This window comes from Somniosus microcephalus, unplaced genomic scaffold, assembly GCF_052327205.1.
Source record: "Somniosus microcephalus isolate GS21.2 unplaced genomic scaffold, FLI_Smic_1.0 scaffold2, whole genome shotgun sequence".
NCBI classification, from domain to species: Eukaryota; Metazoa; Chordata; class Chondrichthyes; order Squaliformes; family Somniosidae; genus Somniosus; species Somniosus microcephalus.
This window is the reverse complement of record NW_028225189.1, coordinates 3,717,054-3,861,232: the sequence shown is the minus strand read 5'-3', so window position 1 is coordinate 3,861,232 and position 144,179 is coordinate 3,717,054. Positions and strand designations below refer to the sequence as shown.

Sequence of the window (144,179 nt, the reverse complement as noted above, 5' to 3'; positions counted from 1 at the left end):
CAGTACTCCAGCTGTGGCCTCACCAGCGTTTTGTACAGCTCCATCATAACCTCCCTGCTCTTATATTCTATGCCTCGGCTAATGAAGGCAAGTATCCCATATGCCTTTTTAACCACCTTATCTACCTGTTCTGCTGCCTTCAGGGATCTATGCACATGTACACCAAGGTCCCCCCAAGGGGAGAGAATAAAGGGGAATCCAAGCCTGAGAGTCCGAGGGCTCCGCAGGCACCGAATGGAGCGACTTCACTCGGGCGGAGCCGGAGAACGCCTCAGGGTCACGTGACAGCGGGCAGCGGGCGTGATTGACGTGTCCGCCAACCATTAGGGAGACAGATCCTGGGATCAATGGGCGGGCGGCAGGTGACGCGCTCTGGGACGTCTTGACGTCATAAAAGGTGCAGACGTCATGACGTCAATAGAACGTGTTCTGCTGATTGGTCCATATCAATGAGTTGGTCTTGAATGTAGGAAGTATGATTAAGAAGTTTGCAGATGATGCAAAAATTGGCCGTGTGGTTGATAATGAAGAAGAAAGCTGCAGACTGCTTTGGAGGAGGGGACCGAGTGTAACATATCAAAGTTTGCAGATGATACAAAGATGGGATGGAAAGTAGTGAGTGAGGAGGACATAAAAAACCTGCAAAGGGACATAGACAGGCTAAGTAAGTGGGCAGAGATTTGGCAGATGGAATACAATACTGGAAAGTGTGAGGTTATGCACTTTGGCAGGAAAAATCATAGAGCAAGTTATTATCTTAATGGCAAGAAACTGGAAAGTACTGTAGTCCAAAGGGATCTGGGGGTCCTGGTGCACGAAACTGAAAAAGTTAGTATGCAGGTGCAGCAAGTGATCAAGAAGGCCAATGGAATGTTGGCTTTTATTGCTAGGGGGATGGAATATAAAAACAGGGAGGTATTGCTGCAGTTGTACAAGGTATTGGTGAGACCGCACCTGGAATTCTGCATACAGTTTTGGTGTCCATACTTAAGAAAAGACATACTTGCTCTCGAGTCAGTACGAAGAAGGTTCACTCGGTTAATCCCGGGAATGAGGGGGTGGTCATATGAGGAGAGGTTGGGTAGATTGGGACTCTACTCATTGGATTTCAGAAGAATGAGAGGCGATCTTATTGAAACATATAAGATTGTGAAGGGGCTTGATCGGGTGGATGCGGGGAAGATGTTCCCAATGAAGGGTGAAACTAGAACTAGGGGGCATAATCTTAAAATAAGGGGCTGCTCTTTCAAAACTGAGATGAGGAGAAACTTCTTCACTCAGAGGGTGGTGGAATTTGCTGCCCCAGAAGGCTGTGGAAGTTACATCATTAAATAAATTTAAACAGAAATAGACAGTTTCCTAGAAGTAAAGGGAATTAAGGGTTACGGGGAGCGGGCAGGAAATTGGACATGAGTCTAGGTTCGGAATGGTCATGGCCCTGTGGGTAGTGGAGTGGGCCCAGGGGCCGTGTAGCCTGGTTCTGCTCCTACTGTGTTCTAATTCTGTGTTAGATTTCAGGAGATGGTTTTATTCCTGTTCCTGGCTGGGGTGGAGATCGCCTTTACAGAAGGTAAGTAATGTAGAAAACATAGGGACAGAGTGATCTCCTGGAAGAGTTTCGATCGCCTAGATGGGTCGGAGAGGAATTTCCCAGATTTTTTTCTCCCAAATTGGCCATTGGGTTTTTTATCTGGTTTTTCGCCTCTCCCGGGAGATCACATGGGTTCGGGTGGGATGGAGAGTGATAGAAGTTTTGAGGTTAGGATCAGATCAGCCATGATCTTATTGAATGGTGGAGCAGGCTCAAGGGGCCGATTGGCCTACTCCTGCTCCTATTTCTTATGTTCTTATGTTCTCTCCACGGATGTTGCCTGGCCTGCAGAGACCCTCATCACATTTAAAAAGTACTTGGATATGCACTTGAAGTACCGTAACCTACAAGACTACGGACCAAGTGCTGGAAAGTGGGATTAGGGTGGATAGCTCTTTGTCGGCCGGCACGGACAAGATGGGCCGAATGGCCTCCTCCTGTGCTGTAAATGTCTATGATTCTATCAGTGAGGGAGTCTGGGGGTCAAGGTTGACTGACATTCGGTGCTGACCTTTGACCTCCCTTTCCCCCACTCCCCAGGATAGGTTGCACATTCCAGCTGCACACTGTGTGGGAGCTCAGCTGATCCCGGCCTGGGATGCAGTTGGGGAGACTGCAGTTAGCCTCAGTGCCCTGGGCTCCTGCTACTGATCACTGTCCAGTCACCCCCCAGCAGCAAAGGCCGAGTCTGCAAAGGGGGTTTGATTTTGTCTGTGATGCCCCCAAGGTTGAATAGGCTGCCAACAATCCCTGCACACCCTCACACATTGGCCACACAGAGGAGCACTAGAAGGCAACCAGTGACTGTGGGACTGTATCCCAGCGGATACCCGCCCTTCACAATAGAGGGAGAGGAACTCGAATGACAGTTTAAAAACCTAAAAAGGGCAGGGGGAGTTCACCCTGTGTCCTGGGACCAATATTTATCGCTCACCCAACATCACCAATACAGATTATCTGGTCATTATCACACTGCTATCTGTGCGAGCTTGGTGAGAGTGAATTCACTGCCACGTTTGGTGCCTGAAACCCTCATCCAAACCTTTGTTACATAGAAACATAGAAGATAGGAGTAGGCCATTCGGCCCTTCGAGCCTGCTCCGCCATTCAATGAGATCATGGCTGATGATCCAAATTCAGTACCCTGTCCCTGCCTTCTCCCCATATCCCTTTAGCCTTAAGAAATATATCCAACTCTTTCTTGAATATATTTAATGAACTGGCCTCCACCGCCCTCTGTGGCAGAGAATTCCACAGGTTCACTGTGGTGTATGTGCCTTTAAGAGCCCCTGTGTACTGTAATGCCGGTAGTGGCCACTCGGGCTATATAAGCCTGTATAATGTCTTGTATCTGTTAGTTCGCCTCCAGACTTTGTCCAGTAAACACCTGTAAACCAATTCCTGCATTCTGTGACTTCATTAACACACGGATACAACAGTGGCGACGAATTGGAAACGGACTTACCTGCAATTCGGCAGCACCTCAAGGAGATCGATTCCTCAGACGAAGGAAGAAGAAGAAAAAAAAACAAAAAAACAAAAAGCTGTGGTTTCACCAGCTAGCCGGGCTGGTGGCAGGTACTGCAATAATCCTTCCTGGGCGGCGGGCTGGGGCTCGATCGGCTGGCTCTACAGCGGGGCCAAGCAGTGAAGGCGCAGGCAAACAGAGACGAAGGGTGGAGCACTCGGGAGACGTCCAGCTCTGCAAAACAGGTCGGCGTTCGGACCACGCAGGGGGAGGGGGAAGTCCCAGAGAGTCCGGCGGGAATAAGTCTCCGACTATTAAAAATATTTGTATAATTAAAAACCGCGGAGAACAGCGTTGTCAACAGCAACAGCAGCGGGAAAGCGCGGGAGGCGCCATTTTTTTTCAGCGAGGAAGAAAGGAAAGCGCGGGAGGCGCCATTTTTTTTTCAGGATGCCTAAGACTGGCAATATTACTGCTTTCGATGGTGATGTAGAGGATTGGACCACATATGTAGAAAGAGTAGAGGTATATTGCACAGCAAATGAAATAGAGGATGATAAAAAAGCATCGATACTCCTAAATCTAATGGGCGCAGACATACGGGCTGTTACGAAACTTAATCACTCCAGCCAAACCGATGGACAAGAATTTTAAGGAAATTGTTGATACCCTACAGGAGCACTTAAACCCAACACCGCTGCTGATAGCGGAACGGTTCAAATTCTTCAGGAGGAATCAGCACAAGAATGAAAGTAACGCTGATTACCTCACCGAATTAAGGAAGCTATCAAAGCACTGCCAATTCGGGGCAGGACTGGCAGATTCTCTTCGAGACAAATTCGTCTGCGGTCTCCTAAGTGAAGGAACACAGAAAAGGCTACTTTCTGAGAAAGATTTAACACTGGACAAGGCTTTCAGTATGGCTGTATCATACGAAGCAGCAGCAAGAGGAGCTGCAGAGATACAGCACAAGCCACAGGATTTCGGCACCCATGAAATGACACAGGGTTTCAAGAGATGTTATCGGTGTGGCAGATCCACCCATGACCAGAGGGACTGCTGGTACAAGGACAAAGCATGCAGGCAATGCGGAAAGATGGGACACATTGCACGTGTATGCCGATCTGGAAACAAAAAATCCACTGACAAAAAAAAAATCAATAAAGTACAAAAAGGTACAAATGATGACGGACAGTAGCTCCGAAGACCAGAAGAGCAATAGCGACTCTGGAAACAAGAGACTAAGCTGTCTCAAATTACATAATGTAATTGCCAAAGAAGATTACCAGACCATTTGGGTTACCCTCACGATAGCAGGGTCCCCAGTTAAAATGGAGCTAGATACAGGATCAGCTCTGACCGTCATAAGTCGACAGGATTACGAGTGGCTATTTCCGCATATACCCTTGAAAGACACATCCATTATCTTAAAAACATATACGGGGCAGAAAGTATACCCCAGAGGGAAAATAAGGGTGCCTGTTGTATACAACGGCAAGGAAATACAGAAGTTGTATTTATACGTTCTGCAACATGGTGGTCCACCGCTGTTGGGACGTGAATGGATCAGAAAGATACATTTAGACTGGCACTCCATTCAGGCACTGACGGTGACCAGTAAGAAAAAGAAATGATGACGTCATACCTGAACGATTGAAAGACATCTTGGCCAACGCCAAAGAAGTGTTCCACAGGAACTAGGAACCTTGAAAGGCATCACCGCCTCAATAAAGGTGGAAGATGCGGCAATTCCCAAGTATTTTAAGGCAAGGCCGGTGCCATACGCAATTTGTCCAGCAGTCGAGGCAGAGCTGGAGAATTTGGAAAGGACAGGCGTGTTATCCAAGATAGATTGGAGCGAGTGGGCAACACCCATCGTCCCGGTCATGAAGAAAACTTTGAATAATGATAAATCTGAAGAACAGAGAAAAATTCGCATCTGTGGGGGCTTCAAGGTGACTGTAAACCCGGTCCTTCACACGGTACAGTATCCTCTTCCGAGGATAGAAGATATTTTCGCCTCACTATCCGGAGGGAAACGTTTCACCAAAATTGACTTGGCACAGGCATATCTACAGATGGAGGTTGAGGAGGCCTCTAAAAAGTATCTCACAATAAACACACACAAAGGCCTGTACCAGTACAATCGACTGGTTTTCGGAGTAGCATCCGCTCCAGCTATCTGGCAAAGGGCTATGGAACAAGTCCTGCAAGGGATTCCTGGGACTCAATGCTACCTAGACGACATCCTTGTAACAGGAGAAAACGACAACGAGCACCTTGCCAATTTGGAGCAGGTGCTCACTAGACTGAGAGAACGGGGCCTACGAGCAAACCGCCCCAAGTGTGAATTTTTCCAGAAACAAATATCATATTGTGGCCACATAATTAATGAAGAAGGGTTGCATAAGTCCCCAGAAAAAATTGAAGCAGTCATAAAAGCCCCAGCACCTGAAAATGTCTCACAATTAAGGTCATTCCTGGGATTGATAAATTACTATCATAAATTTTTACCGAACTTGTCAACTGTTCTGCACCCTCTTAACGCACTGCGACAAACGGGAGTAATTTGGGAATGGAGCGAGGACTGTAAACGTGCCTTCCATAAATGTAAAGACTTGATCACGTCCAAGGAAGTTTTGGCTCATTACAACCCATCACTGCCAATCAGACTGGCATGCGATGCATCCCCTTACGGCGTAGGAGCAGTATTATCGCATAGATTCCCTGATGGCTCGGAGCGGCCGATAGCTTTTGCGTCATGCTCATTGAACTCAGCTGAGCGTAACTATGCCCAGATCGACAGGGAAGCACTCAGCCTGGTGTGGGGGGTGAAGAAATTCAACCATTACCTACACGGACAAAAATTTACCTTGTTGACTGACCATCAACCCCTCCTCTCCATATTCAACCCTAAAAAGGGCGTTCCCATTATGACAGCGCAAAGGCTACAGAGGTGGTCCCTTTTCCTAGGGGCACACCAATATGACATAGAATACAAAGGAACAAAACAGCATGGGAATGCTGATGGGTTATCGCGCCTACCGTTGCCAACGGTAGAAGAGGCGCCTACAGTGGACCCAGTGGAGATGTTCCACTCGACCATAGTGGAATGTCTACCGGTGACAAATTCTACCATTGAAAAGGAAACGAGAAATGACCCGACTCTCTCACGAGTCTACGATTTAATGGTGAAGGGATGGCCAGCACATGGCGAACCACTGTTGCCAGCATTCTCGCAAAGAAGAGAACAGCTGTCAGTGTGCCGAGGAACCTTGATGTGTGGATCCAGAGTGGTGATTCCACCCAAACTCAAGGATAAAGTGCTAAAGGAGCTTCACGAGGGGCATCTGGGTGGAGTGAAAATGAAGAACTTAGCCAGAGCGTTTGTGTGGTGGCCAGGTATCGATGGAGACATCGAAGAAATGACCAAGAGCTGTCTAGGATGCCAGAAGGTCCAAAATGCCCCACCACAAGCCCCTCTACATCCATGGGAGTGGCCCTCATCTCCATGGCAAAGGGTACATATCGACTTTGCTGGTCCATTTATGGACTCAATGTTCTTAATCGCGGTGGATGCACACGCCAAGTGGCCGGAGGTAATAAAGATGTCCTCCACCACCACGGAAAAAACCATCACAGTATTAAGGACCATATTCACCAGGAATGGGCTGCCTGAACAGATCTGTTCTGATAATGGACCACAATTTGTATCCGAAGAATTCAGGAAGTTCTTGAAAAACAATGGGGTTAAGCACTATACGTCCGCCCCATACCATCCCGCCACCAATGGATTAGCTGAAAGGTTTGTCCAGACCTTCAAGAAGGCCATAAAGGCCATGGGTAATGAAGACATAAATCTACAACATAAGGTAGATAACTTCTTGTTTGCGTACAGGAATGCAACACATGTGGTTACAAACCAAACCCCCGCCATGATGTTTTTCAATAGAAGACTAAGATGCTGGCTGGATTTGGTCAAGCCAAACATCAGAAGGGACGTAGAGAACCGGCAATTTCAAAGCATGAATGAAAGGCCAACTAGAACCTTCCAGATAGGTCAACCAGTTTTGGCCCGGGACTACCGTACCGAGGAATGGCAGTCTGGAACTATTTGCACACGACTAGGACCGCTGATGTATACCGTGGACATTGGAGAAAGCATAATAAGGCGCCATGCTGACCAGATCATAGAGTCATCCGAAAAAGGACAACCTACACCACAACTCTATACGCCTAGTGATGAAGCAGAGATACCCATAGTATCTACCTCCGATCCGGTGATACTGGAACCAGATGAACCTGACACTGGCATTGAATCCGAATCGACCTTGCCAAAAGAACCTACTACACCACCGAAACCTACTACACCACCGAGGCGTTATCCGGACCGAGCCAGGAAGCCTTCAGAGAGACTGAATTTGTAATTGATTAACTTCAGCAAATGTGTAGATTATTGTTCTTGTAAAAATGTTATTTAATGATTACTTAAAATGTTATGTACTAATTATCTAAAAGGGGAGGAATTGTAGTGTATCTACCTGAAAGAGGAACTATGTTTTTGAAGCCCTTGTGTACTGTAGTACCAGTAGTGACCACTCGGGTATATAAGCCTGTATAGCGTCTTGTGTAGTTAGTTCACCTCCAGACTTTGTTCAGTAAACACTTGTTAAATCAACTCCTGCATTCCGTGTCTCCATTAACACACGGATCTAACACATAACATGGTTGAATTCCAAATTCAGTTGGCGGGTGAGAGAGTTGGATCGCAAACCAGTGTACTAAGCTTAAATAAAGGAGACTATGGAGGTATGAGAGCAGAGTTGACTAAAGTGGACTGGGAAAATAGATTAAGGTGTAAGACGGTACATGAGCAGTGGTGTACATTCAAGGAGATATTTCACAACTTTCAAGAAAAATATATTCCACTGAGGAAAAAGGGGCGTAAAAGAAAAGACAGCCATCCGTGGCTAAGTAAAGTAATAAAGGATAGTATCCGACTGAAAACAAGGGCATATAAAGTAGCCAAATCTAGTGGGAGGATAGAAGATTGGGAAACATTTAACAGCCAGCAAAGAATAACTAAAAGATTAATTAAGAAAGGGAAGATAGATTATGAAAGTAAACTAGCAAAAAACATAAAAACAGACAGCAAGAGTTTCTACAGTTATGTAAAAAGAAAAAGGGTGGCTAAAGTGAATGTTGGTCCCTTAGAGGACGAGACTGGGAAATTAGTAGTGGGGAACATGGAGATGGCAAAAACGCTGAACAAATATTTTGTATCAGTCTTTACAGTAGAGAACACTAAAAATATCCCAACACTGGACAAACAGGGGGCTATAGGGGGGAGGAGCTAAACACGATTAAAATCACTAAGGAGATGATACTCGGTAAGATAATGGGACTTAAGGCGGATAAATCCCCTGGTCCTGATGGCTTACATCCTAGGGTCTTGAGAGAGGTAGCGGTGGGGATTGCGGATGCATTGGTGGTAATTATCCAAAACTCCCTGGATTCAGGCAAGGTCCCAGTTGGAAAACTGCTAATGTAACGCCCTTATTTAAAAAGGGAGGTAGACAAAAGGCTGGAAACTATAGACCAGTTTGCCTAACATCTGTGGTTGGTAAAATGTTGGAGTCCATTATTAAGGAAGCAGTAACAGGACATTTGGATAAGCATAATTTAATCGGACAGAGTCAGCATGGTTTTATAAAGGGGAAGTTATGTTTGACAAATTGCTCGAATTGTATGAGGTTGCAACAAACAGGGTGGATAAAGGGGAACCAGTGGATGTGGTGTATTTGGACTTCCAAAAGGCATTTGACAAGGTGCCACACAAAAGATTATTGCACAAGATAAAAAATCACGGGATTGGGGGTAATATACTGGCATGGGTGGAAGACTGGCTATCTAACAGAAAACAGAGAGTTGGGATAAATGGTTCATTCTCGGGTTGGCAATCAGTAACTAGTGGTGTTCCGCAGGGGTCAGTGCTGGGACCCCAACTCTTTACAATCTATATCAATGATTTGGAGGAGGGGACCGAGTGCAACATATCCAAGTTTGCCGACGATACAAAGATGGGAGGGAAAGCAGTGAGTGAGGAGGACATAAAAAACCTGCAAAAGGACATAGACAGGCTAAGTGAGTGGGCAGAAATTTGGCAGATGGAATATAATATTGGAAAGTGTGAGGTTATGCACTTTGGCAGAAAAAATCAAAGAGCAAGTTATTATCTAAATGGAGAGAAACTGCAAAGTGCTACAGTACAAAGGGATCTGGGGGTCCTGGTGCATGAAACACAGAAGGTTAGTATGCAGGTACAGCAGATGATCAGGAAGGCCAATGGAATCTTGGCTTTTATTGCAAGGGGGATGGAGTATAAAAGCAGGGAAGTCTTGCTTCAGTTATACAGGGTACTGGTGAGGCCACACCTGGAATATTGCGTGCAGTTTTGGCTTCCATATTTAAGAAAAGATATACTTGCTCTCGAGGCGGTTCAGAGAAGGTTCACTCGGTTGATTCCGGAGATGAGGGGGTTGACTTATGAGGAAAGGTTGAGTAGGTTGGGCCTCTACTCATTGGAATTCAGAAGAATGAGAGGCGATCTTATCGAAACATATAAGATTCTGAGGGGGCTTGATCCGGTGGATGCGGGGAGAATGTTTCCACTGATGGGTGAGACTAGAACTAGGGGGCATAATCTTAGAATAAGGGGCTGCCGTTTCAAAACTGAGATGAGGAGAAACTTCTTCACTCAGAGGGTGGTAAATCTATGGAATTTGCTACCTCAAATAGCTGTGGAAGCTGTGACATTAAATAAATTAAAAATGGAGATAGACAGTTTCCTAGCTGATAAGGGAATTAAGGGTTATGGGGAGCGGGCAGGGAAGTGGACGTGAGTCTAGGTTCGGATCAGCCATGATCCTATTGAATGGCGGAGCAGGCCCGAGGGGCCATATGGCCTACTTCTGCTCCAACTTCTTATGTTCTTATGTGCTTTTTCTCTTCACATATCTATAAAAGCTTTTACAGTCAGTTTTTATGTTCCCTGCAAGCGTACTCTCATATTCTATTTTCCCCTTCTTAATTAATCCCTTTGTCCTCCTTTGTTGAATCCTAAACTGCTCCCAATCCTCAGGTTTACTGCTTTTTCTGGCCAATTTATATGTCCTCTCCTTGGATCTGATGCTATCCCTAATTTGCCTTGTTAGCCACGGTTGAGTCACCTTTTTTGTTTTATTTTTATGCCAAACTGGGATGAACAAATTCTGCAGTTCATCCATGCGGTCTTTGAATGTTTGCCATTGCCTATCCACCGTCAACCCTTTGAGTGACTTTCCCCAATCAATCCTACACAACTCGCTCCTCAGACCATCGTAGTTCCCTTTATTTAAATTTAGGACCCTAGTCTCTGAGTCAACAACTTCATTCTCCATCTTAATGAAGAATTCGATCATATTATGATCTGACCTAAGGGGCCTCGTACAACAAGATTGCTAATTAATCCTTTCTCGTTACATAATACCCAGTCTAAGATGGCCTGATCTCTGGTTGGTTCCTCAACATATTGGTCCAGGAAACCATCCCGTAAACACTCCAGGAATTCCTGCTCCACAGCAGAGGACATGAGACGGGGGGAGGGAGTTCCTTTAAATGTGGAGGAGGTAGGTGTCCCTTTAAATGTGGCAGGGGTGGGTGCCCCTTTAAATGTGGAGGGGGTGGGTGTCCCTTTAAAAGTGGATGGGTGGGTGTCCCTTTAAATGTGGAGGGGTGGGTGTCCCTTTAAATGTGGAGGGGGTGGGTGTCCCTTTAAATGTGGAGAGGCGGGTCCGCGCATGCTCATTCGGCCCCACCACAAAATGAGGCTGCCAGTGCGCCTGCGCGGGGCCTTTGCAGCGAAGACGGAAGGCCGGGCCCGGGAAAGAGGCGGAATCAGCGGCCGCGGTAAAGTCAAGTGTTGGGGAATCGATTTAAATCGAGGTGACCGGGGGGAGCGGAGAGCGAGGTTATAAAGTAAAAAATACGAGAAAAACCAAACCTGAGAGTCGGGCGGGCGGTACTTCCGGGGACGCCGAATGGAGCGGATTGACCCGCGCGGGGTGGCGGAGTGAGCCGGAACAATGTGATTCTGACTGACGGGAGCGCTGACCAATAGGAAGAGGGCTGAGCTGGGAGGACTGAACTGGGCGGCCTGGTCCTCCAACCAATGGCGGCGCGGCGAGGGGGCGGGACCTTCCTCCCCGGCGCTGAGGCTGGGGCCCGATTGTGACGTAATCACAGGAAGAGGCCTAATCAGGTCGATTGAGGCCCGACCCGGGCTTGTGACTGACGGGACCTCTGACCAATAGGAAGAGGGCTGAGGTGGGAGGACTGAACTGGGCGGCCTGGTCCTCCAAGCAATGGCGGCGCGGCAAGGGGGCGGGGCCTCCTCTCCAGCTCAGGTGCGCTGGGTCCGATTGTGACGCGCTGTCCCCAGGTGAGAGCAGCTCAGTCAGCACAGAGCTGGGGCTGGAATCTGGGAGAGGGGCCGCAGGCAGCGGGCTTGGCAAAGGGGCACAAGCTTCACAATACAAGCTGCTTTCAAATGCGCAATACAGACAGCCTTGGTCACTCTGCAAAAAAAACTGTTTAACAATTCATCATAACTCCCCTGCTTTAGGAGAGGCGTAGAGTGCAAAAGCAAGGAAGTTATGATGAAACTGTGTAAAAGACTGGAGTCAGCTGTGGCTCAGTGGATAGCAGAGTCAGAAGGTTGTGGGTTCAAATCCCGCTCCAGGGAATTGAGCACATAAAGCGAGGCTGACACTCCAGTGTGGTGCTGAGGGAGCGCCGCACTGTCGGAGGGGCAGTACTGAGGGAGCGCTGCACTGTCGGAGGGGCAGTACTGAGGGAGCGCCACACTGTCGGAGGGGCAGTACTGAGGGAGCGCCGCACTGTCGGAGGGGCAGTGCTGAGGGAGCGCCGCACTGTCGGAGGGACAGTACTGAGGGAGCGCCGCACTGTCGGAGGGACAGTACTGAGGGAGCGCCGCACTGTCGGAGGGGCAGTACTGAGGGAGCGCCGCATTGTCGGAGGGACAGTACTGAGGGAGCGCCACATTGTTGGAGGGGCAGTACTGAGGGAGCGCTGTTCTGTCGGAGTGGCAGTGCTGAGGGAGCGCCGCACTGTCGGAGGGGCAGTACTGAGGGAGCGCTGTTCCGTCGGAGGGGCAGTACTGCGGGAGCGCCGCACTGTCAGGGGAAGCAATGTTGTGGGAGAGCCGCATTGTTGGAGGGGCAGTAATGAAGGAGCGCTGCAGTGTCGGAGGTGCCGTCCTACGGATGAGACGTTAAACCGAGGCCCCCGTCTGCCCCCTCAGGTGGACGTAAAAGATCCCGTGGTGCTATTTCGAAGAAGTTATCCCCGGTGTTTTGAGCCCAATATTTATCCCTCAATCAACATGACGAAAAAACAGATTATCTGGTCATTATCACATTGCTGGTTGTGGGAGCTTGCTGTGCACAAATTGGCTGCCGCGTTTCCCACATTACAACAGTGACTACACTTCAAAAATACTTCATTGGCTGTAAAGCGCTTTGGGACGTCCGGTGGTCATGAAAGGTAGTTAAGAAGGCAAATGGTATGCTGGCCTTCATTACAAGAGGATTTGAATACAGGAGTAAAGAAGTCTTACTCCAATTATATCTTCTTCTTCTTCTTAGGCAGTCCCTCGGAACCGAGGATGACTTGCTTCCACATTAAAAATGAGTTCTCAGGTGTAAGGGTAAACCAGGAGAGCTTCTTCTCCCCGAGACGGACCCTCTGATATAAAGGGTCGACTGGATCCATGTTTATCTGTAATTTAAACAGAGGTCTGGTCGTCTTCCGAGCTCTTTCCCCTAGAGGAGAGGGTAGAATGGGGGTCTTTAGTGTTAAATGGTTTCACCTGGGTCCATTGCTTCCATCGCATACCCATCGGTTCCTGTAGACAAACACACGTATCACTTGTCATTAATACAGTACATGGCCCCATCCAACGGGCCCCATTCCCTTTCTTCCGATAACTTGCGTCATTACTTGTTGACCTATTCTGGGCAACTCGTCTGGTTTAAGTCCAGCATTCTGCCTTTCTAGATCTTTAATCTGTTGTTGGTTCCTTACTTCTTTATTTAGTGCTTGTACCTCCTGATTTAGTTGTACTAAGTATCTCCTTAATCTATCTTGCACTGGTCCTGGTTCTCCCACCCCTCCAGCCAAATCCTCTGGTAGTCTCATAGCTCGTCCTGTCATTAGTTCATAGGGGGTCAGTCCGGTCGTTCGTCCTGGGGTGGACCATGTGTTACACCATGGCATAGCACCATCAGTTGTTGTCTACAACATTCCGGTGCCACCACCTGGTTACGTGGGCCCCATTTCCAAATTCCATCTTGTAATTGCGCGCCAGCTTGTCTCCATTTCTCCTTTTGCTCTTTACTAGTATTTTCTTGTCGCTCCATTATATTCACTTCCTGTACCCCACTGACTATCATGACCATATTTATTTCATTTTTGAACGCGTCCTCTGGTTGCATTTCTTCCGCAGCTAGTTTTGCGCCTAGATCTGCATACCTATTCCGCATAGGGGCCTGCTCCTGGGATTCATAGAAACATAGAAGATAGGAGCAGGAGTAGGCCATTCGGCCCCTCGAGCCTGCTCCGCCATTCAATGCGATCATGGCTCATCATCCAAATTCAGGACCCGGTCCCTGCCTTCTCCCCATATCCCTTGATACCTTTAGCCTTAAGAAATATATCCAACTCCTTCTTGAATATATTTAATGTATTGGCCTCTACTGCCTTCTGTTGTAGAGAATGCCACAGGTTCACCACTCTCTGGGTGAAGAAAGTCCTCCTCATTTCTCTCCTAAATGGCCTACCCCTTATCCTTAGACTGTGACCCCTGGTTCTGGATTCCCCGACCATCGGGAACATCCTTCCTGCATCTAGTCTATCCAGTCCTGTCAGAATTTTATAAGTTTCAATATTCAATACTCAAGGTGTGGTCTCACCAAGGCCCTGTACAACTGCAGCAAGACACCCTTGTTCCTGTACTCGAACCCTCTCGCTATGAAGGCCAACATACCATTTGCCTTCTCAACCGCCTGCTGCACCTGCATGCTTACCTTCAGCGACTGGTGCACAAGGACACCCAGGTCTCGTTGCACTTCCCCTTCTCCCAATCTATTGCCGTTCAGGTAATAATCTGCCTTCTTGTTTTTGCCACCAAAGTGGATAACCTCGCATTTATCCACATTATACTGCATCTGCCATGCTTCTGCCCAATCACCCAACCTGTCCAAATCATACTGGAGTTTCTCGGCATCCTCCTCACAGCACACACGCCCACCCAGCTTTGTGTCGTCTGCAAACTTGGAGATATTACATCTAGTTCCCTCGTCTAGATCATTAATATATATTGTGAATAGCTGGGGTCCTAGGACCGATCCCTGCGGTACCCCACTAGTCACTGCCTGCCGCTCGGAAAAAGAGCCGTTTATTCCAACTCTTTGCTTCCTGTCTGCCAACCAGTTCTCTATCCAAGTCAGTACTTTGCCCCCAATCCCATGTGCCTTAACTTTACATGCTAATCTCTTCTGCGTGACCTTATTGAAAGCCTTCTGAAATTCCAAATACACCACATCCACTGGTTCTCCCTTATCTATTCTACCAGTTACATCCTCAAAAAATTCCAGTAGATTAGTCAAGCACGATTTACCTTTTGTAAATCCATGTTGACTTTGTCCGATCCTGTCACTGTTTTCCAAGTGCTCTGCTATTACCTCTTTTATAATGGACTCTAGCATTTTCCCCACTACCGATGTCAGGCTTACCGGTCTATAATTTCCCGTTTTCTCTCTACCACGTTTTTTGAACAGTGGGGTAACATTAGCTACCCTCCAATCCATGGGAACTGTTCCAGAGTCTATCGAATTTTGGAAGATGACCAGCAATTCTGTCCCTCTAGTGCTACTTGTCTCTCCCAGTCCTCTCTTCACCTTGTTTCTCCTCTCTAATGTTTCATCCTGGTGCCCATCCCCCTGTCTAATTAATTTAAACCCTCCCCCACAGCACTAGTTAACCGTCCCATGAGGACATTGGTCCCAGCTCTGTTGAGGTGCAACCCGTCCACCTTGGACAGGTCCCTCCTGCCCCAGAACTGGTCCCTCCTGCCCCAGGAATCTGAAGTCCTGCAATATTTCTCTTTCAGGTACTTATCCAATTCCCTTTTGAAAGCGGTGATTGAATCTGCCTCCACCACCCTTTCAGGCAGTGCATTCCAGATCCTAACCACTCGCTGCGTCAAAAAGTTTTTCCTCATGTCGCCTTTGGTTCTTTTGTCAATCACCTTAAATCTGTGTCCTCTGGTTCTCGACCCCTCTGCCAATTGGAAGAGTTTCTCTCTATCTACTCTGTCCAGACCCCTCTTGATTTTGAACACCTCGATCAAATCTCCTCTCAATCTTCTCTGCTCCAAGGAGAACAACCCCAGCTTCTCCAGTCTATCAATGTAACTGAAGTCCCTCATCCCCGGAATCATTCTCGTAAATCTTTTCTGCACCCTCTCTAAGGCCTTCACATCCTTCCTAAAGTGCGGTGCTCAGGATTGGACACAATACTCCAGTTGAGGCCGAACTAGTGTTTTATAAAGGTTGATCATAATTTCAACACTTTTGTACTCTATACCTCTATTCATGAAGCCCAGGTTCCCGTAAGCTTTTTTAACTGCTTTCTCAACCTGCCCTGTCACCTTCAATGATTTGTGCACATATACCCCCAGGTCTCTCTGTTCATGCACCCACTTTAGGATTGTACCCTTTAGTTTAGATTTCCTCTCCTCATTCTTTCTACCAAAATGTATCACTTCACACATTTCTGCATTAAATTTAATCTGCCACATGTCCGCCCATTCCACCAGCCTGTCTATGTCCACTTGAAGTCTATCACTATCTTCCTCACTGTTCACTATACTTCCAAGTTCTGTGTCATCTGCAAATTTTGAAATTATGCCTCGTACACCCACATCCAAGTCATTGATATATATCAAGAAAAGCAGTGGTCCTAGAACCGACCCCTGGGGGACACCACTGTGTACCTTCCTCCAGTCTGAAAAACAACCGTTCACCACTACTCACTGTTTCCTGTCACTTAGCCAATTCCCTATCCATGCAGCCACTGTCCCTTTTATTCCATGGGCTTCAACTTTGCTGGTAAGCCTATTATGTGGCACTTTGTCGAACGCCTTTTGGAAATCCATGCACACCACATCAACCGCATTGCCCTCATCAACCCTCTCTGTTACCTCATCAAAAAACTCCATCAAGTTGGTTAAACACGATTTGCCTTTAACAAATCCGTGCTGGCTTTCCTTAATTAATCCACACTGTTAATTTTGTCCCTGATTTTTGTTTCTAAAAGCTTCCCCACTCCCGAGGTCAAACTGACTGGCCCGTGGTTGCTGGGTTTGTCCTTACACCCTTTTTTGAACAAGGGTGTGACATTTGCAATTCTCCAGTCCTCTGGCACCACCCCAGTTTCTAATGAGGATTTGGAAGGTTATGGCCAGTACCTCCGCAATTTCTTCCTTCACTTCCCTCAGCATACTAGGATGATTCCCATCCGGTCCTGGTGACTTATTTACTTTAAGTACAGCCAGCCTTTCTAGTACCTTGTCTTTATCAATTTTATCCCATCCAGTATCTCCTCTACCTCCTCCTTCACTATGTCTATGGCAGCATCTTCTTCCTTGGTGAAGACAGATGCAAAGTACTGATTTAGTACCTCAGCCTTACCCTCTGCCTCCGTGCGTAGGTCTCCTTTTTGGTCCCTAATCGGTCCCACCCCTCCTCTTACTACCCGTTTACTATTTATATGCCTATAGAAGACTTTTGGATTACCTTTTATGTTAGCTGCCATTCTATTCTCATACCCTCTCTTTGCCCCTCGTATTTTCTTTTTCACTTCTCCTCTGAACTTTCTATATTTAGCCTGATTCTCAGATGTATTCTCGACCTGACATCTGTCATACACGCTCTTTTTCTGCTTCATCTTACTCTCTATCTCTTTCGTCATCCAGGGAGCTCTGACTTTAGTTGCCTGACATTTCCCCTTAGTGGGAATGTACCTCGACTGTACCTGAATTATTTCCTCTTTAAAGGCAGCCCATTGTTCCTCTACAGTTTTTCCTGCCAATCTTTGATTCCAATTTACCCGGGCCAGATCCATTCTCATCCCACTGAAATTGGCCTTGCCCCACAGTGCAGTGGATGTGCTCTAGACTGCACTCCCCCCCCCCCCCCCCCGCCCCCCCCACCCCCCACCGAGGTGTCGTCACCCTTACCGGGATTCAGCACTGAAAACCGGTTTGAGAGCGCCGCACTCCCGGGGGATTCCTGCACTGCCTTGCCTCCTCAAACCCTGCTGGGCGGCCACCCAGTTACAATTCCCACGAACTGTCTGTGGCTGTGGGGTGACCACCTCCTGGAACGTGCGCTCCAGGAAACTCTCAGCCTCCCGTCTGCCCGGCAGTGACTGCAGCCGTTCCCCAAGCTCAGAGACCCTGAGCTCGAGTTCCAGCCACTGGAGGCGCTTCCTGCACACGCGGTTCACCAGGACATGTGAAGCGTCCTGGAGTTCCCGCATGGCACAGGAATTGCAGCCATCAGTCCCATCGTTTGGCTTAAAATCTGTCTACTTAAGCTATAGATATATCTGATGTGAGGTTAGTGTGCCCTTACCCCTGTTTATTATTCAATCAGTGATTGTCCCTTTGCCAGGCCTGCTGCCTGCGGCCCCTCTCCCAGATTCCAGCCCCAGCTCTGTGCTGACTGCGGCCCCTCTCCCAGAATCCAGCTCCAGCTCTGTGCTGCCTGCTGCCCCTCTCCCAGATTCCAGCCCCAGCTCTGTGCTGCCTGCGGCCCCTCTCCCAGATTCCAGCTCCAGCTCTGTGCTGCCTGCGGCCCCTCTCCCAGATTCCAGCCCCAGCTCTGTGCTGCCTGCGGCCCCTCTCCCAGATTCCAGCTCCAGCTCTGTGCTGCCTGCGGCCCCTCTCCCAGATTCCAGCTCCAGCTCTGTGCTGCCTGCAGCCCCTCTCCCAGATTCCAGCCCCAGCTCTGTGCTGACTGAGCTGCTCTCACCTGGGGACAACTGGAACCTGAAAATCAGCTTCACTGTCCCTGGGCTGGGAAAGAGCGACATGAGACAACATTCTCCCTCTTACTACTTTCTACACTCCTTTTACAGGGTTTCAGAAATGGAGCATTTACAGACAGGAAGCTCAGACCAAACATCACCTCAGGATCAGACAGAGTCGCTCGATTCATCAGGGCCTGAATATCATCGGCCTTTGCACATGGAAGGAGAGAGCAATGATCGCAGCGCAGACAAACCACACACGTGTTCCATGTGTGGACTCGCCTTCAGCCGATTGCCTGCCTTGGCGAGACACGTGCACCGTCACACCGGGGAGAAACCGGGTAAAGGTGGGGACAGCGGGAAGAGATTCAGTTCCCCATCTGCGTCAGATGTTCATCGGTGCAGTCACCCTGGGGACAGTCCGTTCACCTGCTCCGTGTGTGGGAAGGGATTTGTTTATCCATCCCACCTGCTGAGACACCAGCAAGCTCACTCCGATGAGAGAGCGTTTAAATGTTCTGACTGTGGGAAGAGCTTCAAATACTCCGGGGCTGTGACCAGACACCAGCTTGTTCACACCGATGAGAGTCCGTTTACATGTTCTGACTGTGGGAAGAGTTTTAAAACCTCCAGGGTTCTGACCAGACACCAGCGAGTTCACACTGGGGAGAGGCCATTTCCCTGCTCTGTGTGTGGGAAGGGATTCTCTGATTCATCTACCCTGCTGAGACACCAGCTTGTTCACACTGATGAGAAACCATTTAAATGTTCGGTCTGTCAGAAGAGCTTTAAATGCACCAGGGATCTGAAGGAACACCAGCTTGTTCACACTGATGAGAGAGCCTTTACATGTTCTGACTGTGGGAAGAGCTTTAAATGCTCTGGGGCTCTGACCACACACCAGCTTGTTCACACTGATGAGAAACCATTTAAATGTTCGGTCTGTCAGAAGAGCTTTAAACGCCCTGGGGATGTGAAGGAACACCAGCTTGTTCACACTGATGAGAGACCGTTTAAATGTTCTGACTGTGGGAAGAGCTTTAAATGCTCTGGGGCTCTGACCACACACCAGCTTGTTCACACTGATGAGAAACCATTTAAATGTTCTGTCTGTCAGAAGAGCTTTAAATACTCCGGGGCCCTGAAGCGACACCATCTTGTTCACACTGATGAGAAATCATTTAAATGTTCTGACTGTGGGAAGAGCTTTAAAGCATCTGGGGACCTGAAGCAACACCAGCGAGTTCGCACTGATGAGAGAGCGTTTAAATGTTCTGACTGTGGGAAGAGCTTTAAACGCTCCAATCACCTGCTGAGACACCAGCGAGTTCACACTGTTCTGTAGCGCAGGGCCCTGTAGACAGCTGGGGTGACATGAACGTGGAATGGATGAATGTTTTATAAATTCTTGTACTATTGTTTAATCTTTCAATCTGTTGTGCTGATGATTTCCTTGATTTGACTGTTAATGTTATTTTTGTTTTTCTCCTTATCACAGGCAATTGCCTATTAAAAGTCAACCATCACAACCAATAAAACCTGTAACATAACCAAAAAAAGTTTAAAGGAAACATAAATTAAATTAAAATTCTATTTTCGGTGGTGATGATGCACGCCAGTCCCTCCGGTACCCACCGGTCACGGAAGGCCTCGAGCACGCCGGTGGACTGTTCATGTTATTACATAGAATGTACAGCACAGAAACAGGCCATTCGGCCCAACTGGTCCATGCCGGGGTTTATGCTCCACGCGAGCCTCCTCCGACATATCCTCCTATGTTTATCTGGCTTCTCCTTAAATACATCTATACCATTGGCCTCAATAATAATAATAATCAACTTTATTGTCATTGTTAGTGCACAAGTGCAGTACAACGAAATGTAGGCTTGCGGCTCCCGAGAATGTACATTTAGATTAAGACATTTAAACATTCAACATACATTTGGCTTGTAATACATTAACATAAACATAACCATAATAAAGTGCATTGGCAGATGTGCAGGCTTTAGAGTTTATTTGTGGAGTTCAGTAGGATGACAGCCCTGGGAAAGAAGCTGTTCCTAAATCTGGTCGTACGGGTGCGAATGCATCTGTAGCGTCTCCCAGATGGCAGGAGGGCGAACATACTGTGGCTGGGGTGGGTAGGGTCTTTGGTGATGGACCGCGACCTCCGTAAACAGCGTTTCTGGTATATGTGCTCTATGGTCGGTAGCCGGGTGCCGGTAATGCGTTGGGCAGTTTTGACTACCCGCTGCAGGGCTTTCCGGTCATAGTAGCTACAGCTGCCATACCATACTGTGATACAGTTCGTCAGGATGCTCTCTATTGTGCAGCGGTAAAAGTTAGAGAGGATCAGGGGTGACAGGTTACATCTCTTCAGCCTCCTTAGGAAATATAGGCGCTGCTGGGCCTTCTTCACCAGAGAGGAGGTATTGAAGGACCAGGAGAGGTCTTCCGTGATGTGGACTCCGAGGAACTTAAAGCTGTCCACAACTACTCCTTGTGGTAGCGAGTTCCACATTCTCGTCACTCTCTGGGTAAAGAAGTTTCTCCTGAATTCCCTCCTGGATTTATTAGTGACTTTTTTATTTATAGCCCCATAAATATGATGAGATTCTGTTAAGCTGACCAGTATGTTGTTGTACTTTGTCTTTTTCTGATGAATGAAACATTACTGAGCCCCTGTACCCGTGTTATGGGATGAAGTGCCAGACAAGTGAAGGCACAACGTCTGGGTGTGAATCTAATAATAACCTCACGGACCGTATAGGTGTGATAACCAGACGGGCTTGTGGTTATAGTCTGGTCACAGATGGACTAAATTCCCTGAGTTAGCAGGAGTTCAGGAGGCGGTCAACAGACGGGTCCAAACAATCCCATTTCCTGAGCGGTAACCAAGCTTGTGTATAAGAACAGGCCACTTAAGCCGTTGTCAGTTGGAACAGACTCGAGAAGATCGCGCGCGAATCCACTGTACTTCTATTCTCCAGATTGAGGGAATTATCACCCGATCTGTGTTATGCAGCGCTCTTAATAAAGTCTGGAGAGACAATTTGTGTTCTTGTGAGCTTGATTATCTGGTATCCGAAACCCTGGGACTCCCGATCATTAGAGTCAACCTCAGTGCGTGGAAAGGGATTCCCTGGTGTATCCCACCCGCTGACACACCAGAGTGTCCACAGTGTGACTGCGGTGGGTCGATTCCACTGTTTCCGATGCCTTTAATCACATCCAGGACTGAACCATGTTAATTCAAGCAACTGGGGCTTGTTAATGTTAAGAGCCCCCAATAACTGGGCTGGATTTAAAGATTATTCCCTGTTCTCTCAGTACTAGTGAGCAGAGAGAAGCTGATGTTATAGAATCATAGAGCACAGTAGGATGCCTTTCGGCCCATCGTGCTGGTGCTGACTCTCTGAAAGAGCGATGCATTTAGTCCCACTGCCCTGCTCTTTCCCCACAGCCCTGCAAATTTCTGCCTTTAGTATATATCCAATTCCCTTTTGAAAGTTACTATTGAATCTGCTTCCACCTCCCATTCAGGCAGTGCATTCCAGATCACCACAATTCGCTGAGTAAAAAAAGTCTCCTCATTTCCTCTCTAGATTCTTTTGCCAATGATCTGAAATCTGTGTCCTCTCGTTACCGACCCTCCTGCCAGTGACAAAAGCTTCTCCTTGTTTGCTCGATCAAAACCCCTCATAATTTTGAGCACCTCGATCACAGCTCCACTTAACCGTCTCTGCTCCAAGTTATATTGCCAGTGTTTTGTGAATTGTTGCTTTGATCGAGGTGCTGGATGTCCGTGCCTGGGGAATGGGACATTCTATCCTCGTGAGCACCGAGTGTCAACATCCAGCAATCTCTAGTCAGGGACTGTCTTTTTAAACTGCCTCACCTCAGCTTTTTGACTCCCTGATTTCATTATTAAACATTTCAGAGTTTTTGCAGGCTGACCAAGGCTGAACAGATAAATAGAAACATAGAAGATAGGAGCAGGAGTAGGCCATTCGGCCCCTCGAGCCTGCTCCGCCATTCAATGAGATCATGGCTGATCATCCAAATTCAATACCCTGTCCCTGTCTTCTCCCCATATCTCTTGATCCCTTTAGCCTTAAGAAATATATCTAACTCCTTGAATACATTTAATGAATTGGCCTCAATTGCCTTGTGTGGTAGAGAATTCCACAGGTTCACCACTCTCTGGGTGAAGAAATTCCTCCTCATCTCTGTCCTAAATGGCTTACCCCTTATCCTTAGACTTAGAGATGAAGAGGAATTTCTTCACCCAGAGAGTGGTGAACCTGTGGAATTCTCTACTACAGAAGGCAGTAGAGGCCAATTCATTAAATATATTCAAGAAGGAGTTGGATATATTTCTTAAGGCTAAAGGGATCAAGGGATATGGGGAGAAGGCAGGGACAGGGTACTGATGTGGATGATCAGTCATGATCTCATTGAATGGCGGAGCAGGCTCGAGGGGCCAAATGGCCGACCCCTGTTCCTATCTTCTATGTTTCTTCTTTGTTTAATCTGAAGAAACAATGAAAGGGGGGCGGGAGTCCCTTTAAATGTGGAGAAGGTGGGCATCCCTTTAAATGTAGAGGGGGTGGGTGTCCCTTTCATTGTGGAGGGGGTGGTTGTCCCTTTAAATGTGGAGGGGAGAGGGTGGATGTCCCTTTAAATGTGGAGGGGTGGATGTCCCTTTAAATGTGGAGAGGCGGGGCCGCGCATGCTCATTCGGCCCCCTCACCACAACACGAGGCTGCCAGTGCGCCTGCGCGGGGCCTCCGGGTAGCAGACGGATGGCCGGGCCCGGGGAAGAGGCGGAATCAGCGGCCGGGGTAGAGTAAAGTGTTTGGGGAAGCAATTTAAATTGAGGTGACGGGGGGAGCGGAGAGCGAGATTATGAAGTAAACTACGAGAAAAACCAAACCTGAGAGGCGGGCGGGACCTCTGCGGATGCCGAACGGAGTGGATTGCACCGCGTGGGGGGGGGGGCGGAGTGAGCCGGAGCCATGTGATTCTGACTGACGGGAGCGCTGATCAACAGGAAGAGGACTGAACTGGGAGGACTGAACTGGGCGGCTTGGTCCTCCAACCAATGGTGGTGCGGCTCGGGGGCGGGACCTTCCTCCCCGGCGCTGGTGGGCTGGGAATAACAACAGAAAATGCTGGAAAAACTCAGCAGGTCAGGCAACATCCGTGGAGAGAAATTTGAGTTGACGTTTCGGGTTGAGACCCTTCAAAACTGAAAATAAAGGAAAATAGATCGAAGGCAGTGCTGCGATCGAACAGAAGAACTAAAAGAGACAATAAAAGGTATTCGAACCCAGATGAGATGGTAATAGGCCGGTGGAGACAAAAGGCCGCTGAGATTAGGTGTGACGTGTACTGACAGGTAAGAGACAGCTGCCAGGTGGGAGAGAGAAACAAAAGGAAAGGGGGGGGGGGGGAAGGAAGACCCAAAACAAAGGGGTGGAAAAAATTATAAGTAATAGGGGCCGAGGTTATGATCTGAAATTGTTGAACTTGATATTGAGTCCGGAAGGCTGCAAAGTGCCTAATCGGAAGATGAGGTGCTGTTCCTCGAGTTAAGTTGAGCTTCCGTGGAACAATGCAAGAGGCCAAGGACGGTGAGGTCCGAGTGGGAATGGAGCGGTGAATTAAAATGACAGATGACCGGAAGACAATTTCAGATCATAACCTCGGCCCCTATTACCTTTTTACTTATAATTTTTTCCACCTCTTTGTTTTGGGTCTCTTTCCCCGCCCCCCCCCCCCTTTCCTTTTGTTTCTCTCTCCCACCTGGCAGCTGTCTCTTACCTGTCAGTACACTTCACACCTAATCTCAGCTGCCTTTTGTCTCCCACTGGCCTATTACCATCTCGTCTGGGTTCGAATACCTTTTATTGTCTCTTTTAGTTCTTCTGTTCGATCGCAGCACTGCCTTCGATCTGTTTTATTTTATTTTCAGTTTTGAAGAAGGGTCTCAACCCGAAACGTCAACTCAAATTTCTCTCCACGGATGTTGCCTGACCTGCTGAGTTTTTCCAGCATTTTTTGTTGCTTTTTCGGATTTCCAGCATCTGCAGTATTTTGCTATCGTACTGGTGGGCTGGGGCCCGATTGTGACGCCATCAGAGGAAGAGGCCCATTCAGGTGGATGGAGGCCGGCCCGGGCCTCTCACTGACGGGAGCGCTGACCAATAGGAAGCGGGCTGAGCTGGGAGGACTGAACTGGGCGGCCTGGTCCTCCAAACAATGGCGGCGCGGCAAGGGGGCGGGACCTTGGTTTCCAGCTCAGGTGCGCTGGGGCCGATTGTGACGCGCTGTCCCCAGGTGAGAGCAGCTCAGTCAGCACAGAGCTGGGGCTGGAATCTGGGAGAGGGGCCGCAGGCAGCGGGCCTGGCAAAGGGGCAGAAGCTTCACAATACAAGCTGCTTTCAAATGCAAAATTGTTTCCTACACACAGCCTTGGTCACTCTGCAAAAAAAACTGTTTAACAATTCATCATAACTCCCCTGCTTTAGGAGAGGGGTAGAGTGCAAAAGCAAGGAAGTTATGATGAAACTGTGTAAAAGACTGGAGTCAGCTGTGGCTCAGTGGATAGCAGAGTCAGAAGGTTGTGGGTTCAAATCCCGCTCCAGGGACTTGAGCACATAAAGCGAGGCTGACACTCCAGTGCAGTACTGAGGGAGTGCCGCACTGTCAGAGGGGCAGTACTGAGGGAGCGCTGCTCCATTGGAGGGGCAGTACTGAGGGAGCGCCGCACTGTCGGAGAGGCAGTACTGAGGGAGCGCCGCACTGTCGGAGGGTCAGTACTCAGGGAGCACTGCACTGTCGGAGGGGCAGTACTGAGGGAGCGCCACACTGTCGGAGGATCAGTACTGAGGGAGCGCCGCAATGTCGGAGGGGCAGTATTGAGGGAGCGCCGCACTGTCGGAGGATCAGTACTGAGGGAGCGCCGCAATGTCGGAGGGGCAGTATTGAGGGAGCGCCGCACTGTCGGAGGGGCAATACTGAGGGAGCGCCGCATTGTCAGAGGGGCAGTACTGAGGGAGAGCCACACTGTCGGAAGGTCAGTACTGAGGGAGTGCCGCACTATCGGACGGACAATACTGAGGGAGCGCTGCACTGTCGGAGGGGCGGTACTGAGGGAGCACCGCACCGTTGGAGGGGCAGTAGTGAGGGAGTGCTGCACAGTCGGAGGGGCAGTAGTGAGGGAGTGCTGCACAGTCGGAGGGGCAGTACTGAGGGAGCGCCGCACTGTCAGAGGGGCAGTACTGAGGGAGCACCGCACTGTCAGAGGGGCAGTACTGAGGGGGCACCGCACTGTCAGAGGGGCAGTACTGAGGGAGTGCTGCACTGTCAGAGGGGCAGTACTGAGGGAGTGCTGCACTGTCAGAGGGGCAGTGCTGAGGGAGCGCTGCTCCATCGGAGGGGCTGTACTGTGGGAGCGCCGCACTGTCGGAGGGGTGGTACTGAGGGGGTGCCGCATTGTCGGAGGGGCTGTACTGTGGAGCGCTGCACTGTCGGGGGAAGGAGTGCCGCATTGTCAGAGGGGCACTAACGAAGGAGCACTGCAGTATCGGAGGTGCGGTCTTACGGATGAGACGTTAAACCGAGGCCCCCGTCTGCCCCCTCAGGTGGATGTAAAAGATCCCGTGGTGCTATTTCGAAGGAGTTATCCCCGGTGTTTTGAGCCCAATATTTATCCCTCAATCAACATGATGAAGAAACAGATTATCTGGTCATTATCACATTGCTGTTTGTGGGAGCTTGCTGTGCGCAAATTGACTGCCACGTTTCCCACATTACAACAGTGACTACACTTCAAAAGTACTTCATTGGCTGTAAAGCGCTTTGGGATGTCCGGTGGTCATGAAAGGCGGTTAAGAAGGCAAATGCTATGCTGGCCTTCATTACAAGAGGATTTGAGTACAGGAGTAAAGAAGTCTTACTCCAATTATATCTTCTTCTTAGGCAGTCCCTCGGAACCGAGGATGACTTGCTTCCACATTAAAAATGAGTTCTCAGGTGACTGATGAGTCCAATGCGGGACCTACAGTCTCTGTCACAGGTGGGGCAGACGGTGGTTGAAGGGGTGGACGGGTGGGGTGCTTGGGTTGATGTGCGCTCATTGTGTTTGGCTTCCCCCTGCTTCCGGCGAAGAGACTCGAGGTGTTCGGCACCTTCCCGGATGCTTCTCCACTTTGTGCGGTCTTGGGCCAGGGATTCCCAGGTGTCGGTGGGGATGTTGCATGTTTTCAAGGAGGCTTTGAGGGTGTCCTTGAAGCGTTTCCTCTGCCCACCTGGGGCTCTCTTGCCGTGTCAGAGCTCTGAGTAGAGCGCTTGTTTTGGGAGTCTCGTACTGGGCATGCGGACAATGTGACCCGTCCATCGGAGCTGAACAAGCGTGGTCAAAGCTTCGATGCTGGGGATGTTGGCCTATTTTGTCCTTGACAGTGGTCTCCAGTCGTTCACCCACCACTGACATTAGACTGATTGGCCTGTAGTTACCAGGTTTATCCCTCTCCCCTTTTTTAAACAGGGGTGTAACATTTGCAATCCTCCAGTCTTCTGGCACCACTCCCCTATATCTGAGGGAGATTGAAAGATTGTGGTCGGAGCTTCTGCTATCTCCACCCTAGCTTCCCTCGGCAACCTAGGATGCATCGCATCTGGACTGGGTGACTTGTTAACTTTGAGTGATGACAACCTATTTAGCACCTCCTTTCTATCCATTTTTATCCAATTTCTCTACTCCCCCCTCCTCTACTGCGACATTAACTTCATCCTCTTCTTTTGTGGAGACAGATGCAAAGTACTCATTCAGTACCTCAGCCACGCCCTCTGCCTCCGTATGATCATAATACAGTCAAGCAGAGTCAGCATGGTTTTATGAAACGGAAATCATGTTGACAAATTTGCTGGAGTTCTTTGAGGATGTAATGAGCAGGGTGGATAACGGAGAACCAGCGGATGTGCATTTGGATTTCCAGAGGGCATTCGATAAGGTGCCACATAAAAGGTTACTGCACACGATAAGAGCTCACGGGGTTGAGGGTAATATATTAGCATGGATAGAGGATTGGCTAACTAACAGAAAACAGAGAGGATAAATGGGTCAAATGCAGGAAGGATGTTCCCGATGGTCGGGGAGTCCAGAACCAGGGGTCACAGTCTAAGGATAAGGGGTAAGCCATTTAGGACAGAGATGAGGAGGAATTTCTTCACCCAGAGAGTGGTGAACCTGTGGAATTCACTGCCACACAAGGCAGTTGAGGCCAATTAATTAAATATACTCAAGAAGGAGTTAGATATATTTCTTAAGGCTAAAGGGATCAAGGGATATGGGGAGAAGGCAGGGACAGGGTACTGAAGCAAATCATTATTTAAATGGAGAGAGATTACAAAATGCTGCAGTACAGAGTGACCTAGGGGTCCTTTTTCATGAAACACAAAAAGTTAGCATGCAGTTTTGGTCTCCTTATTTAAGGAGGGATATACTTGCATTGGAGGCAGTTCAGAGAAGGTTCACGAGGTTGATTCCTGAGATGAAAGGGTTGTCTTATGAAGAAAGGTTGAGCAGGCTGGGCCAATACTCATTGGAATTTAGAAGAATGAGAGGTGATCTTATTGAAACATATAAGATACTGAGGGGGCTCGACAGGGTAGATGCAGAGAGGATGTTTCCCCTCGTGGGGAAATCTAGAACTCGGAGGCACAGTTTCAGAATAAAGGGTCGCCCTTTTAGAACTGAGATGAGGAGGAATTTCTTCTCTCCGAGGGTCGTAAATCTGTGGGATTCTCTGCCCCAGAGAGCTGTGGAGGCTGGGTCATTAAATACATTTAAGGTGGAGATAGACAGATTTTTGAACAATAAGGGAGTGAAGGGTTATGGGGAGTGGGCAGGGAAATGGAGCTGAGCCCAAGATCAGATCAGCCATGATCTCATTAAATGGCGGAGCAGACTCGAGGGGCCAAATGGCCGACTCCTGCTCCTATTTCTTATGTTCTTATGATGAGATCCTATTTGGTCGCTAATCGGCCCCACCATTCCTTTAACTATCCTTTTACTTTTCACGTTTATAGAAGATTTTTTCCCTTTTATGTTACCCCCTAATCTTTTCTCATATTCTCTTTGCCCTTCTTATATCCTGTTTCAATTTCCCCCGCACTCTCTGTATTCTGCCTGGTTTTTGACTGTATTCTGTACCTGACATTTGTCGTAAACCTCCTTTTTCTGTTTTATTCTAACCTCTATATCCTTTGTCATCGGGAGCTCCAGCTTTGGATGGCCCATCGTTCCTCCTTATGGGAATATGCTTGGTTTGTACCTGAACTATCTCAGCCTTGAAGGCCTGCCATTGGTCATTCACTGTTTTCCTGGACAATCTTTGTTTCCAGTCCACCTGTGCTCGATCCCTTCTTAAATCACTGAAATTGACTCTCTTCCAGCTGGGTATTTTCACCGTTGATTTTATTTTGTCCCTTTCCATAACTACTTTAAACCTAATGATATTGTGATCACTGTTAACCAGATCCCTCCTGCCCCAGAACCGATGAGAGACCCTTTAAATGATCTGACTGTGCAAAGAGGTTTCAGAGCTCATCCCACCTGCTGAGTCACCAGCCTGTTCACACAGATCCTCAAAAAAGGAAGATGTTTTAGAAAGGCTGGCGGAACTAAAAGTTCGCAGCCATCTCAGAGCAGTGTCCCTTTAATTACAATCTCACAGAACAAGGAAAATTACTGTCCCTTTAACTCCCACAAATCCCTGTGTGGAGGAGAGGGGAGATACAGTCTGTCCCAGTAACTGTCCCAGAACAGAATTAGCGACCCTGTCCCATAAGGGCTTGCCCCTCCCCCACTCCCTGCTTTTCCTCAAGTGTCTCATCCTTAAAATTCTCATCCTGGTTTTCAAACCCCTCCGTGGCCTCGCCCCTCCCTATCTCTGGAATCTCTTCCAGCCCCTACAACCTTCCGAGATATTTGTGCTCCTCTAATTCCGGCCTCTTGAGCATCCCCGATTTTAATCGCTCCACCATTGGTGGCCGTGCCTTCAGCTGCCTGGGCCCTAAGCTCTGGAATTCCTTCCCTAAACCTCTCCATCTCTCTACCTCTCTCTCCTTCTTTAAGATGCTCCTTAAAACCTACTTCTTTGACCAAGCTTTTGATCATCTGCCCGAATATCGCTTTATGTGGCTCGGTGTCAAATTTTGTTTTCTAACGCTCCTGTGAAGAGCCTTGGGATGTTTCACTACATTAAAGGCGCTTTATAAATACAAGTGGTTGTTGTTTCCTGAAACTAATAACAAATTCCCCAGAGGGACAAAAACTTGTACTTTTACTCCCAAATATTAAAAAGTTTGTGCCACAGAAGCACGAGGTTTATCTGCTTTTATTCATGAATTAAAAAAGTCTGTATTGCAATCTGAGCCAGTGCGTTGTGAGCCAAAGAGCCTTGTGTCCAATGAGGGGAATAAAGGCCCACAGCCTCCCCTGGCCCCGGGCCCTGAACAAGGGACTGGAGAAACCCGCTGCCCTGCGGATCAGACAATCAGCCGGCACAAGTCCCGCCCCGCAGGCTCCCCAATTGGTTGGAGGACCCGCCGCAAGCTCGCTCCTCCAGCCCCACCCCGCTCACTCCCTATTGGTCAGAAGCTCCCGTCAATCAGGCCATGGGCCCGGGTCATGTTTCCCTCACCGACTTTACAAAGAAAGCTCCGTGCGGTCGCCGGGCGGAGCTGCTGGTCGGCGGAGCGGGGTCGGGAGATTAATAAACTGCAGGTAGGCCCCGAGCCCCATTATTAAAACACTCAACATTATCCGCTTTACAAACACCCAGTGTGGGCCTCAGGCCCCGAACAAGAGCCTCCATGTTGCTCCAGTGGCTGAAGGGTCTGTAACCCTGTCAGGGACGCCCCTGCCACAGGACTCAATATCCACCTCCTCCACCACTGGTGCACTGTGTCTGCAGTATGTACGGTCCACAAGATGACCACAGTCAGGCCATGTGGAGTCAAGGGCCAGGCAGCAGAATGGATGGAAAGATCGCAACAAACTTCCCTTAACTCCAACCCTCTGATTTCTGTTTTGTAGCCAGCTTTCCATTCATTCTGCTGCCGGGCCCTTCACTCCACACGGCCTGACCTTGGTCATCTTGTCGGTCTTACATACTGTTTATTGATATAGCAAGCTGGTCACAAAACAGAAAACAGAGAGATGGGGTTGGGAGCAGCTACTCAGACTGGCAAAAGGTGGGAAGTGGAGTTCCACAGGGATCGGTGCTGGGATCACTGTTGTTCATAAACGATTAGGACTCGGGAATCAGAAGAACAATTTCAAAGTTTGTCGATGACACCAAATTGGGAGGTAGAGTTAATACTGAGGAAGACAAAATGCAAGAAGACATTAATAAATTTCAGAATGAGCATGTAATTGGCAAATGAATTTCACTGCAGATCAGTATGAGGTGGTGTGTTAATGAATTTCACTATAGGTCAGTGTGAGGTGGTGTGTTTTGGTGGGAAGAATATGGAGGCCACTCACTACTTGGACAAGGGGGTGAAATTGGGTTGCTTTGTGCCTCCTGTGATAATCAGCGGGAGGTTAGCGGTGGCGGTAGCCGGTAGCGCCCCGCGGCACTGCACCGCCGGCAATGACGTCATCGCCATGCGCAGCACCCCGGCTGCAACCTTGGGTTGCGACCCCTGACCTATCGCTGGACGATATGTCTGACAGGGTCAGGGGTCGTTCCTGCAACCATGGCGACGCCACTTAAAGGGCAGGTGTCAGGCGGCAACTTTTTATTTTGTACGAGGCCCCTTGTGTCTGAGCGATCATAATATGATCGAATTCTTCATTAAGATAGAGATAGAAGTAGTTGACTCAGAGACTAGGGTCCTCAATTTAAATAAAGGAAACTACGATGGTCTGAGGAGCGAGTTGGGTAGGATTGATTGGGGAATGGCACTCAAAGGGTTGACGGTGGATAGGCAATGGCAAACATTCAAAGACCGAATGGATGAGCTACAGAATTTGTTCATCCCAGTTTGGCATAAAAATAAAACAAAAAAGGTGACTCAACCGTGGCTAACAAGGGAAATTAGGGATAGCATAAGATCCAAGGAGATGACATATAAATTGGCCAGAAAAAGCAATAATCCTGAGGATTGGGAGCAGTTTAGGATTCAACAAAGGAGGACAAAGGGATTAATTAAGAAAGGGAAAATAGAATATGAGAGTAAGCTATCAGGGAACATAAAAACTGACTGTAAAAGCTTTTATAGATATGTGAAGAGAAAAAGATTGGTGAAGTCAAGCGTAGGTCCCTTACAGTCAGAATCAGGGGAATTTATAATGGGAAACAAAGAAATGGCAGACCAACTAAATTCATACTTTGGTTCTGTCTTCACAAAGGAGGACACAAATAACCTCCCAGAGATGCCGGGGGACATAGGGCCTGATGAAAGGGTGGAACTGAAAGAAATCAGTATTTGTAGGGAAATGGAGTTAGGAAAATTGATGGGACTGAAAGCCGATAAATCCCCAGGGCCTGATAATCTACATCCCAGGGTACTTAAGGAAGTGGACCTAGAAATAGTAGATGCATTGCTGGTCATCTTCCAGAACTCGATAGACTCTGGAACAGTACGCATGGATTGGAGGGTAGCTAATGTTACCCCACTATTCAAAAAAGGTGGTAGAGAAAAAGCGGGAAATTATAGTCCGGTAAGCCTGACATCGGTCGTGGGGAAAATGCTAGAGTCTATTATAAAAGATGTAATAGCAGAGCACTTGGAAAGCAGTGACAGGATCGGACAAAGTCAACATGGATTTACAAAAGGTAAATCGTGCTTGACTAATCTACTGGAATTTTTTGAGGATGTAACTAGTAAAATAGATAAGGGAGAACCAGTGGATGTGGTGTATTTGGACTTTGAGAAGGCTTTCAATAAGGTCCCACATAAGAGATTAGTGTGCAAAATTGAGGCACATGGGATTGGGGGCAAGGTATTGACCTGGATAGAGAACTGGTTGGTGGACAGAAAGCAAAGAGTTGGAATAAACGGGTCGTTTTCCGAGTGGCAGGCAGTGACTAGTGGGGTACCGCAAGGATCGGTCCTAGGACTCCAGCTGTTCACAATATATATTAATGATCTGGATGGGGGAATTGGATGTAATATCTCCAAATTTGCAGACGACACAAAGCTGGGTGGGAGGGTAAGCTGTGAGGAGGATGTCGTGAAACTCCAGTACGATTTGGACAGATTGGGTGATTGGGCAGAAACATGGCAAATGCACTATAATGTGGATAAATGTGAGGTTATCCACTTTGGTGGCAAAAACAGGAAGGCAGATTATTATTTGAATGGCAATAGATTGGGAGAAGGGGAAGTGCAAAGAGACCTGGGTGTTCTTGTGCACCAGTCGCTGAAGGTAAGCATGCAGGTGCAGCAGGCAGTTAAGAAGGCAAATGGTATGTTGGCCTTCGTAGCAAGAGGGTTTGAGTACAGGAATAAGGATGTCTTGCTACAGTTGTACAGGGCCTTGGTGAGACCGCACCTTGAGTATTGTGTGCAGTTTTGGTCGCCTTACCTGAGGAAGGACGTTCTTGCCATGGAAGGAGTGCAGCGAAGATTCACCAGGCTGATACCTGGGATGGCAGGAATGACGTATGAGGAGAGATTGTGTCGATTGGGATTATACTCACTGTAGTTTAGAAGATTGAGAGGGGATCTCATCGAAACTTATAAAATTCTGTCAGGTCTGGACAGACTAGATGCAGGAAGGATTTTTATGATGGCCGGGGAGTCCAGAACCAGGGGTCATAGTCTAAGGATAAGGGGTAAGCCATTTAGGACTGAAATCCGGAGGAATTTCTTCACCCAGAGAGTGGTGAACCTGTGGAATTCTCTGCCACAGAGGGCGGTGGAGGCCAGTTCATTAAATATATTCAAAAAGAGTTGGATATATTTCTTAAGGCTAAAGGGATCAAGGGATATGGGGAGAAGGCAGGGACAGGGTACTGAATTTGGATGATCAGCCATGATCTCATTGAATGGCGGAGCAGGCTCAAAGGGCCGAATGGCCTACTCCTGCTCCTATCTTCTATGTTTCCCCTTTATTCTTCAGGGTGCCGGCCACGATCTCTCAGCCCGGCGCTCCTCTTGATCCAACACCCCGTTCCCCAGCAGGGCCCCGGTGTGCGCAGTGCTAGGCCCCTCCCCTTTAATCAGGGAGGGAGGTCTGCTATGACACGGTGCTATGTGCCGACGGGTATGGCGACGTTACACAAAGCTCCGTGAAATTCACTGGTAGCGCCTCAAGAGGGAAGGGAGCGCTTCCAGTACCACCCTGCCTCCTGCCTGGGGCGCTACCACTGAATTTAATGCGCAGGGGCGCTAACTTTTTCAGGGCGCTAAAATTAGCCCCGGTGACGTTAGCGACCCAAAGGGGGCGCCACCGAATTTCCCCCTAATAGTCTAAATGGGCTGGAGGAGCAGAGGGATCCAGGGATACAGATACACAAATCACTAAAAGTAGCAACACAGGTTAATAAGGCCATTAAATAAAAAGCACTGGGCTACATTCGTAAAGGAGCCTCCTGTTCCGTGTCTAAGAGCTCTAAACCATGGCAGAGAGCAGCTGGGACACATTTCTCACACGCCTCGAGATTAACCCGCACGGCAACTTTGCTGTCAGTGAAGAGAGACGAGAAAGACCAAAGTGCCGTTTGCCCCTCTCAGTGTGGCCCTGAAGGACAGTGTCCAGGCTGGAGTTCTGTTCCCACCGTATGATCCTCCCCCAGATTGTCCTTTCTGAGCTCCAGCCAGGTGATGCTAAACACTGAGGTGGGAAAGAAGAAAATCTGCAACAATGTGTTTAACACAAAGCTGATTTATTTGACATCTATCCAGAATATTAAACTCCAGCCCAGTTCCCGGACTTATTAACATCAGCAGAAACAATCCCCACCTGTCAGAATGAACATGGTTCAGTCCTGGATGTGATTAACAGCAGCAACAACAGAATCCAATCCCTGCAGTCACTTGTGAACTCGCTGGTGTGTCAGTAGGTTGGATGACTGAGTGAATCCCTTCCCACACTCAGGGCAGGTGAACGGCCTCTCCCCAGTGTGAACTCGCTGGTGTCTCAGCAGGTGGGATGACTGAGTGAATCCCTTCCCACACTCAGGGCAGGTGAACGGTCTCTCCCCAGTGTGAACTCGCTGGTGTGTCAGCAGGTGGTATGACTCAGTGAATCCCTTCCCACAGTCAGAGCAGGTGAACGGCCGCTCCCCAGTGTGAGTGCGCTGGTGTGTCAGCAGGTGGGATGAGCGAGTGAATCCCTTCCCACACACGGAGCAGGTGAACGGCCGCTCCCCAGTGTGAGTGCGCTGGTGTATAGTGAGCTCAGATGACTGCCTAAACCCAGTCCCGCAGTGAGAGCAGGTGAACGGCCTCTCCCCAGTGTGAGTGCACAGGTGTACAGAGAGGTCAGATGATCGCCTGAACCCAGTCCCGCAGTGAGAGCACCTGAACGGTCTCTCATCAGTGTGAACACGTTGATGGCGTATCAGTTCCCCGGACACTTTATAGCACTTCCCACAGTCCGAGCATTTAAAAGGTCTCTCATCAGTGTGAACTCGCTGGTGTATCAGCAGGTTGGATGAACGAGCGAATCCCTTCCCACACACGGAGCAGGTGAATGGCCTCTCCCCAGTGTGAACTCGCTGGTGTGTCAGCAGGTGGGATGAGCGAGTGAATCCCTTCCCACACACGGAGCAGGTGAACGGCCTCTCCCCAGTGTGAACTCGCTGGTGTACAGTGAGGTCAGATGACTGCCCAAACCCAGTCCCGCAGTGCGAGCACCTGAACGGTCTCTCCCCAGTGTGAACACGTTGATGGTGTATCAGTGCCCCGGAACTTTTAAAGCAATTCCCACAGTCCGAGCAGTTAAAAGGTCTCTCATCAGTGTGAACTCGCTGGTGTCTCAGCAGGCGGGATGAATTAGTGAATCCCTTCCCACACTCGGAGCAGGTGAACGGCCTCTCCCCGATGTGAACGGTGCTTTTTGCTTCCATATTCAAAGGCCGATGATATTCAGTTCCTGATGAATCGAGTGTCAGATCTTGACGTGATGTTTGGTTTGAGTTTCCTGTCTGCAAATCCTCCCCTTCTAATACCCTGTAAAATGAATTTAAAACAGGGAGCGTGAGAGAGAACCCACTAAAGAGGCAGGTTGTGAAATTGAGCTCCATGAATCTGGTCATTTGTGGGGCCGGCACTAGAAAAAAGTGACCATGAAAGCTGCCGGATTGTCATAAAATCCCACTGGTTCACTAATGTCCCTTGGTGAAGGGAATCTGCCACCTGGTCTGGGCCTCTGGCCTCTATGGGAGGAGAGAGAGAGAGAGAGAGAGAGAGGTGGGAGTGGGAGGGGGTGAAGGAGACGGACTTTATACATCTGCAACTCGACCAGAACTTTGACAGAACCTCCAAAACCCACAACCTCCAGCACCTAGAAGGACAAGGGCAGAAGGTGCATGGGAACACCATCACCTCCAAGTTCTCCCAGTCACACACCATCCTGACTTGGACATATATCGCCGTTGCTACATCATCACTGGGTGAAAATCCTGGAACTCCTTACACAACAGCATTGTGGGAGTACCTTCACCACACGGACTGCAGCGGTTCAAGAAGGCGGCCCACCATCACCTTCTCAACGGGAAAATGGGGATTGGCAACATATTCTGGTCTTGCGAGCGACGCCCACATCCCAAGAATGAATTAAAACAAACCTGTATATGTAAAATGGATTAAAAGCCTCTACAGAAATACTTATTCCTAAAACAATACTCTTTTACATTGTAGGGACAGTGTCTGTGTAACAACCTAATCTCCCCCAGAATCCACCACCCTTGACTGTCACACATTGGAAACTGTTGGGTCCCCCTGGGCTCAGAAGTACTGGGGATTAAACCCAGCAGCTTCTCCTCCATCTCCACTCCAGCTCAAACTGAAGCAACAAAAAGACCTACACAGGGGGCCAGGGACCTACCTTCCATCACCTGCAATAAAACTCTTCCCCACAGCTGTTGACTAATGGTGGCCGCAGCACCCACAATCACCGCGCCCCAGAAACCACTCTATCCAACGCGCTGATTTCCCCGCTGAGAGTGCATATGCTCTCCGGGGCCACGGGCCATTCTGGGAGCCTGGCTCCTGTCCTTTGCCCCGAGTCGGACTTGGTGGAACCGGCTGAAGAAACCGGGAAGCGGCGGCTCGGATGGGGGAGGCGCTGCACCCTGGGTTTCCTGGTGCCTGGGCCCTGGCCGCACGTCCGCTGGGCCCGGCCGCTCTGATTCTGATTGAGTTTTTTGATGAGGTAACAGAGAGGGTTGATGAGGGCAATGCGGTTAACTTGGTGTACATGGATTTCCAAAAGGCGTTCGACAAAGAGCCACATACTCGGCTTACCAGCAAAGTTGATACCCATGGAATAATAGGGACAGTGGCAGCATGGATACAAAATTGGCAAAGTGACAGGAAACAGAGAGTAGTGGTGAACAGTTGTTTTTCAGACTGGAGGAAGGTACACAGTGGTGTTCCCCAGGGGTCGGTACTAGGATCACTGCTTTTCTTGATATATATTAATGACTTTGACTTGGGTGTACAGGGCACAGTTTCAAAATATGCAGATGACACAAAACTTGGAAGTATAGTGAACAGTGAGGAGGATAGTGATAGACTTCAAGAGGACATAGACAGGCTGGTGGAATGGGCGGACACGTGGGAGATGAAATTTAATGCAGAAAAGTGCGAACTGATATATTTTGGTAGGAAGAATGAGGAGAGGCAATATAAACTAAAGGGTACAATCCTAAAGTGGGTGCATGAACAGAGAGACCTGGGGGTATATGTGCACAAATCATTGAAGGTGGCAGGGCAGGTTGAGAAAGCGGTTAAAAAAGCTTACGGGAACCTGGGCTTTATAAATAGAGGTATAGAGTCCAAAAACAAGGAGGTTATGATGAACCTTTATAAAACACTGGTTCGGCCCCAACTGGAGTATTGTGTCCAATTCTGGGCACCGCCCTTTAGGAAGGATGTGAAGGCTTTAGAGAGGGTGCAGAAAAGATTTACAAGAATGGTTCCAGGGATGAGGGACTTCAGTTATGTGGAGAGACTCGAGAAGCTGGGGTTGTTCTCCTTAGTGTAGAGAAGGTTGAGATGAGATTTGATGGAGGTGTTCAAAATGATGAGGGTTCTGGACAGAGTAGATAGAGAGAAACTGTTCACATTGGTGGAAGGGTCGCGAACCAGAGGACACAGATTTAAGGTGATTGGCAGAAGAACCAAAGGCGACATGAGGAAAAACTTTTTTACTCAGCGAGTGGTTAGGATCTGGAATGCACTGCCTGAAAGGGTGGTGGAGGCAGATTCAATCACCGCTTTCAAAAGGGAATTGGATAAGTGCCTGAAGTAAAGAAATGTGCAGGGTTACGGGGAAAGGGCGGGGAGTGGGACTCGCTGAAGTGGTCTTGCAGAGAGCCGGCACGGGCTCGACGGGCTGAATGGCCTCCTTCTGTGCTGTAACCATTCTATGATTCTATAAAATATTAGAAAGTTTGTTCCACAGAAGCACGAGGTTTATCTGCTTTTATTGATGAATTTAAAAAGTCTCTATTAAAACCTGAGCCAGTGTGTTGTGAGCCGAAGAGCCTTGTGTCCAATGAGGGGAATAAAGGCCCACAGCCTCCCCTGGCCCCGGGCCCTGAACAAGGGACTGGAGAAACTCGCTGCCCTGTGGATCAGACAATCAGCCGGCGCTAGTCCCGCCCCTCGGGCTCCCCGATTGGTTGGAGGACCCACCGCCAGCTCGCTCCTCCAGCCCCGCCCCGCTCGCTCCCTATTGGTCGGAAGCTCCCGTCAATCAGGCCGTGGGCTCGGTCACGTGTCCCCAAGGAGATCACGTGCTCCGTCCAACTGACACCGCTCGGTCCGGGGCCTCGCCGACTCTCAGGTTTTTCTATTTCTCTGTTCTCTCCCGATCTACCCCTCCCCCCCACCCCGCGTGATTCTCCACCCAATCGGAGTGGAGAAAACTCACTTTGCGTCACCGATCGCGACTCTGGAACCGACACCAAGGCCTTTCCCAGGAATGGCCCGCACCGACTCCCTCTGGCAGGATCCGACCGCGCAGGCGCAGCTCCGTGTGGGGGAGGGGGGTTGGTCTCCTCTGGGCATGCGCAGTTGCTGCCCTTGGTGACCGGGAGGGGTCGCTGCGCCGGACTAGGTCCAAACCGCAGCTCCCTGTGCGCATGCGCGGACTATCGTCAGTCAATCAACCATCAGCCAGAAGAGGTCGCTGGTGAGACCAGTGAAGAAAGAAACACTTGCATTTCTATAGCGCCTTCACCACCACCGGACGTCCCAAAGCACTTTACAGCCAATGAAGTACTGTTTGAAGTGTAGTCACTGTTGTAATGTAGGAAACACAGAAGTCAATTAGCGCACAGCAAGCTCCCACAAACAGCAATGTGATAATGACCAGATAATCTATCTTTTTGTTAACTCTGTTTCTCTCTCTACGGATGTTGCCTGGCCTGCTGAGTGTTTCCAGCATTTCCTGTTGTTAGTTCAGATTTCCAGCATCCGCAGTATTTTGCTATTATCCTTTTGTTACATTGATTGAGGGATAAACATTGGCTAGGACACCGGGGATATTTCCCCTGCTCTTTCCCACATTACAACAGTGACTACACCTCAAAAGTACTTCATTGGCTGTAAAGCACTTCATGACGTCTGCTGGTCATGAAAGCACTATATAAATGCAAGTCTTTCTTTCTCAAAATAGTGTCATGGGATCTTTTACATCCACCTGAGAGAGCAGACAGGGCCTCAGTTTAATGTCTCATCCGAAAGACGTCACCTCTGACAGTGCCTCAGTACTGCACTGGAGTGTCAGCCTGGATTTTTTGCTCAAGTCTCTGGAGTGGGACTTGAACCCACAACCTTATGCCTCAGAGGCAAGAGTGCTACCATAGAGTCAAGAGTGCTACCATAGAGTCATAGAGTTATACAGCACAGAAAGGGGTCCTTCGGCCCATCGTGCCCGCGCCTGCCATCAAGCCCTGTCTAATCTAATCCCATTTTCCAGCACTTGGTCCGTAGCCTTGTATGCTATGGCGTTTCAAGTGCTCATCTAAATGCTTCTTGAATGTTGTGAGGGTTCCTGCCTCTACCACCCTTTCAGGCAGTGAGTTCCAGATTCCAACCACCCTCTGGGTGAAAAAGCTTTTCCTCAAATCCCCTCTAAACCTCCTGCCCCTTACCTTGAAACTATGCCCCCTGGCTATTGACCCCTCTACTAAGGGGAAAAGTTCCTTTCTATCTACCCTATCTATGCCCCTAATAATTTTGTACACCTCAATCAGGTCCCCCCTTAGCTTTCTCTGCTCTAAGGAAAACAACCCCAGCCTGTCCAGTCTCTCTTCATAGCTGAAGCGCTCCAGCCCAGGTAACATCCTGGTGAATCTTCTCTGCACCCTCTCCAATGCAATCACATCCTTCCTATAGTGTGGCAACCAGAACTGCACACAGTATTCCAGCTGTGGCCTAACTAGCGTTTTGTACAGCTCCATCATAACCTCCCTGCTCTTGCCTTCATTAGCCGAGACATAGAATATAAGTATCCCATATGCCTTCTTAACCACCTTATCTAGCTGTCCTGCTGCCCTCAGGGATTTATGTACATGCACACCAAGGTCCCTCTGTCCTTCCTAGGGTTCTACCATTCATTGTGTATTCCCTTGTTAGTCCTCCCAAAATGCATCACCTCACACATTTCAGGGTTAAATTCCATTTGCCACTGTGCTGCCCATCTAACCAACCCGTCTATATCGTCCTGTAGCCTGAGGCTTCTATCCTCGCTATTTACCACTCCACCAATTTTCGTGTCATCAGCGAACTTACTGATCATACCTCCTACATTGATATCTAAATCATTAATGTACACTACAAGCAGCAAAGGACCCAGCACCGATCCCTGCGTTACACCACTGGACACAGGCTTCCAGTCACAAAAACAACTTTCGACCATCACCCTCTGCCTCCTGCCACTAAGCCAATTTTGGATCCAATGTGCCAAATTGCCCTGGATCCCATGGGCTCTTACCTTCTTGACCAGTCTCCATGTGGGACTTTGTCAAAAGTCTGACTGAAGTCCATGCAGATCACATCAACTGCACTACCCTCATCCACACACCTAGTCACCCCCTCGAAAAATTCAATCAAATTGGTTAGACATGATCTCCCCCTGACAAAGCTATGCTGACTATCCTTGATTAATCCTTGCCTCTCCAAGTGGAGACTAATTCTGTCCCTCAGATTTTTTTCCAATAATTTCCCGACCACTGATGTTCGGCTCACTGGCCAGTAATTCCCTGGTTTATCCCTACTACGCTTGTTGAATAATGGTACTACGTTAGCTGTCCTCCAGTCCTCTGGCACCTCCCCTGTGGCCAGAGACGTTCTGAAAATTTGTGTCAGAGCCTCTGCAATCTCCTCCTTTGCCTCACACAGCAGCCTGGGATACATCTTGTCTGGGCCTGGGGATTTATCCACTTTTAAGCGCGCTAAAACCGCTAGTACCTCCTCCCTCTCAATACAGGTAGACTACCCTTTATCCGAACCTCCGAAAACCGAAACCCTCTAAAAACCGAAGGTTTTTTCGTTCAGCGTAAGTCGTGCGCACGACTTACGCTGAACGAAAAAACCTTCGGTTTTTAGAGGGTTCCGGTTTCGGAAGTTTGGATAAAGGGTAAGTCGTGCGCACGACCCCCCGCCGACCCCCACCGTAAGTCGTGCGCACGACCCCCCGCCGATCCCGACCCCCGCCGACCCCCCCGCGGACCCCGACCCCCGCCGACCCCCCCGCGGACCCCCCCGCAGACCCACCTTCCGAAATCGGAAATTCTCCGAAAACCGAAACACGGCTGGTCCCAAGGTTTTCGGATAAAGGATAGTCTACCTGTACTAATTTGTTCAAGTATATCACAATCCCCCTGCCTGATTTCTATGCCTGCATCGTCCTTCTCTATAGTGAACACAGATGCAAAATATTAATTTAAAACCTCACCCACATCTTCTGGCTCTACACACAGATTGCCACTTTGGTCCCTAATGGGCTCTATTCTTTCCCTGGTTTTCCTCTTGACCTTAATATACTAATAAAACACCTTGGGATGTTCCTTTATTTTGCCTGCCAGTGTTTTTTCATGACCCCTCTTCGTTCTCCTAATTTCTTTTTTAAGTACCCCCCTGCACTTTCTATTCTCCTCTAGGGCTTCCACTGTTTTTAGTCCTTTGTATCTGCCAAAAGCCCCCCTTTTTTCCTAAACCATTCTTGTATGTCCCTTGACATCCAGGGTTCCCTGGGTTGTTGGTCCCACCCTTGACCTTTACGGGAACATGCTGGCGTTGTACTCTCTCTATTTCCTTTCTGAAAGACTCCCACTGCTCTGATGTGGATTTTCCTACAAGTAGCTGATCCCAGTCCACTTTGGCCAGATCCTGCCTTATCATATTAAAATCGGCCTTCCCCCAATTTAGAACCTTTATTTCCGGTCCATCTTTGTCCTTTTCCATAACTACTTTAAATCTCACCGAATTATGGTCACTGTCACCGAATTATGGTCACTGTCACCAAAATGCTCTCCTACTAACCTTTCTACCACTTGCCCTGCTATATTCCCTCGAATTAGGTCCAGTACCGCCCCATCTCTTGTAGGACTTTCTACATGTTGGCTGAAAAAGCTCTCCTGGATGCACTTTAAGAATTCCACACCCTCTAAGCCTTTCACACCCTGACTATCCCAGTTAATATTGGGGAAGTTGAAATCCCCAACAATTACTACCCTATTATTTCTACACTTCTCTGAGATTAGCCTACATATCTGTTCCTCTATCTCCCCCTTACTGTTTGGGGGCCTATAGTACACTCCCAGCAAAGTGCTTGCCCCCTTTTTGTTTTTAAGTTCTACGTATATGGCCTCATTAGAGGAACCTGCTAAGGTATCATCCCTTCTTACAGCAGAAATTGACTCCTTGATTAATATTACTAACCTAATTTTTGGTCAACTCTTGGAGTATTCACGCTTAATAAATCTCCGGGAGAAGGAGTCGCTTCACTTGTACTGGTTACATAAGAACATAAGAAACAGGAGCAGGAGTAGGCCAATCGGCCCCTCGAGCCTGCTCCGCCATTCAATAAGATCATGGCTGATCTGATCCTAATCTCCAATCTACTTTCACTCTCCATCCCACCCGAACCCATGTGATCTCCCAGGAGAGGCGAAAAACCAGATAAAAAACCCAATGACCAATTTGGGAGAAAAAATCTGGGAAATTCCTCTCCAACCCCTCTAGGCGATCGAAACTCGTACAGGAGATCACTCTGTCCCTGTATTTCCTGCAGTACTTACCTTCTGTAAGAGGTGATCTCCACCCCAGCCAGGAACAGGCCCAATTTACTCTTGAAGGACTCCTAGCTGGCAGCCTGTTCCCGAGGTCTCCACTAATCCCTGTGAATAGAACCATCTCCTGAAATCTAACACAGAATTAGAACACAAGAAGTAGGAGCAGGACCAGGCTACACGGCCCCTGGGCCCGCTGCGCCACCCACAGGGCCATGACCGATCCGAACCTAGCCTCATGTCTGATTTCCTGCCCGCTCCCCGTAACCCCTAATTCCCTTTACTTCTAGGAAACTGTCTATTTCTGTTTTAAATTTATTTAATGATGTAGCTTCCACAGCTCTCTGGGGCAGCAAATTCCACAGACCTACCACCCTCTGAGTGAAGAAGTTTCTCCTCATCTCAGAGTTCCTGGGGCCTGATCACCTTCCCCAGGAGCAGAGCCTTGAATCTGACTTTGTTCACTTGTACTGGTTCCTGGGGCCTGATCACCTTCCCCAGGATCAGGGCCCTGATTCTGGGGATGTATTATTGCACTGCTTGGTTTACTTGAGAAGAGCCCCATCAGGGCGAGCGCGGGAGGGCCGGGGGGGGCGGGCGCGGGAGGGGCGGGGGGGGCGAGGGCGGGAGGGCCAGGGCGGGAGGGCTGCGGGGGGGCGAGGGCGGGAGGGCCGGGGGGGGGCGAGGGCGGGAGGGCCGGGGGGGGTGCGAGCGCGGGAGGGCCGGGGGCGGGAGGGGCGAGGGCGGGAGGGCCGGGGGGGGCGAGCGCGGGAGGGGCGAGCGCGGGAGGGCCGGGGGGGCGAGCGCGGGAGGGCCGGGGGGGGGTGAGGGCGGGAGGGCCGGGGGCGGGGGGGGGCGAGGGTGGGAGGGCCGGGGGGGCGAGCGCAGGAGGGGCGAGCGCGGGAGGGCCAGGGGGGCGGGCCAGGGGGGCGAGCGCGGGAGGGGCGAGGGCAGGAGGGCCGGGGGGGACGAGGGCGGGAGGGCCGGGGGGGACGAGGGCAGGAGGGCCGGGGGGGGTGAGGGCGGGAGGGCCGGGGGGGGGGCGAGCGCGGGAGGGCCGGGGGCGGGAGGGCCGGGGGGGGGGGGGGGCGAGCGCGGGAGGGCCGGGGGGGGGGCGAGGGCGGGAGGGCCGGGGGGGGGGGGGGTGAGCGCGGGAGGGCCGGGGGGGGGCGAGGGCGGGAGGGCCGGGGGCGGGAGGGCCGGGGGGGGGCGAGCGCGGGAGGGGCGAGGGCGGGAGGGCCGGAGGGCCGGGGGGGGTGCGAGCGCGGGAGGGCCGGGGGCGGGAGGGGCGAGGGCGGGAGGGCCGGGGGCGGGGGGGGCGAGGGTGGGAGGGCCGGGGGGGGCGAGCGCGGGAGGGGCGAGCGCGGGAGGGCCAGGGGGGCGAGCGCGGGAGGGCCGGGGGGGGCGAGGGCGGGAGGGCCGGGGGCGGGGGGGGCGAGGGCGGGAGGGCCGGGGGCGGGGGGGGCGAGGGTGGGAGGGCCGGGGGGGGCGAGCGCGGGAGGGGCGAGCGCGGGAGGGCCGGGGGGGGCGAGGTCGGGAGGGCCGGGGGCGGGGGGGGGGGCGAGGGTGGGAGGGCGGGGGGGGTGCGAGCGCGGGAGGGCCGGGTGCGGGGGGGGGGCGAGGGTGGGAGGGCCGGGGGGGCGAGCGCGGGAGGGGCGAGCGCGGGAGGGCCGGGGGGGCGAGCGCGGGAGGGCCGAGTGTGGGGGGGGGGTCGTCGGGGGGGCCGAGTGCGAGGGGGGGGCGAGTGCGGGAGGGCCGGGGGGGGTGAGCGCGGGAGGGTCCATCTCCAGGACCAGTGTGTATCTGAGTCAAACATAAGAAGATAAGAAATAGGAGCAGGAGTCGGCCAATCTGCCCCTCGAGCCTGCTCCGCTATTCAATAAGATCATGGCTGATCTGATCCTAACCTCAAATCTACTTTCACTCTCCATCCCACCCGAACCCATGTGATCTCCCGGGAGAGGTGAAAAACCAGATAAAAAACCCAATGGCCAATTTGGGAGAAAAAATCTGGGAAATTCCTCTCCGACCCCTCTAGGCGATCGAAACTCGTCAGGAGATCACTCTGTCCCTGTATTTCCTGCAGTACTTACCTTCTGTAAAAGGTGATCTCCACCCCAGCCAGGAACAGGCCCAATTTACTCTTGAAGGACTCCTAGTTGGCAGCCTGTTCCCGAGGTCTCCACTAATCCCTGTGAATAGAACCATCTCCTGAAATCTAACACAGAATTAGAACACAAGAAGTAGGAGCAGGACCAGGCTACGCGGCCCCTGGGCCCACTCCGCCACCCAGAGGGCCATGACCGATCCGAACCTAGCCTCATGTCTGATATCCTGCCCGCTCCCCTAATTCCCTTTACTTCTAGGAAACTGTCGATTTCTGTTTTAAATTTATTTAATGATGTAGCTTCCACAGCTTGAAAACTGCTAATGTAACACCCTTATTTAAAAAGGGTAGTAGGCAGAAGGCTGGAAACTAGAGACCTGTTAGCCTAACATCTGTGGTTGGTAAAATGTTAGAGTCCATTATTAAGGAGACAGTAACGGGACATTTGGATAAACATAATTTAATAGGACAAACTCAGCATGGTTTCATGAAATTTGCTTGAGTTCTTTGAGGAAGTAACATACAGGGTGGATAAAGGGGAACCAGTGGACGTAGTGCATTTAGACTTCCAAAAGGCATTTGACAAGGTGCCACACAAAAGATTATTGCTTAAGATAAAAAATCACGGGATTGGGGGTAATATTCTGGCGTGGATAGAGGATTGGTTATCTAACAGAAAGCAGAGAGTTGGGATAAATGGTTCATTCTCAGACTGGCCATCAGTAACTAGTGGTGTTCCGCAGGGGTCAGTGCTGGGTCCCCAACTCTTTACAATCTATATTAACGATTTGGAGGAGGGGACCGAGTGTAGCATATCAAAGTTTGCAGATGATACAAAGATGGGAGGGAAAGTAGTGAGTGAGGAGGACATAAAAAACCTGCAAAGGGACATAGACAGGCTAAGTAAGTGGGCAGAGATTTGGCAGATGGAATACAATACTGGAACGTGTGAGGTTATGCACTTTGGCAGGAAAAATCATAGAGCAAGTTATTATCTTAATGGCAAGAAACTGGAAAGTACTGAAGTACAAAGGGATCTGGGGGTCCTGGTGCACGAAACTCAAAAAGCTAGTATGCAGGTGCAGCAAGTGATCAAGAAGGCCAATGGAATGTTGGCTTTTATTGCTAGGGGGATAGAATATAAAAACAGGGAGGTATTGCTGCAGTTATACAAGGTATTGGTGAGACCGCACCTGGAATACTGCATACAGTTTTGGTGTCCATACTTAAGAAAAGACATACTTGCTCTCGAGTCAGTACAAAGAAGGTTCACTCGGTTAATCCTGGGGATGAGGGGGTGGTCATATGAGGAGAGGTTGAGTCGATTGGGACTCTACTCATTGGAGTTCAGAAGAATGAGAGGCGATCTTATTGAAACATATAAGATTGTGAAGGGGCTTGATCGGGTGGATGCGGTGAGGATGTTCCCAATGATGGGTGAAACTAGAACTAGGGGGCATAATCTTAAAATAAGGGGCTGCTCTTTCAAAACTGAAATGAGGAGAAACTTCTTCACTCAGAGGGTGGGTAGGTTTGTGGAATTTGCTGCCCCAGAAAGCTGTGGAAGCTACATCATTAAATAAATTTAAAACAGAAATAGATGGTTTCCTAGAAGTAAAGGGAATTAAGGGTTACGGGGAGCGGGCAGGAAATTGGACATGAGTCTAGGTTCGGAATGGTCATGGCCCTGTGGGTAGTGGAGCGGGCCCAAGGGCCGTGTAGCCTGGTTCTGCTCCTACTTCTTGTGTTCTAATTCGGTGTTAGATTTCAGGAGATGGTTTTATTCCTGTTCCTGGCTGGGGTGGAGATCGCCTTTACAGAAGGTAAGTACTGTAGAAAATATAGGGACAGAGTGATCTCCTGGAAGAGTTTCGATCGCCTAGATGGGACGGAGAGGAATTTCCCAGATTTTTTCTCTCAAATTGGCCATTGGGTTTTTTATCTGGTTTTTCGCCTCTCCCGGGAGATCACATGGGTTCGGGTGGGATGGAGAGTGATAGAAGATTTGAGTTTAGGATCAGATCAGCCATGATCTTATTGAATGGTGGAGCAGGCTCGAGGGGCCGATTGGCCTACTCCTGCTCCTATTTCTTATGTTCTTATGTCCCCTTGTCCTCGGCTGCCCCACCGGCGGAAAAAGTTTCTCTCTATCTACTCTACCAATTCCTTTCAAAATCCTAAAATCCTCAATCACTCCTTGACCTTCTAGATTCCAGGGAACACAAGCCTAGTTTATGTAATCTCTCCCTCATAATCTAACCCTTGGAGCCCGGGTAACATTCTGGTCAATCTGTGCTGCACTCCTTCCAAGGCCAATATATCCTTTCTGAGGTGCGGTGCCCAGAACTGTACACAGTGCTCCAGGGAGTTCCTGGGAGTTAATGTGCGTAGGTCCCTGAAGGTGGCGGGACATATTGAGAGAGTGGTTAACAAAGCATATGGGATCTTGGGCTTCATAAATAGAGGTATTGAGTACAAAAGTAGAGAAGTTATGCTGAACCTTTATAAAGCGCTGGTTAGGCCACAACTGGAGTATTGCGTCCAGTTCTGGTCACCACACTTTAGGAAGGATGTGAAGGCCCTTGAGAGGGTGCAGAGGAGATTTACCAGAATGGTTCTGGGGATGGGGGATCTTAGCTACAAGGACAGGTTGGAGAAGCTGGATTTGTTTTTATTAGAGCAAAGGAGGTTGAGGGGTGATTTGATAGAGGTGTACAAGATTATGGTGGGTTTGGATAGGCTAGACGGGGAAAGGCTGTGCCCACTAGTTGATGGTACAAGGACTAGGGGACACAGATTTAATGTTTTGGGCAAGAGATACAGGGGGGATGTGAGGAAAAACTTTTTTATGCAGCGAGTGGTGATGACAGCACGGTGGCATAGTGGTTAGCACTGTTGCCTCACAGCGCCAGGGACCCGGGTTCGAATCCGGCCTCGGGCGACTGTCTGTGTGGAGTTTGCACATTCTCCCCGTGTTTGCGTGGGTTTCCTCCGGGTGCTCCGGTTTCCTCCCACAGTCCAAAGATGTGCGGGTTAGGTTGATTGGCTATCATAAATTGACCCTTAGTGTTAGGGGGATTAAATACGTGGGGTTACAGGGATAGGGTGGGATATGTGTTGGTGTAGGGGTTACGGGGATCGGGTGGGATATGTGTCGGTGCAGGCTCGATGGGCCGAAATGGCCTCTATCTGCACTGTGGCGTTTCTGTGATTCTGTGACCTGGAACTCGCTGCCGACGGAAGTGGTGGAAGCGGAGACACTCAATGTTTTCAAGGGGAGACTGGATAGGCACTTGAGGGAAATAAACTTGCAGGACTACGGGGATAGAGCGGGGGAGTGGGACTGACTGGATTGCTCTACAGAGAGCCGGCACGGACTGGATGGGCCGAATGGCCTCCTTCTGTGCCGTTATGACTCTACGACTCTCTGGGGTCTAACCAGGGCTTTGTATAGCTGTAGCTTATAAGGAGAAACTGTTTCCAGTGGCAGGAGGGTCGGTAACCAGAGGACACAGATTTAAGGTCATTGACAAAAGAACCAGAGGCGAGGTGAGGAGAATTTTATTGACGCAGCGAGTTGTTGTGATCTGGAATGCGCTGCCTGAAAGGGCGGTGGAAGCAGAGTCAATAATAACGTTCACTGGGGAATTGGATAAATACTTGAAGGGGAAACATTTTCAGGGCTATGGGGACAGAGCAGGGGGAGTGGGACTAAATGGAGAGCTCTTTCAAAGAGCCGGCACAGGCACGATGGGCTGAATGGCCTCCTTCTGTGCTGTATGATTCTAGGAGCCACTCCTAGAGTGGAGTGGTGCCCGCAGGGATCGCTTGGCAGGAAATTGGGAGGAGGTGGTTCACACGCAGACAGCACCTGATTTCGAGACGCTGTCCTTTTAAAATTGGTCCTCCACAGGCAAGGAAGTACTCGGTCCCTTTAATGAAAATCACATTGAAAAGGAGAGTCCCTGTCCCTTTAAGAGCCCTCCGCCCACCACTCCCGCCCTTTTCGTAAAGTCTTTGAAATTAATAATAAAAGTTCATGCAGAAAAAATGTGAGTGTGTGTCTGACTGTATTTTAGTGAGTATCTGTGTCTGTCTGACTGTATGTGTGTGTGTCTGTGTAGAATAGCATCATAGAATGATACAGCACAGAAGGAGGCCATTCGGCCCATCGTGCCTGTGCCGGCTCTTTGAAAGAGCGATCCAATTAATCCCACTCCCCCTGCTCTTTCCCCAAAGCCCTGTCAATGTTTTCCCTTCAAGTATTTATCTCAATCTCTTTTGAATTATAATATTGAATCTGCTTCCACCGCCCTTTCAGGCAGCGCATTCCAGATCACAACAACTTGGTGTGAAAATCTGTTTCCTCATGTCACCTCTGGTTCTTTTGCCAATCGCCTTAAATCTGGTTTCTGTCCCTTCAGCCATTGGAAACGGTTTCTCCTTATTTACTCTCTCAAAATCCATCCTGATTTTGAACAACTCTATCAAATCTCCTCTTAATCTTCTTTGCTGCACAGAATGGGAGGAAAAAGAGGGGTAGAGCTATAGTAATAGGGGATTCTATTGTAAGGGGAATAGATAGGCGTTTCTGCGTCCGCAAACGAGACTCCAGGATGGTGTGTTGCCTCCCTGGTGCAGGGGTCAAAGATGTCTCCGAGCGACTCCAGAACATCTTGGAAGGGGAGGGTGAACAGCCAGTTGTCGTGGTGCATATAGGCACCAACGATATAGGTAAAAAGCGGGATGAGGTCCTAAAAGCGGAATATAGGGAGTTAGGAGATAAATTAAAAAACAGGACCTCAAAGGTAGTAATCTCAGGATTGCTACCAGTGCCACATGCTAGTCAGAGTAGAAATAGAAGGATACTTCAGATGAATATGTGGCTAGAGGAATGGTGCCAGGGGGAGGGATTCAAGTTCCTGGGACATTGGAACCAGTTCTGGGGGAGGTGGGACCAGTTCAAACCGGACGGTCTGCACCTGGGCAGGGCTGGAACCAATGTCCTAGGGGGAGTGTTTGCTAGTGCTGTGGGGGAGGGTTTAAACTAAAATGGCAGGGGGTTGGGAACCTGAGCAGGGAGACAGAGGAAAGGGAAACAAGGATAAAAGCAAAAGATAGGAAGGAGAAAAACAAAAGTGGCAGTCAGAGAAATCAACGGTTTAAATCAAACATGGCCACAGTAAATAATAATTCTAATAGGTCTAAGAGCGTTAAAAAAACAAGCCTGAAGGCTTTGTGTCTTAATGCAAGGAGCATTTGTAATAAGGTGGATGAATTGGCTGCGCAAATAGAAGTAAACAAATACGATTTGGTTGGGATTACAGAAACGTGGCTCAAGGAAGGCCAGGACTGGGAACTCAACATCCAGGGGTATTCGATATTCAGGAAAGATAGGCAAAAAGGAAAGGGAGGTGGGGTAGCATTACTGGTTAAAGAAGGGATTAACACAATTGTAATGAAGGATATTAGCTCTGATGAGGTGGAATCTGTATGGGTAGAATTGAGAAATACTAAGGGGAAAAAAACGTTAGTGGGAGTGGTTTATAGACATCCAAACAGTAAGGCGGAGGTTGGGGATGGCATTCAAAGAGAAATTAAAGAAGCGTGCAATAAGGGCACAGCAGTCATCATGGGTGACTTTAATCTACATATAGATTGGGCTAACCAAATGAGTAACAATACTGTGGAGGAGGAATTCCTGGAGTGTTTACGGGATGGTTTCATAGAAACATAGAAACATAGAGATAGGAACAGGAGTAGGCCATTCGGCCCTTCGAGCCTGCTCCGCCATTCAATGAGATCATGGCTGATCTTCGTCTGAGATCATAGCTGATCTTACCAGTTCAGTACCCCGTCCCCGCCTTTTCTCCGTAACCCTTAATCCCCTTAGCCTTCAGAAATATATCCAATTCTCTCTTGAAAATATTTATTGAATTAGCCTTCACAGCCCTCTGTGGCAGGGAATTCCACAGGCTCACCACTCTGAGTGAAGAAATTCTTCCTCATCTCTGTTTTAAATGATTTGCCCGCTATTTTTAGACTGTGGCCCCTGGTTCTGTGCTCCCCGGCCATTGGAAACATTCTCTCTGAATTCAGCCTGTCCAGGCCTGCCATAATTTTATATGTTTCGATGAGATCCCCTCTCAATCTTCTAAACTCCAGTGAGTACAAGCCCAAACTATTTAATCTCTCTTCGTAGGTCATTCCCGCCATTCCAGGTATCAGCCTGGTGAATCGCCGTTGCACTCTTTCCATGGCAAGAACATCCTTCCGCAGATGGGGCGACCAAAACTGTACACAATACTCCAGATGCGGTCTCACCAGCACCTTGTACAGCTGTAGTAAGGTATCCCTATTCCTATACTCGAACCCCCTTGATATGAAGGCCAACATACCATTTGCCCTCTTAATCGCCTGTTGCACCTGCATGCTCTCCTTCAGTGACTGGTGCACAAGAACACCCAGGTCCCTCTGCACTTCCCCATCTCCCAATCTATTGCCATTTAGATAATAATCCACCCTGGTGTGGGGCATAAACACTGGTATGGACCTTTTTTTCCTGGACCAATATGCCGAGGAACCAACCAGAGATCAGGCCATCTTAGACTGGGTATTATGTAACGAGAAAGGATTAATTAGCAATCTTGTTGTAAGAGGCCCCTTGGGTCGGAGCGATCATAATATGATCGAATTCTTCATTAAGATGGAGAATGAAGTAGTTGACTCGGAGACCAGGGTCCTCAATTTAAATAAAGGAAACTATGATGGTCTGAGGAGCGAGTTGGGTAGGATTGATTGGGGAATGGCACTCAAAGGGTTGACGGTGGATAGGCAATGGCAAACATTCAAAGACCGAATGGATGAACTACAGAATTTGTTCATCCCAGTTTGGTATAAAAATAAAACAAAAAAGGTGACCCAACCGTGGCTAACAAGGGAAATTAGGGATAGCATAAGATCCAAGGAGAGGGCATATAAATTGGCCAGAAAAAGCAATAACCCTGAGGATTGGGAGCAGTTTAGGATTCAACAAAGGAGGACAAAGGGATTAATTAAGAAAGGGAAAATAGAGTATGGGAGTAAGCTTGCAGAGAACATAAAAACTGACTGTAAAAGCTTTTATAGATATGTAAAGAGAAAAAGATTGGTGAAGTCAAGCGTAGGTCCCTTGCAGTCAGAATCGGGGGAATTTATAATGGGGAACAAAGAAATGGCAGACCAACTAAATACATATTTTGGTTCTGTCTTCACAAAGGAGGACACAAATAACCTCCCAGAGATGCCGGGGAACATAGGGTCTGATGAAAGGGTGGAACTGAAAGAAATCAGTATTTGTAGGGAAATGGTGTTAGGAAAATTGATGGGACTGAAGGCCGAGAAATACCCAGGGCCTGATAATCTACATCCCAGGGTACTTAAGGAAGTGGCCCTAGAAATAGTAGATGCATTGCTGGTCATCTTCCAGAACTCGATAGACTCTGGAACGGTACCCATGGATTGGCGGGTAGCTAATGTTACCCCACTATTCAAAAAAGGTGGTAGAGAAAAGGCGGGGAATTATAGAACGGTAAGCTTGACATCGGTAGTGGGGAAAATGCTAGAGTCCATTATAAAAGATGTAATAGCAGAGCACTTGGTAAGCAGTGACTGGATCAGACAAAGTCAACATGGATTTACAAAAGGTAAATCATGCTTGACTAATCTACTGGAATTTTTTGAGGATGTAACTGGTAAAATAGATAAGGGAGAACCAGTGGATATGGTGTATTTGGACTTTCAGAAGGCTTTCGATAAGGTCCCGCATAAGAGATTAGCGTGCAAAATTAAGGCACATGGGATTGGGGGCAAGGTATTGACTTGGATAGAGAACTAGTTGGCGGACAGAAAGCAAAGAGTTGGAATAAACGGGTCGTTTTCCGAGTGGCAGGCAGTGACTAGTGGGGTACCGCAAGGATCGGTCCTAGGACCCCAGCTGTTCACAATATATATTAATGATCTGGACGAGGGAATTGGATGTAATATCTCCAAATTTGCAGACGACACAAAGCTGGGGGGGAGGGTATGCTGTGAAGAGGATGTCGTGAAACTCCAGCACGATTTGGACAGGTTGGGTGATTGGGCAGAAACATGGCAAATGCACTATAATGTGGATAAATGTGAGGTTATCCACTTTGGTGGCAAAAACAGGAAGGCAGATTATTATTTGAATGGTAATAGTTTGGGAGAAGGGGAAGTACAAAGAGACCTGGGTGTTGTTGTACACCAGTCGCTGAAGGTAAGCATGCAGGTGCAGCAGGCGGTTAAGAAGGCAAATGGTATGTTGGCCTTCGTAGCAAGAGGGTTCGAGTACAAGAAGAAGGATGTCTTGCTACAGTTGTACAGGGCCTTGGTAAGACCACACCTCGAGTATTGTGTGCAGTTTTGGTCGCCTTACCTGAGGAAGGACGTTCTTGCCATGGAAGGAGTGCAGCGAAGATTCACCAGGCTGATACCTGGGATGGCAGGAATGATGTATGAGGAGAGATTGTGTCGATTGGGCTTATACTCACTGGAGTTTAGAAGATTGAGAGGGGATCTCATCGAAACCTATAAAATTCTGTCAGGCCTGGACAGACTAGATGCAGGAAGGATGTTTCTGATGGCCGGGGAGTCCAGAACCAGGGGTCATAGTCTAAGGATAAGGGGTAGGCCATTTAGGACTGAAATGAGGAGGAATTTCTTCACCCAGAGAGTGGTGAACCTGTGGAATTCTCTGCCACAGAAGGCGGTGGAGGCCAGTTCATTAAGTATATTCAAGAAAGAGTTGGATATATTTCTTAAGGCTAAAGGGATCAAGGGATATGGGGAGAAGGCAGGGACCGGGTACTGAATTTGGATGATCAGCCATGATCTCATTGAATGGCGGAGCAGGCTCGAAGGGCCGAATGGCCTACTCCTGCTCCTATCTTCTATGTATCTATGCTTAAGGAGAACAACCCCAGCTTCTCCCGTCTCTCCACGTTACTCAAGTCCCTCATCCCTGGTCCCATTCTCGTAAATTTCTTCTGCACCCTCTCCAAGGCCTTGACATCCTTCCTAAAGTGTGGTGCCCAGCGGAAGCCTAGCCAGTGTTTTATAAAGGCTTAGCATAACCTGCTTGCTTTTGTACTCTATTCCTCTGTTAATAAAGTCAAGGATCCTGTTTGCTTTTTTAACAGCCTTCTCAACTTGTCCTGCCACCTTCTAAGATTTGTGTACAGACACCCCGAGGCCTCTCTGTTCCTGCACCCTGTTTAAAACTGGACCATTTAGTTTATACTGCCTCTCCTCATTCTTCCTACCAAAATGAATCACTTCACACTTCTCTACATTAAATTTAATCTGTCACGTTTCTGCCCATTTCACCAGTCTGGCTACATCCTCCTGAAGTCTGTTACTATCCTCATTGTTTGCTACATTTCCGAGTATCGTGTCATCTGCAAATTTTGAAATTTTGCCCTGTATCCCCAAGTCCAGGTCATTGCTATATATCAATAAAGCAGTGGTCCGAATCAATGTTCACGTTAAGTTGCGCGGCCACGCAGCGGTCTGGAGGTCCCGCGCAGCCGGCTCACCGCCGTATAAATGGAATAAACGCGCATGCGCGGAAATTTGAATGGGTCGTGCAGCCCATTAAAGGGGCCACGCACCTCAAAAAAAGAGGGGACATTGGCCCTAATACCGACCCCTGGGGAACATCACTGTTTACCTCCCTCCAGTCTGAAAAGAAACCGTTCACCACTACTCTCTGCTTTCTGTCCCTTGGCAGAAAATTGGGAGGGGGCGAGAGCAAACAGCACCTGATTTCTCACCAAGCACTCAGGGGAGCAGGGGATTAGCCCCACTTTAAATGTCAGTCTCTTACATATACATTATAAAAAGGGAGACGCTGTCCCTTTAAAAATCGGTCATTCACGGGGACGCGGTCCCTTTAATGAAAATCTCATAGAAAGAGCGCCTGTCCCTTTAAGAGAACCCCCACCACTCCCATATTTCTCTTTACGTGCTTGAAATTAATCATTAAAAACGCAGAAAATTAATATTTAAAAAATTAATTCAGGGAGAAAAAATATTTTTACTCACATTTGCTCCACGGGGTTTCTTGTTTCATCAATTTCAAAACAAACTGCTTTTTTTATGATCAGCCTGTCTTCTATGTTTCTATGTACTTTCAGTGATGACTTTTATAAACTGGTTTTGCAGGAAATTAGAAGAGGAGGGGAGAGATTTGAAGACACTCGGTCCCTTTGTGACTCTAAAGCTGCAGCTGACCCCGCGCATGCGCCCCATGGCCCCGCCCTCTCCTGCTCCACAGGCGCCCGGCCCGCACCGCGCATGCTCAGCACACCCCCTGGGCCCCTGTCAATCATCCTCCCTCTCTGAACAGGCCCCTCCCCCTACTCCGCATGCGCCGCCGGGCCCCGCTCCCGAAGTTGAGCCGCTACCGCGCCTGCGCAGGGCCTCGCATTCTGGGGAAGGCCCGGGCAACCGCGAGAGTCCGGGTCACCGGCGGAAAGTGAGTTTTATCAGGGTTTTTTATATATAGCGGAGAGAAGCGCGGGCGGGGAGATAAATAAAAAGAAAATACAAACCGCACCGTCCCAGCGCCCTCCCGGCATGGAGCGGCCGCAGCACCTTGTCTTCTGCAGGGAGCCTGACTGGGTAACGTCATCAACTCCACGGCGGTGACTGACGGGAGCTCCGACCAATAGGGAGAGAGCGGGCGGAGCTCGGAGGACTGAGATGGCGGCGGGTCCTCCAACCAATCGGGGTGTCCGAGGGGCGGGACTTCCGCCGCCTGCTTCTCCCGCTGCTGAGACAAGCGGAATGCAGCAGAGGGCGCTCTTCTGAGTTTGGGGCTCAGGCCTGTTAGTGGAGCAGTGCAGAGGGAACTTTACTCTGCACTGGGCTTTACTCACTCAGCACTGCACTGGAGGGGCAGCACAGAGTTTTAGACTCGAGTCTCTGGAGTGGGACTTCAACCCACAACCTTCTGACTCAGAGGAGAGAGTGCTGCCACCTGAGCCACAGCTGACACCCCGTATCTAACCCGTGCTGTACCTGCCCTGGGAGTGTTTGATGGGATAGTGTAGAGGGAGCTTTACTCTGTATCTAACCCGTGCTGTACCTGCCGTTGGAGTGTTTGATGTGTCAGTGTGGAGGGAGCTTTACTCTGTATCTAACCCATGCTGTTCCTGCCCTGGGAGTGTTTGATGGGACAGTGTGGAGGGAGCTTTACTCTGTATCTAACCCGTGCTGTACCTGCTCTGGGAGTGTTTGATGGGATAGTGTAGAGGGAGCTTTACTGTGTATCTAACCCGTGCTGTACCTGCCCTGGCAGTGTTTGATGGGACAGTGTCGAGGGAGCTTTACTCTGTATCGAACCCGTGCTGTACCTGCCCTGGGAGTGTTTGATGGGACAGTGTAGAGGGAGCTTTACTCTGTATCTAACCCGTGCTGTACCTGCTCTGGGAGTGTTTGATGGGATAGTGTAGAGGGAGCTTTACTCTGTATCTAACCCATGCTGTACCTGCCCTAGGAGTGTTTGATGGGATAGTGTACAGGGAGCTTTACTCTGTATCTAACCCGTGCTGTACCTGCCCTGGGAGTGTTTGATGGGACAGTGTACAGGGAGCTTTACTCTGTATCTAACCCGTGCTGTACAGCCCTGGGAGTGTTTGATGGGACAGTGTACAGGGAGCTTTACTCTGTATCTAATCCATGCTGTACCTGCCCTGGGAATGTGTGACCTGCCCTGGGAGTGTTTGATGGGACAGTGTAGAGGGAGCTTTACTCTGTATCTAACCGGTGCTGTACCTGCCCTGGGAGTGTTTGATGGGACAGTGTAGAGGGAGCTTTACTCTGTATCTAACCCGTGCTGTGCCTGCCGTGGGAGTGTTTGATGGGACAGTGTAGAGGGAGCTTTACTCTGTATCTAACCCGTGCTGTACCTACCCTGGGAGTGTTTGATGGGACAGTGTAGAGGGAGCTTTACTCTGTATCTAACCCGTGCTGTACCTGCCGTGGGAGTGTTTGATGGGTCAGTGTAGAGGGAGCTTTACTCTGTATCTAACCCGTGCTGCACCTGCCGTGGGAGTGTTTGATGGGACAGTGCACAGGGAGCTTTACTCTCTATCTAACCCGTGCTGTACCTGCCCTGGGAATGTGTGATGGGACAGTGTAGAGCGAGCTTTACTCTGTATCTAACCTGTGCTGTACCTGCCCTGCGAGTGTTTGATGGGACAGTGCAGAGGGAGCTTTACTCTGTATCTAACCCGTGCTGTACCTGCCCTGGGAGTGTTTGATGGGACAGTGTAGAGGGAGCTTTACTCTGTATCTAACCGGTGCTGTACCTGCCGTTGGAGTGTTTGATGTGTCAGTGTGGAGGGAGCTTTACTCTGTATCTAACCCATGCTGTTCCTGCCCTGGGAGTGTTTGATGGGACAGTGTGGAGGGAGCTTTACTCTGTATCTAACCCGTGCTGTACCTGCTCTGGGAGTGTTTGATGGGACAGTGTAGAGGGAGCTTTACTCTGTATCGAACCTGTGCTGTACCTACCCTGGGAGTGTTTGATGGGACAGTGTACAGGGAGCTTTACTCTGTATCTAACCCGTGCTGTACCTGCCCTGGGAGTGTTTGATGGGACAGTGTACAGGGAGCTTTACTCTGTATCTAACCCGTGCTGTACAGCCCTGGGAGTGTTTGATGGGACAGTGTACAGGGAGCTTTACTCTGTATCTAATCCATGCTGTACCTGCCCTGGGAATGTGTGACCTGCCCTGGGAGTGTTTGATGGGACAGTGTAGAGGGAGCTTTACTCTGTATCTAACCGGTGCTGTACCTGCCCTGGGAGTGTTTGATGGGACAGTGTAGAGGGAGCTTTACTCTGTATCTAACCCGTGCTGTGCCTGCCGTGGGAGTGTTTGATGGGACAGTGTAGAGGGAGCTTTACTCTGTATCTAACCCGTGCTGTACCTATCCTGGGAGTGTTTGATGGGACAGTGTAGAGGGAGCTTTACTCTGTATCTAACCCGTGCTGTACCTGCCGTGGGAGTGTTTGATGGGTCAGTGCAGAGGGAGCTTTACTCTGTATCTAACCCGTGCTGTACGTGCCGTGGGAGTGTTTGATGGGACAGTGTGGAGGGAGCTTTACTCTGTATCTAACCCATGCTGTACCGGCCCTGGGAGTGTTTGATGGGACAGTGTAGAGGGAGCTTTGCTCTGTATCTAACCCGTGCTGTACCTGCCCTGGGAGTGTTTGATGGGACAGTGCAGAGGGAGCTTTACTGTGTATCTAACCCATGCTGTACCTGCCCTGCGAGTGTTTGATGGGACAGTGTAGAGGGAGCTTTACTCTGTATCTAACCCGTGCTGTACCTGCCCTGGGAGTGTTTGATGGGACAGTGTAGAGGGAGCTTTACTCTCTATCTAACCCGTGCTGTACAGCCCTGGGAGTGTTTGATGGGACAGCGTACAGGGAGCCTTACTCTGTATCTAACCCGTGCTGTACCTGCCCTGGGAATGTGTGATGGGACAGTGTAGAGGGAGCTTTACTCTGTATCTAACCCGTGCTGTACAGCCCTGGGAGTGTTTGATGGGACAGTGTAGCGGGAGCTTTACTCAGTATCCAGCCCGTGCTGTACCTGCCCTGGGAATGTGTAATGGGACAGTGTAGAGGGAGCTTTACTCTGTATCTAACCCGTGCTGTTCCTGCCCTGGGAGTGTTTGATGGGACAGTGTGGAGGGAGCTTTACTCTGTATCTAACTCGTGCTGTACCTGCCCTGGGAGTGTTTGATGGGACAGTGTCGAGGGAGCTTTACTCTGTATCTAACCCGTGCTGTACCTGCCCTGGGAGTGTTTGATGGGACAGTGGAGGGAGCTTTACTCTGTATCTATCCCGTGCTGTACCTGCCCTGGGAGTGTTTGATGGGACAGTGCAGAGGGAGCTTTGCTCTGTATCTAACCCGTGCTGTACCTGCCCTGGGAGTGTTTGATGGGACAGTGCAGAGGGAGCTTTACTGTGTATCTAACCCATGCTGTACCTGCCCTGGGAGTGTTTGATGGGACAGTGCACAGGGAGCTTTACTCTCTATCTAACCCGTGCTGTACCTGCCCTGGGAATGTGTGATGGGACAGTGTAGAGCGAGCTTTACTCTGTATCTAACCTGTGCTGTACCTGCCCTGCGAGTGTTTGATGGGACAGTGCAGAGGGAGCTTTACTCTGTATCTAACCCGTGCTGTACCTGCCCTGGGAGTGTTTGATGGGACAGTGTAGAGGGAGCTTTACTCTGTATCTAACCGGTGCTGTACCTGCCGTTGGAGTGTTTGATGTGTCAGTGTGGAGGGAGCTTTACTCTGCATCTAACCCATGCTGTTCCTGCCCTGGGAGTGTTTGATGGGACAGTGTGGAGGGAGCTTTACTCTGTATCTAACCCGTGCTGTACCTGCTCTGGGAGTGTTTGATGGGACAGTGTAGAGGGAGCTTTACTCTGTATCGAACCTGTGCTGTACCGACCCTGGGAGTGTTTGATGGGACAGTGTAGAGGGAGCTTTACTCTGTATCTAACCCGTGCTGTACCTGCCCTGGGAGTGTTTGATGGGACAGTGTACAGGGAGCTTTACTCTGTATCTAACCCGTGCTGTACAGCCCTGGGAGTGTTTGATGGGACAGTGTACAGGGAGCTTTACTCTGTATCTAATCCATGCTGTACCTGCCCTGGGAATGTGTGACCTGCCCTGGGAGTGTTTGATGGGACAGTGTGGAGGGAGCTTTACTCTGTATCTCACCGGTGCTGTACCTGCCCTGGGAGTGTTTGATGGGACAGTGTAGAGGGAGCTTTACTCTGTATCTAACCCGTGCTGTGCCTGCCGTGGGAGTGTTTGATGGGACAGTGTAGAGGGAGCTTTACTCTGTATCTAACCCGTGCTGTACCTATCCTGGGAGTGTTTGATGGGACAGTGTAGAGGGAGCTTTACTCTGTATCTAACCCGTGCTGTACCTGCCGTGGGAGTGTTTGATGGGTCAGTGTAGAGGGAGCTTTACTCTGTATCTAACCCGTGCTGTACCTGCCGTGGGAGTGTTTGATGGGACAGTGTAGAGGGAGCTTTGCTCTGTATCTAACCCGTGCTGTACCTGCCCTGGGAGTGTTTGATGGGACAGTGCAGAGGGAGCTTTACTGTGTATCTAACCCATGCTGTACCTGCCCTGCGAGTGTTTGATGGGACAGTGTAGAGGGAGCTTTACTCTGTATCTAACCCGTGCTGTACCTGCCCTGGGAGTGTTTGATGGGACAGTGTAGAGGGAGCTTTACTCTCTATCTAACCCGTGCTGTACAGCCCTGGGAGTGTTTGATGGGACAGCGTACAGGGAGCCTTACTCTGTATCTAACCCGTGCTGTACCTGCCCTGGGAATGTGTGATGGGACAGTGTAGAGGGAGCTTTACTCTGTATCTAACCCGTGCTGTACAGCCCTGGGAGTGTTTGATGGGACAGTGTAGCGGGAGCTTTACTCAGTATCCAGCCCGTGCTGTACCTGCCCTGGGAATGTGTAATGGGACAGTGTAGAGGGAGCTTTACTCTGTATCTAACCCGTGCTGTTCCTGCCCTGGGAGTGTTTGATGGGACAGTGTGGAGGGAGCTTTACTCTGTATCTAACCCGTGCTGTACCTGCCCTGGGAGTGTTTGATGGGACAGTGTCGAGGGAGCTTTACTCTGTATCTAACCCGTGCTGTACCTGCGCTGGGAGTGTTTGATGGGACAGTGGAGGGAGCTTTACTCTGTATCTATCCCGTGCTGTACCTGCCCTGGGAGTGTTTGATGGGACAGTGTAGAGGGAGCTTTACTCTGTGTCTAACGCGTGCTGTACCTGCCCTGGGAGTGTTTGATGGGACAGTGTAGAGGGAGCTTTACTCTGTATCTCACCCGTGCTGTACCTGCCCTGGGAGTGTTTGACGGGACAGTGTAGAGGGAGCTTTACTCTGTATCTAACCTGTGCTGTTCCTGCCGTGGGAGTGTTTGATGGGTCAGTGCAGAGCGAGCTTTACTCTGTATCTTACCTGTGCTGTACCTGCCCTGGGAGCGTTTGATGGGACAGTGTAGAGGGAGCTTTACTCTGTATCTAACCCGTGCTGTACCTGCCGTGGGAGTGTTTGATGGGACAGTGTGGAGGGAGCTTTACTCTGTATCTAACCCGTGCTGTACCTGCCCTGGGAGTGTTTGATGGGACAGTGTAGAGGGAGCTTTGCTCTGTATCTAACCCATGCTGCACCTGCCCTGGGAGTGTTTGATGGGACAGTGCACAGGGAGCTTTACTCTGTATCTAACCTGTGCTGTACCTGCCCTGGGAATGTGTGATGGGACAGTGTAGAGGGAGCTTTACTCTGTATCTAACCTGTGCTGTACCTGCCCTGTGAGTGTTTGATGGGACAGTGTAGAGGGAGCTTTACTCTGTATCTAACCCGTGCTGTACCTGCCGTGGGAGTGTTTGATGGGACTGTGTAGAGGGAGCTTTACTCTGTATCTAACCCGTGCTGTACCTGCCCTGGGAGTGTTTGATGGGACAGTGTAGAGGGAGCTTTACTCTGTATCTAACCCATGCTGTACAGCCCTGGGAGTGTTTGATGGGACAGCGTACAGGGAGCCTTACTCTGTATCTAACCCGTGCTGTACCTGCCCTGGGAGTGTTTGATGGGACAGTGTGGAGGGAGCTTTACTCTGTATCTATCCCGTGCTGTACCTGCCCTGGGAGTGTTTGATGGGACAGTGTGGAGGGAGCTTTACTCTGTATCTATCCCGTGCTGTACCTGCCCTGGGAGTGTTTGATGGGACAGTGTAGAGGGAGCTTTACTCTGTATCTAACCTGTGCTGAACCTGGCCTGAGAGTGTTTGATGGGACAGTGTAGAGGGAGCTTTACTCTGTATCTAACCCGTGCTGTACCTGCCCTGGGAGTGTTTGATGGGACAGTGTAGAGGGAGATTTACTTTGTGTCTAACCTGTGCTGTACCTGCCCTGGGAGGGTTTGACGGGACAGTGTCGAGGGAGCTTTACTCTGTATCTAACCTGTGCTGTACCTGCCCTGGGAGTGTTTGATGGGACAGTGTAGAGGGAGATTTACTTTGTGTCTAACCTGTGCTGTACCTGCCCTGGGCGTGTTTGATGGGACAGTGTAGAGGGAGATTTACTCTGTATCTAACCCGTGCTGTACCTGCCCTGGGCGTGTTTGATGGGACAGTGTAAAGGGAGCTTTACTCTGTATTTAACCCATGCTGTACCTGGCCTGAGAGTGTTTGATGTTGACACCAGGTGCTGAGAATGTTAAAATGTTCCTTTTCCCCACAGTGACATCCAGCACCTTCTTGAGCACAAAAATTCACTTCAAGAAAGTAACACAAACCCAGCAGCTTCTCCCCTGGACACCCACATTGAGAGGACAGGGAATGTCTGTAACAAGTCATCAATTAGCTCTCGGCTTATCTTAGAAACAAGGCCTCAATAGACTGGGTGTTTCAAACAAAGCTGATTTATTGATACAGAATCTTAAAATCCAGTCCAGTTATTGGGGTTTTAATATCCACGAAATATAAGATGGCCACTAATAAATCCAGGAGGGAATTCAGGAGAAACTTCTTTACCCAGAGAGTGGTGAGAATGTGGAACTCTCCACCACAAAGAGTAGTTGAGGCTAAAAGTACAGATGCATTTAAGGGGAAGCCACATGAGTGTGTAAGGAATAGGAGGATATGTTGATCGGGTTAACTGAAGTAGGGTGGGTGTGGGGCATAAACACTGGCATGGACCAGTTGGGTTGAATGTCCTGATTCTGTGCTGTACATTCTATGTAACACCAAGAACAGTCAAAAGAAGGGAATCATAGAAACATAGAAGATAGGAGCAGGAGTAGGCCATTCGGCCCCTCGAGCCTGTTCCGCCATTCAATGCGATCATGGCTGATCATCCAAACTCAGTACCCTGTCCCTGCTTTCGCCACATATCCCTTGATCCCTTTAGGCTTAAGAAATATATCCAACTCCTTCTTGAATATATTTAATGAATTGGCCTCTACTGCCTTCTGTGGTAGAGAATTCCACAGGTTCACCACTCTCTGGGTGAAGAAATTCCTCCTCATCTCTGTCCGAAATGGCTTACCCCTTATCCTTAGACTGTGACCCCTGGTTCTGGACTCAGCCACCATCGGGAACATCCTTCCTGCATCTAGTCTGTCTAGTTCTGTTAGAATTTTATAAGTTTCAATGAGATCCCCTCTCATTCTTCTAAACTCCAGCGAGTATAATCCCAGTCGACCCAATCTCTCCTCATACGTCATTCCTGCCATCCCAGGTCTGGTGAATCTTAGCTGCACTCCCTCCATGGCAAGAACATCCTTCCTCAGATAAGGCGACCAAAACTGCACACAATACTCAAGATGTGGCCTCACCAAGGCCCTGTACAACTGCAGCAAGACATCCTTGTTCCTGTACTCAAACCCTCTCACTACGAAGGCCAACATACCATTTGCCTTCTTAACTGCCTGCTGCACCGGCATGCTTACCTTCAGCGACTGGTGCACAAGGACACCCAGGTCTCGTTGCACTTCCCCTTCTCCCAATCTATTGCTGTTCAGATAATTATCTGCCTCCCTGTTTTTGCCACCAAAGTGGATAACTTCGCATTTATCCACGTTATACTGCATCGGTCAGGCATCTGCCCAATCACCCAACCTGTCCAAATCATACTGGAGTTTCTCAACATCCTCCTCACAGCACACACGCCCACCCAGCTTTGTGTCGTCTGCAAACTTGGAGATATTACATCTAGTTCCCTCGTCTAGATCATTTATATTGTGAATAGCTGGGGTCCTAGGACCAATCCCTGCGGTACCCCACTAGTCACTGCCTGCCACTCGGAAAAAGACCCGTTTATTCCAACTCTTTGCTTTCTGTCTGCCAACCAGTTCTCTATCCAAGTCAGTACCTTGCCCCCAATCCCATGTGCCTTAACTTTACACGCTAATCTCTTATGCAGGACCTTACCGAAAGCCTTCTGAAAGTCCAAATACACCACATCCACTGGTTCTCCCTTATCTATTCTACCAGTTACATCCTCAAAACATTCCAGTAGATTAGTCACGCACGATTTACCTTTTGTAAATCCATGTTGACTTTGTCTGATCCTGTCACTGTTTTCCAAGTGCTCTGCTATTACATCTTTTATAATGGACTCTAGCATTTTCCCCACTACCGATGTCAGGCTTACCGGTCTATAAGTCCCTGTTTTCTCTCTACCACCTTTTTTGAACAGTGGGGTAACATTAGCTACCCTCCAATCCATGGGAACTGTTCCACTGTCTATAGAATCATCAGCACAGCAGTTATATAATTTTTTTGATATATATAAATGACCTGGATATTGGAATTCGGTGTAGAATTTCTAAATTTGCCGATGACACCAAACTTGGGGGTGTGACAAACGGTGAGGATGACACCAATCAACTGCAACAGGACATAGAAAGGCTAGCAGAATGGGCAGACAAGTGGCAGATGGAATTTAATACAGAGAAGTGTGAGGTGATGCATTTTGGCAGAAGGAACAGGGAGAGGCAATATACACTTAATGGCACAGTTTTAAACAGTGTGCAGGGACAGAGGGACCTGGGAGTGAATGTGCGTAGGTCCCTGAAGGTGGCGGGACATATTGAGAGAGTGGTTAGCAAAGCATATGGGATCTTGGGCTTCATAAATAGAGGTATTGAGTACAAAAGTAGAGAAGTTATACTGAAATTTTATAAAGCGCTGGTTAGGCCACAACTGGAGTATTGCATCCAGTTCTTGTCACCAAACTTTAGGAAGGATGTGAAGGCCCTTGAGAGGGTGCAGAGGAGATTTACCAGAATGGTTCCGGGGATGGGGGATCTTAGCTACAAGGACAGGTTGGAGAAGCTGGATTTGTTTTCATTAAAGCAAAGGAGGTTGAGGGGTGATTTGATAGAGGTGTACAAGATTATGACGGGTTTGGATAGGCTAGAGGGGGAAAGGCTGTTCCCACTGGTTGATGGTACAAGGACTAGGGGACACAGATTTAAGGTTATGGGCAAGTGATACAGGGGGGATGTGAGGAAAACTTTTTTACGCAGCGAGTGGTGAGGACCTGGAACTCGGTGCCGACGGAAGTGGTGGAAGCGGAGACACTCAGTGTTTTCAAGGGGAGACTGGATAGGCACTTGAGGGAAATAAACTTGCAGGGCTACGGGGATAGAGCGGGGGATTGGGAGTGACTGGATTGCTCTATAGAGAGCTGGCATGGACTTGATGGGCCGAATGGCCTCCTTCTGTGCCGTTATGACTCTATGACTGTGACTGGAACCGTGTGAACTCGCTGGTGTCTCAGTAGGCTGGAGTACTGAGCGAATCCCTTCCCACATACAGAGCAGGTGAATGGCCTCTCTCCAGTGTGGACTTGCTTGTGTGTCAGTAGGTGGGATGGCCGAGTGAATCTCTTCCCACACACAGAGCAGGTGAACGGCCTCTCCCCAGTGTGAACTCGCTGGTGTCCCATCAGATCCCCAGAGCTTTTAAAGCTCTTCCCACAGTCAGGACATTTAAACGGCCTCTCATCAGTGTGAACTCGCTGGTGTCTCAACAGGTGGGGTGATCGAGTGAATTCCTTCCCACACATGGAGCACGTGAATGGCCTCTCCCCAGTGTGAACTCGCTGGTGTCCATTCAAAATCCCAGCGCTTTTAAAGCTCATCCCACAGACAGAACATGTAAACGGTCTCTGATCGGAGTGAAGTCGCTGGTGTTCCTTCAGATCCCCAGAGGTTTTAAAGTTCATCCCACAGTCAGAACATTTAAATGGTCTCTCATCAGTGTGAACTCGCTGGTGTCCCAACAGGTGGGATGACTGAGTGAATCCCTTCCCACACACGGAGCAGGTGAATGGCCTCTCCCCGGTGTGAACTCGCTGGTGTCCGTTCAGATTGCTGGAGCTTTTAAAGCTCATCCCACAGACAGAACATATAAATGGTCTCTGATCAGAGTGAACTCGCTGGTGTTGCTTCAGATCCCAAGAGGTTTTAAAGCTCTTCCCACAGGCAGAACAGTTAAATGGTCTCTCATCAGTGTGAACTCGCTGGTGTGCCCGTAGGTGGGATGGCCGAATGAATCCCTTCCCACACACGGAGCAGGTGAATGGTCTCTTTCCTGCTCTCTCCAGCTGGTGTCCCTTCAGCTCCTGGGACATTTGAAAGCTTTTCCCACAGTCGGAATGTTTCACCGGCCTCTCCCCAGTGTGAACTCGCTGGTGTGCCAACAGATTCGAGGACTGAATGAATCTCTTCCCACACACGGAGCAGGTGAACAGAATCTCTCCTGCTCTCTCCAGCTGGTGTCTCTTCAGATCCTGGGACCTTTTAAATCTCTTCCCACAGTCAGAACATTTAATCGGTCTCTCATCACTGTGAACAAGCTGGTGTCTCAGGAGGGTGGCAGAATGAGAGAATCGCTTCAAAAACACGGAGCAGGTCAACGGTCTCTCATCGGTGTGGACAAGCTGGTGTCTCAGCAGCACGGATGGTGCAATTAATCCCTTCCACACACGGGGCCGGTGAACAGTTTCTACCCAGTGTGTAGCCACTGGTGTCGCTTCAAGCACTTGTAGATTTTGAAGCTCTTCCCACACTCAGAACATTTAAAAGGTCTCTCATCAGTGTGAACTCACGGCTGTGCCAGCAGATTGGATGAGCGACTGAATCAGGTCCTGAGGAAACGTGTAACTCTGTCAGATCTTGAGGTGCTGTTTGGTTTGAGCTTCCTGTCTGTAAATGTTCCACTTCTAAAACCCTGTAAAAGGAGTGTAGAAAGGGTAAGGGGGAAGCAGGAATTTTTTGGGGCTTATTTTGCCTCAAAGAACAAACAGGGCAGAGCCGGTCCCACTGGTGTCCTGCCGTGCCCACAATAACCAGCGGGCCAGAAACAGCCCAATCCACCTCACTGACTTGGCCCTAAAGTCAAATCAAGTCTCATCAAATGACATCCTTTGTGAGTGACAAAGGTAAACTATCCCTCCTCGTCCTTCCTGACTTGTCTGCAGCCTTTGACACGGTTGACCACTCCATCCTTCTCCAACACCTCGCCACCATCGTCCAGCTGGGTGAGACTGCACTCGCCTGGTTCCATTCTTATCTATCTAATCGTAGCCACAGAATCACCTGCAACGGCTTCTCTTCCCACTCCCGCATCTATCCTTGCGCCCCTCCTATTTCTCATCTAAATGCTGCCCCTTGGTGACATCATCTGAAAACACAGCGTCAGTTTCCACATGTACGCTGACGACACCCAGCTCTACCTCACCACCACTTCTCTTGACCCCTCCACAACCTCTAATCCGGTTCTGGGTGAGCAGAAATTTTCTCCAATTAAATATTGGGAAGACTAAAGCAATTGTTTTCGGTCCCTAGCCACTGACTCCATCCCTCTCCCTAACATCTCTCTGAGGCTGAACCACACTGTTCACAAACTCGGTGTCATATCTGACCCTGAAATGAGCTTCCGAACACATATCCGCAGCATAACTAAGACCGCCTACTTCCACCTCCGTAACATCGCCCGTCTCCACCCCTGCCTCAGCTCATCCGCTGCTGAAACCCTCACCTGGGCCTTTGTTACCTCTAGACTCGACTATTCCAACACACTCCTGGCTGGCGTCCCACATTCTACCCTATGTAAACTTGAGGTGATCCAAAACTACCCGTGTCGTAACTCAACACCAAGTCCCGTTCACCCATCACCCCTGTGCTCACTGACCTACATTGGCTCCCGGTTAAGCAATGATTCGATTTCAAAATTCTCATCCTTGTTTTCAAATCCCTCCATGGCCTCACCCCTCCCTATCTTAGTTATTCCCTTCAACCTCACAACCACCCGCCCCCCGCGATAGAATCACAGAAAAATTACGGCACAGAAGGAGGCCATTTGGCCCATCTTGTCCGTGCCGGCCGATTAAGTGCTATCCACACTAATCCCACTTTCCAGCACTTGGTCCGTAGCCTTGTAGGTTACGGCACTTCAAGTGCACATCCAAGTACTTTTTAAAATGTGATGAGAGTTTCTGCCTCTACCACCCTGTCAGGCAGTGAGTTCCAGACCCCCACCACCCACTGGGTGAAAACATTTCTCCTCAACTCCCCTCTAAACCTCCGACCAATTACTTTAAATCTACGCCCCCTGGTTGTGGACCCCTCTGCCAAGGGAAATAGGTCCTTCCTATCTCGGCCCCTCAGAATTTTATACACCTCAATCAGGTCTCCCCTCAGCCTCCTCGGTTCCAAAGAAAACAACCTCCCTCCCCGAGATATCTACGCTCCTCCAATTCTGCCCTCTTGAGCATCCCTGATTATAATCGCTGCACCATCAGTGGCCGTGTCTTCTGTTGCCTCGGCCCTAAGCTCTGGAATTCCCTCCCTGAACCTCTCCGCCTCTCTTTCATAGAAAATAGGAGCAGGAGTCGGCCATTCGGCCCCTCGAGCCTGCTCCGCCATTCAATGAGATCATGGCTGATCAAAACCCACCTCTGTGACCAAGCTTTTGACCATCTGCCCTAATTTCTCCTTCTGTGGCTCGGGGTCACATTTTTCAATGTCTTACAATACTCCTGTGCAGCTCCTTGGGACGTTTTCCTACATTAAGATAATAATCTGCCTTCCTGTTTTTGACACCAAAGTGGATAACCTCACATTTATCCACATTATATTGCATCTGCCATGCTTCTGCCCAATCACCCAACCTGTCCAAATCATACTGGAGTTTCTCAGCATCCTCCTCACAGCACACACACCCACCCAGCTTTGTGTCGTCTGCAAATTTGGAGATATTACATCTAGTTCCCTCGTCTAGATCATTAATATATATTGTGAATAGCTGGGGTCCTAGGACCGATCCCTGTGGTACCCCACTAGTCACTGCCTGCCACTCGGAAAAAGAGCCATTTAGTCCAACTCTTTGCTTTCTGTCTGCCAACCAGTTCTCTATCCAAGTCAGTACCTTGCCACCAATCCCATGTGCCTTAACTTTACACGCTAATCTCTTATGCGGGACCTTATCGAAAGCCTTTTGAAAGTCCAAATACACCACATCCACTGGTTCTCCCTTATCTATTCTACCAGTTACATCCTCAAAAAATTCCAGTAGATTAGTCAAGTACGATTTACCTTTTGTAAATCCATGTTGACTTTGTCCGATCCTGTCACTGTTTTCCAAGTGCTCTGCTATTACATCTTTTATAATGGACTCTAGCATTTTCCCCACTACCGATGTCAGGCTTACCGGTCTGTAATTCCCCGTTTTCTCTCTACCACCTTTTTTGAACAGTGGGGTAACATTAGCTACCCGCCAATCCATGGGTACTGTTCCAGAGTCTATCGAATTTTGGAAGATGACCAGCAATGCATCTACTATTTCTAGGGCCACTTCCTTAAGTACCCTAGGATGTAGATTATCTTCTATGTTTCTATGTATTCAATCTTTCCTTGTAGCTGAAATTCTCTAGTCCTGGCAACATCCTCGTAAATCTCCTGTGTCGAGCAGTCACATCTTTCCTGCAATGGGGCGAGCAGAACTGCATGCAGCACTCTAGCCGGTGGCGTAACTGCTGTTTTGTACAGTTTAAGCAGAACCTCCCTGCTCTTACCTGATACAGAAAGAGAGAGGCACTGCCCCTTTAAATACCTGGGGGGCACCCATTCCCCTTTAAATGGCCAAGCAATTGTTTTTGTTGAAAAGGGGCCGCAGTCCCCTTTGACTCACCCCCCCACCCTCTCACCCACCACAAATACTCACAAGAGAGAGAGAGAGGAGGAAGAATGCTGGTCTTTGTCCCTTTAAAAGTGGCTGCCCACCAATATATGTTCACAGCACCAGGGCTCTTTGTTCTGGATAAAAGTCAAAAAGAGAAAAGGTTCACTTATTTTTAAATGAATGCAGTTGATGAACAGCCTTGCAATAAAGGTAATGCAAAGGAATAAACACTCATAAGCTGGGTTTTTTCCACCCCCTCCTCCCCTTCCCTTTAACAGCTCCTGCGGACAATGAAAGAAGGAAAGCGGCCTGCAGCCCACCGAGGTCCCGCCCCCCTCCCTCCCGCGCCGCCATTGGTTGGAGGACCGTCAGCCCGCCCGGTCCTCCCAGCGTTTTCCGCGCTCCTGATTTGCGGGCGCCTCGCGTCAATCACACCCCCCACCGATTACGCGCTGACGCCAGCACGCAACGCCCAGGGGTCGGTTGGATTGGCGCACGCCACCGCAAGGTAAAAAATAGACACCTCACACAAATGAGGAAAAACAATAATAATAATAATCGCACTTTAGAGGGGAGGAGGTTGGGGGAATTAATGAGTGTTTTCAATTTGTTTCGGAAATAAAAAATATTTGAAAAGCTTCCCAACGGTGCGAGGCGGGCTGCGCATGCGCTCCAGCCAGCCTTTGTCTCCCCCACGTGGGCACGGGGGCTGGACACGCCCACTTGCCTTCCCCTGCACCAATCACAGCGCGGGCAGGCGCAACACGAGGCTGCCAGTGCACTTGCGCGGGGCCTCCGGGAAACAGACCGAAGGCCGGGCCCGGGGAAGAGGCGGAATCAGCGGCCGGGGTAAAGTCAAGTGTTGGGGGATCGATTTAAATCGAGGTGAGGTGAGGGAGGGAGAGCGGAGAGCGAGATTATAAAGTAAAATACGAGAAAAACCAAACCTGAGAGTCGGGCGGGTGGCACCTCCGCGGACGCCGAACGGAGCGGATTGAACCGCGCGGAGTGAGCCGGAGCAATGTGATCTGAGTGACGGGAGCTCTGACCAATAGGAAGAGGGCTGAGCTGGGAGGACTGAACTGGGCGGCCTGGTCCTCCAACCAATTGCGGCGCGGCTAGGGGGCGGGACCTTCCCTCCCCGGCGCTGGTAGGCTGGAGCCCGATTGTGACGTCATCAGAGGAAGAGGCCCATTCAGGTGGATGGAGGCCCAGCCTGTGACTGACGGGAGCTCTGACCAATAGGACGAGGGCGGGCCTGGTCCTCCAACCAATGGCGGCGCGGCAAGGGGGCGGGGCCTCCTCTCCAGCTCCGGTGCGCTGGGGCCGATTGTGACGCGCTGTCCCCAGGTGAGAGCAGCTCAGTCAGCACAGAGCTGGGGCTGGAATCTGGGAGAGGGGCCGCAGGCAGCGGGCCTGGCAAAGGGGCACAAGCTTCACAATACAAGGGGGGCACGGTGGCATAGTGGTTAGCACTGTTGCCTCACAGCGCCAGGGACTCGGGTTCAAATCTGGCCTCGGGCGACTGTGTGGAGTTTGCACATTCTCCCTGTGTCTGCGTGGGTTTCCTCCGGGTGCTCCGGTTTCCTCCCACAGTCCAAAGATGTGCAGGTTAGGTTGATTTGGCTATGATAAATTGACCCTTTGTGTTAGGGGATTAAATACGTGGGGTTACGGGGATAGGGTGGGATATGTGTCGGTGCAGGCTTGATGGGCCGAAATGGCCTCTATCTGCACTGTAGATTCTGTGATTCTTTCAAATGCACAATTGTTTCCTACACACAGCCTTGGTCACTCTGCAAAAAACTGTTTAACAATTCATCATAACTCCCCTGCTTTAGAAGAGGCGTAGAGTGCAAAAAGCAAGGAAGTTATGATGAAACTGTGTAAAAGACTGGAGTCAGCTGTGGCTCAGTGGACAGCAGAGTCAGAAGGTTGTGGGTTCAAATCCCGCTCCAGGGACTTGAGCATATAAAGCGAGGCTGACACTCCAGTGCGGTGCTGAGGGAGCGCCGCACTGTCGGAGGGGCAGTACTGAGGGAGCTCCGCACTGTCGGAGGGGCAGTACTGAGGGAGCACCGCACTGTCGGAGGGGCAGTACTGAGGGAGTGCCGCACTGTCGGAGGAGCAGTACTGAGGAAGTGCCGCACGTCGGAGGGGCAGTGGATGTGGTGTATTTGGATTTTCAAAAGGCTTTCGATAAGGTCCCGCATAAGAGATTAGCGTGTAAAGTTAAGGCAAATGGGATTGGGAGCAAGGTATTGACTTGGATAGAGAACTGGTTGGCAGACAGGAAGCGAAGAGTTGGAATAAATGGCTCTTTTTCCGAGTGGCAGGCAGTGACTAGTGGGGTACCGCAGGGATCGGTCCTTGGACCCCAGCTATCACAATATATATTAATGATCTGGACGAGGGAACTAGATGTAATATCTCCAAGTTTGCAGACGACACAAAGATGGGTGGGCGTGTGTGCTGTGAGGAGGATTACGAGAAACTCCAGTATGATTTGGACAGGTTGGGTTATTGGGCAGAAACATGGCAGATGCAATATAACGTGGATAAATGCGAGGTTATCCACTTTGGTGTCAAAAACAGGAAGGCAGATTATTATCTGAATGGCAATAGATTGGGAGAAGGGGAATTGCAACGAGACCTGGGCATCCTTGTGCACCAGTCGCTGAAGGTAAGCATGCAGGTGCAGCAGGCGGTTAAGAAGGCAAATGGTATGTTGGCCTTCGTAGCGAGAGGGTTCGAGTACAAGAACAAGGATGTCTTGCTGCAGTTGTACAGGGCCTTGGAGACCACATCTTGAGTATTGTGTGCAGTTTTGGTCGCCTTTTCTGAGGAAGGATGTTTTGCCATGGAGGGAGTGCAGTGAAGATTCACCAGGCTGATACCTGGGATGGCAGGAATGACGTATGAGGAGAGATTGGGTCGATTGGGCTTATACTCGCTGGAGTTTAGAAGAATGAGAAGGGATCTCATTGAAACTTATAAAATTCTAACAGGACTGGACAGACTGGATGCAGGAGGGATGTTCCTGATGGTGGGGGAGTCCAGAACCAGGGGTCATAGTCTAAAGATAAGGGGTAAGCCATTTAGGACAGAGATGAGGAGGAATTTCTTCACCCAGAGAGTGGTGAACCTGTGGAATTCACTCACACCAAGCTCGCACAGATAGCAGTGTGATAATGACCAGATAATCTGTATTGGTGATGTTGGGTGAGCGATAAATATTGGCCCCAGGACACAGGGTGAACTCCCCTGGCCTTTTTTAGTTTTTTTAAACTGTCATTCGAGTTTCCCTCCCTCTATTGTGAAGGGCGGGTTTCCGCTGGGATACAGTCCCACAGTCACTGGTTGCCTTCTGGTGCCCCTCCGAGTGGCCAATGTGTGAGGGTGTGCAGTGATTGTTGGCAGCCTATTCAACCTTGGGGGCATCACAGACAAAATCAAGCCCCCTTTGCAGACTCGGCCTTTGCTGCTGGGGTGACTGGACAGTGATCAGTAGCAGGAGCCCAGGACACTGAGGCTAACTGCAGTCTCCCCAACTGCATCCCAGGCCGGGATCAGCTGAGCACCCCCACAGTGTGCAGCTGGAATGTGCAACCTATCCTGGGGAGCGGGGGAAAGAGAGGTCAAGGGTCAGCACAGACTGTCAGTCAACCTTGAACTCTCAGACTCCCTCACTCATAGAAATTTACAGCACAGAAGGAGGCCATTTGGCCCATCTTGTCCGTGCCGGCCGACAAAGAGCTATCCACCCAATCCCACTTTCCAGCACTTGGTCCGTAGCCTTGTAGGTTACGGCACTTCAAGTACATATCCAAGTACTTTTTAAATGTGATGAGGGTCTCTGCCTCTACCACCCTGTCAGGCAGTGAGTTCCAGACCCCCACCACCCTCTGGGTGAAAACACTTCCCCTCAAATCCCCTCTAAACTTCCGACCAATTACTTTAAATCTGTGCCCCCTGGTTATTGACCCTTCTGCTAAGGGAAATAGGTCCTTCCTATCCACTCTATCTAGGCCCCACATAATTTTATACACCTCAATTAGGTCTCCCTCAGCCTCCTCCGTTCCAAAGAAAACAACCCCAGCCTATCCAATCTTTCCTCATAGCTAAAATTCCCCAGCCCAGGCCACATCCTCGTAAATCTCCTCTGCACCCCCTCTAGTGCAATCACATCCTTCCTGTAATGTGGTGACCAGAACTGCACGCAGTGTTCTAGCTGCGGCCTAACTAGTGTTTTATACAGTTCAAGCATAACCTCCCTGCTCTTATATTCTATGCCTTGGCTAATAAAGGCAAGTATCCCGTGTGCTGTCTTAATCTCCTTATCTACCTGTCCTGCTACCTTCAGGGATCTGTGGACATGCACTCCAAGGTCCCTCTGATCCTCTGCACTTCTCAGTGTCCTACCATTTATAGTCTATTCCCTTGTCTTGTTAGCCCTCCCCAAATGCATTACCTCACACTTCTCCAGATTGAATTCCATTTGCCACTGTTCTGCCCACCTGACCAGTCCATTGATATCTTCCTGCAGTCTGCAGCTTTCTTCTTCATTATCAACCACACGGCCAATTTTTGCATCATCTGCAAACTTCTTAATCATACTTCCTACATTCAAGACCAACTCATTGATATGGACCAATCAGCAGAACACATTCTATTGACGTCATGACGTCTGCACCTTTTATGATGTGAAGACGTCCCAGAGCGCGTCACCCGCCGCCCGCCCATTGATCCCAGGATCTGTCTCCCTAATGGTCGGCGGACACGTCAATCACGCCCGCTGCCCGCTGTCACGTGACCCTGAGGCGCTCTCCGGCTCCGCCCGAGTGAAGTCGCTCCATTCGGTGCCTGCGGAGCCCTCGGACCCTCAGGTTTGGAGTCCCCTTTATTCTCTCCCCTCCTCTGATCTCAATCGGATCTGGGGGAAAACTCACTTTCCCTCACTGATTGCGGCTCTTCACCAACACCGACTTTACAAAGAAAGCCCTGCGCGGCAGCCTGGAGCTCAGGCCCAGTGCACAGGCGTGGGGGAGGATGATTGACAGGGGCCCAGGGTGTGTGCTGAGCATGCGCGGTGCGGGCCAGGCGCCTGTGGAGCACGAGAGGGCGGGGCCATATGGGCGCATGCGCGGGGTCAGCCACAACTCAGCGCGGCAGCCGGAGCGCTTTCTGCAGCACGGGGGCTTGTGGGGATTGCCGCCGCCATTACTGTTGATCCTTTCAACCAACCTGTGCAGCAGCTGGGGCCTGAAAATCAGCTTCACTGCCCCTGGGCTGGGAATGGGCGACATGAGACAACATTCTCCAGCTTACCTCTTTCTAAACTCCTTTTACAGGGTTTTAGAAATGGAGCATTTACAGGCAGGAAGCTCGGACCAAACATCACGTCAAGATCTGACAGAGTCGCTCAATTTATCAGGACTTGAATATCATCAGCCTTTGCACATGGAAGACGAGAGCAGGGATCACAGCGCAGACAAACCGCTCACGTGTTCCATGTGTGGACTCGCCTTCGGCCGATCGCCTGACCTGGCGAGACACGTGCACCGTCACACCGGGGAGAAACCGGGTAAAGGTGGGGATGGTGGGAATGGATTCAGTTCCCCGTCTATGTCAGAAGTTCATCCGCACAGTCACCCCGGGGACAGTCCGTTCACCTGCTCCGTGTGTGGGAAGGGATTCACTCAGTCCTCAACTCTGCTCGAACACCAGCGAGTTCACACTGGGAAGAGGCCGTTCACCTGCTCCGTGTGTGGGATGCGATTCATATGCTCATCCAAACTGGTGAGACACCAACGAGTTCACGCTAATGAAAGGCCTTTCACCTGCTCCGTGTGTGGGAAGGGATTCACTCAGTCATTCAACCTATTGGCACACGAGCGAGTTCACACTGGAGAGAGGCCGTTCACCTGCTCCGTGTGTGGGAAGGGATTCACTCAGTCCTCAACTCTGCTCGAACACCAGCGAGTTCACACTGGGGAGAGACCGTTCACCTGCTCCATGTGTGGGATGCGATTCACCTGCTCATCCAACCTGCTGAGACACCAACGAGTTCACACTAATGAAAGGCCTTTCATCTGCTCCGTGTGTGGGAAGGGATTCACTCAGTCATCCCACCTGTTGGCACACGGACAAGTTCACACTGGAGAGAGGCCGTTTAAATGTTCTGACTGTGGGAAGAGGTTTAAAAGGTCCGGAGATCTGAAGGGACACCAGCGTACTCACACTGGGGAGAAGCTGTTCACCTGCTCCGTGTGTGGGAAGGGATTCACTAAGTCATCCAACCTGTTAGCACACGGGCAAGTTCACACTGGGGTGAGGCCATTCACCTGCTCCGTGTGTGGGAAGGGATTCACTAAGTCATCCAACCTGTTAGCACACGGGCAAGTTCACACTGGAGAGAGGCCATTTAAATGTTCTGACTGTGGGAAGAGGTTTGAAAGCTCCAGCAATTTGACGGCACACCAGCGAGTTCACACTGGGGAGAGACCATTTAAATGTTCTGACTGTGGGAAGAGGTTTAAAAGGTCCGGAGATCTGAAGGGACACCAGCGTACTCACACTGGGGAGAAGCTGTTCACCTGCTCCGTGTGTGGGAAGGGATTCACTCGTTCATCCTACCTGCTGACACACCAGCGAGTTCATGACTGATGAGAGACCATGTAAATGTTCTGACTGTGGTAAGAGCTTTAAATGGCCGAAGGATCTGAAGAGACACCAGTGAGCTCACATTGTTCTGTAGCACAGGGCCCTGCGGACAGCTGGGGTGACATGAACGTGGAATGGATGAATGTTTTATAAATTCTTGTACTGCTGTTTAATCTTTAAGACTGTTGTGCTGATGATTCCCTTCGATTGACTGTTCATGGTGTTACATAGAATGTACAGCACAGAAACAGGCCATTCGACCCAACTGGTCCATGCCAGTGTTTATGCCCCACACCCACCCTACTTCAATTATCCCGATTAACATCTCCTCCCATTCCTTTCTCCCTCATGTGGCTTCCCCATAAATGCATCTATGCTGTTCACCTCAACCACTCCCTGTGGTAGCGAGTTCCCCATTCTCACCATTCTCTGGGTAAAGACATTTCTCCTGAATTCCCTATGTAATCTATCAGAGACTATTTTATATTGATGGCCCCATAAATATGATGAGATTCTGTTAAGCTGACCCGTATGCTGTTGTACTTTGTCTTTGACCCCTACGTAAACGTGAGGTCATCCAAAACTCGGCTGCCCGTGTCCTAACTCGCACCAAGTCCCGTTCACCCATCAGCCCTGTGCTCGCTGACCTACGTTGGCTCCCGGTTCAGCAATGCCTCGATTTCAAAATTCTCATCCTTGTTTTCAAATCCCTCCATGGCCTCGCCCCTCCCTTTCTCTGTAATCTCCTCCAGCCCCACAACCCCCCCCCACCAAGATATCTGTGCTCTTCCAATTCTGGCCTCTTGTGCATCCCTGATTTTAATCGCTCCACCACTGGTGGCCATGCCTTCTGTTTCCTAGGCCCTAAGCTCTGGAATTCCCTGCCTAAACCTGCCCACCTCGTTACCTCTCTTCCATAAGAACATAAGAAATAAGAGCAGGAGTGGGCCATACGGCCCCTCGAGCCTGCTCCAGCATTCAATAAGATCATGGCTGATCATCGACCTCAACTCCACTTTCCCGCCCGATCTCCATATCCCTTGATTCCCCTAGAGTCCAAGGATCGATCGATCTCAGCCTTGAACATACTCAATGACTCAACTTTCCCCCTTTTAAGACGCTCCTTAAAACCTACCTCTTTGACCAAGCTTTTGGTCACCTGCCCTAATTTATCCTTATGTGGATTGGTGTCAAATTTTGTCTTAAAATACTCCTGTGCAGCGCTTTGGGATGTTTTACTTCATTAAAGGCGCTATATAAATACAAGTTGTTGTTGTTCTGATGAATGAAACATTACTGAGCCCCTGTACCCATGTTATGGGATGAAGTGCCAGACAAGTAAAGGCACAATGTCTGGGTGTGAATCTGATAATAACCTCACTGACCGTATAGGTGTGATAACCAGACGGGCTTATGGTTATAGTCTGGTCACAGATGGACTGAATTCCCTGAATCAGCAGGAGTTCAGGAGGCGGTCAACAGACGGGTCCAAACAATACCATTTCCTGAGCGGTAACCAAGCTTGTGTATAATAACAGGCCACTTAAGCCGTTATCAGATGGAACAGACTCGAGAAGGTCGCGCGCGAATCCACTGTACTTCTATTCTCCAGATTGAGGGAATTATCACCCGATCTGTGTTATGCAGCGCTCTTAATAAAGCCTGGAGAGACAATTTGTGTTCTTGTGAGCTTGATTATCTGGTATCCGAAACCTTAGGACTCCCGATCATTGGAGTCAACTTCAGTGTGTGGAAAGGGATTCCCTGGTGTATCCCACCCGCTGACACACCAGAGTGTCCACAGTGTGACTGCGGTGGGTCGATTCCACTGTTTCCGATGCCTTTAATCACATCCAGGACTGAACCATTTTAATTCAGGCAACTGGGGCTTGTTAATGTTAAGAGCCCCCAATAACTGGGCTGGATTTAAAGATTATTCCCTGTTCTCTCAGTACTGGTGAGCAGAGAGAAGCTGATGTTATAGAATCATAGAGCACAGTAGGATGCCTTTCGGCCCATCGTGCTGGTGCCGGCTCTCTGAAAGAGCGATGCAATTAGTCCCACTGCCCTGCTCTTTCCCCACAGCCCTGCAAATTTCTGCTTTTAGTATATATCCAATTCCCTTTTGAAAGTTACTATTGAATCTGCTTCCACCTCCCATTCAGGCAGTGCATTCCAGATCATCACAATTCGCTGTGTAAAAAAAGTCTCCTCATTTCCTCTCCCAATTCTTTTGCCAATGATCTGAAATCTGTGTCCTCTCATTACCGACCCTCCTGCCAGTGACAACAGCTTCTCCTTGTTTGCTCGATCAAAACCCCTCATAATTTTGAGCACCTCGATCACAGCTGCACTTAACCGTCTCTGCTCCAAGTTATATTGCCCACGTTTTGTGAATTGTTGCTGTGATCGAGGTGCTGGATGTCCGTGCCTGGGGACTGGGGCATTCTATCCTCCGTAGCCTTGTAGGTTACGGCACTTCAAGTGCATATCCAAGTACTTTTTAAATGTGATGAGGGTCTCTGCCTCGACCACCCTTTCATGCACTGAGTTCCAGACCCCCACCACCCGCTGGGTGAAAAAAAAATCTCCTCAAACCACCTCTAAACTTCTGACCAATTACTTTAAATCTGTGCCCCCTGGTTATTGACCTCCCTGCTAAGGGAAATAGATCCTTCCTGTCCACTCTATCTAGGCCCCTCATAATTTTATACCCCTCAATTAAGTCTCCCCTCAGCCTCCTCTGTTCCAAAGAAAACAACCCCAGCCTATCCAATCTTTCCTCATAGCTAAAATTCCCCAGACCAGGCAACATCCTCGTAAATCTCCTCTGCACCCCGTCTAGTGCAATCACATCCTTCCTGTAATGTGGTGACCAGAACTGCACGCAGTATTCTAGCTGCGGCCTAACTAGTGTTTTATACAGTTCAAGCATAACCTCCCTGCTCTTATATTCTATGCCTCGGCTAATAAAGGCAAGTATCCCGTGTGCCTTCTTAACCACCTTATCTACCTGTCCTGCTACCTTCAGGGATCTGTGGACATGCACTCCAAGGTCCCTCTGATCCTCTGCACTTCTCAGTGTCCTACCATTTACAGTGTATTCCCTTGCCTTGTTAGCCCTCCCCAAATACATTACCTCACACTTCTCCGGATTGAATTCCATTTGCCACTGTTCTGCCCACCTGACCAGTCCATTGATTTCTTCCTGCAGTCTGCAGCTTTCTTCTTCATTATCAACCACACGGCCAACTTTTGCATCATCCGCAAACTTCTTAATCATACTTCCTACATTCAAGTCCAAATCATTGATTTATACCACAAAAAACAAAGGACCCAGTACTGAGCCCTGCGGAACCCCACTGGAAACAGCCTTCCAGTCACAGAAACCCCCTTCGACCTTTACCCTTTGTTTCCTGCCTCTGAGCCAATTTTGGATCCAACTTGTCACTTTGCCTTGGATCCCACGGGCTTTTACTGTCGTGACCAGTCTACCATGTGGGACCTTATCAAAAGCCTTGCTAAAATCCATATAGACTACATCAAATGCACTACCCTCATCGACCCTCCTTCTTACCTCCTCAAAAAATGCAATCAGGTTAGTCAGACACGACCTTCCCTTAACAAATCTATGCTGACTGTCCCTGATTAATCTGTGTCTTTCTAAATGAAGATTTATCCTGTCCCTCAGAATTTCGCCCAATAATTTTCCCACCACCGAGGTTAGGCTGACTGGCCTGTAATTACTCAGTCTATCCCTTTCTCCCTTTTTAAACAACGGTACCACGTTAGCAGTCCTCCAGTCCTCCGGCACCACACCTGTAGCCAGAGAGGATTGGAAAATGATGGTCAGAGCCTCTATTTCCTCTCTTGCTTCTCTTAACAGTCTGGGATACATTTCATCCGGGCCTGGGGATTTATCCACTTTCAAAGATGCTAAACCCCTTAATACTTCCTCTTTCACTATGTTTATTTCATCTAATATTTCACACTCCTCCTCCCTGATTGTGATGTCAGCATCGTCCCTCTCTTTTGTGAAAACAGATGTAAAATATTCATTAATATATATATGATGTGAGGTTAGTGTCCCCTTACCCCTGTTTATTATTCAATCAGTGACTGCCCCTTTGCCAGGCCCGCTGCCTGCGGCCCCTCTCCCAGATTCCAGCCCCAGCTCTGTGCTGACTGAGCTGCTCTCACCTGGGGACAGCACGTCACAATCGGCCCCAGTGCACCTGAGCTGGAGAGGAGGCCCCGCCCCCTTGCCGCGCCGCCATTGGTTGGAGGACCCGCCGCCAGTCAGCTCCGCCCGTGCTCTTCCTTTTGGTCAGAGCTCCCGTCAGTCACAGGCCCCGCGATCACGTGCTGCTGTTCACTCCGCCCCCTCGCAAAACTCACTTTCCCTCATTGATTGCGGCTCTTCACTAACACCGACTTTACAAAGAAAGCCCCGTGCGGCAGCCTGGAGCTCGGGCCCAGCGTGCAGGCGCGGGGGTGGATGATTGACAGGGGCCCAGGGTGTGTGCTGAGCATGCGCGGTGCGGGCCGGGCGCCTGTGGAGCAGGAGAGGGTGGGGCCATGGGACGCATGCGCGGTGTCAGACACAACTCAGCGGCCGGAGCTGATGAGAGACACAAGAACATAAGGCGTAGGAGCAGGAGTCGGTCATTTGGCCCCTCGAGCCTGCTCCACCATTCAATAAAATCATGGCTGATCTGATCTTGGCCTCAACTCCACTTCCCTGCCCGCTCCCCATAACCCTTGACTCCCTTATCGTTCAAAAATCTGTCTATCTCCACCTTAAACACACTCAATGACCCAGCCTCCACAGCTCTCTGGGGAAGAGAATTCCAAAGGTCAGAGGCTGGGAATCCTGTGGCAAGTGTCTCACCTCCTGACTCCCCAAAGCCTTTCCACCATTTACAAGGCACAAGTCAGGAGTGTGATAGAATATTCACCACTTGCCTGGATGAGTGCAGCTCCAACAACACTCAAGAAGCTCGACACCATCTAGGACAAAGCAGCCCGCTTGATTGGCACCCCATCCACCACCTTAAATAGTGACTCGCTGCACCACCAGTGCACCGTGGCTGCAGTGTGTACCATCTACAAGATGCACTGCAGCAACTCACCAATACTTCTTCAGCAGCACCTCCCAAACCCACTCGGCTCCTGCAGAGATACCTGTACGTCAAGAATCCTCCTCGATGGTGTGCGCTGGCGACGTATTTCTTCTGTCAGCTGCACGGCCTCAATTACGACACGCAGCTACTGTTTGTGGAATTGGGTGGTACACATGCCTACCTGCGGGAGCTGCCTGTCTTCTACCAGGAACTGCTATGGGTCTGGAACAGCGTCGCCTCCAGGCGGAGTTCTCCCCCATCAGGAGTGACGGTTCTCCTTCGGGAGCCGCTGCTCAGGAATCCGCACCTCCGTGACTGCTGGATCGGGTGGCTGGCGGAGAGCAGGGCTGTGCCTGGCAAGGTGACTAGAATCAGGGACCTGCTCGATGGTGGAGGAGTGGGCTGGATGGCACCAGAAGAGCTGGCACAGCGCCTGTCCTTGGCCAACGTCTGGCGCACGGCCAAAGCCATCGAGTTGCTGAAAGCGGCAGTGGGCCCCGACTCCACTAGGTGTATCGAGGAGGCTCAAGCACATGGGGTGATCCCGTCCGAACTGACCCCCGTTCGGACAGAATTCCTCATCGGCGCACGACCCTGAAACCCCTCTCAGGAAATGGCGCCTCACAACTTGAGCCGCCTCGGGGAAATGTCCTCCGTGCCCTTGAGCTCTGCATGGAGGGGTTTCCTGTACGGGCTGCTGCTGCACACTCTCCACTTTGCCATCATCGTCTGCCGTCTGTACACGCCTTGGCGTGGAGGCGGAGGTCCCCAATGGAGGGCTCTCTATGCGGGAGTCCTCCCTTGTTCTATTGGGGACTTGGCCTGGAGGGTGTTGCACGGAGCCGTCCCTTGCAATAAAATGTTAAGTAGGTTCACAGACTCCCAGGCTGCCTGCCTTTTCTGCAGCCTAGAGAAGTCTGTGTTCCATGTTTATGTGGAATGTGAGAGGTTGCAGCCCCTGTTCCATTTTTTGAAGGGGCTGCTCCTCGATTTTTGGTTGCACTTCAGTCCCACGCTCCTGATCTACGGCCACCCGGTGCGAAGGGGAGCAGGCAGATTGGAGGACCTCCTTGTAGGACTACTCCTGAGCCTGGCCAAAATGGCAATAAACAGGTCCAGGCAGCGGGCAGTCGAGGGGGTCGTTCGGCCCGATTGCCTGCCTCTCTTCCGCGGCCATGTTCATGCCCGGGTGGCCCTGGAGACTTGAGACCTTCCGGCACACTTGAGACCTTCCGAGACCGGTGGGTGCCGCGAGGACTGGAGTGCATTGTCACCCCGGCTGGGGTGAATTTAATTTAATTTGATATGTTTCAAAAATGAATTTAAGTTTTTAAGTTTCATTGCAGTCCACTTGTTCGGCCGGGAGAGCGAGAGGCTCCGCTCGGCGATGCAGAGAGCCCTGCAGATGGAGAAGAATGTCAACCAGAGTCTGCTGGATCTGCACAAACTCTCCACTGAGAGCGCCGACCCTCATCTGTGTGAATTCCTGGAGACCCATTATCCAGATGAACAAGTGAAGATGACCAAGAAGCTTGTAGAGACTGGGACCCCTGCCTTGTAGGCATGAGGGCTTGTGACTTTGTACAAAGAGCTGAGACCTGAGCTCTGTAAATGTCATTTACTGTAAATAAAATGTTCAATCTTACATTAAAATTTTTTTTTTAAATAACATTATTTAAAGACAAATTTCCTCCAGTTTCACAGACAGCCTTTGTCACTGCAATAATTTCTTAAATGTTTAATCATTAAATCAAAAGCATCAAAAAGAGAGTAGCAAAAGTAAAGAAAGACTTGCATTTCTATAGCGCCATTCACGACCACTGGACGTCTCAAAGCACTTTACTTTTTGAAGTGTAGCCACTGTTGTAATGTGGACAAATGTAAGAAGTCGCACAACACCAGGTTATAGTCCAACAGCTTTATTTGAAATCACAAGCTTTCGGAGCGCTGCTCCTTCTTCAGGTGAAGTGGAGAAATGCATAAAGACACAGCTTATATAGTCAGAGAATCATGTCAGATGTTTACAGGTAACCTTTCCAACTGCCATTTATCACACCTCGGCAGAGAGTTGTAATGTGGGAAGTGCAGCAGCCAATTTTCACTCAGCAAGCTCCCACAAACAGCAATGTGATAATGACCAGATAATCGGTTTTGTTATGTTGGTTGAGGGATAAATATTGGCAACGGGGATAACTCCCCTGCTCTTCTTCAAAATACTGCCATGGGATCTTTTACATCCACCCGAGAGGGCAGACGGGGCCTCGGTTTAACGTCTCATCTGAAAGACGGCCCCTCCGACAGTGCCGCACTCCCTCAGCACTGCACTGGAGGGTCAGCCTAGCTTTATGTGCTCGAGTCTCTGGAGTGGGACTTGAACCCACCACCCTTTGACCCAGAGGCGAGTGAGCTGCCCACTGAGCCACAGCTGACAACGTTGGTCCCTTAGAGGTAGAGACAGGAGAAATTATTATGGGGAATAAGGAAATGGCAGAAACGATAAAACAAATATTTTGTATCTCTTCACAGTGGAAGACACAAAAGCAAACCAAAGATGGTGGGGAACAGAGGGTTTAATGAGGCTGAGGAACTTAATGTAAAGTACTAGAGAAACTAATGGGACTAAAAGCCGACAAATCCCCTGGACCTGACGGCCTACATCCTAGGGTTCTAAAAGAGGTGGCTGAAGAGATAGTGGATGCATTGGTTTTGATCTTCCAAGATTCCCGAGATTCTAGAGCGGTCCCAGCGGATTGGAAGGTCGCAAATGTAACACCGCTATTCAAGAAAGGAGGGAGAGAAAAAACAGGGAACGACAGGCCAGTTAGCCTGACATCAGTCATTGGGAAAATGCTGGAATCCATTGTTATGGAAGTTGTATCAGGGCACTTAGAAAATCATAACATGGGTAGGCTGAGCAAACATGGTTTTATCAAAGGGAAATCGTGTTTGACAAATTTATTAGAGTTATCTGAGGATGTAACTAGCAGGGTAGATAAAGGGGAACCAGTGGATGTAGTATATTTGGATTTCCAAAGGGCATTTGACAAGGTGCCACATAAAATATTATTACACAAGATTAGGGCTGACGGGGTTGGGGGTAATATAGTAGCATGGATAGAGGATTGGTTAATGGGCAGAAAACAGAGAGTAGGGATAAACGGACCTTTTTCAGGTTGGCAGGCTGTAACTAGTGGGGTGCTGCAAGGATCAGTGTTGGGGCCTCAGCTATTTACAATCTATATTAATGACTTAGATGAAGGGACCGAGTGTAATGTATCCAAGTTTGCTGATGATACAAAGCTAGGTGGGACAGTAAGCTGTGAGGAGAACACACAGAGTCTGTAAAGGGATATAGATAGACTCAGTGAGTGGGCAGTAAGGTGGCAGATGGAGTATAATGTGGGGAAATGTGAGGTTATTCACTTTGGTAGGAAGAATAGAAAAACAGAATCTTTTTTAAATGGTGAGAAACTTTCAAATGTTGGTGTTCAGAGAGATTTGGGTGTCCTCGTGCAAGAAACACAGAAAGCTAGCCTGCAGGTACAGCAAGTAATAAGGAAGGCAAATGGCATGTTCGCCTTTATTGCAAAGGGGTTGGAGTATAAGAGTGAGGAAGTCTTGCTCCAATTGTACAGGGCCTTGGTGAGACCACACCTGGAGTACTGGGCACAGTTTTGGTCTCCTTATCTAAGGAAGGATATATTTGCCTTGGAGGCGGTGCAATGAAGGTTCACTAGATTGATTCCTGGGGTGAGAGGGCTGTCCTATGATGAGAGATTGTGTAGAATGGGCCGATACTCTCTGGAGTTTAGAAGAATGAGAGGTGATCTCATTGAAACATACAAGATTCTGAAGGGGATTGACAGGGTAGATGCTGAGAGGTTGTTTCCCCTGGCTGGAGTGTCTAGAACTAGGGGTCACAGTCTCAGGATAAGGAGTCGGCCATTTAAGACCGAGATGAGGAGGAATTTCTTCACTCAGAGGGTGGTGAATCTTTGGAATTCTCTGCCCCAGAGGGCTGTGAATGCTGAGTCTTTGAGTATATTCAAGGCTGAGATCGATAGATTGTTGGACTCTAGGGGAATCAATGGATATTGAGATCGGGCGGGAAAGTGGAGTTGAGGTCGATGATCAGCCATGATCTTACTGAATGGCGGAGCAGGCTCGAGGGGCCGTATGGCCGACTCCTGCTCTTATTTCTTATGTTCTTATGGACTTTCAAAAGGCATTTGATAAAGTACCACACAAGAGACCTACTCGGAAAAGAGAAGCACATGGTATTAAAGGGCTGATGGTAATTTGGGTATATAATTGGCTGAGGGATAGGAGACAGTGAGCAGTGCTGAGGGATGTTTTTCTGACTGGAGGGAAGTATGCAGTGGGTTCCCCAGGGGTCGGGATTAGGACCATTGCTTTTCTTGTTATATATAACTGACCTGGACTTGGGTATAGGTGTAGAAGTTTGAAGTTTACAGATGATACAAAACTTGGCAACGTAGTAAATAGTGAGCATAGTAGTAGCAGACTTCAGAAGGACAGAGACAGACTGTGAAATGAGCAGACACAAGGCAGATGAAATTAAATGAGGATAAGTGTGAAGTGATGCACTTTGGGAGAAACAACAGGGAGAGGCCGTATAATCTAAATGGGACTATTTTGAGGGGGTGCAAGAGCAGAGGGACCTGGGGGTCCATATTCACAAATCTTAGAAAGTGCCGCGGCAAGTTGGTGAGGTTTCAGAAAGTGTGTGGGATACTTGGCTTTGTAAATAGTGCCATTGAAAACAAAAACAAGGAAGTTACACTAAACCTTTACAAATCACTAGTGAGAAACATAGGACAGGAGGAGGCCATTCAGCCCCTCAAGCCTGTTCCGCCATTCAATGAGATCATGGCTGATCTGCGACCTAACTCCATACACCCGCCTTTGGCCCATATCCCTTAATACCTTTGGGTAACAAAAACCTATCAATCTCAGATTTAAAATTAACAATTGATCGAGCATCAATTGCCATTTGCGGAATGGAGTTCCAAACTTCTACCACCCTTTGTGTGTAGAAGTGTTTCCTAATTTCACTCCTGAAAGGTCTGGCTCTATTTTTAGACTATGCCCCAAGTCCTAGAATCCCCAACCAGCGGAAATAGTTTCTCTCTATCTACCCTATCTGTTCCCCTTAATATCCTGAAAACTTCGATCAGACGACCCCTTAACTTTCTAAATTCTAGGGACTACAACTCTAATTTGTATAACCTCTCCTCGTAACTTAACCCTTGGAGTCCAGGTATCATTCTGGTAAACCTACGCTGCACTCCCTCCAAGGCCAATATATCTTTCCTAAGGTGTGGTGCCCAGAACTGCTCACAGTGCTCCAGGTGTGGTCTAACCAGGGTTTTGTACAGCTGCAGGGTTTTGGCCTCAGCTGGAGTCTTGTGTACAGTTCTGGGCACCACACTTTAGGAAGGATGTCAAGGCCTTGGAGAGGGTACAGAGGAGGTTCACCAGGATGGTACCAGGGATGAGGGACTTCAGATATGTGGAGAGATTGGAGAAGCTGGGATTGTTCTCCTTAGAGCAGAGAAGGTTAAGAGGAGACCTAATAGAGGTGTTCAAAATGATGAGGGGTTTTGATCGAGCAAGTAGGAACAAACTGTCTCCTCTGGCAAGTGGGTCGGTAACCAAAGGTCACAGATTTAAAATAGTTGCTAAAAGAACTAGAGGGAAATGAGGAGAATTGTTTTCACACAGAGGGTTGTTAAGATCTGGAACGCACCATCTGAAAGGATGCTGGAATCAGGTTCCACAGGAACTTTCAAACGGTGATTGGACATGTAGTTGAAGAGGACTCGTTTGCAGAGTTCTGGGGATAAAGCTGGGGTTTGGGACTAAATTGGACAGCTCTTTCAAAGAGCTGGCACAGACACGATGGGCCGAATCACCTCCTTCTATGCTGTTAGATTCTATGATCAGTGTGAAGACGCTGGTGTCTTTTAAGGCTCTTAGAACTTTTAAAGCTCTTCCCACAGTCAGAACATTTGACGGATCTCTCGTCAGTGTGAACAAGCTGGTGTGCCAGCAGGTTGGAGGACCACGCGAATCCCTTCCTACACACAGTGCAGGTGAATGGTCTCTCCCCAGTGTGAAATCATTGGTGTCCATTCAGCTCCCGGGAGCGTTTAAAGCTTTTCCCACAGTCAGAACATTTAAAGGGTCTCTCGTCAGTGTGAGCAAGCTGGTGTGCCAGCAGGTTGGAGGACCGAGTGAATCCCTTCCCACACACAGTGCAGGTGAACGGTCTCTCCCCAGTGTGAAATCGTTGGTGTCCATTCAGCTCCCGGGAGTGTTTAAAGCTTTTCCCACAGTCAGAACATTTAAAGGGTCTCTCGTCAGTGTGAACTCGCTGATGTGCCAGCAGGTTGGAGGACCGAGCGAATCCCTTCCCACAGACAGAGAAGGTGAACGGTCTCTCACCAGTGTGAGCTCGCTGGTGTCCCTTCAGCTCCCCAGAGCTTTTAAAGCTCATCCCACAGTGGGAACATTTAAATGGTCTCTTATCAGTGTGAGCAAGCTGGTGTCTCAGCAGGGTGGATGAAGCAGTGAATCCCTTCCCACACACAGAGCAGGTGAATGGGCCCTCCCCAGTGTGAACTCTCTGCTGTATCTGGAGCTTGGATGACTCTGCAAATCCCTTCCCACACACGGAGCAGGAGAACGGTTTCTCCCCAGTGTGAACTCGCTGGTGTGTATGAAGGCTGGATGACTGAGTGAATCCCTTCCCACATTCAATACACGTGAACGGCCTCTCCCCAGTGTGAACTCACTGGTGTATCTGGAGTTTGGATAACTCTGCGAATCCCTTCCCACACACGGAGCAGGTGAACGGCCTCTCCCCGGTGTGACAGTGTCGATGAGTTTCCAGATGGGATAGAAACATAGACACATAGAAGATAGGAGCAGGAGTGGGCCATTCGGCCCTTCGAGCCTGCTCCTCCATTCAATGAGATCATGGCTGATCATTGAAATTCAGTACCCTGTCCCTACCTTCTCCCCATGTCCCTTGATCCCTTTAGCCTCAAGAAATATATCCAACTCTTTCTTGAATATATTTAATGAACTGGCCTCCACCGCCCTCTGTGGCAGAGAGTTCCACAGGTTCACCACTCTCTGGGTGAAGAAATTCCTCCTCATTTCAGTCCTAAACGTCCTACCCCTTATCCTTAGACTATGACCCCTGGTTCTGGACTCCCCGACCATCAGGAACATCCTTCCAGCATCTAGTCTGTCCAGGCCTGACAGAATTTTATAGATTTTGATTAGATCCCCTCTCAATCTTCTAAACTCCAGTGAGTATAAGCCCAATCAACACAATCTCTCCTCATACGTCATTCCTGCCATCCCAGGACTGTGAGATGGGCAATCGAATCCCTTCCCACAGTCCCCACATTTCCACCGTTTCTCCGTGGTGCGGGTGTCCTTGCGTTTCTCCAGGTTGGACGATCAGTTGAAGCCTCGTCCACACACAGAACACGTGTACGGTTTCTCCCCACTGTGAATGGTGCGATGTTTTTTCAGGCTGTGTAACTGGTTAAACCTCTTTCCACAGTCAGTGCACTGGAACATTCACTCGGGTGTGTGTTTTCCAGTCACACGGATGTTTGAAATCTTTTCCCACAGACAGAACAGACAAACATTTGTCCTTCCATATTTAAAGGTCAATGATATTCAGGTCCTGATGAATGGAGGACCCTGTCAGATCTTGATGTGATGTTTGGTTTGAGTTTCCCATCTGTAAATCCTCCCATTCTCACACCCTGTAAAAGGAGTTTACAAAAGCCATCACTGTAAATACAGGATAGAAATTCAGAACAGGCAATTCTAGTTTCTATTGAACATTCTTTCCTCTCGTTTCCCCAAAGCTGTAAATCCCCGTCCCACACACTCTCCCTCCTCCCTGTGCTGAAATCCAAACCCATCACACCATCGCCAACATTTCTTTCCTCCACTCCCAGTTTTCCCCCTCCCTCTACTCTGGTTGGGTTCAGTTCTACACCCGCTGTGTGCAGAGTGAGAATAAAATCAATGAGTCAATGATTGTCTCTCCTGGTCACGGGGACCCTGAAGCCCCGCCCACTCGTTGCTCCTGTACCAAGATGGCCACGCATGCGCCATGCTGCAGGTGGAACCGGTCGGTCTTTCCTCCACCAAGATGGCGGTGCGTAACCCGGGCCTGTCCCCGAGAAAAAGCCTCACCGCTGCTGTCCGGTGGAACATAGACCAGGCCGCTGGATCTCATTCGGGCCTAAGGCCATTCTCCAACTTTATAAACCCTGCGGCATGGCCTACCCACAGTTTATTAATCTCCCGACCCCGCTCCTGCCGACCAGCTGCTCCGCCCGGCGACCGCGCAGGACTTTCTTTGTAAAGTTGGTGAGGGACACGTGACTCGGGCCCACGGCCTGATTGACGGGAGCTTCCGACCAATAGGGTGCGAGCGGGGCGGGGCTGGAGGAGCGAGCCGGCGGCGGGTCCTCCAACCAATCGGGGAGCCTGAGGGGCGGGACTTGCGCCGGCTGATTGTCTGATCCGCAGGGCAGCGAGTTTCTCCAGTCCCTTGTTCAAGGCCCGGGGCCAGGGGAGGCTGTGGGCCTTTATTCCCCTCATTGGACACAAGGCTGTTTGGCTCACAACACACGGGCTCAGATTGCAATACAAACTTTTTAAATACATGAATAAAAGCAGATAAACCTCATGCTTCTGTGGCACAAACTTTTTAATATTTGGGAGTAAAAGTACACGTTTTTTTCCCTCTGGGGAATTTATTAGTTTCAGGAAACAACAACAACCACTTGTATTTATAATGCGCCTTTAATGTAGTAAAACGTCCCAAGGCTGTTCACAGGATCGTTATAAAACAAAATGTGACACCGAGCCACATAAGAAGACATTAGGGCAGATGACCAAAAGCTTGGTCAAAGAAGTAGGTTTTAAGGAGCATCTTAAAGAAGGAGAGAGAGATGGAGAGGTTTAGGGAAGGAATTCCAGAGCTTAGGGCCCAGGCAGCTGAAGGCACGGCTGCCAATGGTGGAGCAATTAAAATCGGGGATGCTCAAGAGGCTGGAAATAGAGGAGCGCAGATAACTCGGGGGGTGTGGGGCTGAAAGAAATAGGGAGGGGCGAGGCCATGGAGGGATTCACTCCACATGGCCTGACCTTGGTCATCTTGTCGATCTTACATACTGCTTATGGATAACAAGCTGGTTACAGAACAGAAAACCGAGAGTAGGGGTTGGGAGTCGCTACTCAGACTGGCAAAAGGTGGGAAGTGGTGTTCCACAGGGATTGGTGGTGGGACCACTGTGGTTCATAAATGATTTGGACTCGGGAATCAGAAGTACAATTAATACTGAGGAAGACAAAACGCAAGAAGACATTAATACATTGCAGAATGGATCTGTAATTGGCAAATGAATTTCACTATAGATCAGTGTGAGGTGGTGTGTTAATGAATTTCACTGTAGATCAGTGTGAGGTGGTGTGTTAATGAATGTCACTATAGATCAGTGTGAGGTGGTGTGCTAATGAATTTCATTATTGATCAGTGTGAGGTGCTGTGTTAATTAATTTCACTGTAGGTCAGTGTGAGGTGCTGTGTTAATTAATTTCACTGTAGATCAGTGTGAGGGGGTGTGTTAATTAATTTCACTGTAGATCAGTGCGAGGGGGTTTGTTAATGAATTTCACTATAGATCAGTGTGAGGTGGTGTGTTAATGAATTTCACTGTAGATCAGTGTGAGGTGGTGTGTTAATGAATTTCACTATGGATCAGTGTGAGGTGGTGTGTTAATGAATTTCACTATAGATCAGTGTGAGGTGGTGTGTTAATGAATTTCACTATAGGTCAGTGTGAGGTGGTGTGTTAATGAATTTCACTATAGGTCAGTGTGAGGTGGTGTGTTTTGGTGGGAAGAATAAGGAGGCCACTCACTACTTGGACAAGGGGGTGAAATTGGGTTGCTTTGTGCCTCCCACGATATTCAGCGGGAGGTTAGTGGCAGAGGTAGTCGGTAGCTCCCCGTGGCACTGCACCGCCGGCAATGATGTCATCACCATGTGCAGCACCCCGGCTGCAACCTTGGGTTGTGACCCCTGACCTATCGCCGGACAATATGTCTGATAGGGTCAGGGGTCGTTCCTGCAGCCGCGGCGGCGTCACTTAAAGGGCAGGTGTCGGGCGGCAACTTTTTATTTTGGCCTTGTGCCACCACCTGCCCCCTTCCCCTTCTTCAGGGTGTCAGCTGCAATCGCTCAGCCCCGCGCTCCTCTTGATCCGACACCCCGCTCCCTGGTGGTCCAGCAGGGCCCCGGTGCGTGCAGTGCTAGGCCCCTCCCCTTTAATCAGGGAGGGAGGTCTGCTATGACGCAGTGCTATGTGCCGACGGGCGTGGCGCTGTTACACGAAGTGCTGGGAAATTCACTGGTAGCGCCTCAAGAGGGAGGGGAGTGCTTCCAGTAGCACCCTGCCTCCTGCCTGGGGCGCTACCACTGAATTTAATGCACAGGGGCGCTAACTTTTTCGGGGGGCTAAAATTAGCCCCGGCGACATTAGCGACCCAAAGGGGGCGCCACCGAATTTCCCCCTAAGTGTCTAAATGGGCTGGAGGAGCAGAGGGATCCAGGGATACAGATACACAAATCACTAAAAGTAGTGACACAGGTTAATAAGGCCATTAAAAGAAAAGCACTGGGTACATTCCTAAAGGAGCCTTCTGTTCCGTGCCTAGGAGCTCTGAACCATGGCAGAGAGCGGCTGGGACACGTTTCTCACACGCCTCGAGATTAACCCGCACGGCAACTTTGCTGTCAGTGAAGAGAGACAAGAAAGACCAAAGTGCCGTTTGCCCCTCTCAGTGTGGCCCTGAAGGACTGTGTCCAGGCTGGAGTTCTGTTCCCACCGTACGATCCTCCCCCACATTGTCCTTTCTGAGCTCCAGCCAGGTGATGCGAAACACTCAGGTGGGAAAGACAAAAATCGACAACAATGTGTTTAAAACAAAGTTGATTTATTTGACATATATCCAGAATATTAAACTCCAGCCCAGTTCCCGGAGTTATTAACATCAGCAGAAACAATCCCCAACTGTCAGAACGAACATGGTTCAGTCCTGGATGTGATTAACAGCAGCAACAACAGCAGAATCCACCCCCTGCAGTCACTTGTGAACTCGCTGGTGTCTCAGCAGGTTGGATGACTGAGTGAATCCCTTCCCACACTCAGGGCAGGTGAACGGCCTCTCCCCAGTGTGAACTCGCTGGTGATTCAGCAGGTTGGATGAATTAATGAATCCCTTCCCACACACGGAGCAGCTGAACGGCCTCTCCCCAGTGTGAACTCGCTGGTGTCTCAGCCGGTGGGATGAATTAGTGAATCCCTTCCCACACACGGAGCAGCTGAACGGCCTCTCCCCAGTGTGAACTCGCTGGTGTCTCAGCCGGTGGGATGAATTAGTGAATCCCTTCCCACACTCAGGGCAGGTGAACGGCCTCTCCCCAGTGTGAATTCGCTGGTGTATCAGCAGGGTGGATGACTCGGTGAATCCCTTCCCACACTCAGAGCAGGTGAACGGCCACTCCCCAGTGTGAACTCGCTGGTGTCTCAGCAGGGTGGATGACTCAGTGAATCCCTTCCCACACTCAGGGCAGGTGAACGGCCTCTCCCCAGTGTGAATTCGCTGGTGTATCAGCAGGGTGGATGACTCGGTGAATCCCTTCCCACACTCAGAGCAGGTGAATGGCCTCTCCCCAGTGTGAACTCGCTGGTGTCTCAGCAGGGTGGATGACTCAGTGAATCCCTTCCCACACTCAGGGCAGGTGAACGGCCTCTCCCCAGTGTGAATTCGCTGGTGTATCAGCAGGGTGGATGACTCAGTGAATCCCTTCCCACACTCAGAGCAGGTGAACGGCCTCTCCCCAGTGTGAACTCGCTGGTGTATCAGCAGGGTGGATGACCCAGTGAATCCCTTCCCACACTCAGAGCAGGTGAACGGCCTCTCCTCTGTGTGAACTTGCTGGTGTGTCAGTAGGTGGGATGACTGAGTGAATCCCTTCCCACACTCAGAGCAGGTGAACGGCCTCTCCCCAGTGTGAATGCGCTTGTGTCTCGATAGGCCAGAAGATCGTCTGAAGCCTCGTCCACACACAGAACACGTATACGGTTTCTCCCCGCTGTGAACGGTGCTTTTTGCTTCCATGTTCAGAGGCCGGTGATATTCAGATCCGATGAGTCGACTGACTCTGTCAGATCTTGATGTGATGTTTGGTTTGAGCTTACCGTCTGTAAATCCTCCCCTTCCAGTGCCCTGTAAAATTAATTTAAAACAGGGAGTGTGAGAGACAACCCACAAGAAAACAAAGGCAGGTTGTGAAATTGAGCTCAATGAATCTGGTCAATTGTGGGGCCGGCACCAGAAAAGTGACCATGAAAGCTGCCGGATTGACATAAAAACCCAACTGCTTCACTGATGTCCCTCAGGGAAGGGAATCTGCCACCTGGTCTGGGCCTACACAAGACTCTGGCCTCTATGGGAAGAGAGAGAGAGAGGGAGAGGTGGGAGGGGGAGGGGGCGAAGGAAAGGAACTTTATACATCAGCAACTCGACCAGAACTTTGATAGAACCTCCAAAACCCACAACCTCCACCACCTAGAAGGACAAGGGCAGCTGTTGCATGGGAGCACCATCACATCCAAGTTCCCCTCCAAGTCACACGTCATCCTGACTCGGATATATTCATCGTTGCTGGACCATAATCCTGGAACTCCTTACCGAACAACATTGTGGGAATACCTTCACCACACGGACTGCAGTAGTTCAAGAAGGAGACTCACCACCCCCTTCTCAACGGGAAACTGGGGATTGGCAATATTTGCTGCTCTTGTGAGCTATGCCCACATCCCAAGAATGAATTAAAACAAATCTGTAGATGTAAACTGGATTAAAAGCCTGTAAAGAAATACTTGTTCCTAAAACAATACTCTTTTACATTGTACGGACAGTGTCTGTGTAACAACCTAATCTCCCCTAGAATCCACCTCCTTTGACAGTCTCACATTGGAAATTGTTGGATCCTCCTGGGCTCCGAAGTACTGGGGGTTAAACCCAGCAGCTTCTCCTCCATCTCCGCTCCAGCTCAAACTGAAACATAGAAACATAGAAGATAGGAGCAGGAGTAGGCCATTCGGCCCCTTGAGCCTGCTCCACCATTCAATGCGATCATGGCTGATCATCAAAATTCAGTACCTGGTCCCTGCTTTCTCCCCATACCCCTTGATCCCTTTAGCCTTAAGAAATATATCCAACTCCTTCTTGACTATATTTAATGTATTGGCCTCTACTGCCTTCTGTGGTAGAGAATGCCACAGGTTCATCACTCTCTGGGTGAAGAAATTCCTCCTCATTTCTGTCCTAAATGGCCTACCCCTTATCCTTAGACTGTGACCCCTGGTTCTGGACTCCCCGACCATCGGGAACATCCTTCCTGCATCTAGTCTGTCCAGTCCTGTCAGAATTTTATAAGTTTCAATGAGATCCCCTCTCATTCTTCTAAACTCCAGCGAGTACAAGCCCAATCGTCCCAATCTCTCCTCATATGCCATTCCTGCCATCCCAGGTATCAGCCTGGTGAATCTTTGCTGAACTCCTTCCACGGCAAGAACATCCTTCCTCAGATAAGGCGACCAAAACTGCACACAATACTCAAGATGTGGTCTTACCAAGGCCCTGTACAACTACAGCAAGACATCCTTGTTCCTGTACTCAAACCCTCTCGCTATGAAGGCCAACATACCATTTGCCTTCTTAACCACCTACTGCACCTGCATGCTTACCTTCAGCGACTGGTGCACAAGGACACCCAGGTCTCGTTGCACTTCCCCCTTCTCCCAATCTATTGCCATTCAGATAATAATCTGCCTTCCTGTTTCGGCCACCAAATTGGATAACCTCACATCTATCCACGTTATATTGCATCTGCCATGCTTCTGCCCAATCACCCAACCTGTCCTGTAGTTTCCTGTAGTTTCTCGGCATCCTCCTCACAGCACACACGCCCACCCAGCTTTGTGTCATCTGCAAATTTGGAGATATTACATCTAGTTCACTTGTCGAGATCATAAATATATATTGTGAATAGCTGGGGTCCAAGGGCCAATCCCTGCGGTACCCCACTAGTCACTGCCTGCCGCTCGGAAAAAGACCCGTTTATTCCAACTCTGCTTTCTGTCTGCCAACCAGTTCCCTATCCAAGTCAATACCATGCCCCCAATCCCATGTGCCTTAACTTTACACACTAATCTCTCATGCGGGACCTTATCGAAAGCCTTCTGAAAGTCCAAATACACAACACCCACTGGTTCTCCCTTATCTATTTTACTAGTTACATCCTCAACAATGGAGCAACAAAAAGACCTACACAGGCGGCCAGGGACCTACCTTCCGTCAGCCTGAAATAAAACTCTTCCCGACAGTCGCTGACTAATGGCGGCCGCAGCACCCACAATTCCCCGCGCCCCAGATACCGCTCTATCCAACGCGCTGATTTCCCCGCTGAGAGTGCGCATGCTCCCCGGAGCCACGGGCCATTCTGGGAGCCTGGCTCCTGTCCTTTTCCCGATTCGGACTCGGTGGAACCGGCTGAAGAAACCGGGAAGCGACGGCTCGGATGGGGGAGGCGCTGCACCCGGGGTTTCCTGGTGCCGGGGCTCTATCCGCACGTCCACTGGGCCTGCACGCTCTGATTCTGATTGAGTTTTTTGATGAGGTAACAGAGGGGGTTGATGAGGGCAATGCGGTTAACATGGTGCACATGGATTTCCAAAAGGCGTTCGACAAGTGCCACATAATAGGCTTACCAGCAAAGTTGAAGCCCATGGAGTAAAAGGGACAGTGGCAGCATGGATACAAAATTGGCAAAGTGACAGGAAACAGAGAGTAGTGGTGAATGGTTGTTTTTCGGACTGGAGGAAGGTATACAGTGGTGTTCCCCAGGGGTCGGTACTAGGACCACTGCTTTACTTGATATATATTAATAAAATTAGACTTGAGTGTACAGGGCACAATTTCAAAATTTGCAGATGACAGAAAACTTGGAAGTAAATTGAACAGTGAGGAGGATAGTGATAGACTTCAAGAAGACATAGACAGGCTGGTGGAATGGGCGGACACATGGGAGATGAAATTTAATGCAGAAAAGTGCGAAGTGATACATTTTGGCAGAAAGAATGAGGAGAGGCAATATAAACTAAAGGGTACAATTCTAAAGTGGGTGCAGGAACAGAGAGACCTGGGGGTATGTGTGCACAAATCATTGAAGGTGGCAGGGCAGGTTGAGAAAGTGGTTAAAAAAGCTTACGGGATCCTGGGCTTTATAAATAGAGGCAGAGTCCAAAAGCAAGGAGGTTATGATGAACCTGTATAAAACACTAGTTCAGCCTCAACTGGAGTATTGTGTCCAATTCTGGGCTCCGCACTTTAGGAAGGATGTGAAGGCCTTAGAGATGGTGCAGAAAAGATTTACAAGAATGGTTCCAGGGATGAGGGACTTCAGTTACGTGGATAGACTCGAGAAGCTGGGGTGGTTCTCCTTACAGCAGAGAAGGTAGAGAGGAGATTTGATAGAGGTGTTCAAAATCAAGATGGGTCTGGACAGAGTAGAAACTGTTCCCATTGGTGGAAGGGTCGAGAACCAGAGGACACAGATTTAAGGGGATTGGCAGAAAAACCAAAGGCGACATGAGGAAAAACATTTTTACGCAGCGAGTGGTTAGGATCTGGAATGCACGGCCTGAAAGGGTGGTGGAGGCAGATTCAATCACCGCTTTCAAAAGGGAATTGGATAAGTACCTGAATGAAAAAGAATTGCAGGGCTACGGGGAAAGGGCGGGGAGTGGGACTAGCTGAAGTGGTCTTGCAGAGAGCCGGCACGGGCTTGACGGGCTGAATGGCCTCCTTCTGTGCTGTAACCATTCTATGATTCTATAAAATATTACAAAGTTTGTTCCACAGAAGCACGAGGTTTATCTGCTTTTATTGATGAATTTTAAAAGTCTCTATTAAAACCTGAGCCCGTGTGTTGTGAGCCAAAGAGCCTTGTGTCCAATGAGGGGAATAAAGGCCCACAGCCTCCCCCGGCCCCGGGCCCTGAACAAGGGACTGGAGAAACTCGCTGTCCTGTGGATCAGACAATCAGCCGGCGCAAGTCCCGCCCCTCAGGCTCCCCGATTGGTTGGAGGACCCGCCGCCGGCTCGATCCTCCAGCCCCACCCCGCTCGCTCCCTATTGGTCGGAAGCTCCCGTCAATCAGGCCCTGAGCTGGGTCACGTGTCCCCGAGGAGATCACGTGCGCCGTCCAACTGACGCCGCTTGGTCCGGGGCCTCGCCAACTCTCAGGTTTTTCTATTTCTCTTTGTTCTCTCCCGATCCACCCCTCCCCCCGACCCCGCACGAATCTCCACCCAATCGGACCGGAGAAAACTCACTTTGCGTCACCGATCGCGACTCTGGACCCGACACCAAGGACTTTCCCCGGAATGTCCCGCGCCGACTCCGTCCGGCAGGATCCAAGTGCGCAGGCGCAGCTCTGAATGGGGGAGGGGGCTGGTCTCCTCTGGGCATGCGCGGTTGTTGCCCTTGGTGACCGGGAGGGGTCACTGTGCCGGACTCGGTCCAAACCGCCGCTCCCTGTGCGCATGAGCGGACTCTCGGCTGTCAATCAACCATCAGCCAGTAGAGGTCGCTGGTGAGACCAGTGAAGAAAGAAACACTTGCATTTCTATAGCGCCTTTCAACACCACCGGACGTCCCAAAGTGCTTTACAGCCAATGAAGTACTTTTGAAGTGTAGTCACTGTTGTAATGTAAGAAATGCGGCAGTCAAATAGCGCACAGCAAGCTCCCACAAACAGCAATGTGATAATGACCAGATAATCTATCTTTTTGTTAACTCTGTTTCTCTCTCTACGGATGTTGCCTGGCCTGCTGAATGTTTCCAGCATTTCCTGTTGTTATTTCAGATTTCCAGCATCCGCAGTATTTTGCTATTATCCTTTTGTTCCATTGATTGAGGGATAAACATTGGCTCGGACACCGGGGATATTTCCCCTGCTCTTTCCCGCATTACAACAGTGATTACACCTCAAACGTACTTCATTGGCTGTAAAGCACTTCAAGACGTCTGCTGGTCATGAAAGCACGATATAAATACAAGTCTTTCTTTCTCAAAATAGTGCCATGGGATCTTTTACATCCACCTGAGAGAGCAGACAGGGGCTCAGTTTAATGTCTCATCCGAAAGACGTCACCTCTGACAGTGCCTCAGTACTGCACTGGAGTGTCAGCCTGGATTTTTGTGCTCAAGTCTCTGGAGTGGGACTTGAACCCACAACCTTATGCCTCAGAGGCAAGAGTGCTACCATAGAGTCATAGATTTATACAGCACAGAAAGGGGCCCTTCGGCCCATCGTGCCCACGCCTGCCATCAAGCCCTGTCTAATCTAATCCCATTTTCCAGCACTTGGTCCGTAGCCTTGTATGCTATGGCGTTTCAAGTGCTCATCTAAATGCTTCTTGAATGTTGTGAGGGTTCCTGCCTCTACCACCCTTTCAGGCAGTGAGTTCCAGATTCCAACCACCCTCTGGGTGAAAAAGTTTTTCCTCAAATCCCCTCTAAACCTCCTGCCCCTTACCTTGAATCTATGCCCCCTTGTTATTGACCCCTCTACTAAAGGGGAAAAGTTCCTTTCTATCTACCCTATCTATGCCCCTCATAATTTTGTACACCTCAATCAGGTCCCCCCTCAGCCTTCCCTGCTCTAAGGAAAACAACCCCAGCCTGTCCAGTCTCTCTTCATAGCTGAAGCGCTCCAGCCCAGGTAACACCCTGGTGAATCTCCTCTGCACCCTCTCCAATGCAATCACATTCTTCCTATAGTGTGGCGACCAGAACTGCAAACAGTATTCCAGCTGTGGCCTAACTAGCGTTTTGTACAGCTCCATCATAACCTCCCTGCTCTTATATTCTATGCCTCGGCTAATGAAGGCAAGTATCCTATATGCCTTCTTAACCACCCTATCTAGCTGTCCTGCTGCTCTCAGGGATCTGTGTACATGCACACCAAGGTCCCGCTGATCCTCTGTCCTTCCTAGGGTCCTACCATTCATTGTGTATTCCCTTGTTAGTCCTCCCAAAATGCATCACCTCACACTTTTCAGGGTTAAATTCCATTTGCCACTGTGCTGCCCATCTAACCAACCCGTCTATATTCTCCTGTAGCCTGAGGCTTCCCTCCTCGCTATTTACCACTCCACCAATTTTCGTGTCATCAGCGAACTTACTGATCATACCTCCTACATTCATATCTAAATCATTAATGTACACTACAAGCAGCAAAGGACCCAGCACCGATCCCTGTGGTACACCACTGGACACAGGCTTCCAGTCACAAAAACAACCTTCGACCATCACCCTCTGCCTCCTGCCACTAAGCCAATTTTGGATCCAATGTGTCAAATTGCCCTGGATCCCATGGGCTCTTACCTTCTTGACCAGTCTCCCATGTGGGACTTTGTCAAAAGCCTTACTGAAGTCCATGTACACTACTTCAACTGCACTACCCTCATCCACACACCTAGTCACCCCCTCTCAAAATTCAATCAAATTGGTTAGACATGATCTCCCCCTGACAAAGCCATGCTGACTATCTTGATTAATCCTTGCCTCTCCAAGTGGAGACTAATTCTGTCCCTCAGAATTTTTTCCAATAATTTCCCTACCACTGATGTTAGGCTCACTGGCCTGTAATGCCCTGGTTTATCCCTACTACTACCCTTCTTGAATAATGGTACTACGTTAGCTGTCCTCGTCCTCTGGCACCTCCCCTGTGGCCAGAGAGGTTCTGAAAATTTGTGTCAGAGCCCCTGCAATCTCCTCCCTTGCCTCTCACAGCAGCCTGGGATACATCTCATCTGGGCCTGGGGGTTTATCCACTTTTAAGCCCGCTAAAACCACGAGTACCTCCTCCCTCTCAATACTAATTTGTTCAAGTATATCACAATCCCCCTGCCTGATTTCTATGCCTGCATCGTCCTTCTCCATAGTGAACACAGATGCAAAATATTAATTTAAAACCTCACCTACATCTTCTGGCTCTACACACAGATTGCCACTTTGGTCCCTAATGGGCTCTACTCTTTCCCTGGTTTTCCTCTTGCCTTTAATATACTAATAAAACACCGTGGGATTTTCCTTTATTTTGCCTGCCAGTGTTTTTTCATGACCCCTCTTCGTTCTCCTAATTTCTTTTTTAAGTACCCCCCTGCACTTTCTATACTCCTCTAGGGCTTCCACTGTTTTTAGTCCTTTGTATCTGCCAAAAGCCTCCCTTTTTTTCCTAAACCATTCTTGTATGTCCCTTGACATCCAGGGTTCCCTGGGCTTGTTGGTCCCACCCTTGACCTTTACAGGAACATGGTGGCGTTGTACTCTCTCTATTTCATTTCTGAAAGACTCCCACTGCTCTGATGTGGATTTTCCTACAAGTAGCTGATCCCAGTCCACTTTGGCCAGATCCTGCCTTATCATATTAAAATCGGCCTTCCCCCAATTTAGAACCTTTATTTCCGGTCCATCTTTGTCCTTTTGCATAACTACTTTAAATCTCACCAAATTATGGTCACTGTCACCGAATTATGGTCACTGTCACCAAAATGCTCTCCTACTAACCTTTCTACCACTTGCCCTGCTATATTCCCTCGAATTAGGTCCAGTACCGCCCCCTCTCTTGTAGGACTTTCTACATGTTGGCTGAAAAAGCTCTCCTGGATGCACTTTAAGAATTCCACACCCTCTAAGCCTTTCACACCCTGACTATCCCAGTTAATATTGGGGAAGTTGAAATCCCCAACAGTTATTACCTTATTATTTCTGCACTTCTCTGAGATTAGCCTACATATCTGTTCCTCTATCTCCCCCTTACTGTTTGGGGGCCTATAGTACACTCCCAGCAAAGTGCTTGCCCCCTTTTTGTTTTTAAGTTCTATCCATATGGCCTCATTAGAGGAACCTGCTAAGGTATCATCCCTTCTTACAGCAGAAATTGACTCGATTAATATTACTCACCTGATTTTTGGTCAACTCTTGGAGTATTCACGTTTAATAAATCTCCGGGAGAAGGAGTCGCTTCACTTGTACTGGTTACATAAGAACATAAAAAATAGGAGCAGGAGTAGGCCAATTGGCCCCTCGAGCCTGCTCCGCCATTCAATAAGATCATGGCTGATCTGATCCGAACCTCAAATCTACTTTCACTCTCCGTCCCACCCGAACCCATGTGATCTCCCGGGAGAGGCGAAAAACCAGTTGAAAAACCCAATGACCAATTTGGGAGAAAAAATCTGAGAAATTCCTCTCTGACCCTTCTAGGCGATCGAAACTCATCCAGGAGATCACTCTGTCCCTGTATTTCCTGCAGTACTTACATTCTGTAAAAGGTGATCTCCACCCCAGCCAGGAACAGGCCCAATTTACTCTTGAAGGACTCCTAGCTGGCAGCCTGTTCCCGAGGTCTCCAATAATCCCTGTGAATAGAACCATCTCCTGAAATCTAACACAGAATTAGAACACAAGAAGTAGGAGCAGGACCAGGCTACACGGCCCCTGGGCCCACTCCGCCACCCAGAGGGCCATGACCGATCCGAACCTAGCCTCATGTCTGATATCCTGCCCGCTCCCCGTAACCCCTAATTCCCTTTACTTCTAGGAAACTGCCGATTTCCGTTTTAAATTTATTTAATGATGTAGCTTCCACAGATTGAAAACTGCTAATGTAACACCCTTATTTAAAAAGGGTAGTAGGCAGAAGGCTGGAAACTAGAGACCTGTTAGCCTAACATCTGTGGTTGGTAAAATGTTAGAGTCCATTATTAAGGAGACAGTAACGGGACATTTGGATAAACATAATTTAATAGGACAAAGTCAGCATGGTTTTATGAAGGGGAAGTCATGTTTGACAAATTTGCTTGAGTTCTTTGAGGAAGTAACATACAGGGTGGATAAAGGAGAACCAGTGGACGTAGTGCATTTAGACTTCCAAAAGGCATTTGACAAGGTGCCACACAAAAGATTATTGCTTAAGATAAAAAATCACGGGATTGGGGGTAATATTCTGGCGTGGGTGGAGAATTGGCTCTCTAACAGAAAGCAGGGAGTTGGGATAAATGGTTCATTCTCAGACTGGCAATCAGTAACTAGTGGTGTTCTGCAGGGGTCAGTGCTGGGTCCCCAACTCTTTTCAATCTATATTAACGATTTGGAGGAGGGGACCGAGTGTAACATATCAAAGTTTGCAGATGATACAAAGATGGGAGGGAAAGTAGTGAGTGAGGAGGACATAAAAAACTTGCAAAGGGACATAGACAGGCTAAGTAAGTGGGCAGAGATTTGGCAGATGGAATACAATACTGGAACGTGTGAGGTTATGCACTTTGGCAGGAAAAATCATAGAGCAAGTTATTATCTTAATGGCAAGAAACTGGAAAGTACTGAAGTACAAAGGGATCTGGGGGTCCTGGTGCACGAAACTCAAAAGGTTAGTATGCAGGTGCAGCAAGTGATCAAGAAGGCCAATGGAATGTTGGCTTTTATTGTTAGGGGGATAGAATATAAAAACAGGGAGGTATTGCTGCAGTTATACAAGGTATTGGTGAGACCGCACCTGGAATACTGCATACAGTTTTGGTGTCCATACTTAAGAAAAGACATACTTGCTCTCGAGTCAGTACAAAGAAGGTTCACTCGGTTAATCCCGGGGATGAGGGGGTGGTCATATGAGGAGAGGTTGAGTCGATTGGGACTCCTCATTGGAGTTCAGAAGAATGAGAGGTGATCTTATTGAAACATATAAGATTGTGAAGGGGCTTGATCGGGTGGATGCGGTGAGGATGTTCCCAATGATGGGTGAAACTACAACTAGGAGGCATAATCTTAAAATAAGGGGCTGCTCTTTCAAAACTGAAATGAGGAGAAACTTCTTCACTCAGAGGGTGGTAGGTTTGTGGAATTTGCTGCCCCAGAAAGCTGTGGAAGCTACATCATTAAATAAATTTTAAAACAGAAATAGATAGTTTCCTAGAAGTAAGGCGGGGACGGGATACTGAATTAAAGGATCAGCCATGATCTCATTAAATGGCGGAGCAGGCACGAAGGGCCGAATGGCCTACTCCTGCTCCTATCTTCTATGTATCTATGTATCTATGTAAAGGGAATTAAGGGTTACGGGGAGCGGGCAGGAAATTGGACATGAGTCTAGGTTCGGAATGGTCATGGCCCTGTGGGTAGTGGAGCGGGCCCAAGGGCCGTGTAGCCTGGTTCTGCTCCTACTTCTTGTGTTCTAATTCGGTGTTAGATTTCAGGAGATGGTTTTATTCCTGTTCCTGGCTGGGGTGGAGATCGCCTTTACAGAAGGTAAGTACTGTAGAAAATATAGGGACAGAGTGATCTCCTGGAAGAGTTTCGATCGCCTAGATGGGACAGAGAGGAATTTCCCAGATTTTTTCTCCCAAATTGGCCATTGGGTTTTTTATCTGGTTTTTCGCCTCTCCCGGGAGATCACATGGGTTCGGGTGGGATGGAGAGTGATAGAAGATTTGAGTTTAGGATCAGATCAGCCATGATCTTATTGAATGGTGGAGCAGGCTCGAGGGGCCGATTGGCCTACGCCTGCTCCTATTTCTTATGTTCTTATGTCCCCTTGTCCTCGGCTGCCCCACCGGCGGAAAAAGTTTCTCTCTATCTACTCTACCAATTCCTTTCAAAATCCTAAAATCCTCAATCACTCCTTAACCTTCTAGATTCCAGGGAACACAAGCCTAGTTTATGTAATCTCTCCCTCATAATCTAACCCTTGGAGCCTGGGAAACATTCTGGTCAATCTGTGCTGCACTCCTTCCAAGGCCAATACATCCTTTCTGAGGTGCGGTGCCCAGAACTGTACACAGTGCTCCAGGGAGTTCCTGGGAGTTAATGTGCGTAGGTCCCTGAAGGTGGCGGGACATATTGAGAGAGTGGTTAACAAAGCATATGGGATCTTGGGCTTCATAAATAGAGGTATTGAGTACAAAAGTAGAGAAGTTATGCTGAACCTTTATAAAGCGCTGGTTAGGCCACAACTGGAGTATTGCGTCCAGTTCTGGTCACCACACTTTAGGAAGGATGTGAAGGCCCTTGAGAGGGTGCAGAGGAGATTTACCAGAATGGTTCTGGGGATGGGGGATCTTATCTACAAGGACAGGTTGGAGAAGCTGGATTTGTTTTCATTAGAGCAAAGGAGGTTGAGGGGTGATTTGACAGAGGTGTACAAGATTATGACAGGTTTGGACAGGCTAGACGGGGAAAGGCTGTTCCCACTAGTTGATGGTACAAGGACTAGGGGACACAGAATTAATGTTTTGGGCAAGAGATACAGGGGGGATGTGAGGAAAAACTTTTTTACGCAGCGAGTGGTGAGGACCTGGAACTCACTGCCGACGGAAGTGGTGGAAGCGGAGACACTCAATGTTTTCAAGGGGAGACTGGATAGGCAGCTGAGGGAAATAAACTTGCAGGGCTACGGGGATAGAGCGGGGGAATGGGACTGACTGGATTGTATACAGAGAGCCAGCACGGACTCGATGGGCCGAATGGCCTCCTTCTGTGCCGTTATGACTCTCTGGGGTCTAACCAGGGCTTTGTATAGCTGGAGCTTATAAGGTGAAACTGTTTCCAGTGGCAGGAGGGTCGGTAACCAGAGGACACAGATATAAGGTCATTGACAAAAGAACCAGAGGCGAGGTGAGGAGAATTTTATTGACGCAGCGAGTTGTTGTGATCTGGAATGCGCTGCCTGAAAGGGCGGTGGAAGCAGAGTCAATAATAACGTTCAATGGGGAATTGGATAAATACTTGAAGGGGAAAAATTTTCAGGGCTATGGGGACAGAGCAGGGGGAGTGGGACTAAATGGAGAGCTCTTTCAAAGAGCCGGCACAGGCACAATGGGCTGAATGGCCTCCTTCTGTGCTGTATGATTCTAGGAGCCACTCCTAGAGTGGAGTGGTGCCCACAGGGATCGCTTGGCAGGAAATTGGGAGGAGGTGGTTCACACGCAGACAGCACCTGATTTCGAGACGCTGTCCTTTTAAAATAATCCCTCCACAGGCAAGGAGGGACTCGGACCTTTAATGAAAATCACATTGAAAAGGAGAGTCCCTGTCCCTTTAAGAGCCCTCCGCCCACCACTCCCGCCTTTTTCTTAAAGTCTTTGAAATTAATAATAAAAGTTCATGCAGAAAAAATGAGAGTGTGGGTCTGACTGTATTTTAGTGAGTATCTGTGTCTGTGTGTCTGTCTGACTGTATGTGTGTGTGTGTCTGTGTAGAACAGCATCATAGAATGATACAGCACAGGAGGCCGCCATTCGGCCCATCGTGCCTGTGCCGGCTCTTTGAAAGAGCGATCCAATTAATCCCACTCCCCATGCTCTTTCCCCAAAGCCCTGTAAATGTTTTCCCTTCAAGTATTTATCTCAATCTCTTTTGAATTATAATATCGAATCTGCTTCCACCGCCCTTTCAGGCAGCGCATTCCAGATCACAACAACTTGGTGTAAAAATCTGTTTCCTCATGTCACCTCTGGTTCTTTTGCCAATCGCCTTAAATCTGGTTTCTGTCCCTTCAGCCATTGGAAACGGTTTCTCCTTATTTACTCTCTCAAAATCCATCCTGATTTTGAACAACTCTATCAAATCTCCTCTTCATCTTCTTTGCTTAAGGAGAACAACCCCAGCTTCTCCCGTCTCTCCACGTAACTCAAGTCCCTCATCCCTGGTCCCATTCTCATAAATTTCTTCTGCACCCTCTCTAAGGCCTTGACATCCTTCCTAAAGTGTGGTGCCCAGCGGAAGCCTAGCCAGTGTTTTATAAAGGCTTAGCATAACCTGCTTGCTTTTGTACTCTATTCCTCTATTAATAAAGTCAAGGATCCTGTTTGCTTTATTAACAGCCTTCTCAACTTGTCCTGCCACCTTCTAAGATTTGTGTACATACACCCCGAGGCCTCTCTGTTCCTGCACCCTCTTTAAAACTGGACCATTTAGTTTATATTGCCTCTCCTCATTCTTCCTACCAAAATGAATCACTTCACACTTCTCTACATTAAATTTAATCTGCCACGTTTCTGCCCATTTCACCAGTCTGGCTACATCCTCCTGAAGTCTGTTACTATCCTCATTGTTTGCTACATTTGAGTTTCGTGTCGTCTGTAAATTTTGAAATTTTGCCCTGGATCCCCAAGTCCAGGTCATTGATATATATCAAAAAAAGCAGTGGTCCGAATCAATGTTCACGTTAAGTTGCGCGGCCACGCAGCGGTCTGGAGGTCCCGCGCAGCCGGCTCACCGCCCTATAAATGGAATAAACGCGCATGCGTGGAAATTTGAATGGGCCGTGCAGCCCGTTAAAGGGGCCACGCACCTCAAAGAAAAGAGGGAACATTGATCCTAATACCGACCCCTGGGGAACATCACTGTTTACCTCCCTCCAGTCTGAAAAGCAACCGTTCACCACTACTCTCTGCTTTCTGTCCCTTGGCAGAAAATTGGGAGGGGGCGAGAGCAAACAGCACCTGATTTCTCGCTAAACACTCAGGGGAGCAGGGGATTAGCCCCACTTTAAATGTCAGTCTCTTACATATACATTAATAAAAAGGGAGACGCTGTCCCTTTAAAAATCGGTCATCCACGGGGAGGCGGTCCCTTTAATGAAAATCTCATAGAAAAAGAGAGCGCCTGTCCCTTTAAGAGAACCCCCACCACTCCCATATTTCTCTTAAAGTGCTTGAAATTAATAATTAAAAATACAGAAAATTAATATTTAAAAAATTAATTCAGGGAGAAAAAATATTTTTACTCACATTTGCTCCACAGGGTTTCTTGTTTCTGTTTCATCAATTTAAAAACAAACTGCTTTTTTTATGATCAGCCATGATCGCATTGAATGGCGGAGCAGGCTCGAAGGGCCGAATGGCCAACTCCTGCTCCTATCTTCAATGTTTCTATGTTTAAAACAAGTATCTTCTGTAAAATAAAATTAGTTTGAGCTGTAAAATCGGAAAGGAACATTAAAAATAAACTTTCCCAGGATCACAGATTCTGACCAGGCCGCTTTACAAAATGGCGGCGGGCCGATCCCAGGTCCCGCCTCCTCCTTCGCCGCGATTGGTTGGAGGACCAAAGCCCCTCGGTCGGTGCTCCAGGCTCCGCCTCCCCTCGCTCATTGGTGGAGAGCTCAGTGTCTGTCAGTGCACACCAGCGCCGTCGTGACGTTGCAGGGTGGGCGGTTGGAGCAGGCGGGAAATTTAATTCATTTAAATTAAATCCCCCGTCAGCCTCCTCTGTCCCAATCAACCGGCGCAAGTCCCGCCCCTTGGGCTCCCCGATTGGTTGGAGGACCCGCCGCCGGCTCGCTCCTCCAGCCCCGCCCCGCTCGCTCCCTATTGGTCGGAAGCTCCCGTCAATCAGGCCCTGGGCCCGGGTCCTATCTTCTATGTACTTTCAGTGATGACTTTTATAAACTGGTTTTACAGGAAATTAGAAGAGGAGGGGAGAGATTTGAAGACACTCGGTCCCTTTGTGACTCTAAAGCTGCAGCTGACCCCACGCATGCGCCCCATGGCCCCGCCCTCTCCTGCTCCACAGGCGCCCAGCCCGCACCGCGCATGCTCAGCACACACCCTGGGCCCCTGTCAATCATCCTCCCCCTCTGAACAGGCCCCTCCCCCTACTCCGCATGCGCCGCCGGGCCCCGCTCCCGAAGTTGAGACGCTACCGCGCCTGCGCAGGGCCTCGCATTCTGGGTCGGCCCGGGCAACCGCGAGAGTCCGGATCACCGGCGGAAAGTGAGTTTTATCAGGTTTTTTTATATAGCGGAGAGAAGCGCGGGCGGGGAGATAAATAAAAAGAAAATACAAACCGCACCGTCCCGGCACGGAGCGGAGCGGATTGAGCGGCCGCAGCCCTTGTCTTCTGCAGGGAGCCGGACTGGGGCACGTCATCAACTCCGCGGCGGTGACTGACGGGAGCTCCGACCAATAGGGAGGGAGCGGGCGGAGCTTGGGGGACTGAGGTGGCGGCGGGTCCTCCAACCAATCGGGGTGTCCGAGGGGCAGGACTTCCGCCGCCTGCTTCTCCTGCTGCTGAGACAAGTGGAATGCAGCAGAGGGCGCTCTTCTGAGTTTGGGGCTCAGGCCTGTTAGTGGAGCAGTGCAGAGGGAACTTTACTCTGCACTGGGCTTTACTCCCTCAGCACTGCACTGGAGGGGCAGCACAGAGTTTTAGACTCCAGTCTCTGGAATGGGACTTCAACCCACAACCTTCTGACTCAGAGAAGAGAGTGCTGCCGCCTGAGGCACGGCTGACACTCTGTATCTAACCCGTGCTGCACCTGCCCTTGGAGTGTTTGATGGGACAGTGTAGAGGGGGCTTTACTCTGTATCTAACCCGTGCTGTACCTGCCCTGGGGGTGTTTGATGGGACAGTGTAGAGGGAGCTTTACTCTGTATCTAACCCGTGCTGTACCTGCCCTGGGAATGTTTGATGAGACAGTGTAGAGGGAGCTTTACTCTGTATCTAACCCGTGCTGTACCTGCCCTGGGGATGTTTGATGGGACGGTGTCGAGGGAGCTTTACTCTGTATCTAACCAGTGCTGTACCGGCCCTGGGAGTGTTTGATGGGGCAGTGTAGAGGGAGCTTTACTCTGTATCTTACTGTGATGTACCTGCCCTGGGAGTGTTTGATGGGACAGTGTAGAGGGAGCTTTACTCTGTATCTAACCCGTGCTGTACCTGCCCTGGGAGTGTTTGATGGGACAGTGTAGAGGGAGCTTTACTCTGTATCTAACCTGTGCTGTACCTGCCCTGGCAGTGTTTGATGGGACAGTGTACAGGAAGCTTTACTCTGTATCTAACCCGTGGTGTATCTCCCCTGGGAGAGTTTGATGGGTCAGTGTAGAGGGAGCTTTACTCTGTATCTAACCCGTGCTGTACATGGCCTGGGAGTGTTTGATGGGACAGTGTAGAGGGAGCGTTACTCAGTATCTAACCCGTGCTGTACCTGCCCTTGGAGTGTTTGATGGGACAGTGTAGAGGGGGCTTTACTCTGTATCTAACCCGTGCTGTACCTGCCCTGGGGGTGTTTGATGGGACAGTGTAGAGGGAGCTTTACTCTGTATCTAACCCGTGCTGTACCTGCCCTGGGAGTGTTTGATGAGACAGTGTAGAGGGAGCTTTACTCTGTATCTAACCCGTGCTGTACCTGCCCTGGGGATGTTTGATGGGACGGTGTCGAGGGAGCTTTACTCTGTATCTAACCAGTGCTGTACCTGCCCTGGGAGTGTTTGATGGGGCAGTGTAGAGGGAGCTTTACTCTGTATCTTACTGTGCTGTACCTGCCCTGGGAGTGTTTGATCGGACAGTGTAGAGGGAGCTTTACTCTGTATCTAACCCGTGCTGTACCTGCCCTGGGAGTGTTTGATGGGACAGTGTAGAGGGAGCTTTACTCTGTATCTAACCTGTGCTGTACCTGCCCTGGGAGTGTTTGATGGGACAGTGTACAGGAAGCTTTACTCTGTATCTAACCCGTGGTGTATCTCCCCTCGGAGAGTTTGATGGGTCAGTGTAGAGGGAGCTTTACTCTGTATCTAACCCGTGCTGTACATGGCCTGGGAGTGTTTGATGGGACAGTGTAGAGGGAGCTTTACTCTGTATTTAACCTGTGCTGTACCTGCCCTCACGAGCAAATTTGGCTAGGGTAAATAAAATAAGAGAGTTAAATGCGTGGCTCAAAGACTGGTGTGGGAGAAATGGGTTTTGCTTCTGAGGACACTGGCACCAGTACTGGGACAGGAGAGAGCTGTTGCGTTGGGATGGACTTCACTTGGCCAGTGCTGGGACTAGAATCCTGGCGAATCAAATAACTAGGGCTGTAGAGAGGGCTTTAAACTAATTAGTGGGGGGGAGGTTTCAAGAGAGCGAAAAATAAAAATGTCAGCGGAGAAGGCAATAGAGCAAGGTGGCAGTGGGAGAATTAAAAACCAGAGTGTGTCAGGAAGGGACAGAATATAGAAAGATAAAGGTAAAGTAGTAAAGGGGGTAAAAGCAGGAATAAATTGTCACAAAACATATTTAAAAGTTCTTTATCTGAATGCACGCAGCATTCGTAACAAAATAGACGAGTTGACGGTAGAAATAATTACACATGGGTATGATCTGGTGGCCATTACGGAGACATGGCTGCAGGGTGACCATGACTGGGAACTAAACATCCAGTGGTATTTGACTATTAGGAAGGACAGACAGGAAGGAAAAGGAGGTGGGGTGGCTGTGTTAATAAAGGATGGAATCACTGCAATAGTGAGAAATGATATTGGGTCCAAGGATCAGGATAGTGAAATGGTTTGGGTGGAAATGAGGAATAATAAGGGGAAAAAGTCACTATTGGGCGTAGTCTATCGACCTCCTAACAGTTGCAACTCTATTGGTCGGAGTATAAATCAGGAAATAGTTGGGGCTTGTAATAAGGAAACAGCTATAATCATGGGAGATTTTAACTTTCATATTGACTGGACAAATCAAATTGGGCAGGGCATCCTTGAGGAAGAGTTCATAGAGTGCATTACGGATGGGTTCCTTGAGCAGTATGTTACTGAACCAACCAGGGGGCAGGCAATCTTAGATCTGGTCCTGTGTAATGAGACAGGATTAATAAAAAATGGCCTAGTAAAGGATCCTCTTGGAATGAGTGACCATAACATGGTTGAATTCCAAATTCAGTTGGAGGGTGAGAGAGTTGGATCTCAAACTAGCGTACTAATAAGCTTAAATAAAGGAGACTATGAAGGTATGAGAGCAGAGTTGACAAAAGTGGACTGGGAAAATAGATTAAGGTGTAAGACGGTACATGAGCAGTGGTGTACATTCAAGGAGATATTTCACAACTTTCAAGAAAAATATATTCCACTGAGGAAAAAGGGGATTAAAAGAAAAGACAGCCATCCGTGGCGAAGTAAAGTAATAAAGGATAGTATCCGACTGAAAACAAGGGCATATAAATCAGCCAAATCTAGTGGGAGGATAGAAGATTGGGAAGCATTTAAAAGCCAGCAAAGAATAACTAAAAGATTAATTAAGAAAGGGAAGATAGATTATGAAAGTAAGCTAGCAAAAAATAGAAAAACAGATAGCAAGAGTTTCTACAGTTATATAAAAAGAAAAAGGGTGGCTAAAGTGAATGTTGGTCCCTTAGAGGATGAGACCGGGAAATTAGTAGTGGGGAACATGGAGATGGCAAAAACGCTGAACAAATATTTTGTATCAGTCTTTACAGTAGAGGACACTAAAAATATCCCAACACTGGACAAACAGGGGGCTATGGGGGGGGAGGAGCTAAACACAATTAAAATCACTAAGGAGATGGTACTCGGTAAGATAATGGGACTAAAGGTGGATAAATCCCCTGGACCTGATGGCTTACATCCTAGGGTCTTGAGAGAGGTAGCGGTGAGGATTGCGGATGCATTGGAGGTAATTTTCCAAAACTCCCTGGATTCAGGCAAGGTCCCAGCAGATTGGAAAACTGCTAATGTAACGCCCTTATTTAAAAAGGGAGGTAGACAAAAGGCTGGAAACTATTGACCAGTTAGCTAACATCTGTGGTTGGTAAAATGTTGGAGTCCATTATTAAGGAAGCAGTAACAGGACATTTGGATAAGCATAATTTAATCGGACAGAGTCAGCATGGTTTTATAAAGGGGAAGTCATGTTTGACAAATTTGCTCGAATTCTTTGAGGATGTAACAAACAGGGTGGATAAAGGGGAACCAGTGGATGTGGTGTATTTGGACTTCCAAAAGGCATTTGACAAGGTGCCACACAAAAGATTACTGCACAAGATAAAAAATCACGGGATTGGGGGTAATATACTGGCATGGGTGGAAGATTGGCTATCTAACAGAAAACAGGGAGTTGGGATAAATGCTTCATTCTCGTGTTGGCAATCAGTAACTAGTGGTGTTCCGCAGGGGTCAGTGCTGGGACCCCAACTCTTTACAATCTATATTAACGATTTGGAGGAGGGGACCAAGTGCAACATATCCAAGTTTGCCGACGATACAAAGATGGGAGGGAAAGCAGTGAGTGAGGAGGACATAAAAAACCTGCAAAAGGACATAGACAGCCTAAGTGAGTCGGCAGAAATTTGGCAGATGGAATATAATGTTGGAAAGTGTGAGGTTATGCACTTTGGCAGAAAAAATCAAAGAGCAAGTTATTATCTAAATGGAGAGAAACTGCAAAGTGCTACAGAACAAAGGGATCTAGGGGTCCTGGTGCATGAAACACAGAAGGTTAGTATGCAGGTACAGCAGGTGATCAGGAAGGCCAATGGAATCTTGGCTTTTATTGCAAGGGGGATGGAGTATAAAAACAGGGAAGTCTTGCTTCAGTTATACAGGGTACTGGTGAGGCCACACCTGGAATATTGCATACAGTTTTGGTTTCCATATTTAAGAAAAGATATACTTGCTCGAGGCAGTTCAGAGAAGGTTCACTCGGTTGATTCCGGAGATGAGGGGGTTGACTTATGAGGAAAGGTTGAGTAGGTTGGGCCTCTACTCATTGGAATTCAGAAGAATGAGAGGCAATCTTATCGAAACATATAAGATTGTGAGGGGGCTTGATCGGGTGGATGCGGTGAGGATGTTTCCACTGATGGGTGAGACTGGAACTAGGGGGCATAATCTTAGAATAAGGGGCTGCCGTTTCAAAACTGAGATGAGGAGAAACTTCTTCACTCAGAGGGTAGTGAATCTATGGAATTTGCTACCTCAGAGAGCTGTGGAAGCTGCGACATTAAATAAATTTAAAACACAGATAGACAGTTTCCTCACTGATAAGGGAATTAGGGGTTACGGGGAGCGGGCAGGGAAGTGGACGTGAGTCTAGGTTCGGATCAACCATGATCCTATTGAATGGCGGAGCAGGCCCGAGGGGCCGTATGGCCTACCTCTGCTCCTACTTCTTATGTTCTTATGTTCTTTTTCTCTTCACATATCTATAAAAGCTTTTACAGTCAGTTTTTATGTTCCCTGAAGCTTACTCTCATTCTATTTTCCCCTTCTTAATTAATCCCTTTGTCCTCCTTTGTTGAATCCTAAACTGCTCCCAATTCTCAGGTTTACTGCTTTTTCTGGCCAATTTATATGTGCTCTCCTTGGATCTTATGCTATCCCTAATTTCCCTTGTTAGCCACGGTTGAGTCACCTTTTTTGTTTTATTTTTTGCCAAACTGGGATGAACAAATTCTGTAGTTCATCCATGCGGTCTTTGAATGTTTGCCATTGCCTATCCACCATCAACCCTTTGAGTGACGTTCCCCAATCAATCCTACCCAACTTGCTCCTCAGACCATTGTAGTTTCCTTTATTTAAATTTAGGACCCTAGTCTCTGAGTCAACAACTTCATTCTCCATCTTAATGAAAAATTCGATAATATTATGATCACTCCGACCCAAGGGGCCTCGTACAACAAGATTGCTAATTAATCCTTTCTCGTTACATAATACCCAGTCTAAGATGGCCTGATCTCTGATTGGTTCTTCGACATATTGGTCCAGGAAACCATCCCGTAAACTCTCCAGGAATTCCTCCTCCACAGTAGAGGACATGAGAGATGGGGAGGGAGTTCCTTTAAATGTGGAGGAGGTGGGTGTCGCTTTAAATGTGGAGGGGGTGGATGTCCCTTTAAATGTGGAGGCGGTGGGTGTCCCTTTAAATGTGGAAGGGCTGGGTGTCCCTTTAAATGTGGAGGGGGTTGGTGTCCCTTTAAATGTGGAGGGGGTGGGTGTCCCTTTAAATGTGGAGGGGGTGGGTGTCCGTTTAAATGTGGAGGGTGTGGGTGTCCCTTTAAATGTGGAGAGGCGGGGCCGCGCATGCTCATTCGGCCCCACCACAAAACGAGGCTGCCAGTGCGCCTGCGAGGGGCCTCCGGGGAGAAGAAGGAAGGCCGGGCCCGGGGAAGAGGCGGAATCAGCGGCCGGGGTAAAGTACAGTGTTGGGGAATCGATTTAAATCGAGGTGAGGGGGGAGCGGAGAGCGAGATTATAAAGTAAAATACGAGAAAAACCAAACCTGAGAGTCGGGCGGGTGGACCTCCGCGGACGCCGAACGGAGCGGATTGACCCGCGCGGGGGGGCGGAGTGAGCCGGAGCAATGTGATTCTGACTGATGGGAGCGCTGACCAATAGGACGAGGGCTGAGGTGGGAGGACTGAGCTGGGCGGCTTGGTCCTCCAACCAATGGTGGCACGGCAAGGGGGCGGGACCTCCTCTCCAGCTCAGGTGCGCTGGGGCCAATTGTGACGCGCTGTCCCCAGGTGAGAGCAGCTCAGTCAGCACAGAGCTGGGGCTGGAATCTGGGAGAGGGGCCGCAGGCAGCGGGCCTGGCAAAGGGGCACAAGCTTCACAATACAAGCTTCTTTCAAATGCAAAATTGTTTCCTACAGACAGCCTTGGTCACTCTGCAAAAAAAACTGTTTAACAATTCATCATAACTCCCCTGCTTTAGGAGAGGCATAGAGTGCAAAAGCACGGAAGTTATGATGAAACTGTGTAAAAGACTGGAGTCAGCTGTGGCTCAGTGGATAGCAGAGTCAGAAGGTTGTGGGTTCAAATCCCGCTCCAGGGACTTGAGCATATAAAACGAGGCTGACACTCCAGTGCGGTACTGAGGGAGCGCCGCACTGTCGGAGGGGCAGTACTGAGGGGGGGCAGTACTGAGGGAGCGCCGCACTGTCGGAGGGGCAGTACTGAGGGAGCGCCGCACTGTCGGAGGGGCAGTACTAAGGGAGCGTCGCACTGTTGGAGGGGCAGCACTGAGCGAGCGCCGCACTGTCGGAGGGTCAGTACAGAGGGAGCGCCGCACTGTCAGAGGGGCAGCGCTGAGGGAGCGCCGCACTGTCAGAGGGGCAGCGCTGAGGGAGCGCCGCACTGTCGGAGGGTCAGTACTGAGGGAGCGCCGCACTGTCGGCGGGGCAGTACTGAGGGAGCGCCGCACTGTCGGAGGGGCAGTACTGAGGGAGAGCCGCATTGTCGGAGATGCCGTCCTACGGATGAGACGTTAAACCGAGGCGCCTGTCTGCTCCTTCAGGTGGATGTAAAAGATCCCGTGGTGCTATTTTGAAGAAGTTATCCCCGGTGTTTTGAGCCCAATATTTATCCCTCAATCATCATGATGAAAAAACAGATTATCTGGTCATTATCATATTGCTGTTTGTGGGAGATTGCTGTGTGCAAATTGGCTGCCGCGTTTCCCACATTACAACAGTGACTACACTTCAAAAATACTTCACTGGCTGTAAAGCGCTTTGGGACATCCGGTGGTCGTGAAAGGCAGTTAAGAAGGCAAATGGTATGCTGGCCTTCATTACAAGAGGATTTGAATACAGTAGTAAAGAAGTCTTACTCCAATTATGTCTTCTTCTTCTTAGGAAGTCCCTCGGAACCGAGGATGACTTGCTTCCACATTAAAAATGAGTTCTCGGGTGTAAGGGTAAACCGGGAGAGCTTCTTCCCCCCGAGACGGACCCTCTGATATAAAGGGTCGACTGGATCCATGTTTATCTGTAATTTAAACAGAGGTCTGGTTGTTTTCCGAGCTCTTTCCCCTAGAGGAGAGGGTAGAATGGGGGTCTTTAGTGTTAAATGGTTTCACCTGGGTCCATTGCTTCCATCGCATACCCATCGGTTCCTGTAGACAAACACACGTATCACTTGTCATTAATACAGTACATGGCCCCATCCAACGGGCCCCATTCCCTTTCTTCCGATAACTTGCGTCATTACTTGTTGACCTATTCTGTGCAACTCGTCTGGTTTAAGTCCAGCATTCTGCCTTTCTAGATCTTTAATCTGTTGTTTGTTCCTTACTTCTTTATTTAGTACTTGTACCTCCTGATTTAGTTGTACTAAGTATCGCCTTAATCTATTTTGTACTGGTCCTGGTTCTCCCACCCCTCCAGCCAAATCCTCTGGTAGTCTCATAGCTTGTCCTGTCATTAATTCATAGGGGGTCAGTCCGGTCGTTCGTCCTGGGGTGGCTCGCAGCCTCATTAGTATGCTGGGTAATAATTCCGACCATCCCCTCCCTGTTTCTTGGATGGCTTTTGTCGGCGCGTTTTTCAGTGTCCTATTCATTCTTTCTACCATCCCCGAGCTCTGGGGGTGATATGGTATGTGGTATTTTTGTGTCACATGTAGCAGCGTACAGATTTCTTTCATTATTTTGCCGGTGAAATGAGTGCCGTTGTCTGAGTCAAATTGCAGAGGCACTCCCCAACGGGGTATAACCTCGGTAGCCAATATTAGTGCAACTGTTTTTGCAGAGCAGTCTTTGTTGGCAAAGGCTTCCACCCACCTGGTAAATTGGTCAATTATTACCAGGCAATATTTCTTCCCCCGGTCCTGCACTAAGGGGCCGGTAAAGTCAATTTGTATGTGTTACACCATGGTATAGCGCCTTCAGTTGTTGTCTACAACATTCCGGTGCCACCACCTGATTACGGGGGCCCCATTTCCAAATTCCATCTTGTAATTGCGCGCCAGCTTGTCTCCATTTCTCCTTGTGCTTTTCACTAGTATTTTCTTGCAGCTCCATTATATTTACTTCCTGTACCCCACTGATGATCATGACCATATTTATTTCATTTTTGAATGCGTACTCTGGTTGCATTTCTTCCGCAGCTAGTTTTGCGCCTTGATCTGCGTACCTATTCCCCATAGGGGCCTGGTCCTGGGGTTCATAGAAACATAGAAGATAGGAGCACGAGTAGGCCATTCCAGACCCCTCTTGATTTTGAACACCTCTATCAAATCTCCTCTCAATCTTCTCTGCTCCAAGGAGAACAACCCCAGCTTCTCCATGTAACTGAAGTCCCTCATCCCTGGAATCATTCTCGTAAATCTTTTCTGCAGCCTCTCTAAGGCCTTCACATCCTTCCTAAAGTGCGGTGCCCAGAATTGGACACAATAAGTAAGAAAGACTTGTATTTATAAGAACATAAGAAATAGGAGCAGGAGTCGGCCATTCGGCCCCTCGAGCCTGCTCCGCCATTCAATGCGATCACTGCTGATCATCCAAATTCAGTACCTGGTCCCTGCTTTCTCCCCATATCCCTTGATCCCTTTAGCCTTAAGAAATATATCCAACTCCTTCTTGAATATATTTAATGAATTGGCCTCCACCGCCTTCTGTGTTAGAGAGTTCCACAGGTTCCCCACTCTCAGGGTGAAGAAATTCCACCTCATTTCTGTCCTAAATGGCCTACCCTTTATCCTTAGACTGTGACCCCTGGTTCTGGACTCCCCTGCCATCGGGAACATTCTTCCTGCATCTAGTCTGTCCAGTCCTGTCAGAATTTTATAAGTTTCAATGAGATCCCCTCTCATTCTTCTAAACTCTAGCGAGTACAAGCCCAATCGACCCAACCTCTCCTCATACATCATTCCTGCCATCCCAGGTATCAGTCTGGATAATCTTCGCTGCACTCCCTCCATGGCAAGAACATCCTTCCTCAGATAAGGCAACCAAAACTGCACACAATACTCAAGGTGTGGTCTCACCAAGGCCTGTACAACTGCAGCAAGACATCCTTGTTCCTGTACTCAAAGCCTCTCGCTACGAAGGCCAACATATCATTTGCCTTCTTAACCGCCTGCTGCACCTGCATGCTTACCTTCAGCGACTGGTGCACAAGGACACCCAGGTCTCGCTGCACTTCCCCTTCTCCCAATCTATTGCCATTTAGATAATAATCTGCCTTCCTGTTTTTGCCACCAAAGTGGACAACCTCACATTTATCCACATGCTTCTGCCCAATCACCCAACCTGTCCAAATCATACTGGAGTTTCTCGGCATCCTCCTCACAGCACACACGCCCACCCAGCTTTGTGTCATCTGCAAACTTGGAGATATTACATCTAGTTCCCTCGTCTAGATCATTTATATATATTGTGAATAGCTGGGGTCCTAGGACCGATCCCTGCGGTACCCCACTAGTCACTGCCTGCCACTCGGAAAAAGAGCCATTTATTCCAACTCTTTGCTTCTTGTCTGCCAACCAGTTCTTTATCCAAGTCAGTACCTTGCCCTCAATCCCATGTGCCTTAACTTTACACGCTAATCTCTAATGCGGGACCTTATCGAAAGCCTTCTGAAAGTGCAGATACACCACATCCACTGGTTCTCCCTTATCTATTCTACCAGTTACATCCTCAAAAAATTCCAGTTGATTAGTCAAGCACGATTTACCTTTTGTAAATCCATGTTGACTTTGTCCGATCCTGTCGCTGTTTTCCAAGTGCTCTGCTATTACATCTTTTATAATGGACTCCAGCATTTTCCCCACAACCGATATCAGGCTTACCGGTCTATAATTTCCCGTTTTCTCTCTACCACCTTTTTTGAATAGTGGGGTAACATTAGCTACCCTGCAATCCATGGGAACTGTTCCAAAGTCTATCGAATTTTGGAAGATGACCAGCAATTCTGTCCCTCTAGTGCTACTTGTCTCTCCCAGTCCTCTCTTCACCTTGGTTCTCCTCTCTAATGTTTCATCCTGGTGCCCATCCCCCTGTCAAATTAATTTACACCCTCCCCCACAGCACTAGTTAACCGTCCCATGAGGACATTGGTTCCAGCTCTGTTGAGGTGCAACCTGTCCACCTTGGACAGTTCCCTCCTGCCCCAGAACTGGTCGCTCCTGCCCCAGGAATCTGAAGTCCTGCAATATTTCTCTTTCAGGTACTTATCCAATTCCCTTTTGAAAGTGGTGATTGAATCTGCCTCCACCACCCTTTCAGGCAGTGTATTCCAGATCCTAACCACTCGCTGCGTAAAAAGGTTTTCCCTCATGTCGCCTTTGGTTCTTTTGTCAATCACCTTAAATCTGTGTCCTCTGGTTCTTGACCCCTCTGCCAATTGGAAGAGTTTCTCTCTATCTACTCTGTCCAGTCCCCTCTTGATTTTGAACACCTCTATCAAATCTCCTCTCAATCTTCTCTGCTCCAAGGAGAACAACCCCAGCTTCTCCAGTCTATCAATGTAACTGAAGTCCCTCGTCCCTGGAATCATTCTCGTAAATTTTTTCTGCACCCTCTCTAAGAAACATAGAAGATAGGAGCAGGAGTAGGCCATTCGGCCCTTCGAGCCTGCTCCGCCATTCATTGAGATCATGGCTGATCATCCAAATTCAGTACCCTGTCCCTGCCTTCTCCCCATATCCCTTGATCTCTTTAGCCTTAAGAAATATATCCAACTCTTTCTTGAATATACTTAATGAACTGGCCTCCACCGCCCTCTGTGGCAGAGAATTCCACAGGTTCACCACCCTCTGGGTGAAGAAATTCCTCCTCATTTCAGTCCTAAATGGCTTACCCCTTATCCTTAGACTATGACCCCTGGTTCTGGACTCCCCGGCCATCAGAAACATCCTTCCTGCATCTACTCTGTCCAGGCCTGACAGAATTTTATAGGTTTCGATGAGATCCCCTCTCAATCTTCTAAACTCCAGTGAGTTTCGAAGAATGAGAGGGGATCTCATTGAAACTTATAAAATTCTGACAGGACTGGACAGACTAGATGTAGGAAGGATGTTCCCGATGGTCGGGGATTCCAGAACCAGGGGTCACAGTCTAAGGATACGGGGTAGGCCATTTAGGACTGAAATGAGGAGGAATTTCTTCACCCAGAGAGTGGTGAACCTGTGGAATTCTCTACCACAGCAGGCAGTAGAGGCCAAGACATTAACTATATTCAAGAAGGAGTTGGATATATTTCTTAAAGCTAAAGGGATCAAGGGGTATGGGGAGAAAGCAGTGACTGGGTACTGAATTTGGATAATCAGCCATGATCGCATTGAATGGCGGAGCAGGCTAGAGGGGCCGAATGGCCTACTCCTGCTCCTATCTCCTATGTTTCTATGTTTGTATGTTTCAGTTTGAGCTGGAGTGGAGATGGAGGAGAAGCTGCTGGGTTGAACCGCCAGCACTTCTGAGCCCAGGAGGACCCAACAATTTCCAATGTGAGACTGTCAAGGGAGGTGGATTCTAAGGGAGATTAGGTTGTTGCACAGACACTGTCCGTACAATGTAAAAGAGTATTCTCTTAGGAACAAGTATTTCTGTACAGGCTTTTAATCCAGTTTACATCTACAGATTTGTTTTAATTCATTCTTGGGATGTGGGCGTCGCTAGCAAGAGCAGCAAATATTGCCAATCCCCAGTTTCCCGTTGAGAAGGGGGTGGTGAGTCTCCTTCATGAACTACTGCAGTCCGTGTGGTGAAGGTATTCCCACAATGTTGTTCGGTAAGGAGTTCCAGGATTATGACCCAGCAACGATGAATATCGTGTGTGTGTGTGTCAGGATTATTGTGACTTGGAGGGGAACTTGGAGGTCATGGTGCTCCCATACAACAGCTGCCCTTGTCCTTCTAGGTGGTGGAGGTTGCAGGTTTTGGAGGTTCTGTCAAAGTTCTGGTCCAGTTGCAGATGTATAAAGTTCCTTTCCTTCTCCCCCTCCCACACCCACCTCTCTCTCTCTCCTCCCATGGAGGCCAGAGTCTTGTGTAGGCCCAGACCAGGTGACGGATCCCCTTCCCTGAAGGACATCAGTGAACCAGTTGGGTTTTCATGTCAATCCGGCAGCTTTCATGATCACTTCTTTCTAGTTCCGGCCCCACAATTGACCAGATTCTTTGAGCTCAATTTCACAACCTGCCTTTGTTTTCTTGTGGGTTGTCTCTCACGCTCCCTGTTTTAAATTAATTTTACAGGGCACTGGAAGGGGAGGATTTGCAGATGGTAAGCTCAAACCAAACATCACTTCAAGATCTGACAGAGTCACTCGACTCATCGGATCTGAATATCATCGGCCTCTGAACATGGAAGCAAAAAGCGCCGTTCACAGCGGGGAGAAACCGTACACGTGTTCTGTGTGTGGACGAGGCTTCAGCCAACCCTCTGGCCTATCGAGACACAAGCGCATTCACACCGGGGAGAGGCCGTTCACCTGCTCTGAGTGTGGGAAGGGATTCACTCAGTCATCCACCCTGCTGACACACCAGCGAGTTCACACTGGGGAGAGGCCGTTCACCTGCTCTGAGTGTGGGAAGGGATTCACTGAGTCATCCAACCTGCTGAATCACCAGCGAGTTCACACTGATGAGAGACCTTTTAACTGCTCGGACTGTGGGAAGTGCTTTAAAAGTTCCAGGGAACTGACATGCCATCAATGTGTTCACACTGACGAGAGACCGTTCAGGTGCTCTCACTGCGGGACTGGGTTTAGGCAGTCACCTGACCTCACTATACACTTGCGCACTCACACTGGGGAGAGGCTGTTCACCTGCTCCGTGTGTGGGAAGGGATTCACTCGCTCATCCCACCTGCTGAGACACCAGCGAGCTCACACTGATGAGAGACCTTTCAGGTGCTCTCACTGTGGGACTGGGTTCAGGCGATCATCTGACCTCACTGTACACCAGCGCACTCACACTGGGGAGAGGCCGTTCACCTGCTCCATGTGTGGGAAGGGATTCACTCGCTCATCCCACCTGCTGAGACACCAGCGAGCTCACACTGATGAGAGACCTTTCAGGTGCTCTCACTGTGGGACTGGGTTCAGGCGATCATCTGACCTCACTGTACACCAGCGCACTCACACTGGGGAGAGGCCGTTCACCTGCTCCATGTGTGGGGAGGGATTCACTCAGTCATCCAACCTGCTGAGACACCAGTGAGTTCACAAGTGACTGCAGGGGTTGGATTCTGCTGTTATTGCTGCTGTTAATCACATCCAGGACTGAAACCATGTTCATTCTGACAGTTGGGGTTTGTTTCTGCTGATGTTAATAACTCCTGTAACTGGGCTGGAGTTTAATATTCTGGATAGATGTCAAATAACCCAGCTTTGCTTTAAACACATTGCTGTAGATTTTTGTCTTTCCCACCTGAGTGTTTAGCATCACCTGGCTGGAGCTCAGAAAGGACAATCTGGGGGAGGATCGTACAGCGGGAACAACTCCAGCCTGGACACAGTCCTTCAGGGCCACACTGAGAGGGGCAACCGGCACTTTGGTCTTTCTTGTCTCTCTTCACTGACAGCAAAGTTGCCGTGCGGGTTAATCTCGAGGCGTGTGAGAAACGTATCCCAGCCGCTCTCTGCCATGGTTCAGAGCTCCTAGGCATGGAACAGAAGGCTCCTTTAGGAATGTACTCAGTGCTTTCTTTTTAATGGCCTTATTAACCTGTTTCGCTACTTTTAGTGATTTGTGTATCTGTATCCCTGGATCCCTCCGCTCCTCCAGCCCATTTAAATTATTAGGGAGAAATTCAGTGGTGCCGCCTTTGGGTCGCTAACGTCGCCGGGGCTAATTTTAGCCCCCTGAAAAAGTTAGCGCCCCTGTGCATTAAATTCAGTGGTAGCGCCCCAGGCAGGAGGCGGGGTGCTGCTGGAAGCACTCCCCTCCCTCTTGGGGCGCAACCAGTGAATCCCGCGGCACTTCGTGCAACAGCACCACACCCGTCGGCACATAGAAACATAGAAACATAGAAGATAGGAGCAGGAGTAGGCCATTCGGCCCTTTGAGCCTGCTCCGCCATTCAATGAGATCATGGCTGATCATCCAAACTCAGTACCCTGTCCCTGCCTTCTCCCCATATCCCCTGATCCCTTTAGCTTTAAGAAATATATCCAACTCTTTCTTGAATATATTTAATGAACTGGCCTCCACCGCCCTCTGGCAAAGAATTCCACAGGTTCACCACTCTCTGGGTGAAGAAATTCCTCCTCATTTCAGTCCTAAATGTCCTACCCCTTATCCTTAGACTATGACCCCTGGTTCTGGACTCCCCGACCATCGGGAACATCCTTCCAGCATCTTGCCTGTCCAGGCCTGACAGAATTTTATAGGTTTCGATGAGATCCCCTCTTAATCTTCTAAACTCCAGTGAGTATAAGCCCAATCGACACAATCTCTCCTCATACATCATTCCTGCCATCCCAGGTATCAGCCTGGTGAATCTTCGTTGCACTCCTTCCATGGCAAGAACATCCTTCCTCAGATAAGGTGACCAAAACTGCACACAATACTCAAGGTGCAGTCTCACCAAGGCCCTGTAAAACTGTAGCAAGACATCCTTGTTCCTGTACTCAAACCCTCTTGCTATGAAGGCCAACATACCATTGGCCTTCTTAACCGCCTGCTGCACCTGCATGTTTACCTTCAGCGACTGGTGCACAAGAACACCCAGGTCTCTTTGCACTTCCCCTTCTCCCAATCTATTGCCATTCAAATAATAATCTGCCTTCCTGTTTTTGCCTCCAAAGTGGAAAACCTCACATTTATCCACATTATAGTGCATTTGCCATGTTTCTGCCCAATCACCTAACCTGTCCAAATCGTACTGGAGTTTCATGACATCCTCCTCACAGCATACCCTCCCACCCAGCTTTGTGTTGTCTGCAAATTTGGAGATATTACATCCAATTCCCTCGTCTAGATCATTAATATATATTGTGAACAGCTGGGGTCCTAGGACCGATCCTTGCGGTACCCCACTAGTCACTGCCTGCCACTCGGAAAACGACCCGTTTATTCCAACTCTTTGCTTTCTGTCCGCGAACCAGTTCTCTATCCAAGTCAATACCTTGCCCCCAATCCCACGTGCCTTAATTTTGCACACTAATCTCTTATGCGGGACCTTATCGAAAGCCTTCTGAAAGTCCAAATACACCACATCCACTGGTTCTCCCTTATCTATTTTACCAGTTACATCCTCAAAAAATTCCAGTAGATTAGTCAAGCATGATTTACCTTTTGTAAATCTATGTTGACTTTGTCCAATCCTGTCACTGCTTTCCAAGTGCTCTGCTATTACATCTTTTATAATGGACTCTAGCATTTTCCCCACTACCGATGTCAGGCTTACCGGTCTATAATTCCCCGCTTTTTCTCTGCCACCTTTTTTGAATAGTGGGGTAACATTAGCTACCCTCCAATCCATGGGTACAGTTCCAGAGTCTATTGAGTTCTGGAAGATGACCAGCAATGCATCTACTATTTCTAGGGCCACTTCCTTAAGTACCTTGGGATGTAGATTATCAGGCCCTGGGGATTTATCGGCCTTCAGTCCCATCAATTTTCCTAACACCATTTCCCTACAAATACTGATTTCTTTCAGTTCCACCCTTTCGTCAGACCCTATGTTCCCCGGTATTTCAGGGAGGTTTTTTGTGTCCTCCTTTGTGAAGGCAGAACCAAAATATGTATTTAGTTGGTTGCCATTTCTTTGTTCCCCATTATTAATTGCCCCGATTCTGACTGCAAGGGACCTACGTTGACTTCACCAATCTTTTCCTCTTCACATATCTATAAAAGCTTTTACATTCAGTTTTTATGTTACCTGCAAGCTTACCCTCATATTCTATGACTCTCATAGCATCATAGCAGACCTCTCTCCCTGATTAAAGGGGAGGGGCTTAGCACTGCACACACCGGGGCCCTGCTGGACCACCGGGGAGCGGGGTGTCGGATCAAGAGGAATGACAGGCTGAGCGATCGCAGCCGACACCCCGAAGAAGAAAGGGGAAGTGGGCAGGTGGTGGCAGTCGGCCAAAATAAAACGTTGCCACCCGACGCCTGCCCTTTAAGTGGCGCCACCGCGGCTGCAGGAATGACCTCTGACCCTGTCGGACATATTGTCTGGCGATAGGTCAGGGGGCGCAACCCAAGGTTGCAGCCGGGGCACTGCGCATGGTGATGACGTAATTGCCGGTGGTGCAGTGCCGCGGGGCGCTACCGGTTACTGCCGCTGTTAACCTCCCGCTGAATATCACAGGAGGCACAAAGCAACCCAATTTCACCCTCTTGTCCAAATAGTGAGTGGCCTCCTTATTCTTCCCACCAAAACACTCCACCTCACGCTGATCTATAGTGAAATTCATTAACACACCACCTCACACTGATCTATAGTGACATTCATTAACACACCACCTCACACTGATCTGTAGTGAAATTCATTAACACACCACCTCAAACTGGTCTATAGTGAAATTCATTAACACGCCACCTCACACTGATCTATAGTGACATTCATTAACACACCACCTCACACTGATCCATAGTGAAATTCATTAACACCACCTCACACTGATCTATAGTGAAATTCATTAACACACCACCTCACACTGATCTATAGTGAAATTCATTAACACCACCTCACACTGATCTATAGTGAAATTCATTAACACACCACCACAAACTGATCTATAGCGAAATTCATTAACACACCACCTCACACTGATCTACAGTGAAATTCATTAACACACCACCTCACACTGAACTATAGTGAAATTCATTAGCACACCACCTCACACTGATCTACAGTGAAATTCATTAACACACCACCTCACACTGATCTATAGTGAAATTCATTAACACACCACTTCACACTGATCTATAGTGAAATTCATTAACACACTGATCTATAGTGAAATACATTAACACACCGCCTCACACTGATCTATAGTGAAATTCATTAACACACCACCTCACACTGATCTATAGTGAAATTCATTAACACACCGCCTCACACTGATCTATAGTGAAATTCATCAACACACCACCTCATGCTGATCTATAGTGAAATTCATTAACACACCACCTCACACTGATCTATGGTGAAATTCATTAACACACCGCCTCACACTGATCTATGGTGAAATTCATTAACACACCGCCTCACACTGATCTATAGTGAAATTCATTAACACACCACCTCACACTGATCTATAGTGAAATTCATTAACACACCGCCTCACACTGATCTATAGTGAAATTCATTAACACACCACCTCACACTGATCTATAGTGAAATACATTAACACACCGCCTCACACTGATCTATAGTGAAATTCATTAACACACCACCTCACACTGACGTACAGTGAAATTCATTAACACACCACCTCACACTGATCTATAGTGAAATTCATTAACACACCACCTCACACTGATATATACTGAAATTCATTAACACATCACCTCACTGATCTACAGTGAAATTCATTAACACACCACCTCACGCTGATCTATACTGAAATTCATTAACACACCACCTCACACTGACCTACAGTGAAATTCATTAACACACCACCTCACACTGATCTATAGTGAAATTCATTAACACACCACCTCACACTGATCTATAGTGAAATTCATTAACACACCACCTCACACTGATCTATAGTGAAATTCATTAACACGCCACCTCACACTGATCTATAGTGAAATTCATTAACATGCCACCTCACACTGATCTACAGTGAAATTCATTAACACACCACCTCACACTGATCTATAGTGAAATTCATTAACACACCACCTTACACTGATCTATAGTGAAATTCATTAACACATCACCTCACTGATCTATAGTGAAATTCATTAACACACCACCTCTCACTGATGTAGTGAAATTCATTAACACACCACCTCACACTGACCTTCAATGAAATTCTTTAACACACCACCTCACACTGATCTATAGTGAAATTCATTAACACACCACCTCACACTGATCTATAGTGAAATTCATTAACACATCACCTCACACTGATCTATCGTGAAATTCATTAACACACCACCTCACACGGATCTATAGTGAAATTCATTAACACACCACCTCACACTGATCTATACTAAAATTCATTAACACATCACCTCACACTGATCTACAGTGAAATGCATTTGCCAACTACATACCCATTCTGAAATTTATTAAAGTCTTCTTGCATTTTGTCTTCCTCAGTATTAATTGTACTTCTGATTCCCGAGTCCAAATCATTTATGAACCACAGTGGTCCCAGCACCAATCCCTGTGGTACACCACTTCCCACCTTTTGCCAGTCTGAGTAGCTACTCCCAACCCCTACTCTCGGTTTTCTGTTCTGTAACCAGCTTGTTATCCATAAACAGTATGTAAGATCGACAAGATGACGAAGGTCAGGCCGTGTGGAGTGAATCCCTCCATGGCCTCGCCCCTCCCTATTTCTGTAATTTCTTTCAGCCCCACACCTCCTGAGATATCTGCGCTCCTCTATTTCCGGCCTCTTGAGCATCCCCAATTTAATCACTCCACCATTGGTGACCGTGCCTTCAGTTGCCTGGGCCCGAAGCTCTGGAATTCCTTCCCTAAACCTCTCTGCCTCTCTACCTCTCTCTCCTTCTTTAAGATGCTCCTTAAAACCTACTTCTTTTACCAAGCTTTTGGTCATCTGCCCTAATATCTTCTTATGTGGCTCGGTGTCAAATTTTGTTTTATAACGATCCTGTGAGGAGCCTTGGGATGTTTTACTACATTAAAGGCGCTTTATAAATACAAGTGGTTGTTGTTGTTTTGTGAAACTAATAATAAATTCCCCAGAGGGAAAAAAAACTTGTACTTTTACTCCCAAATATTAGAAAGTTTGTTCTACAGAAGCACAAGGTTTATCTGCTTTTATTGATGAATTTAAAAAGTCTGTATTGCAATCTGAGCCCGTGGGTTGTGAGCCAAAGAGCCTTGTGTCCAATGAGGGGAATAAAGGCCCACAGCCTCCCCTGGCACCAGGCCCTGAACAAGGGACTGGAGAAACTCGCTGCCCTGCGGATCTGACAATCAGCCGGCGCAAGTTCTGCCCCTCAGGCTCCCCGATTGGTTGGAGGACCCGCCGCTGGCTCGTTGCTCCAGCCCCACCCCACTCGCTCCCTATTGGTCGGAAGCTCCCGTCAATCAGCCCCTGGGCCCGGGTCACGTGTCCCTCACCGCCTTTACAAAGAAAGCCCTGTGCGGTCGCCGGGCGGAGCTGCTGGTCGGCGGGAGCGGGGTTGGGAGATTAATAAACTGCAGGTAGGCCATGCCGCAGGGTTTATAAAGTTGGAGAACGGCCTCAGGCCCGAATGAGATCCAGCAGCCCGGTCTATGTTCCACCGGACGGCAGCTGTGAGGCTTTTTCTCGGTTACAGGCCCGGGTTACGCGCCGCCATCTTCTATTCTTCTGAGGCGGTCACTGGGACTGAGGATCTGGGCGTCGCTGGATGGCCCAGCATTAATTTTTTTACTGTTTTAACAATGGGGCCGCACTTGGGCGTTTGCTGCCCGCGTCCCCACGGGTTTATTTTTAAAAATTTAATATTTGAGCATTTTTACAGTAAATGACGTTTACAGACCTCGGGTTCAGCTCTTTGTACAAAGTCACAAGCCATCATTCCCCACAAGGCAGGGGTCCCAGTCTCTTTAAGTTAATGATGTGATCTCCAAGCTTCTTGGTCATCTTTACTTGTTCATCCAGATAGCGGGTCGCCAGGAATTCACACAGATGAGGGTCGGCGCTCCCAGTGGAGAGTTTGTGCAGATCCGGCAGACTCTGGTTGACATTCTTCTCCATCCACAGAGCTCTCTGCATCACCGAGCGGAGCCTCCCGCTCTCCCGGACGAACAAGTGGACTGTAAAGAAGATTAAAAAAACACTGGATTAATTTTTAAAACTTATTAAATTAAATTAAAATCACATTGGCCGGGGTGATGATGCACTCCAGTCCCCGTGGCGCCCACCGGTCTCCCTAGTTTCCCAATGAGCAGGTGGTGGTGAGCCGCCTTCTTGAACCGCTGCAGTCCGTGTGGTGAAGGTTGTTCGGGACGGAGTTCCAGGATTGTGACCCAGTGACAATGAAGGAATGATGATATATGTCCAAGTCAGGGTGGTGTGTGACTTGCAGATGATGGTGTTCCCATGCACCTGCTGCACTTTTCCTTCTAGGCGGTAGAAGTCGTGGGATAGGTAGGGTGGCCGGTTCCCTTCCATAAGAACACAAGAATTAGGAGCAGGAGTAGACCATATGGCCCTCAAGCCTGCTCCACCATTCAATAAGATCATGGCTGATCTTCGACCTCAACTTGACTTTCCCGCCCGATCCCCATACCCCTGTGGGACATTAGTGAACCAGTTGGGATTTTAATGACAATGCAGCAGCTTTCATCGTTACTTTTTTCCTGGTACCAGCCCAACAAATTCCCAGATTTATTGAGCTCAATTTCACAACCTGTCTTTGTGTTTTTGTGTGTTCTCTCTCACGCTCCCTTTTTCTTGTTTTATATTCATTTTACAGGGTATTAGAAGGGGAGGATTTGTAGACAGGATATTTAACTCAAACATCAAGATCTGACAGAGTCACTCAATTCAGCAGGACCTGAATATCATCAGACATAACATGAAAGCAAAAAGCACCATTCACAGCAGGGAGAAACCGTACATGTGTTCTGTGTGTGGACGAGGATTCAGTCGATCCTCTGGCCTGGCGAAACACAAGCGCAGTCACACCGAGGAGAAACTGTGGAAATGTAGGGACTGTGGGAAAGGATTTGATGACCCGTATCAGCTGGAAACCCATCGGCGCAGTCACACCGGGAAGAGACCATTCACCTGCTCTGAGTGTGGGAATGGATTCACTCAGTCAAGTGACCTGCTGACACACCAGCGAATTCACACTGGGGAGAGGCCGTTCAGCTGCTCCGTGTGTGGGAAGGGACTCACTCAGTCATCCCAGCTACTGAGACACCAACTTGTTCACACAAACATGAGACCTTTTAAATGTTCTGACTGTGAGAAAAGCTTTAAAAGCAAACGGGATCTGCTGACACACCAGCGAATTCATTCTGGGGAGAGGCCGTTCACCTGTTCTGACTGTAGAAAAGGATTCACGAATTGAACCACCTTTCTGACACACCAGCGAGTTCACACTGGGGAGAGGTCATTCACCTGCTCAGTGTGTGGGAAGGGATTCATAAATTCATCCCACCTACTGACACACCAGCGAGTTCACACCGGGGAGAGGCTGTTCACCTGCTCAGTGTGTGGTAAGGGACTCACTCAGAACTGCAGCCAGCTGGCATACCAACGAGTTCACTCTGGGGAGAGGCCATTCACCTGCTCAGTGTGTGGGAAGGGATTCACTCAGAGCTCCATCCTGCTGAGACACCAGCGCACTCACACTGGGGAGAGGCTATCACCTGTTCCGAGTTTGGGAAGGGATTCAGTCGGTCATACAACCTGCTGACACATCAGCAAGTTCACAAGTGACTGCAGGGGTTGGATTCTGCTGTTATTGCTGCTGTTAATCACATCCAGGACTGAACCATGTTCATTCTGACAGTTGGGTTCACTCCTGCTGTGGAACTCCACCACTGACCCTGCTGAAGGTTGTAGGCTCAGGGAGTGGGGCCTCCAGGAGTGGACGGTAAGAAAGCTGGGTTTCGGTATCCTAACAAATATATGGCGAGGAACCAGAGGAATCCTTACTAAGGAAATGACTGGGGTTTTGCCAGCCAGCGTAGGTCTAGGGGTGAATGAATCCTGACTCCCTGAACTGTCTTACATTGAACCCAGTTCAGAGCAAGATGAATTCAGTTTACAGGAGAATAGAGAGAAATATCACCCACAGTTGAGGGAGACAAAAGCAGCCAATAGAGAAGCTCAGAGATCTTTGGAAAAGAAGATGGTGCTCAATTGTGGTAAAAATGGCAAAATCTTTCCCAGCTCCGTCAGGAGGCAGAATCCCGTTAAAGATGGTTTTGGGCAGGGGTGGGCAATGATTTGGGCTGGAGGGCCACTGAACAAGTTGTGGTGAGCTGTTGAGGGCCGCACACCAATGTTGCCCCTAAGGTGCGCGGTTGCACGGTGGCGCAGCAATGGCAAGGCTCTGTGCAGGCCGCTCACCAGCTCCTGCCGCTGGGAGAGAAACCACGCAGCATATTTAAAGGGACCGTGCACGTTGGTGAGAGCAAAGTGTTCAATTGGTGAATCGGAAACAGTCCGACTCTTAATGTTGAGCATCGCACCACTTCTACCCTCCCAATAATTTATCAACATAAATTCAGATAGTCATCAGATACTATCTTAAATACACAGAATGTGGTGTAAGATAGTAAAATCTGCCGTTACTAAATGAATGAAATGAGTGCTCGATCGATCGATGGAGTATATGTTGGACTGAAAGTCCACGTGGCTGTTTGGCCGAGTGGCTCGAGTCTTTTGAAGTACAAGTAGCTCTTTGTGGACACTGTTTCTGCTTCAAAAAACTGAAGAAATCAGAAGTCATTAACGGAGATGGGCACAGCATGCCAGCTCAACAAATGGCACCAAAGAATGGTGGGATGTGGGTTTATGCCCATTCTCCCTCACACTGCAAATCCTTAATCTCCACTGGACTGTCGGGAAGAAAGAGGGGGTCAACAGAAAGTGAGCGTGTCCCCACAAGGAAGTCCATTTGGAGGATGAGACCCCATGGGTCACAGTAGAATGGCAGGGTCAAAGCAAGCTGCCTACCTGTTCCCTCAGCTGAGAATGCTTTGGTTGTGTGCAGGGACCTAAAGAGAAAAAAACACACAACAAAAAATAAAAGGCAAAAGAAAATTCAAAGGGTTTGCTTAAAGTAAGAAAATACTATATTTGTAAAATAACTGCAGGTAGTTCTTTGGCTAAACTCTTACTTAGTCAAACAATCATATTCCAATAAGTGATATTGCAGCTTGCTGTTGATGATAAGTAGAGATGTACTTTGTAGATAAATAGTGTACGAGTTTAGAAAGCAGAAAGTTTCCCATTTGGGGATTTGTGTTGCTGCGGAACTGCTCAGGCTGTTTCCATAGTTATTTTATGGTCCTTTTGGCCATTTTTAGTAGTTGTCCTTCTAGTTCAGATGTACTGGGGGTAATTTGAACCTCCCCCACCTGACGGGATTGAATTTCCTGCCCGTTTTACACCTTCCCTGATTTTGCTCTCCAATGATTTCAGTTGAAAGTGAAATCGGGCGGGGTGAAAAACAAGCGGCCGATCTGATCGCATTAGTTTCCCGTCGGGTGCATGAGATTAAAATCACTCCCTGCTATTTCCAAACACAACCCAAGCAAATTTCTCCTGACAATAGTTTGGTTCTGATCCTTAATAATGTTCCAGCTACTCTTATCACCACAATTGCTTTAATTCTGACATTTGGCCTGTGATCTGACAGCAAAGCAGTGATCTCTTCACATGCAGTGAGCAAATGGGAACAAACTGGAGGTCCATTGTGCAGGAAGAAACCCAGACACGTGACGACCTTTTCTCTCATTTGAAGATGTGCATGGCTGAAGAGGATAAGACAGCTTGTAATGTGAAGGACAATCCAGTGTCAGGCAGTGTGCTTGGAGATGTCCAAATATTTACCATTATCCAGTCTGGTCCTCCGCATTGAAAACTCTTGGAACATCTCGGATTTGTGAAACATTGAGGTTGATTTTTTTGGAAATATCAAATTCAGCTCTGATTTGCAAACCTTTATTATCGCAATGCTCTTGCCATTGAGATGCATCATTCAGCTGAATAAGGTAGATTTGATATTTTCAATAAATACGGGGTTCAGTTTCATATTTCCAACAAGGATTGGCTTCCCAAGTCCATTAAACACCACAGATCAGATCATTCAGTCAGGCTCATTTTCAAAGAAAGGCTCAATTGCAACTGGCACATGGGCAAGAATGGAATGTCGATCCTTCTCTTGCAGCTGATCGGGGATCTTGGATGTGTTTGATGTTGCTGAGATTGCTGAGCTTAGACTTCTTGGGGCTGATTTTCACTCTGGGTGGACATCGGGTGAGCGGTGCAATGGTGCTGCCTGTCCAATGTCCTTGGTGAGAGGACCCAGCCATTTTGCTGGCCGGGCCTCATCTGTGCAATATCCAGCTCCAACCGCTAAACCAGGGCTGTCAGGGAGCTTGCAGATTGGAGGGCAGGGGTGGGTGAAACTGGAAATCTGGCGGCTCCTCCATGGAACAGAGCCAGACACATTGATGCAGCAAATGGCAGATTCCATTTTCCTGCCTCTGTTTGTGGTTGTGACTCCCCTGCTGCCTCGGAGACAATGACCCGCCTCCTGGCATTACGTGGGCTGGGGTCAGGCTGGGGTCGGGTGCGGCGTATGTTCGGCCTTGAAGCCAGGCCTTGGCGGGCTGGATTGAATCTATTGGCTGGCTAGAACTGGCCCATGGGCCGTATTTTGCCACCGCTGTCCTTGCCCGTATCATCAACAGCTCAACAGAGTCAGGGATTGTTCCCTGAGATTGGAAGGCAGCTCATGGAGTTCCCATCAGAGCCGGGGAACTACAGGCCCATCAGTGTGACCTCCACCACAGGGAAGATGCTTGAAGGGAATCCTAAGAGATGCTGTTTCTGATCACTGCAGAGGAGAAGGGGCAATTAGAGAGACTCACACCGCTTCTGGAAAGGATGGCCTCGACCAACAAACCAGCTTGAGTTTTTTGAAGAAATGTAACCCTTTTACACCGATATTATTCTGGTGAATCTGCGCCACAACCATCTTCCTGAGGTGCGGTGCCCAGATCTGAACGCAATACTCCAGATGGGTTCTAACCAGAGCTCTGTACAGCTCCCACCTGCTGAGACACCAGCGAGCTCACACTGGGGAGAGTCCATTCACCTGCTCCGTGCGTGGGAAGGGATTCACTCACTCATCCAACCTGTTCACTCACGAGCGAGTTCACACCGGGGAGAGGCCGTTCACCTGCTCCGTGTGTGGGAAGGGATTCACTCACTCATCCAACCTGCTGAGACACCAGCGAGTTCATACTGGGGAGAGGTCGTTCACCTGCTCCGTGTGTGGGACAGGATTCACTCGTTGATCCAACCTGCTGAGACACCAGCAAGTTCACAAGTGACTGCAGGGGTTGGATTCTGCTGTTATTGCTGCTGTTAAACACATCCAGAACTGAACCATGTTCATTCTGACAGTTGGAGTTTGTTTCTGCTGATGTCAATAACACCTCTAATTGGGCTGGAGTTAAATATTCTGGAAATAAGTCAAATAAATCTGCTTTGTTCCAAACACACTTTGTATTGAGTCCTTGACGTCTCTAAGATAAAAGGAGACTAATTGATTTCCTGTTACTGACTGTTCCATTCTGGGCCTTTTCTCCTTTGTTAAAGAAAGACTTGTATTCATAAAGCACCTTTCACAACTTCAGGACATCCCAAAGCACTTTACAGCCAATGAAGTACTTTTGAAGAGCAGTCACTGTTGTAATGTAGGAAATGCAGCAGCCAATTTGCGCACAGCAAGGTCCCACAAACAGCTCTGTGATAATGACCAGATGATCTGTTTTAGTGACGTTGGTTCAGGGAGAAATGTTGGCCAGGACTCCAGGGAGAACTCCCCTGCTCTTCGGATTAACATCATGGGATCTTTTATAAAAACAGAAAATGCTGGAAATACTCAGCGGGTCAGGCAGCATCTGTGGGGAGAGAAACAGAGATAACGTTTCAGGTCGATGACCCCAGTTCTGATGAAAGGTCATCGACCTGAAACGTTATCTCTGTTTCTCTCTTCACAGATGCTGCCTGAACTGCTGAGTATTTCCAGCATTTTCTGTTTCTTTTTCAGATTTCCAGCATCCACAGTATTTTGCTTTTGTATCCAATCTTTTATGTCCCGTTGTGAGGGCAGAGGGAGCCTCGCTTGAACGTCTCGTCTGAAAGACAGCACCTCTGACAGTGCCACGATCCCTCAGTACTGCATTGGAGTGTCGGCCTAGATTGTGTTCTCAAGTCTCTGGAGGTGGACTTGATCCCACAACCTCCTGACTCAGAGATGAGAGAGAGAGTGAGAGTGAGAGTGAGAGTGAGAGTGAGAGAGAGAGAGAGAGTGTGCTGCCACTGAGCCACAACTAACACCCGATCATTACTCTAGATTACTTCAGTTCTCATGCCTTCAGTCATGGAGAAGTCCCAGCTCTCCATACCATCCAGGGTGCCTCTCCTGGCCTTGGTATCCAGGGAAGGTATCGCTAACACGCCCCTGTACCTGCCCTGTGAGTGTTTGATGGGACAGTGTAGAGGGAGCTTTACTCTGTATCTAACCCGTGCTGTACCTGCCCTGGGAGTGTTTGATGGGACAGTGTAGAGGGAGCTTTACTCTGTATCTAACCCGTGCTGTATCTGCCCTGGGAGTGTTTGATGGGACAGTGTAGAGGGAGCTTTACTCTGTATCTAACCCTGTGCTGTATCTGCCCTGGGAGTGTTTGATGGGACAGTGTAGAGGGAGCTTTACTCTGTATCTAACCCGTGCTGTACCTGCCCTGGGAGTGTTTGATGGGACAGTGTAGAGGGAGCTTTACTCTGTATCTAACCCGTGCTGTACCTGCCCTGGGAGTGTTTGATGGGACAGTGCAGATCAGGGTTCTCTGAGGCCCCTCCTGTGTTATAATAATTCCCCGGACCCCCTGTAACACAACACAAGTATTCATTGGCTGTACAGCGCTTTGGGACATCCTGAGATCACACAAGCCTCTCTATAAATGCAAGCCTTTCCATTTCAAATCACTGTGCTTCATTTTTTGAAATAAATAGTTATTTGGCGATTAAGTGCGGTAATAGTATGTTTTAAACTCCCTCCTCCTTGATTCTCCAATACAAGGGGCCCAGTCACCTCACAAGCTGCCTTGTGGCCGCCTTCCTTCCAGTCCACGTGATCTGCTCACCTGAGCAAAGCCCAGCTCCCAGGCGGAGGCGGGGAGTGCACTGATTGGTCCTTTATCGCCCCGCCCACCCCAGCAGCCACCAATCGGAGAGTGAGCAGCGTGCAGTGGGCGGGGCTGACCTTTGATTGACAGTTTGAGCTCCTGCTCGCGGCGCTTTGAAATTCGCCCCAACAATGGACTGCGGTTGGAGGCGGGACTTGGGCCAAGCGGATTGGCTGCTGGCCTTTGATTGACGGTTGACGGGACCAATCCCCGAGGCCGTGGGCTGTCCTGCTCAGTGGCGCCGCCTGGTGTGAGGGTGAGCGGCAGCTGGAGCTGCGGGTCCCACAAACTGCGCCTGCGCACTGCTCCTGTTCCAGTGGGAGAAGGTGTTCAGCGGGCTGGGCTCCTGGAATTGGGAATGGCCCCAACCTCCAATAAACCCTAGCCTGGATTTGTAGGGGGGAAGGGGGGAGATGGGGGCAACAGGCTGGATGGAGATGCTGGGAATCTGGATCAACCCAATTGGCAGCGAGCGAGGGGCGGCTTCCGCAGCCTTTGCTCCATCGTGCCCAACATCGCTTCCCCTGCGGCTGCTCAATGGGAACTGAGCCGGCGCCCGGTGTGAGGGCTGCTTGTCAGAGAAAGAATGAAAGAGGGAAAGTGTTTCTGGGCCCCCCCTTGAAACCTTCTCACAGACCCTGGTTGAGAACCTCTGATCGACAAGAGGCGCTGCAGTAACTCGCCAAGGCTTCTTCAGCAGCACCTCCCAAACCCGCCACCTCCACCACCTAGAGGGACGAGGGCAGCAGGCGCAGGGGAACACCACCACCTCCAAGCTCCCCTCCAAGACACACACCATTCCGACATGGACATATATCGCCATTCCTTCATCGTCACTGGGTCAAAATCCTGGAACTTCCTCTCTAACAGCACTGTGGGAGTACCTTCACCACACAGACTGCAGCAGTTCAAGAAGGCGGCTCACCACCACCTTCTCAAGGGCACCAATCCCAAAGTCACGGACACCAATCTCCCCCTATCTCATATAAACCAACCCCAGTCAATGACACCAATCTCCTCCTGTCTGATATAAACCAACCCCAGTCAATGACACCAATCTCCTCCTGTCTGATATAAACCAACCCCAGTCACTGACACCAATCTCCTCCTGTCTGATATAAACCAACCCCACAGTCACGGACACCAATCTCCTCCTATCTGATATAAACCAACCCCACAGTCACTGACACCAATCTCCTCCTGTCTGATATAAACTGTAATGTATGTACCTTTAAGGGGAGAACTACTTTTTACAGCTCCTGTATACTGTAGTACCGGCAGTGACCACACCTGTATATAAACCCTGAGTAGTGATCTGTAGAGTTAGTTCTAGAGTAACCCTCAGTCAGTAAACACCTGTTGAATCGTTCCCTGCAGTCTGTTGTCTGATTATTGAAGGACACAACATTAAGATACACGGATCTAACATTGGCGACGAGGTAGATTCGAACCTACCTGCAACTCTGCATCACCTCCCAGGGATTCGCTCCTGGAGAACAGTGGAAGAAGATTGAGTCCAGAAGCACGGGCGTCGACCATGGGCAACCGCCCAGTCATCCAGCGGAGATTTGAGCATCGCAGGGGAGGCTGTCGAGAGCCAGGCTTGGCTTTCCAGTCACGGTGGTCCAGCGAAACAGGCTGGCAACAGGTACTGCGCAGACCCTTCCCAGACAGCGACGGGCTAGAGCCCGACCGAGCGGCACAGAGAAAGGCCGAGCAGCATCGACGGGGAGAGAGAGAGGGCAGAGCGCACAGGGCGCAGCCGGTGTTCAGGACCGAGCGGCGTCAACGGGAGAGAGAGATGAGAGAGCAGAGTGCAGCCGGTGTTCAAGGGCCAAGCAGCATCAACGGGGGAGAGAGGTGCGCAGGAAAACGCGAGGCGCTGCCATTGCCACAAGAACCGCAGAGAGCGGCGTTGGCAGCAGTGCGGGAGCAGCGCACGAAACCCACAGGGCATCGCCATTTGATACGAGGACCGCCGAGAGCGGCGTTGGCAGCAGCGCGGGAGACGCCATTTTAAGCCACAGCGGGGAAGAAAGGAAAGCGCGGGAGACGCCATTTTAAGCCGCAGCGGGGAAGAAAGGAAAGCACGGGAGACGCCATTTTAAGCCAGTCTAACCACACCCAAAAATGCCGAAGAGTGGCAGTATCACAGCGTTCGACAATGAAGTCGAAGATTGGACGACATATGTCGAACGCATAGAAGTATACATGAGTCTAGGTTCGGATCGGACATGGCCCTGTGGGTAGCGGAGCGGGCCCAGGGGCCATGTAGCCTGATCCTGCTCCTATTTCATGTGTCTAATTCTGTTAGATTCAGGAGATGGTTCTGTGATAGTAGATTGGCGGTTAGGATCAGATGAGCCATGATCTTATTGAATGGCGGAGCAGGCTCGAGGGGCTGATTGACCTACTCCTGCTCCTATTTCTTATGTTCTTATGTTCTTAAAGCACTGGTATTGTTGAATTCAATGGGTGCAAAAACGTATGGCTTACTACGAAACCTAGTAACCCCAGAGAAGCCAGTAGAAAAGGATTTTGAAAACATAGTGTCAATCCTACAGGACCACTTAAACCTCACACCGCTGCTGATAGCAGAAAGATTTAAGTTTCATAAAAGGAACCAGCATAAAGACGAAAGTAATGCTGAGTATTTAACGGAACTGCGCAAGCTATCGAAACACTGCCAGTTTGGAATGGGACTAGCAGATACTTTAAGGGACAAGTTTGTGTGTGGGCTTCAAAGTGAAGGAACCCAGAAACGGCTTCTATCAGAAAAGGATCTTACGCTGGACAAGGCTTTCAGCATGGCAGTATCACATGAAGCAGCAGCACGGGGCGCTGCAGAGATACAACGGAGACCGCAAGAATATGGCACAAATGAAATGTCATACGGAACAGTGAAGTGCTATCGCTGTGGCAGAACAACACACGACCATAATGATTGCTGGTTCAAGGACAAAGTGTGCAGACAGTGTGGAAAAGTAGGACACATAGCAAGAGTCTGCAGGTCGGGAAAGAAAACCAGCAGCAAGAAATCTCCACAGGAGAAGTACAAGAAGGTACATAAGGTGACGGAGAGTAGTTCAGATGAACAGAAGAGTGATACAGACTCCGGAAGCAAGGAGCTGGGTTGTCTGAAACTACATAATGTGATCAAAACGGAGGATCACCAAACTATCTGGGTCACGCTCAAGATAGCAGGAGTCCAAGTGAAAATGGAATTGGACACAGGATCAGCCCTAACAGTCATAAACCGAAGGGACTACAAGCAGCTATTCTCACATATACCCTTGAGAGATACAAAGATTGTCTTGAAGACATACACGGGGCAAAAAGTCTACCCCAAAGGAAAAATAAGGGTGAACGTTATATATAACGGCAAGGAGACACCAAAAATGGACCTATATGTATTGCCAGATGGAGGACCACCACTACTAGGAAGTGAATGGATCCGGAAGATACAGCTAGATTGGCATTCCATACAGGCACTGACTGTGGCTGACAAAAAGGATGATGACGTCACACCTGGGCGACTGTCAAAGATCCTAACTGATGCAAAAGAAGTGTTCCAGCAAGGACTCGGAACACTAAAAGGCATGACAGCGATGATTAAAATGGAAGAAAACGCAAGCCCAATATTTTTTAAGGCCAGACCGGTACCTTATGCGATCCGCCCAGCCGTTGAAGCAGAGCTGGAGAGTCTGGAACATTCAGGTGTACTGTCCAAGGTAGACTGGAGCGAGTGGGCTACACCCATCGTCCCTGTGATGAAAAAGTCATTGAGCAGCACGCCTGGGGAACCAAGGAAGGTTCGCATCTGTGGGGACTTCAAGGTAACAGTGAACCTGGTCCTTCACACCGTACAATATCCACTTCCGCGGATTGAAGATATTTTCGCCTCGCTATTTGGAGGGAAACGCTTCACTAAGATTGATCTGGCCCAGGCGTATCTGCAAATGGAGGTAGAAGAAGCATCAAAAAAATACCCCACAATCAACACCCATAAAGGTCTCTACCAATACAACTGGCTGGTATTCAGGGTAGCATCAGCTCCGGCTATTTGGCAGAGGGCAATGGAACAAGTCCTGCAAGGGATCCCAGGGACACAGTGTTATTTGGACGACATCCTGGTTATGGGCGAAAATGACAGTGATCACCTTGCCAACCTGGAGCAGGTGCTCACTAGATTGCAGGAATATGGGCTCCGAGCTAACCGCCCCAAATGCGAGTTTTTTAGAAAACAGATCTCGTATTGTGGCCACGTTATCGATAAAGAGGGGTTACATAAGTCCCCAGAGAAGATTGAGGCAGTAGTCAAGGCTCCAGCACCGGAAAATGTGTCACAACTGAGGTCGTTCCTCGGGCTGGTAAACTACTACCATAAGTTCTTGCCAAATTTGTCTGCAATACTACACCCACTGAACACCCTACTGCAAACTGGGGTGCCATGGAAGTGGAGTGACGAATGTAGACGAGCTTTCCAGAAGAGCAAAACACTAATCACATCGAAAGAGGTATTGGCCCATTACAACCCGGCATTACCAATTCGGTTGGCATGTGATGCGTCACCCTACGGCATTGGAGCGGTGCTGTCGCACAAATTCTTGGACGGCTCAGAGAGGCCAATAGCCTTTGCGTCACGACCACTAACCTCAGCCGAGCGTAACTACGCCCAGTTTGACAGGGAGGCCCTCAGCCTAGTGTGGGGAGTGAAAAAGTTCAATCACTATCTGCACGGGCAGAAGTTCACCTTGCTGACTGACCACCAACCACTTGTCTCCATCTTTAATCCAAAGAAGGGCGTTCCGGTGATGACTGTGCAATGGCTACAAAGATGGTCCCTTTTTCTAGGGGCGCACCAATATGAAATCGAGTATAAGGGCACGAAACAGCATGGAAACGCTGATGGGCTATCATGCCTGCCACTGCCTACTGCGGAGGAAGCACCAGCAGTGGATCCTGTCGAAATATTTCATTCGACTATAATTGAATGCTTGCCAGTAACTAACGCTGGAGACCCGAAATGACCCGACACTGTCTCGGGTATATGATTTGACGGTGAAGGGATGGCCAGCACATGGCGACTCACTGTTGCCAGCATTCTCATCGAGAAGAGAACAGCTGTCAGTATGCCAGGGGACCTTGATGTGTGGATCCCGAGTGGTAATTCCACCCAAGTTAAGGGAGAGAGTGCTCAATGAGCTTCACGAAGGTCATCTGGGAGGGGTGAAAATGAATAGCCTTGCTAGGGCTTATGTGTGGTGGCCGGGGATCGATCAGCAAATCGAGGACCTGACAAAGAGCTGCTCAGGATGCCAGAAGGTCCAAAATGCACCACCACATGCCCCTCTACACCCATGGGAGTGGCCCTCATCTCCATGGCAACGGGTGCATATTGATTTTGCTGGTCCATTCATGGACTCAATGTTTTTAATAGCCGTGGATGTGCACTCGAAATGGCCTGAGGTGATCAAAATGTCCTCCACCACCACGGAGAAAACTATTGCAGTCCTACGGACCATTTTTGCCAGGAACGGCTTGCCAGAGCAGATTTGCTCTGATAACGGACCACAGTTTGTGTCCAAAGAGTTTTGAAGATTTATGAAAAGGAATGGGGTATGTCATTACACATCCGCCCCGTATCATCCAGCCACAAATGGATTGGCTGAGAGGTTCGTACAAACCTTTAAAGAAGGCAATAAAGGCTATGTACAATGACAACATTCCGCTGCAGCACAAGGTGGACAATTTCCTGTTCGCCTACCGGAATGCGACACATGTAGTCACCAACCAGGCCCCAGCCATGATGTTCTTTAACCGAAGGTTAAGATCTCGCCTGGATTTGCTCAGACCAAACGTACGAAGAGATGTTGAGAGTAAGCAATTCCAGCACATCCATGAGAAGCCAACAAGGAGCTTCAATGTAGGGCAACCAGTCTTGGCCCGCGACTACCGAACAGAAAAATGGCAGCCAGGAACGATATGCACACGGCAGGGCCAACTAATGTACACAGTGGACGTTGGGGAGAGCATCGTGAGACGCCATGCTGACCAGATCCTAGAGTCACAGGAACAAGTCAACCCCATGCCTCGCCCATACGTACCTGGTGATGAACCCGACGTACAGGTAGCATCTATCCCAGAAACAGTAGCATCAGAAGCTGATGAACCAACCAACGACAGGGGGCCAGAATCGCCTCCGCACCAAGAGCAAGACACTCGGGAAAGGCGCTATCCAGAAAGGATCAGGAAGACTCCCCGACTATTTTCAGCTAATGTTGTATGTTAAAAGTGTTAATTGTAATTAGTTGATATTTAATTGTTAAATGAGTGTTATGCTACTGTTAATCTAAAAGGGGAGGAATTGTAATGTATGTACCTTTAAGGGGAGAACTACTTTTTACAGCTCCTGTATACTGTAGTACCGGCAGTGACCACACCTGTATATAAACCCTGAGTAGTGATCTGTAAAGTTAGTTCTAGAGTAACCCCCATTCAGTAAACACCTGTTGAATCGTTCCCTGCAGTCTGTTGTCTGATTATTGAAGGGCACAACATTAAGATACACGGATCTAACATAAACCAGCCCCACAGTCAGTGACACCAATCTCCTCCTGTCCGATATAAACCAACCCCACAGTCACTGACACCAATCTCCTCCTGTCTGATATAAACCAACCCCACAGTCACTGACACCAATCTCCTCCTATCTGATATAAACCAACCCCACAGTCACTGACACCAATCTCCTCCTGTCTGATATAAACCAACCCCAGTCACTGACACCAATCTCCTCCTGTCTGATATAAACCAACCCCACAGTCACTGACACCAATCTCCTCCTGTCTGATATAAACCAACCCCACAGTCACTGACACCAATCTCCTCCTGTCTGATATAAACCAACCCCACAGTCACTGACACCAATCTCCTCCTGTCTGATATAAACCCCCCCACAGTCACTGACACCAATCTCCTCGTCTGATATAAACCCCCCCACAGTCACTGACACCAATCTCCTCCTGTCTGATATAAACCAGCCCCAGTCACTGACACCAATCTCCTCCTGTCTGATATAAACCAACCCCACAGACCCAGAAAGATTAAACTCAGCCCGTTACTTGGATTGGACGTGTCTCCATTCCTGTGCTGAGGGGATTGCTGTGCCAGGCGGGAGGGGCAACATTTGGGGATTCTCCACCAATTCCCATTCCCCTTCTTTCTGGTGGATAATGGAGGTGCCACTGTGTGTAATGTACAAGTCAGTAAGAATTGTCAGCAAGGATTAATCAGCACTTTCTACCTGGAGATGTTAATCAGCGGAATCTTTCAGTGAATTGTAGATTTTGTACCAAAGATCAATTTAGGATTGAAGTAAAAGTTAATAAATTTATTACAAACAAATTTCTGACGAGAGTCCCTGAATTAAGGGGAATGATCACAGACTGTGGTTCTTAAAGGGACACTGCAGCCCCAACAAGTCAATCAGCTATACATCCAGAATATTAAACTCCAGACAGTTATAGGGTTATTAACATCAGCAGAAACAATCCCCAACTGTCAGAATGAACATGATTCAGTCCCAGATGTGATTAACAGCAGCATTAACAGCAGAATCCAACCCCTGCAGTCACTTGTGAACTCGCTGGTGTTTCAACATGTTGGATGAATGAGTGAATGCCTTCCCACACGCGGAGCAGGTGAACGGCTTCTCCCCAGTGTGAACTCGCTGGTGTTTCAGAAGGTTGGATGACTGAGTGAATCCTTTCCCACACACGGAGCAGGTGAACGGTCTCTCGCCAGTGTGAACTCGCTGGTGTGTCAGAAGGTCGGATGACTGAATGAATCGCTCCTGACAGACAGAGCAGGTGAATGGCCTCTCCCCAGTGTGAACTCGCTGGTGTCTGAGAAGGTTGCATCTCTGAGTGAATCCCTCTCCACACACGGAGCAGGTGAACGGCCTCTC

The 144,179-nt window shown here is 49.1% G+C and overlaps 1 protein-coding gene and 1 pseudogene across 1 annotated transcript; one reads left to right on the top strand and one right to left on the bottom strand.

The window, feature by feature from the left end:
- Positions 1–34,106: 34,106 nt before the first annotated feature.
- On the bottom strand, positions 34,107–93,950 carry LOC147084110 (uncharacterized). Its single transcript, XM_085979900.1, has 2 exons — positions 92,632–93,950; positions 34,107–35,542 (listed from the first exon to the last, which is right to left on the bottom strand). Exons 1-2 carry the CDS (start codon positions 93,655–93,657, stop codon positions 34,271–34,273), a joined length of 2,298 nt encoding a protein of 765 aa, XP_085836026.1. The 5' UTR covers positions 93,658–93,950; the 3' UTR covers positions 34,107–34,270.
- A 4,041-nt stretch (positions 93,951–97,991) lies between these two features.
- On the top strand, positions 97,992–134,422 carry LOC147084109 (uncharacterized; annotated as a pseudogene).
- Positions 134,423–144,179: the final 9,757 nt, after the last annotated feature.

Bases quoted from the DNA above. Each gene is read 5' to 3' on its own strand.
- LOC147084110 (XM_085979900.1), bottom strand. From the start codon at position 93,657: ATGGAAGCAAAAAGCACCGTTCACAGCGGGGAGAAACCGTATACGTGT. The intron at 35,543-92,631 runs GTTCACAAGTGA...ATTTTATGACAA, and splicing joins ACCTGCTGAGACACCAGCGA to TCCGGCAGCTTTCATGGTCA.